Raw genomic sequence first — 144179 nt, 5'->3', positions numbered from 1 at the left:
CGTGCTTATATCTCGTGATTTGTTGCCATGATTATCTTGTTACCATGAGTATCTTAGTTTCTAGAGTGACATACCATGCTTACTGAGGTTAGGACTAGGATTTGGATTGTTGTTTCTGGCCTGTGTATCTAGATTATCTGATACTTAGGTTTTAGTGCCATATCAGATTTGTGTACCTCTATTTGTATATCATATATGACTTGGGTGTTTAGACCCTGGTTCTTTGATCTGTGTATATTGTTGGTACATATGCTATGGAAGAGGGATATGATTTGGGTCTAGGTTGTTATACCTTAGAGGATTTGTATACCCTAGATCTGTGGATTTGGCTTACTGATACTGTGGTACCCATATTATGTATATATGAATTTTTCTATGTTGATCAGGATATTCCGTACTTATTATGTTCAGGACATAGGGTTTTTGATATTCTATCTGACCTGTGTACTCTAGATCTTGGTATGTGATCATCGCTTTTACAGTATCCATTTTGTATGTATGGATATGGTTATGTTGATCAGTTTTTGCTATGCATAGTGACATGCATCATGATTGCATGCTGTGCGATTGTCGACTCCACTATGGTTGAGCCCATCGCCAGTTACATGTACTGCACACACCCCCACTCATGGTTTAGTGGTATATCAGACAGGTGTGTGGCGGTTCTGCATTTGCTCCGCTGGTGCGAGGACTCGGTAGTGGCCGTGACAGTTCCTTCTGTTTGGCTCCGGCATTTAGTGTAGCGAGTAGTAGCCGTGACGGTGGACTCTGTTGGCTCCGTTGGTCGGTGACTCGGCGTGGTAGCCGGAGAGATACCTCCTCGTCATCGAGGGAGATGAGAGCATTGAGCTCCCCATTTATGATTTGGGGTCACAGGACGAGTACTCCGAAAGATCCCGTCCACTCGGTCACTCATCGGGAGTAGTGACGACTGTACAGTTGTCACAGCCCTACCCACTCGGTCTCACCATTTGTGTGTGAGATGACTGACGTCGGGGTGACCAGGACGCATCATTAGCATCATATGCATTGATGCATTTATATTTTTATGATTGTGTTTGCTGCATTTGGTTGCTGCATTTTGGTTGGATACATACTTTTGACCTGCATACAGGATTATTGACACTTTCGGTTTGACGATCCTTTTGTCTGGATAGGAGTTCCTGGTGAGTACAGCTTCCTCAGTTCCCCTTTCAGTTTTTGCGTATTCCCTATATATGATTAGGAAGCTGTATTCCATGTTTGTTGCTGTTAGATATATTTTACTACTCATGTCCATTGGTATTCGCTGAGTTGTTGAACTCACCCCCGTTGATACTATCTTTTTCAGGTATCAGGTTGGTTTTGGTGTCGCTTGAAGTATCCTGTCTGCTGGTCCCCACGTCACATCAGAGGACTTATCGGTTTCACGTATGTTTTGTTTGTTTTATGTATCAGTTTGTTTAGCTCTGTACTCTGGTTTTATTTTTGGAGGGTTGATGTTGTTATGTGGTGTTTTGTATTTGTTATTGGTTGTGTAAGCCTAGCCGGCTAGCAGTTTTGTGTTTTGGTTTTGGTACAGCCGAGTAGGCTGAATTTGATATTAACTGCATGGTGTTTGTTTTCTTTTATTGTTATTATTCCAGCCGCATGTGGCTGAGATATATAGTGCTTGTAGAAAAGTTTCAGATTGTCCGCCGTACAGGGGAGATGCTGCCGAAATTTCTTCGGACAGAGACTCCTCTGGGGCGTGACAATTTAGTGGTATCAGAGCAGGTATACGATACTTGCTATGTGTTTTGGATTTTTGAGGTTTATCTGATACCAATTTATTTGGTATCAGAGATCGGCTTACGAGTTTTATTTCTCGTGTTTCGTATTTCATGTTTTAGTCTTCTCGATGTGACTTTTTGGATTTTGGGACTTGGCAGGAGCAGGACATCTCCAAGCTATAGGAGGTATGTTTGTATATGTTATCCTACCTTTTTGATTAGTTTATGCCCTGTTCATTATTACAGTCTATGACATGGATTAGCACTCTTTACTAGTACCTGTCTAGTTGAGATAGTAGATATTTTATGTATTAGGTAAAACCCTGATGATGATCGACCTTGATAGAGATTAAGGGTTACAGTTTCTGGTGATTTATCATATCATACATCAGTAGTTTTTAGCTTATGTTATTACTAGTTGGTTAGCAGATTGAGGCACATACCAGCCTATGCTTTTATTAGCTATGTAGTGGATAGTATTTACCTATTTATGTTGACCTAGCCAGTAGTATATCATGTTATCTTAGTTAATTTCATCAGTAAATATTGATTTACTCTTGTTAGATCAATCAGTAGGAGTCTGATTTACACTTATTGATTTGGGTAGTCGTATATTGATATACCTTAGTTGCTTGTGGAGGATTAAGGTATTCTTGATTAGTTAGAAGATGATTGATTTAGTTTTGTTGGTTTGATCAGTAGAGGACAATCATACTCTATTTTTTTAGAGGTCCGAATCTTTTGATTTTTCGTGCTTAGTTGGATATTATGAGCACATTGGAGTACATGACTGTTACTGACGTGGGAAAAGACTGAATTAGCCGTATGTCGTTGTTGGTTTGGTCAGTCTTTAGAGGATTGATTTATCCTATTCCGTGGGTACTTTAAATTTAGACTGTAAGTACCTTGTAGGATAACTTAGAAGGTGGCGTAGGGTTTGTGTGGTAGATTGGATTTAAAATATGTTGATTATGCATATTTATGTGGTGTGTAGATATGATTGTTATGAGTTGAAGGAATTCTATAATGGATAGTTCATTTGCAGATAGTGTGGGTATTCCCATCTTGATGTGGTTATTGTAGGTTCCTTGTGGATTATAGCTATTTAGTTAGCTGTACGTGCCTGATTGACATGTTGGAGGTATCTTATCTATTTAAATCTGTGTCGTGGTATGTGTACATGGGTGTGAGTGTCATGTTGGAAGTATTTTGTCTATTACATCGGTGTTGTGATATGTACATATGTGTTTGGTGTGGTATCTGAGGTATCTTGTTGATTATGTGTGATTTGTGAGTGCACCTGGGTTTAGTATGCCTTATTGGAAGTATATGTTGATTATACTCTTGGCATATGTGTATATTTGTCATGTGAGTGTTGTTTGAGGGTATTGTTGATTTTACCTACGATGATATGTGCACACGGGTTCGGTATACATTGTTGGAGGTATCACAGTGATTTATACCTATGATGTGAGTATTTTTGGTGTGTACTAATTGGAGGATTATGACGATCATACATATGTTGTGTGTGCACGTGTGTCAGGTGTATGGTATTAAATGTCTACATTATGATATTGGTTGTTTTACCCTGTCAACTAATTCTTTCATTAGTGGGTGACCGACCCACTAGGATGATGATATAGTGGACTATGAATTTGATTTGATTACTGGATTGTGATACCCTAGGCTAACCACAGTGATCTGTGGTAGAGAGATCTCGTGCAGTCTCTAGCTAGATAGTTAGGTGCCTTGGACACTTATGTATTGTTGGTGGTGGAGCGTTGCTCCCACACATGTTATGGATTGTCTGTGGAGGAGCGTTACTCCCACCTATTGCGGATTGCTTATAGCGGAGCATTGCTCTCATATCTACTGCAGATACATTTTCGGATTATTTGTGGTGGAGCGTTGCTCCCACATATGGAGGATTTCTTGTGGTAGAGTGTTGCTCCCACATTTGTGGTATTTCGTGTGATGGAGCGTTGCTCTCACACTAGAGGATCTTTTCCTTGGTGATTTATGTTATTAGTGGGTGATCAGATTTGTTTATTGTTGAGGATCTTATGGTTAGGAATGTCTGTGATACAGACATGATGTGTCTTGGTTTTACCATTAGAGCTTACGGAGCCCTAGATGTTTTCATGGACTCGATGATTTTAGTATTCCCAGGATGTTTGGATCTGTGCCCATTGTCTTTGTTGACGATGTTGTGATTTATTACAGATCCGAGGTGAGACACGTGTATCACCTTTGCATAGTTCTAGAGATGTTTCTATGGAACATCTATATGCGAAGATCAGTAGTGTGTGTTTTGGGTGTCTTCTGTGAGATGTTTGAGACACACGGTCACCAGAAGGAGTATACCGTGGTTCCACAGGAGATCGAGGTAGTTACCGTTGGGAGTAGACAGAGTCTATAGAAGAGGCTCGCAACTTCCTTTGTTTGGCCGATATTTCCGGAGATACGTTGAGGGTTTCTCACGGATTGCTATGCTACTTACACGCCTGACCAGGAAAGGCGTGAAGTTCACTTGGACTGAGGATTGCAAGACCAGCTTTTAGGAGCTGAGGCGGAGACTAGTGTCGGCTCCGATTTTGGTTTACCTTTCTGGAGAGGACATATATGTCCTCTACACCGACACATCTATTCAGGGTTTGAGCGCTGTTCTGATGCAGCATGATAGAGTAGTCTCCTATGCTTCTCGTCGGTTGAAAGAGCATGAGATGGACTACCCTGTACATGATCTGGAGCTAGTCGCCATTATTTTTGCCATGAAGATTTGGTGACATTATTTATATGGCGTTACATTTGGAATTCTCACTGAGCATAAGAGTCTCAATTATCTGTTTTACTTAGAAGGAACCTAATCTCCGACAGAGGAGATAGATGGAGTTCCTGAAGGATTTTGATTATACCATTAGCTATTACTCAGGGAGAGCTAATGTGGTTGTCGATACACTTAGCAGGAAGTCCAGAGAGACTTTAGCTTGCCACCGAGTTGTGGTCACAGACTTGATTAAAGGTTTCTTCGAGTTGGGCCTTGAGGAATAAGGACAGACAGGGCAGGGTACTCTGGTTACCATGGTTGCTCAGTCATCGATCAGGACGAGGATCCGAGAGCCCTAGGCTGCTGATCAGTATTTGCGGGTTATTTGCAGCCAGATAGCTTCTGGGTAGCAGACCGAGTTCACACGAGACGAGGAGTGTGTTATACACTTCCGAGGCAGATTATTGCGTACTTCAGTCTCATCCGGTCTTATAGGAGTTACTTCCGGAAGCTCATCGTTCATGATTTGCTATCCACCCAGGCGGTACTCGTGTGTACTAAGATTTGAGGTGTTTCTATTGGTAGAACGACATGAATGGAGACATCGCGGATTTTGTAGCTAGATGTCTTGTCTGTCAGCAAGTGAAGGTCGAGCACCAGAGACCTGTCGAATTATTTCGGCGGATTCCTACTCTTGAGTGGAAATGGGAACCCATTACCATGGACTTTGTCGTGGGATTATCGAGGACACGACGAGGCCCTGACGCGATTTGGGTAACCGTTGATCGATTAACCAAATCCGCGCATTTCTTAGCGATCCGGAGGACTGATTCCCTGGACCGATTGACAGATCTATATTGTCGGGAGATCATCAGATTACATGGTGTTTCTTTGACTATCATTTCGGATAGAGACCCCGGTTCACGTCTCGTTTCTGACAGAGTCTGTAGCAGGCCTTGGGCACTCAGCTCTGTTTCAGTATAACGTTCCATCTACAGATAGATGGACAGTCGGGGTGGATCATTCAGACTCTAGAGGTTTTGCTGAGGTCTAGTGTATTGGATTTTGGAGGCTGGGGAGGCCCAGATGTTGGGACCTCATAGAGCTCAGCATGAGGCAGAGTTGGACCGTACTGTCTGACGGAGGATGTCAGAGGCGTAGGACCGCCAGAAGAGTTATGCTGATTGGAGACGCATATCCCTAGCCTTCTCTATATGTGACCGTGTATTTTTGTGAGTTTTCACCCACGGAAGGAGTGAAGAAATTTGGCTTCAGAGGAAAGCTAGCTCTGTGATACATTAGACCTTTCCAGATCTCGGAAAGGATTGGAGCGGTAGCTTACCGGTTGGCACCACCACCGTCTCTGGCAGGAGTTCACGATGTATTCCACGTATCTATGTTGCGGAGATATGTGCCCGACCCGACGCATGTGCTGGCTGATATTCCAGTTCCAGTTCAGCCTGATATTTCATATGAGGAGATTACGGTACGGATTTTGGACCGGAAAAAAAAAGCATCAGTTGCGGAACAAGACTATCCGGCTGGTTAAAGTCGGAAGGCAGCATCATTCGGACGAGGAGGCTACTTGAGAACTCGAGGATACGATCCGAGTTCAATATCCCCATCTTTTCACATGAGGTATGTGATTTAATTTACCGTTCAGCATTTTGTACTCTTTACCTGTTATTAGTATTTGTTGATGGTAGATAACAAAATTTGGGGACCAAATTTTTATTAGTGGTGGAGAATGTAAAATACCGGAAAATAGAGAATAATAATAAGGGAATTTTCTGGAATTTTTGGAAAATTTTCGGAGCTCGTATGGACGAGTTAACGGGGATAAAAATGGGGTCCAGAAAAGCCTGTTTAGGCTACCCTATTTTAAAGAGGAAAAGTTTTATTTCTCCTTTTCTTTTATTCTTTTTTCTTTTCCTCTTATTCCCGTGCCCTAACCCATGCGACGCCGTCTCCTCCTTTGCTTAACCGGCGCCACAAGCGACGGTTCTTCTTTCCCTTCCTCTCCGATCGACGCCGGCCAAGTGTATGCTTCCGCGTCTCTTCCTCTCTTCCGGCAGAGCAGCACCGATTTTCCCTTTCCCTCGCGCCGCCCCGGTTGCTACGGCCAACACCGGTCGCCAGCCGCTGGTTTCCTCTTCGCTTCTTCGCGCCACCACCCGAAGCATACCTCAGCGCTAACCGATCGTCGGCCACCGAGGGTTTGAGCTCTTCCCCCTGCCTAGTTGGATTCGCCCATCTTCCCTTCTCTCCCGTGCAACCAACCCAAGCTTCTTTGCCCTAGATGCTGTCAGCATTGTCGCAGCTCTTACATATGGTTCCAGTGCCTGCAATTGGGGGTTAATCGATCGCCGACCATCCTCACCAGGCTGCCGCCGTCGAACAGAACAACATCGACCACTAGATCTCTCCGGTGTGCCCTGGATTGGGTCTATAGCAGCCGAATGCCCCACTGATCGATCCACTACTACCTACTGCAGTCACCTCCCGATGCCTAGTGCCCTCTTCCCTAGTTCACCACCGCAGACGCATTTGGATTCCATCTGAGGGAAATCAGTGGACTCAGTTAGGGATTTTTGGCTGCTAGATTTGAGGGATAGCTGGATTATCTTTTTCTCTAGCAGTGGTTCAGCAGCTGAGACATTCAGATTTAGGTAAGGTTTATAGTCATTTGAATTCTATTATTTCGTTAGGGATGTTTGTGGAGTTATTTGGCCGACCATTGTTGATCCTATTACAGTTTTTCTGGTGGCAGTTTCTCCTAGCTCCAGCCATTGTTTACCAATGGCAGGTTTTCTTCGGGTGTGAGCCTACAAAGGAGCATCCAAATTTGGGAAGTTGGTTTGAGACGAGCATCTTGACATCGGATTGGACCGGATACGATCCTCTTATCGAAGGCGGGTACCTCTTGACTTATCTTTTATGATATTGTCATTGGATATGCATAGTATTTTATAACTACATGCAATGAACATGTTTGCCTTTGGTATGTCACTGTTTGATATCCATAGCATGTTAGGTTTGTCACCTGTGATGTATCCGTGCTTATATCTCGTGATTTGTTGCCATGATTATCTTGTTACCATGAGTATCTTAGTTTCTAGAGTGACATACCATGCTTACTGAGGTTAGGACTAGGATTTGGATTGTTGTTTCTGGCCTGTGTATCTAGATTATCTGATACTTAGGTTTTAGTGCCATATCAGATTTGTGTACCTCTATTTGTATATCATATATGACTCGGGTGTTTAGACCCTGGTTCTTTGATCTGTGTATATTGTTGGTATATATGCTATGGAAGAGGGATATGATTTGGGTCTAGGTTGTTATACCTTAGAGGATTTGTATACCCTAGATCTGTGGATTTGGCTTACTGATACTGTGGTACCCATATTATGTATATATGGATTTTTCTATGTTGATCAGGATATTCCATACTTATTATGTTCAGGACATAGGATTTTTGATATTCTATCTGACCTGTGTACTCTAGATCTTGGTATGTGATCATCGCTTTTACAGTACCCATTTTGTATGTATGGATATGGTTATGTTGATCAGTTTTTGCTATGCATAGTGACATGCATCATGATTGCATGCTGTGCGATTGTCGACTCCACTATGGTTGAGCCCATCGCCAGTTCTGCACACACCCCACTCATGGTTTAGTGGTATATCGACGGTGTGTGGCGGTTCTGTTTGGCTGGTCCGAGGACTCGGTGGTAGTGACGCCCGCCTGTTTGGCTCGTGGCATTTAGTGTAGCGTAGTAGCCGACACGGTGGACTCTGTTGGCTCCGTTGGTCAGGTGACCCTCCTCTGGCCTGGATCAGGGAGATGAGAGCATTGAGCTCCCCCATTTATGATTTGGGGTCACAGGACAGGAGTACTCCGACAGCATCCCGTCCACTCGGTCACTCATCAGGAGTAGTGACGACAGAGTGCACGGTTGTCACAGCCCTACCCACTCGGTCTCACCATTTGTGTGTGAGATGACTGACTGGCGTCAGGGGTGACCAGGACGCATCATTAGCATCATATGCATTGATGCATTTATATTTTTATGATTGTGTTTGCTGCATTTGGTTGCTGCATTTTGGTTGGATACATACTTTTGACCTGCATACAGGATTATTGACACTTTCGGTTTGACGACCCTTTTGTCTGGATAGGAGTTCCTGGTGAGTACAGCTTCCTCAGTTACCTTTCAGTTTTGCATATTCCCTATATATGATTAGGAAGTTGTATTCCATGTTTATTGCTGTTAGATATATCTTACTACTCATGTCCATTCGCTGAGTTGTTGAACTCACCCCCGTTGATACTATCTTTTTCAGGTATCAGGTTGGTTTTGGTGTCGCTTGAAGTATCCTGTCTACTGGTCCCCACGTCACATCAGAGGACTTATCGGTTTCACGTATGTTTTGTTTGTTTTATGTATCAGTTTGTTTAGCTCTGTACTCTGGTTTTATTTTTGGAGGGTTGATGTTGTTATGTGGTGTTTTGTATTTGTTATTGGTTGTGTAAGCCTAGCCGGCTAGCAGTTTTGTGTTTTGGTTTTGGTACAGCCGAGTAGGCTGAATTTGATATTAACTGCATGGTGTTTGTTTTCTTTTATTGTTATTATTCCAGTCGCATGTGGCTGAGGTATATAGTGCTTGTAGAAAAGTTTCAGATTGTCCGCCGTACAGGGGAGATGCTGCCGAAATTTCTTCGGACAAAGACTCCTCTAGGGCGTGACATAGGTAGAAACTCGTACTCGTATGTTTTTCAAAATTTTCTTCGCACGGATCCGTTAGCTAGGGAGATTCGGGGTTTCCGCAACGCGAAAAGCGGTTTTCGCGGCCCGAAAATTCCAACTATGATTTTAAAAGAGAGTTTTAAAATTAAATTTTTCCTTTTATAGTTTCTACAAAAGATTAAGAGAAAGGTTTGATATCTTTCCTTATTTATAGATTGAAGGGAAGATTTTAATTTTGGAGAAAACTTTTCTTATTGAAATCATCCACATGTTTTAATAGAGAGATTTTAATTTATAAAAGTTCGCTTTTATAACCAATCATGAAGGGAATTTTTAAAGAGAAATTTTTATTTTAAAACTTTCCGGAAACAAATTAGGAAGTTTTAATTTTATGTTTAAAACTTTCCTTGTTTGGAGGATTTAAGGTGGTCGGCCAATAGAAACAAGAAAAGGAAATTTTAATTAATTTTCCTTTCATTGGCAAGGAAAATAAGGAAGTTTTTATTAAAACTTTCCTTATTTGTCAAGACCAAGGAATATAAAAGAGAGGGTAGAGGTGCCTCCCCATAATACATCAATTGATCATCTAGTATTCTTCTCTTCTCTTCCTTGTGGTGGCCGACCCTCATCTATTCCTCTCCTCCTTTTCTTCTTCTTTGGTGGCCGGCAGCATCAACTCTCAAGGAGCTTGTTGGTGGTCGGACTTTGCTTGGAGAAGAAGTAGAGAAAGGAGCTTTTGTTTCTTAGCATCCCTTGGAGCTTGGTTGGTGGCTGAAAGTTCTTCATCTCTTGAAGATTGGTGGTGGCCGAAACTTCCTAAGAGAAGAAGGAAGCTTGGGCGGATTCTCATCTCGGTAGATCATCGCCCACACGACGTCCAAGATAAGAAGAGGAATACGATAGAAGATCGTGAGGTCTATAAGCTACAAAAGGTATAACTAGTTATTAGTTTTCACATCATAAATAGTTCATCTTTTCGTTTAGATCTTGAAATACCAAACCCAAGAGGCTAACGTTTCTAGGTTTCAGATTTATGATTCGAATTTGTGTTTCTTTTGTTTTTCGATCTTGTGATTCAATTGTTCTTATTGGTTAAACCTAGGGTTACTATAAGGAGATTAAATATTGAATTTCGTTGAAAGGCTTTGTCTAGGAAGTGGTGGATGCTCCCATAACCAAGAAGGTCTAGTGCCTCGCCATGTTTAACCTGGAAGCCGATCTCTGAAATAAATATTTAATCAAATTTGTAATATAGGTGGATTTGGATTAATAATGTTAAACATCGTTTGCGATCCAAGTCTTGGAATCAATAATGTTAAGTTCTGTTTGTGATTCCAAATTTAATTTCTAAAGAACACAATAGGTTGTTAGGAATGGTTCAAGACTTATACAAAATTTTTATACAGGAGAACCAGTACGATATTCCGAGTAGCAACCAACAATTGGTATTAGAGCTAGGGTTTGCCTCTGTGTGTTTGGTTTTTAATTTAATTATGCACATGTCATACTTAATTTAGGCAGGATAATAGTAGAATATGCTAACTCTGTGGTTGCAGGCTCCAACTGTTATGGCTTATAGTGATTGTGTGTGATTGGACCCTTGGACATGTCAAGGGCATTTTATTTGTGTGCATGATTGTATATATTAAATACAGCAGGAGCTGTATTAGTTTTAGGATTTTACATTTTTGTTTCAATCTAGATTACATGTACATTCCTTTGTGAAATATAGGATCGATATATGTAAAATTCTATTTTTGTCGTAGATCGTATCCTTGCGAGGCGTGGTACTATTTGTGGACTAGAGGCGCAACTGAATAAAAAGCAAGATAGATGCGGCGACTAGACCCGATTGTGGTGGCTAAAGATGGCAGCAGTTAGGGTTGGCAGCATATGGAGGACAGTGATGGAAAAGGCCATAATAGTTGGAAAATTATTTTTCCATATTTATTACTTTATTTGTTGTGATGTGATGGTTAAAATTCCTCACCTTAAATAACTAAGTGGAGAGGGATTAGTAAATAAATTCCATGATCTCCATTACTGGTTTGTAAGTGATGCAACAAACTTGCGTGTTGACTCTGAGTGCCTCCCTCCACAACGGATGAGTTTGTTTACAGATCACTAGATCAAACTTCCTTTATGGATGGTTATAGGAAACTATTTAGGAGCGTGTGATCTTCTCCAACTGAAGGGGCACAATCCTATTTAATGGACTAAGTATCAAGTAATGGTATACACTTAGACACATTTAATAGTATCCTCCCCAACGGAGTCACTGCTATTATTTGTGTGACCAAAGGAATACCAACTATTAATTTTATTTATCATAAAGTTAGGATGACAAGATAATAAAATTAATGGGTAAGACCCTCCTCTTACAAATGTTTGATTTTGTATACGTCCACACTAACGTGGCATGCAAAATTCACGATGTTTTGAGGTGTTGGTAAATTTAAATAATATTGTTTGAGGAATCAATATTATTCTAAATTTAGAGTCTTGACCAAAAGTTTATTTTATGATTCTTAGGATGACTTTCAACCCATTGGCTATTATACTAAAAGAGAACAAACTTACTGGTCTTAACTACATAGATTGGAAAAGAAATCTGGACATTGTCCTAACTGCTGAAGGCTATAAGTTTATACTATTAGAGATCTGTCCTAATGTGCCTAACGACGATTCTAGTGAAGAGGAGATTGAGCATCATAGGAAATGGGTAAAGGCAGATGAGATGACGCGGTGTTACATTTTGGCTTCAATGTCAAATGTACTGCAACATCAGCATCAGGACTTGCCAACTGCTTATGACATGATGAACAATCTCAAGGAACTCTTCGGACACCAGAATCAGGCTGCTAGGCAAGAGGCAATGAGAAAATTAATGACAGCCACCATGTCAGAGGGGACACCTGTAAATGATCATATCCTAAAGATGATGGCTTATTTGAACAAAATATAGATCCTTGGAGCTGAAATCGATGGGGAAACCCAGATTGATATTATTCTCCAAACGCTACCTAGAAGTTTTGAGCAGTTCCGCCTGAACTATAACATGAACAAAAGGCCTTATACGTTGGCAGAACTTCTGAAAAAACTTCAGGCAGCAGAAGGTATATTTTGTCATAGTTCTCAGATTCACTTTGCTGAAAATGTTTCTACTTCAAAGTCGAAAGGTAAGAAGAAGAAGAAACAGGCTGGCTCAGTAAAGAAGGTGAAAAAATATCTAGGTACTGGACCTAAAGCTGGAGTGAAGAAGCCAAAGGGCAAGTGCTTTATCTGCAAGCAGACTGGACATTGGAAGGCGGACTGCCCTTGTAGGAGAGAGAACAATAAAGGTATATCTTATTCTCTAGTAGTTGAAACATGTTTAGCGGTGTTATATACCAGTACCTGGTGTGTAGATACAGGAGCCACTGATCATGTCTGCAATACATTGTAGGGGTTCCAGGAAACCCGACGACTATTTGAGAGAGAGATAACCGTCTACATGGGCAATGCTACAAAAGTGGCGGCTGTTACAGTGGGAGACATCTACTTATCATTTGATAGGAATAGAAGTTTGGTTTTGAGAAATTATCTTTTTGTACCAACTTTTAGAAAGAATTTAATTTCAGTTTCTAAACTATTTATGGATGGATATTCTGTTTCTTTTGATGACAAAGTAGTTATCAAGAAGAATAGGGTTATTATCTGTTCTGGTACATTAGTAGGCAATTTGTATACTCTAAATCCAATAGCTCCCATAAAGCAACAAATGGAAATTAATAGCACATCTTCTAATTCTAATAAGAGAAAGGAATCTTCGCAAATGAACCAAACATATCTTTGGCATCTAAGGCTTGGTCATATTAACTTGAGTAGGATTCAAAGGCTTATAGCCGATGGACTTTTGTTCATTAGTGTTGGAAAACTTTCCAACTTGCGAATCTTGCTTGGAAGGTACAATGACCAAGAGACCTTTTAAGGCCAAGGGGTATAGAGCCAAAGATGTGTTAGAACTGGTTTATTCTGATTTGTGTGGTCCTATGTCTATCCAGGCAAGAGGTGGTTTCGAATATTTTGTCTCTTTTATATATGACTATTCGAGATATTGGTACATTTACTTGATGCGCTGCAAGTCTGAATACTTTGATAAGTTCAAAGAGTACAAGGCTAATGTGGAGAAACGTCATGGTAAAAGTATCAAGACACTACGGTCTGATCGTGGTGGCGAATACCTCTTTGGAGAGTTTAGAAATTACTTATCAGAGGTTGGGATTCAATCCCAATTGTCTGCACCTGGTACACCCCAACAGAATGGTGTGGTAGAACGAAGGAATAGGACTCTTATGAAAATGGTTAGATCGATGATGAGTTATTCAGTATTACCAAATTTATTTTGGGAATATGCTCTGGAAATAGCAGTGTGCATTCTGAATATGGTACCTTCTAAATTAGTACCCTTTACTCCCATAGAATTGTAGAATGGGTGTAAGCCTAGTCTGAGTCATATTCAGATATGGGGTAGTCCAGTACATGTGCTGAAGGGAGATACTGACAAGTTGGAATCACGTACAGAAGTTTGTCTGTTTGTAGGATATCCTAAGGGAACGAAAGGTGGTTTGTTTTATAATCCTAAATATCAGAAGATTATTGTTAGCACCAATATTCAATTTTTAGAGAATATTATGTAATGAACCATAAGCCCATGAGTGAAATTTCTCTAGAAGAAATGCGAGAGGGCACGCCTACTTTAGTCCCAACAGTGCAAGATGAAATATCACAAGAAACTCAACACGTATCACAAATGATACACAACAACAGATAGTGCCTCGTCGTAGTGGGAGAGTTGTTAGGCAACCTGAGAGATTCATGTTTTTGGGAGAGTCTTCGGACTTGGTCCCTGGTGAACATGAACCTGATCCCCAGACATATGACAAAGCACTCCAAGATAAAGATGCAGTATCTTGGCAAAGAGCGATGAACTCTGAAATAGAATCTATGTATTCTAACAAGATCTGGGAGCTTGTAGAACCACCAAATGGTGTAAAAGCCATTAGATGTAAGTGGATCTGTAAAAGGAAAAGAGGGACAGATGGGAAGCTGGAAACCTTCAAAGCAAGGCTTGTTGCGAAAGGGTACACTCAGAAAGAGGGAATCAATTATGATGAAACTTTTTCGCCGGTGGCCATGCTTAAGTCTATCCGGATACTCTTATCCATTGCCACTCATTGGATTATGAGGTTTGGAAAATGGATGTCAAGACATCTTTCCTTAACGAAAGTCTTGAAGAAAACATCCATATGAAGCAACCTGAGGGTTCATTGAAAAAGGCAAAGAGCATGTAGTGAGCAAGCTAAATCGGTCTATTTATGGACTGAAGCAAGCTTCAAGATCTTGGAACGTCCAATTTAATGAAGTAATCCAGTCGTATGGATTTATTCAGTGTCCAGATGAGTCTTGTGTATACAAAAAGTGTGATGGAAACGTGATGGTATTTCTTATACTATAGTAGATGCCATTTTGTTAGTTGGAAACAATATCAAAGTGTTGTCGGAAGTAAGAGTATGGTTGTCCAAGCAATTCGATATGAAGGACTTAGGAGAATGTGCACATATTCTTGTGATCAAAGTAATAAGGGATTACAAGAAAAGGATGTTGTGCTTGTCCCAAGCTTCATATATCAATACAATCCTTGCTCGTTTTAGCATGCAAGACTCCAAGAAAGGTTTTCTACCCTTTAGGCATGGAGTAGCTTTATCTAAAGAGATGTCTCCGAAGACATCAAACGAGATAGAGGACATGAAGGCAGTTCCTTATCCTTCGGCTGTCGGAATCCTAATGTATGCTATGTTATGCACGAGACTGGATATCTGTTTTACGGTGGGCATGGTTAGCAGATATTAAAGTAATCCAGGACAGGGACATTGGACTGTCGTAAAGCATATATTAAAGTACCTGAGAAGGACTAGAGATTATATGCTGGTTTACTTTAGGAGGTGGAGCCAGAGTATGTGCCAGCCTCTTAGGCAGCCAAAGAAGTTGTATGACTTAGGAACTTCCTAATGGACATAGATGTGATTCCTGGTTTGTCCAAAATCATCACAATTTATTATGATAATAGTGGTGCAGTAGCAAACTCGAAGGAACCACGAGCCCATAAGGTGAGTAAACACATAGAGTGCAAGTACCACCTGATATGAGACATCGTAAAGTGAGGAGAAGTTGTTGTCGCCAAGATTGCATCAGCAAATAACCTGGCAAATCCTTTCACTAAGGCCCTTTCGGCGAAAGCTTTCAATCGATATGTTGAAGGAATGAGAATCAGATGTATGACAGTGTTTATGACAGTATAGTCTTTTAGTATAAGTGGGAGATTGTTAGAGTGTATACTAAAGGTCTAACTCTTTGTAAACATTTATTTTGAAATAAAGAATCACATTGGTCAAATGTCTACATTTATATGCTAAGTGTAGTTGTTCAATTAATTTATATTGTAGATAACATGGTGTGTGGTGTCACACACAGAAGATCATGTTATCAATTCCTTATAAATTATAAACAGTAGCTCACGACTAAGATGGATAGAAACAAACCATTGGAATAGTTTGTTAGTTAGAGCTCTAGAGCCAATCATTTGATGATTGTATTATGGACTTATTGTATCATATTCTTATATAAATAAAGGCATTTGTTTTTGGTTATTATACTTACTTGTATTGGTGCCAAATAAACTAAATATAATAGCGTCCTTGAGTAGAAGGTTCTCACCTATATCAATCGGTTAGTTGAACCGATAGTGAGATGATATAGGGAACACTACTCTTAATCATTCCTAGTCAAGTATTAACATTCAGGGACAATGTTAATGCAATAAGACTAGCATGTAGGTCAACTCGATGACTTGATCTCACAAGTCATGGATATAGAGATATCAAGTTGACACATGGGTATGCATTGGAGAATGTATACTGAATGACCCACCATGAGAAAGTATCATGGATCATTATATGAGTGTCATATACATTCTCATGTGGCTATTAGTATGACTACTAGTCCTTGGACCTGAAGTCACCATGGATCCCTACATAAGGAGTTATGTACTTTGGTTTCGTCAAACGTCACCCGTAATTGGGTGGACTATAAAGGTGATTACTGGGTATGTAACAAATTATGCAGAGGGATGTGAGTGATGTAGATGGGATCTATCCCTCCTATATGAGGGAGCGACATCGATATTCTTGATAGAGTGAGATCACGAAGTGCATGACCATGCCCAAATGAGTCAATATGAGATATTGAGCTCATTTGATTTAGTGAGTCTACTTGGAGTTCAAGATTTAGATTGGTCAGAGGATGACACGGTCTATGCCTCACATTGATCAATCTAGATGTCTAGGATAGAAGGACACTTGTCATATTTTGCGAGGAGTCACAATTAGTAGTTACAAGGTGATGTTGGATCTCAACATTCTTGTAACTTGGGTAGTAATGATGTGTTGCTAGATACCGCTCATTACTTATGCTCCTAAATGGGTTTAGGGGCATTGCCAACGTTACAAGAACCTATAGGGTCACACACTAAGGACAATTAGATGGAGATTAGGTTCATATGATGAACCAAGAGGATTAGATTTATTTGATGAATCAAATTGGATTAAGAGTAATCCTAATTGGGCAAATTGAGTTGGACTCAAGTTGATTTATGTGTTCAATGAGTCTAATTTAGATTATGACTCATTGGATCAATTTCATTAAATGAATTAGATTCATTATATTAAATTGGCTTGAATTAAATGGTTGGATTAGATCAACCATGAGAGAGATTAAGTCAAGTTTGACTTGACTTGAGAGGAAGAGTCAAGTTTGACTTGACTTTATGCCACATCATTTGTGACTTGGTATTAAGTGGCCAATGATGAGGTGCCACATCATCATGTTTAGCACATGTGTGTGCCACCTCATGGAGGTTACAAATCTCTTTAATGGCCACACTTAATGCAAAATGGGGGTTACAACTCCATGAATGTGGCCGGCCACTTTTGATGGGTGAGAATGAATTTTTCATTCAAGTGAATTCATTCACATCTTCTTCCTCCTAGTACTCTCTCTTCTTGCTCTTCCTCTCCTCATCTTGCCGAACCCTACTAAGGTGCTAGCACACTTTAGTTTGGTGATCTCCTTCTTGTGTTCGTGTGGATACTTCTAGAGGGTTGTCTACTTTGACAATCTCGAGATCCAGCAAACTGTTGGACTAGCGGGATAGCGAAGGACATCGCATCGAGGGTAACGCTCTTATCTAGTGTAGATCTAGAGTTTATAAACTCGTACTCATATTTTTTTTTGTTTTTTCTTCTTCGCACGGATCCGATGGCGGGGCTTTCGGGGTTTTCGCGACGCGAAAAAGCGGTTTTTACGGCCCGAAAAACCCAACATAGTCGTAGTGTAATTTGGTATTAGTTTATCTTGACTATAAAATTACACTAGTATACTCTGAGTGTATTGAGCATGACCATTTAAGGTAAGTTCTTTTTATACTGACTGCATAAAAGAACAAGACCTTTGTTATTATGGAAGTGTGTGCTCTTAATCCTGATATAATAACAAGCGCATATATTCAGTATTTATTTCTTTAATTTATCAAAGGGTGCAATTTAGTTCGATAAATCAATAGGCCCGATAAGTTGGGAAATAATATTATTTATAGTGTGTGTAGTTCATTATAGAAGGAAACTATGTCCTAGAAATTTATGTTGATGATGTCCCCAAGAGGAGCTCATAAGGATTGTCATGTAAACCCTGCAGGTGGACTTAGTCCGACATGACGATAAAGTTGAACGGTACTACTCTTGGAGCTAGATATTAATTAAGTGAGTTGTCAGTAACTCATTTAATTAGTGAGCATTCTATATCTTAAACACAGGGAGACTAATACACTCATGATAAGAAGGAGCCCATATAGTAATATGGGATTGGTGCGGTAGTTCAATAATAACTCTTTAGTGAAATGAGATATTATTGATGAACTCGAGTTGGGTGTTCGGGGCGAACACGGGAAGCTCAAGTTCATCGGGAGACCAAAACCAATTCCTCCTCTCGGGCCCTGTCATAGCCTCTTATTTACAAAGTCTTATACCCACCTATACCCACCTTCTTACCCATCCTTAGGTGGTCGGCCAAGCCAAGATTGGAGCCCAAGCAAGGGCCTGCCAAGACATGGCTTGGATGGGTTGAAGTGTGGTCGGCCTAGCTTGAACCCAAGCTTAGGTGGCCGACCACAATAAATTAAAAGGATTTTATTTTTTAAAATCTTTCCTTATGTGGAAGCTATGGTTTTAAAAGAAAGTTTAAAATTTAAATCTTTCCTTTCATAGCTTTCTACAAAAGATTAAGAGAAAGGTTTGATATCTTTCCTTATTTGTAGTTAAAAGGAATATTTTAATTTTTGATAAAACTTTCCTTTTTTGTAACCATCCTCATGATTTTAAAAGAGAGTTTTAAAATTAAATTTTACCTTTTATAGTTTCTACAAAAGATTAAGAGAAAGGTTTGATATCTTTCCTTATTTGTAGATTGAAGGGAAGATTTTAATTTTGGAGAAAACTTTCCTTATTGAAATCATCCACATATTTTAATAGAGAGATTTTAATTTATAAAAGTTCCCTTTTATAACCAACCATGAAGGGAATTTTTAAAGAGAAATTTTTATTTTAAAACTTTCCAGAAACAAAATAGGAGATTTTAATTTTGTGTTTAAAACTTTCCTTGTTTGGAGGATTTAAGGTGGTCGGGCAATACAAACAAGAAAAGGAAATTTTAATTAATTTTTTCTTTCATTGGCAAGGAAAATAAGGAAGTTTTTATTAAAACTTTCCTTATTTGTCAAGACCAAGGAATATAAAAGAGAGGGTAGAGGTGCCTCACATTAATACAGCAATTGATCATCTAGTATTCCTCTCTTCTCTTCCTTGTGGTGGTCGACCCTCATCTATTCCTCTCCTCCTTTTCTTCTTCTTTGGTGGCCGGCAGCATCAACTCTCAAGGAGCTTGTTGGTGGTCGGACTTTGCTTGGAGAAGAAGTAGAGAAAGGAGGCTTTGTTTCTTAGCATCCCTTGGAGCTTGGTTGGTGGTCGAAAGTTCTTCATCTCTTGAAGATTGGTGGTGGCCGAAACTTGCTTAAAGAAGAAGGAAGCTTGGGCAGATTCTCGTCTCGGTAGATCTCGCCCACATGACGTCCGAGATAAGAAGAGAAATACAATAGAAGATCGTGAGGTCTATAAGCTACAAAAGGTATAACTAGTTATTAGTTTCCGCATCATAACTAGTTCATCTTTTTATTTAGATCTTGAAATACCAAACCCAAGAGGCTAACATTTCTAGGTTTCAGATTTATGATTCGAATTTGTGTTTCTTTTGTTTTTCGATCTTGTGATTCAATTGTTCTTATTGGTTAAACCTAGGGTTACTATAAGGAGATTAAATATTGAATTTCGTTGAAAGGTTTTGTCTAGGAAGTGGTGGATGCTCCCATAACCAAGAAGGCCTAGTGCCTCACCATGTTTAACCTGGAAGTCGATCTCTAAAATAAATATTTAATCAAATTTGTAACATAGGTGGATTTGGATTAATAATGTTAAGCATCGTTTTCTATCCAAGTCTAAACCTCTAAGAACAGATAAATTGAATTTGGAATCAATAATGTTAAGTTCTGTTTGCGTTTCCAAATTTAATTTCTAAAGAACACAATAGGTTGTTAGGAATGGTTCAGGACTTGTACAAAATTTTTGTACAAGGGAACCAGTACGATATTCCGAGTAGCAACCAACACTTTCCATTTCTAGGTTTTTGGATGAGATAGAGCAAGTCGACATTGTCTATTCTTTTGCTACCATGCTAGAGTGATATCCAAGCCACAAACACAGAGCTACCAGCCGAAGTGTAGCAACTGCTAACAAATTTTGATGAGTTGATGTTAGAGGACCTTCCTTCTGGGCTATCACTTATGCGAGATATCCAACATCAGATTAATCTTGTTCTATAGTTGACTCTAAATAATTGACCAACATATTGCCTCAGCCTAAGGAAGGTGAGAAATTACAACATTAGGTAGTGGAGTTGATAGAAAATGGTCACATCCATGAGAGTTAGAGCCCTAGTGTTGTTCCTACCCTACTAGTGTCGAAGAAGGGTGCTCGTGGCATATGTGTGTTGACAGCCAAGCCATCAATAAGATTACAACGAAGTATAAGTTTCCAATTCCCCGCTTGAATGACATGTTGGATCAATTATCCGATTCTAAGGTTTTCTCAAAAATTGACATTAAAAATGGATACTACCAGATTAGAATAAGGTCAGAAAATGAATGGAAGATAATATTCAAGACGCAACATAAACTTTATAAGTGGATGGTCATGCCTTTTGGATTGTCCAATGCACCTAGTGTATTCATGAGGTTTATACATTAGATCTTGTGGCCTTTAATGGGAAAGTTTATGGTGATTTACTTTGATGGCATTCTCATCTACAGTTTGATATGGGCATCATGCTTTGATCACCTCTGTGATATTTTGATAAACTAAAAAAAAGTGTTTATTTGTCAACAAGAAGAAGTGTTCTTTCATTACTACATCAGTAACCTTCCTTAGTTTTATTGTGTCTACTGATGGTGTGCATGCATATCAACCGAAGATAAACATAGTCTTGGAGTGGACTCAACAGATAACCTTGCATGACGTAAGGAGTTTCCACAACTTGGCTCCTTTCTACTGCTGATTCATTAAAAATTTTAGCACTCTGATTGATCCCATCACTAAGTGTCTAAAAGTACAATATTTCAGGTGGTCTGAAAAGGCAGAGACTAGTTTTCAACTAGTTAAGCAAAAGATGACCGAACCTCTAGTCATGGCACTACCTAATTTTGACCAAATGTTCAAGATCAACAATGATGCATCCGTCATTGGTAAGCGGTGTTTTAAGTCAGTTTGGGTGATCGATTGCTTTCTTCAGTGAGAAGCTATCTGGATCAAAGAAGAATTATTCTATCTACAACTTGGAGTTTTATGTCATATTCAGTCCTTAAAGTATTGATGTCACTACCTAATACCGAATGAGTTCATTCTGTTTACTAATCATGAACCATTGAAGTATATCAATGGTCAATACAAGCTAAGCAGGTGGCAGGCCAAGTGGGTGTCTTACTTATAGAAGTTCACCTTTATGCTGAGACTGTCACGCCCCGGGGGAGTCACCGTCCGAAGAAATTTCGGCAGCATCTCCCCTGTACGGCGGGCAATCTAAAACTTTCTACATCAACATATACCTCAGCCACATGCGGCTGGAATAATAACAATAATAATAAGCAAACAAGCACACCATCCACGTAGTTTATATCCATTTTCAACCTCTGGCTGACACAACCACGCAGTTTAGTAGTAAACAAACAGAACAGAAATACGATGACTCGAAAACAACCCTACTCCACTACACCCATAAAGCACAAATCCGACGGAATAAATCCACTCACCTCTTCTGCCGTCTAGGCAGGCATGTAGTAAAACAAATCTGAATGAAAGTCATCGACTAAAAAAAGCAATCCATACAGGATCTAAAGTATTCAAAACATAACAAGTTCAAAACATAGTCTAGTACATAAAGCCAAAAGATAAATAAACAGCCTTGTGGCTGCAGGGGACTAACAACTGGAACTCTCTCCTGACAGTATCAACTTGAAATAGCAACGGAGGAGAGTGTGAGTCCAACACTCAGCAGGTGCAACTGATATGCATAATAAAGAATATAACCAATAGCACTAATCATGCGTACAGTCTCCTGATACAAGAAAGATAAATATAACTGAGGAATACAGGAGAAAACTGTACTAACCAGGACCAAGATATAAGGATAACGGGGTCGTCAGACCGAGAGTCTCATAATCCTATATGCATGTCAATCATATACATCCATATAAATGTAGCAAGTAAATGCAGCAAACACAAGCAATAAATGCATCATGCATATGATGCTAATGACATGGTCACCCCTGATGCCAGTCAGCCATCTCACACACAATGGTGAGTCCGAGTGGGTAGGGTTGTGACAACCATGCACTCTGACATCACTGCCCCTGATGAGTGACCGAGTGGACGGGATGCTGTCGTAGTACACACATACTCCTACCCCAAATCATAAATGGGGGAGCTTCAATGCTCTCATCTCGCGGTACACGATGATGGGGAGGAATCTCTGCCGGCTACCACGCTGCGTCACACTACCCATGAGCGGACCAACGGAGCCAAACAAAGTCCAACTGCCTGCCGGCTACCACGCTGCTACACTAAACCAACGGAGCCAAACAGAGCGGAACTGTCTGTCGGCTACCACGTTGAGTCACCAGACCAACGGAGCCAAACAGCAGAACTGCCACACACCTGTCTGATATACCACTAACTCATGAGTGATAGTGTGTACAGATACATGTAACTGGCGATGTGCTCGATAATAATGGAGCAGATAATCGCACAGCATGCAATCATGCAAGATGATGCATGACACTAAACATGGCAATATCATGAACAGCATAACAATAACCATATAAATAAATACAAAGTATGTACCACAGGACAATGTATCAAATGGAAGGTACACCAATAAGATAGGGTATCAAATAAACCCTAGGTCCTGAACATAATGTATAATATGGTTGTGTCACTACCTCTAAAGCCTGTATGATCAGGTAAATAATAACATGCAGTGCATAATAAGTAAACAAGCAAACATGTAACAGATCATGTAGTGACCAACCGAAACAAATGGAAAACACAATCATTGCTATATGTTAAACACATTATTATGCATATCAAAAGACATAAGTCAAAGTACCCGCCTCCAATAGAAAGGTCCAAATCCGACATCGAGATGCTCGTCTCGTGTCAAAGTCCTATGGTATCAAACATAATGTCTAGTTTAGCTAATTCTATCATACAACAATTAGCCAAACTAAATTCTAATCCAATTAATCAATTAGGGTTAACTTCATTAACCGTAATCGTTCCACCTTCTAATTAGGACTTACTATAACATAATCCATCATAGATTCAACACAAAAACTCACCTAAATATGTACTTACCCACTGCTAGAGAAGGTTATAGCCGGATCCAGTGGCTACAACAAGGTGAAATTGCTGATCAACAACCCATTTATCCTATTTCATCAACAACATGAATCATTTACCCTAACCCTTACCTAAATCACAGATCTCTGCTATTGATCCGCAGCCAAAAGGTGCTGCCGGAACCAAGACAACCAACAGCACAAACCTACCCTGCCAGAACAGTGTTGTGGTGGAGAACTAGGGCAGAGGGTAAATTGCCCGACGCTTGGCTGAGGAGGAGCGACACCCAGCGATCTCTTGCTCTGAATCGATGTCTTCTCTGTGGAGGAGACCAAGCACAAGAGAGATAAGAAAAAAGGGTAGACGAGAAAAGACAGGGTTCAAGCAACCTACCTCATTTGCCTACCCACACTCTCCGCTGCGATGATCTAGGGCACAGCCAAGTGGAGTCTCGGATATGGCTGTGGTGACTCTGTGCCGATGATGAAGAGCCTCGACAGTGGCACGCAGAGGAAGAACTATGACTCATAGAAGGACGGAGATGTCGCGAGTCGAGGGAGGAGGAAGTCGGCCGACTGTGGACCCAACCTTGGGCACCGGAAACTGGCCGAATCGGGTGGCGGTGGCTCGGTGGACCTGGTGGCCGGCGCTCGAAGGAGAGGAGAAGGAAAGGCCGGCGCTAGGGCACAGATCCGGATCGGAGTGGTGGCAGCTCTTGATGCGATTTGGGGATCTCCATTGCGATGAGGGGCGACGAATAGGGGCGAGGGGAAGAGGCAAAACCCTTGGCCGAGTGGTTTTGTACGCGGAGAGGGAGAGAAACTGCCGCGACACCGGTTAGGGCATGCGAGGAGGAGGCGCGGGCGGCTCAGCACGCGGGGAGGAGAAATAGAGGAAAAAGAAAAAAAATGATTAAAAGAAAAATGAAATAGGAAAAGAATAAAAGAAAATCAAACTTCTCCTCGCTTAAATAGGTAGCCTAAACAGGCCTTTTCGGGACCCACTTTTATCCCCGTAAACTCGTCCATACGAGCTCCGAAAAATTCCCAAAAAAATTCCAAAAATTTAGGAAAATTCCCTTATTAATATTCGCCTTTTTTCGGTATTTTACATTCACCACCACTAATAAAAATTTGGTCCCCAAATTTCGTTATCTACCATCAGCAAATACTAACGATAGGTAAAGCGTATAAATGCTGAACGGTAAATAAATCACATACCTCAAGTGAAAAGATGGGGGTATCGAGCTCGGATAGTATCCTCGAGCTCCCAAGTAGCCTCCTCGTCCGAATGATGCTGCCATCCGACTTTAACCAGCCGGATAGTCTTGTTCCTCAACTGACACTCCTTCCGGTCCAAAATCCGTACCGGAACCTCCTCATAGGTGACATCAGGCTGAACGAGAATTGAGATATCTGTCAGCACATGTGTCGGGGCAGGTACGTATCTCCTCAGCATAGATACGTGGAATACATCATGGACGCCTGCCAGGGACGGTGGTAGTGCCAGCCGGTAAGCTACCGCTCCGATCCTCTCCAAGATCTCGAAAGGGCCAATGTACCGCGGAGCTAGCTTACCTCTGAGGCCAAATCTCTTCACCCCATTCATGGGTGAAACTCGTAGAAAAACATGATCACCAATAGAGAACTCCAAAGGTCTGCGTCTCCGATCAGCATAACTCTTCTGGCGGTCCTGCGCCTCTGACATCCTCCGTCTGATAATACGGACCAACTCTGCCTCCTGCTGAGCTCTATGAGGTCCCAACAGCTGGGCCTCTCCAACGTCATCTGATGTGCATAGATTATATACTCTTTTATGCATGTTTTTACGCACATTTATATACTTTGAGCATGCTTGATCTATGCATTTTTATACTTCCAGCTTTCCTTTTAGCATATTTACTCTTTTGGTTCGGAGATCTGCTTTTTGTGCATTTTCTGTACACAGGAGTCGAAATTGGTGAAGATTAAGTGTCCTTGAGCAAGCTTGGAAGTAATTGAAGGGAGAAAGAGCATCGGGCCGTGTACCACACATGGCCGTGTGGTCCTAACAGGAAGGGAAGAGGACATGGTCGTGTGAATCCCACACGGCCATGTCTTGATTTGAAGAAATCAGAGCAGAAGCCTTACATGGCCGTGTAGATCTACATGGCCGTGGGGTTTCGAGGCCAGCAGATGGTGGCTATGTGCACCACAGTGTGGATTTTCCGAGACCAGCGGTGGCGGTGTGCACCACACTGCCGTGTAGCATTTCCAGAGACCAGAGGGCCTTGGCGTGTGCACCACGCTGCAAAGACAAGTAAAAGGAACCTGGACATGGGTGTGGATCTCACACCGTGTCGAGGCCGTGTGGCCCGATTCCTCCTCTATTTAAACCTTCCTTCATGAATTGAAAGGGATCTCTCCCTTTGGGAGAAGGCAAGATTTGGTGGTTTCTCCCAATCTTGGGAGGATTCTGGGCGATTCAAGGGAGTTCTTGACGATTTCGACTCCGGAGCGAGGATTGAAGACGAAGCTTCTTCGTAGATAAGTTTTCTCTTTCCCCCTTTTCTTGGTTTCTTGGATTGGGGATTTAAGAAATGCTTTTATTCTCTATTTCTTCGGGTTTTCTTCCTCGATTCATGGAGTAGATCTTGTATTCTAGGATGAAGGGAGTATTTGTATGATGGATTGATGTAATCTTTTATGGATTTGCCATTTTCTTGTTTCAATGACATTATCTTGCTTGTATCAATTAGATCTTGAATGATTAATGGTTATTCATGCTTAATTCTCATTCTTGATTAATTGTTTGGATTTCTTATGGACTTTGTAAAGATAAACTCTCACTCGATCATCCGAGGGATCCACGTGACAGGTGCAAGCCCGTGTAAGGACGTTTGAGAGACAATCTTGAAGAGGAAATAGGAATATTCAAGAGAGTAGGATGGATTTTGTGATTAGTTTCTTGTATCTTGATAGATTAATAAGTCGTGGGCTTTTATGTTGATATCCGAGGAAGGCATAGTAATAGGTGCACTTCTGTGTAAGGACAACATAGGTTCATGTCTAATTAATCCTATTTAGATACATTTCTCAGTCCTTAGCCGGTTGTCTATTGCAAGAGAGAACCGGCAACTTTCTACATGTTTGGCAATTGAAGGATAAGAATTGGTAAACCATTTACATTCGAGAAATCCTACAAAGAAACCGAAACTCCTAGAATCTCCCTTTATTATAACCCAAAACACTAAACTCTTGTTTGTTGATTTTTAATATTAGATTTCTTTACCTTCACTTTGCATTCGAAACAATTGGATAGTTGTTTAGCTAATTCGCATTGAGACATTTCTAGTGCTTATTCCAATCCCTGTGGATACGATAATCTTTTATATTACTTGCGACATTTCCGTACACTTGCGGAGCGTGACAAGTTTTTTGCGTCGTTGCCGGGGACTGCGCTATAACATTAGGAATTATCAATTGAGTTAGACTAAACATAACATTTGTTTTCCTTCCATATTGCATAGTTATAACTAATTGTTAGAATTCTGCTTTCGTAAGTTTTTCCTTTCTTGAATAACATTCTTGACAATTCTTTTTGTTGCAATTCTAATTCTAATTCTAACTTTGCATTCTTGATTTCTAGTACTCTAATCTAACTTTTCTCTGTTTTCTCTTTTGATCTTGTTTCTTTCTTCTTTTCTTTTGTAAACATATCTTGCAATTTTTAGCATATGAATTATTCTAGACATTTTTCTTTTTTCCTTTTATCTTTTCTTTCTTGTTTTCATTATGCACTTTCTTTCTTGCAATTTAAATTCTGCATTTGCTTTCTTGCTTTTCATATTGCATTTTATTTCTTGTCTTTGATTCTTAATAATTTTCTTTTTCTTCTTGAATATCCATGAGCACTAACATGTCAAGCGGGACCATGAGAAATTTTTCTACACCCTTTTCTGCAAGATTTTTATCTCCCATTGTGCAACCTCTAATTGAAGTAGAAAGTTTCCAACTAGACCCAGAGATAATTTTCATGATACAAGGTTACAAATTTGGAGGAGAAGTATCAGAAAGTCCTTATCTGCATCTTGAAACATTTTTAGAGATTTGTGATTTGGTGAAATGTGAAGGAGTATCAGCAAATGCAGTTCGATTGATGACATTTCCTTTCAGTATCAAGGATAAAGCAAGGACTTGGCTATATTCTCTCTGTCCTCAAAGCATCACAAGTTGGGAACAATTGGAGAAGCAATTTCTGAATCATTTTTTCCCTCCAAGTAGAATGGTGTATATGAGGAATTGCATAACAAATTTTTCTCAGGCATATGGAGAATCATTATTTGAAGCATGGGATAGATTCAAGAGTCTTCAAAGACAGTGCCCTCATCATGGTTTTGAAAAATGGTTGATTTTGCACATATTCTATGGGGGAATTTCTTTCTCAGACAAGAGTTTATTGGATTCATCAGCTGGAGGGTCTTTTATGGACAAAAGTGTAGATGAAGCTTATTCATTAATTGATCAAGTGACATTGAACCTCCATGAATGGTCGAACAAAAGTTGGATGGAATTTCCTTCAGATATTCAAAAAGTGCAAGCCATAAATGTAAGAGAGCCTGTCAAACAAAATGAAATTCAACCACCTAAAAATGTTGAAATTCACAAGTCACAGAGTGAGGAGTTCAAACATTTGGGGGCAAAACTTGATAGTATTGTTTCAAAATGGTTTAAAGAAGATCCCCCTCCTACACAGTCAAGATCCAATGAAAAGTGTGATGATGTTGGGTTGAGAAGTGGCAAAAATCATGAAGAACTTCTGAAGAATGACATGTTTAAAATTGAGGAGAAGAATAATAGAAGATCACAAGAACTCAGTTCCATTTCTCTAGGAAGTTCCCAAAGGCCACAAGTACCTTTCCCTCAACGATTAATCACACCAACATTAGATAAGCAAGTTGGACCTCCTCCAAAAGCTCAAAGGAAATTTAGAAAAAAGGAAGTTCAGTCTTTCCCAAGACCTTCACTAAGGGTTCCTTTTCCACAAAGGTTAGTGGGGGTCAATGAAAATAAAGATTTCGGAAAATCCTGTGACACTAATATGGTTGAGTGCAGATTTTTGAATATATATGAAGATGAAGATTTTTCAGATGAGGATTTTATTGATAATGCAGTGGTAAATAAGTTTTCAGATCTACTTCAAAATTTTATAAGGTGTTATAGTGACATTGAATTTTCAGATGATGAATGTGATGTGGTAGATCAACTTAAAACTGCAAGTGAAGTTATTGATCCTCTTGTTATTGATTCTCCTATTGAGGACATAGATGTTGGTTTATTTTTTGATGTATGTGTTGATGATGATGATATGGAAGAATGTGTAGGGAGCTGTGTTGTGGAAGCAGCATCTCAAGGATCACCACCTTTGTCAAGACAACCCTTAGAGGTTTTAAGAATTGATCATGTTTTGGAACAATGTGTAGAGACTTATGCAGAGCTAGCAGAGTCTCAAGAATCACCATCATTGATATCATCAACACCTAAGCTAGAGCCAGAACCATCATTTGATTCAGAGGAAGTCACATCTACATGTTTAGAAATTTCAGGTATTTCTCAGCAAAGTAAGGTTAGTATTTCTTGTGATCTTTTGGAAAACTTTATGGAGGTACCTATAATTGACTTTGTTGGATGTGATTCAGTTTTTATTACTTATTCATCTTATCTTGATATGGTTCTAGCTCTATACTATATAACATGCTTGTGGGAGATTTGTTTTTCTTTTGGATGTGCAGATTTCACATGGGCCAATAATTGGAAGCTTAATCTGAACCGTCTTCGACCACCTGAAAAAATTTCCAAGAAGACGAAGATGGAGAGAGTTATACTTTACTTTGTAGCTCCTTTGATGAAAGCTCCCTCCATAATAAGAGCCCTTGGTAGGAGGGTTCTAAAATATCTTACCCCTCCAAGAGCAAGATTTAGATGAATCTAATGAGGTGGTCGAGCTAATGACCTTAAACAAGCGCTTCTTGGGAGGCAACCCAAGTTCATTTTCCTTATTTTCTTTTATATCTTTAGTTCTCTCTTTATAATAAACATGTATCCTCTACTTAATTTTTCTTGTCTATCTTATTGTTGTAGAATTCAAAGTTGTGGAGGAATGTGAGTATTGGATGGAAGAGTATCTTTAAAAACATGAATGTCAACCATTTGGAGCTCATCACTTGGTAACTTCTCTTAAAATCTCCTCCACATTGTTTTTAGTTTTCATTGGGACAATGAAAAGTTTAAGTCTGGGGGGATGATGCATTTGATTTGCTTTGTTTGTTTTTGTTTTTTGCTTATGTCTTGCATTTTGTTTTGATTTTTTGTGGCATACATTTTGAGAACGTCAAATCTTCACTTATATGCTTTCTTGGATTCAAGTGAAATGTTAGCACGATTATTGTCTTGATTCATGATGTTCGAATGATGCTAGTAGTAAACTTTGTGTAGTTCTTTTTTCTATCTTGGGAAGCATTAATAAGCTAAGAATCTTATGGTGATGAGTTTTAGCTTTGGTTGAACCTTAAGGATTTTATCTTCACTACACTTGTGTTTGATGCTTGAATAGTTGATGTCATTGAAATAGTCATGATTCATCTTGTTTGCTTAGTACTTGGTTTCCATGGTGATTTCTCAACTTTCATTTTGGTTACTGGATGAGGCTCAAATCATTAAAGCTCATTTAGAAAAATCAAAATATCCCAACATGTGTGCTAAAAGTACATTTGTGAATAAGTTTTGCACAATGCAAACACTTATAAAAAAAAAAAGGATATAAAAAAATAGTTGTCATGAGTGGAATCTAGCAAGTCACCCCTTTGAGACCGAGTTAGGTTACTGGGGAAATGACTGCTTAGCTTCTCTTGAGATTGAGCACACCTTTGAGACCTTGGGTTAGTTGAGAAATATGAACCAAGTGAATGGTGAGTAAGTGCCTATCACTGGTTACTTGTCTTTCACTGGAAACATTAGGAATTCAAATTTGATGACGACTTGACTAGGACATGGATTGAAACTTGAAGGGTGTTGAGTTACTTTTACACTGTGCACAAGATTCTTATGCTTGAACCATACTTTACTTGTTTCCATGATCATGCTTGTTAATGAAACTTTTTGATAGAATTAGTAAAGTGCACTAGGTTTTATGAATGTGTTGTAGAACATATGAATTTAGACTGCAGCATTTTGCTTGAGGACAAGCAAAGGTTTAAGTCTGGGGGTGTGATGTGCGTAGATTATATACTCTTTTATGCATGTTTTTACGCACATTTACATACTTTGAGCATGCTTGATCTATGCATTTTTATACTTCCAGCTTTCCTTTTAGCATATTTACTCTTTTGGTTCGGAGATCTGCTTTTTGTGCATTTTTTTCTGTACATAGGAGTCGAAATTGGTGAAGATTAAGTGTCCTTGAGCAAGCTTGGAAGTAATTGAAGGGAGAAAGAGCATCGGGTCGTGTACCACACATGGTCGTGTGGTCCTAACAGGAAGGGAAGAGGACATGGCTGTGTGAATCCCACACGGTCGTGTCTTGATTTGAAGAAATCAGAGCAGAAGCCTTACATGGCCGTGTAGATCTACATGGCCGTGTGGGGTTTCCAAAGGCCAAGCAGATGGTGGCCATGTGCACCACACGGCCGTGTGGATTTTCCAGAGACCAAGCAGGTGGCGGCTGTGTGCACCACACGGCCGTGTAGCATTTCCAGAGACCAGGAGGGCCTTGGCCGTGTGCACCACGCGGCCGTGCAGCATTGGCAGAAAAGGAACTGGACATGGCTGTGTGGATCTCACACGGCCGTGTCGAGGGGCCGTGTGGCGCCCGATTCCCTCCTCTATTTAAACCTTCCTTCATGAATTGAAAGGGGATCTCTCCCCCTTTGGGAGAAGGCAAGATTTGGTGGTTTCCTCCCAATCTTGGGAGGATTCTGGGCGATTCAAGGGGAGTTCTTGACGATTTCGACTCCGGAGCGAGGATTGGATCCGAAGACGAAGCTTCTTCGTAGATAAGTTTTCTCTTTCCCCCTTTTCTTGGTTTCTTGGATTGGGGATTTAAGAAATGCTTGTATTCTCTATTTCTTCGGGTTTTCTTCCTCGATTCATGGAGTAGATCTTGTATTCTAGGATGAAGGGAGTATTTGTATGATGGATTGATGTAATCTTTTATGGATTTGTCATTTTCTTGTTTCAATGACATTATCTTGCTTGTATCAATTAGATCTTGAATGATTAATGGTGATTCGTGCTTAATTCTCATTCTTGATTAATTGTTTGGATTTCTTATGGACTTTGTAAAGATAAACTCTCACTCGATCATCCGAGGGATCCACGTGACAGGTGCAAGCCCGTGTAAGGACGTTTGAGAGACAATCTTGAAGAGGAAATAGGAATATTCAAGAGAGTAGGATGGATTTTGTGATTAGTTTCGTGTATCTTGATAGATTAATAAGTCGTGGGCTTTTATGTTGATATCCGAGGAAGGCATAGTAATAGGTGCACTTCTGTGTAAGGACAACATAGGTTCATGTCTAATTAATCCTATTTAGATACATTTCTCAGTCCTTAGCCGGTTGTCTATTGCAAGAGAGAACCGGCAACTTTCTACATGTTTGGCAATTGAGGGATAAGAATTGGTGAACCATTTACATTCGAGAAATCCTACATAGAAACCGAAACTCCTAGAATCTCCCTTTATCATAACCCAAAACACTAAAGTCTTGTTTGTTGATTTTTAATATTATATTTATTTTACCTTCACTTTGCATTCGAAACAATTGGATAGTTGTTTAGCTAATTCGCATTGAGACATTTCTAGTGCTTATTACAGTCCCTATGGATACGATAATCTTTTATATTACTTGCGATATTTCCGTACACTTGCGGAGGCCAAATCTCTTCACCCCATTCATGGGTGAAACTCGTAGAAAAACATGATCACCAATAGAGAACTCCAAAGGTCTGCGTCTCTGATCAGCATAACTCTTCTGGCGGTCCTGCGCCTCTGACATTCTCCGTCTGATAATACGGACCAACTCTGCCTCCTGCTGAGCTCTATGAGGTCCCAACAGCTGGGCCTCTCCAACGTCATCCCAGATGGTGGGTGTCCGAAAAGGCCTACCATACAATGCCTCAAACGGTGCCATCTGGATAGTCGAATGAAAGCTGTTGTTGTAGGCGAACTCTACCAATGGCAAGTGGTCCTCCCAACTGCCTCCGAAATCCATAACACACGACCTCAGCAGGTCCTCTAAAGTCTGAATGGTCCGCTCTGACTGTCCATCTGTCTGCGGATAGAAAGTTGTACTAAATCAGAGCTGCGTGCCCAAGGCCTACTGCAGACTCTGCCAGAAACGAGACGTGAACCGGGGGTCTCTATCCGAAATGATAGTCAAAGGAACACCATGTAATCTGATGATCTCCCGGCAATATAGATGCCAATCGATCTAGGGGATCAATCCTCCGGATCGCTAAGAAATGTGCGGATTTGGTTAATCAATCAACGATTACCCAAATCGCGTCATGGCCTTGTCATGTCCTCGGCAATCCCACCACAAAGTCCATAGTAATATGTTCCCATTTCCACTCAGGAATAGGAATCCGCTGATGTAATCCGGCAGGTCTCTGGTGCTCAGCCTTCATCTGCTGACAGACAAGACATCTAGCTACAAATTCCGCGATGTCTTTCTTTATACCGTTCCACCAGTAGGAACGCCTCAAATCTCGATACATGCGGGTCCCGCCTGGATGGATCGCAAATCGAGAGCAATGAGCCTCCTGAAGTAGCTCTTGTAAGACCGGATGAGACTGAGGTACGCACAATCTGCCTCGGAAGTATATAATACCCTCCTCGTCTCGTGTAAACTTGGTCTGCTGCCCGGAAGCTATCTGACTGCTAATGAACTGCAAATGCTGATCACCAGCCTGGGCCTCTCGGATCCTCGTCCTGATCGACGACTGAGCAACCATGGTAACAAGAATACCCTGCTCTGTATGTCCCTGCTCCTCAAGGTCTAACTCGAAGAAACCCTGAACCAAGTCTGTAACTGAAACTCGGTGGCAAGCCAAAGTCCCTCTGGACTTCCTGCTGAGTACATATGCAACCACATTAGTTTTCCCCGGGTGGTAGCTAATGGTACAATCGTAGTCCTTCAGGAACTCCATCCATCTCCTCTGTCGGAGATTAAGCTCCTTCTGAGTGAAAATATATTTGAGACTCTTATGATCAGTGAGAATCTCAAATGTAATGTTGTATAAATGATGCCGCCAAAGCTTCAGAGCAAAAATGATGGCAGCTAACTCCAGATCATGAACTGGGTAGTTCTTCTCATGCTCCTTCAACTATCGAGAAGCATAGGAGACTACCCTGCCGTGCTGCATCAGAACAGCGTCCAAACCTTGAAGAGACGCGCCGGTGTAGAGTACAAATCCATCCTCTCCAGAAGGTAAAACCAAAACTGGAGCCGAGACTAATCTCCGCTTCACCCCTGAAAGCTGGTCTCGCAATCCTCAGACCACGTAAACTTCACGCCTTTCCAGGTAAGGCGTGTCAGCGGCATAGCAATACGCGAGAAACCCTCGACAAAACGTCAGTAATATCCTGCTAGTCCCAGAAAACTGCGGATCTCCTGAACTGATTTCGGCTGCTCCCAACTGGTGACAGCCTCGATCTTCTGAGGGTCTACTGAAATACCTCTGCTAGAGACCACATGTCCCAGAAAACCGACTGAGGATAGCCAGAATGCACACTTGCTGAACTTCGCGTACAACTGATGTCATCTAAGTGTCTCCAAGACTATGAGAAGATGATGTGCATGCTCCTCCTCGGAACGCGAGTAGACCAATATGTCATCAATGAAAACGATAACAAACTGATCAAGATACTCCAGAAAGATACGGTTCATCAAATCCATAAATACCGCTGGAGCATTGGTAAGCCCAAATGGCATCACCAAAAACTTATAATGACCGTATCTGGTACGGAAAGCTGTCTTCTGAATATCTGAGTCTCTGACTCTCAGCTGATGATATCCAGATCGCAGATCAATCTTAGAATACACTGATGTACCTCTGAGCTAATCAAACAAATCCTCGATCTGTGGTAATGGATATTTATTTCTGACGGTCACTACATTCAGCTGTCTGTAGTCAATACATAACCTCATAGTGCCATCCTTTTTCTTGGCAAATAATATCGGAAAACCCCATGGAGAAACACTAGGGCGAATAAATCCCCGGTCTAAAAGCTCCTGGAGTTGAACCTTCAGCTCGTTCAACTCTTTTGGTGCCATACGATAAGGAGCTTTCAATGCCGGTGCAGTCCCCGGAATCAGCTCAATAGCGAACTCCACTTGCCTTTTGGGAGGCAGACCTGGTAGCTCCTCTGGGAATACATCAGGGTACTCTCGGACTACCGGAACGTCAGAGAGCTGCGAACTACTGCTGTCCTCAGTACTAATCAAAGATAATAGAAAACCCTGACAACCATGTGATAGTAGCTTCTGAGATTGAATTGCCAAAATGATCGATATGTCGTCGTCTCTGATGCCAGTGAAATCCCACGAGGGTTGGTTCGTAGGCCGGAATGTGACCACCCTCGTCTAGCAATCAACAGTGGCATGATATGCTGACAAACAGTCCATGCCAAGTATAATATCAAACTCGACCATCTCTAATACTAAAAGATCTACCGTAAGTATCATGTTGCCAAAGTCTAACGGGCAACCTCTGACCTCTTGGGTGACGCCCAAAGTATTACCGAACGGTAGAGAGACAGTCAATCGCTGGAGTCTGCAAGTGAGTAATCTACCAATCTCCCGCATAAAAGTACGAGATATAAAAGAATGCGAGCTACCAGTATCTATCAGTATATCTGCAGATAAGGCATAAATAGAAATCATACCACAGAAAACCAATCCGTCGGCTCGCTGTGCATCCTCTCTGGTCATCGCATGAATACGCCCAGTCTCTGGCGGAGAAAGAGGTGGTAACGCTGCCTATGACGACTGCGTCTGAGCAGGAGCCCGCCACTGAAGTGGTACTGGATACTACACCAGAGAAGTCTGAGAGGGTGGCGACTGATACTGTACCGATGGCTGAGACTGCGTCTGATATTGATCCTGTGGCTGGGGCTGCAGCTGATACTGCCCCTGCGTCAGATAGTGAGATCCCGAAACTGAGCTCTGGGATACTATGGGAGTACTGGAGTACTCCTGTCCGAACATGCCAAATGCAGCTGCTACAGGGGGAGCACTCCGCTGCTGGCCATGCGAAGGTTGGGCTCTTCGCCCTCCTCGATAAGTTCCGGACTGACTGGACTGTCCTCCATGATCAGACCCTCCGGAAGTCATATGCTGAGTCTTCTGCGGACAATCTTGGCTCTGGTGCCCAGGTAGTTTGCAATGAAAGCAAACTGACTGTCCTAGAGAGCAGGCTGAGGTGATGTGATCTCTGGACCCACATCTGAAACATCGAATGTCGCTGGCGGGTTGTTTTCGGTTCTGCTGTGGAGACCAGAAACGTCCTGAAGAAGACTGCCCTGATTTCTGAAGCTTACGTGATACCCCAGATGTACCCTAATCTGACCGACTACGCCTGCTCTGCTGTGGTGTAGCCTGAGGCTGCTGGATCTGCCCAAATGTCTGACCCGGTTGTTTCCTTTTCCTGTCTGGAAATGCTCTCTGCTGCGCTGACTCAATCAATAGGGCTCTGTCTAAAGTCCATCCCCGAATGCGATACGCGAACTATCCTCAAGAACAAACTCGACAAAATCGCTAATCACAAACTCGCATTATACTCACCACCGTCGATTGTTCGCCGCACTCAGAAATCTGCGAGCCATCTAATAAGCTCGTGGAAAGAAACGGCCTCAAAAGCCTCTCGAATCTGCCCAAGTGATGTTCTCGTCGATGATGGAACGAGTAATCCACTGTGTCTGGCCGTCCGTAAATGAAAAGCACTCGCTTTCTCCCACTCGGAGCAAGCCATATAGAAGAAGGTCTGCTCCATAGTCTCAATCCAAGACAGGGCCACACTCGGATCACGGTCTCCTCGGAAGAGTGTAAATCGACTCTTCATCGACTCTGCCAACACTGGAATCCTGGCTCGTGCCGCAACCATGTCAGTGAGGTGTGTCGGAACAGCTGTAGGAATTGGCGGAACCACTGGAGCTAGTGCTATAGGTGGTACCGCTGAATAGACCGGAGGAGGTACTCCCGGTGCTGCTAGGTAAATTGGAGTATATGCCGTCGGTGGCACTGTAGGGTGAACATAGGTGGTCGTGACTGGAGGTACAGTAGGTAATGGTACCGGATGTGGAGCAGCCGACATCCCTGATGCAGGTGCTGCTAGGTACACCGTATGTACTGGGGGCACCAGTGCCGCTGGTGTCGTGTACACGGTAGGTCCAGGTGGCGGTGGTGCCGAGTGCGCCATAGGCTGGGCTGGAGCCGGTGTCGGGTATGCCAATGGTACCCCCTGTGGTACCGAAAATACGGTAGGGGTGGATCCAGTCAGTGCAGCTGAGGTAGGTACCTCTAAGGGAGCCATCGGGGTCTGAGAGCCCGACGTGCCCGCAGTATGCTGAGTCTGTCCCTGACTGACAGGCTCAGCCTCAGTAGGCTTCTCTGGCATATCTAGAGATCCCAAAGTCCTCGTACGTGGTCATCCAGCACCACGTCTCGCAGCAATACGTGTAGATCTCCTCATATCTGTTAAATTATATCACAGATATTACTACAAGTATCAACAATTACCAAAATAACATCATACCTAATTGATGTCTGGAGATGTTCTGTCGCTGTCTAGTCCCCAAATTGACCTCGGAATTCCATACGAGAAAATCACCGGAAATCCATATAAATCCGGAACGGAAGTCCAAAACATATACGTAATGGAAAACCCGTGCAACCAAAATAACTACCCAGTTTGACTCGCAAACTTGGGCTAGCACAAAAATATCCAGAATACTAAAAGCAAGTATCACACCCTGCTCTGATACCAATAAATTGGTATCAGATAATTCTCGAAAATCCAACACACGGAAATCAAATAAGTATCGCCAAACTTTGGCGCTCTGATACCATATAAATTGGTATCAGATTATCCCAAATATCCAAAACATGAAAACAAAGATCGTAAAACCTGGCTCTGATACCACTAAATTGTCACGCCCCGGGGGAGTCACTGTCCAAAGAAATTTCGGCAGCATCTCCCCTGTACGACGGATAATCTGAAACTTTCTACATCACCATATACCTCAGCCACATGCGGCTAGAATAATAACAATAATAATAAGCAAACAAGCACACCATCCACACAGTTTATATCTATTTTCAGCCTCTGGCTGACACAACCACGCAGTTTAATAGTAAACAAACAGAACAGAAATACGATGACTCGAAAACAACCCTACTCCACTACACCCATAAAGCATAAATCTGACGGAATAAATCCACTCACCTCTTCTGCCGTCTAGGTAGGTATGTAGTAAAACAAATCCGAATGAAAGTCATTGACTAAATAAAGCAATCCATACAGGATCAAAAGTATTCAAAACATAACAAGTTCAAAATATAGTCTAGTACATAAAGCCAAAATATAAATAAACAGCCTCGTGGCTGCAGGGGACTAGCAACCGGAACTCTCTCCTGACAGCATCAACCTGAAATAGCAACGGAGGAGGGTGTGAGTCCAACACTCAGCAGGTACAACTGATATGCATAATAAAGAATATAACCAATAGAACTTATCATGCGTACAGTCTCCTGATACAAGAAAGATAAATGCAACTGAGGAATACAGGAGAAAACTGTACTAACCAGGACCAAGATATAAGGATAACGGGGTCGTCAAACCGAGAGTATGATAATCCTGTATGCATGTCAATCATATGCATCCATATAAATGCAGCAAGTAAATGCAGCAAACACAAGCAATAAATGCATCATGCATATGATGCTAATGACATGGTCACCCCTGACGCCAGTCAGCCATCTCACACACAATGGTGAGTCCGAGTGGGTAGGGCTGTGACAACTGTGTACTCTGACATCACTGCCCCTGATGAGTGACCGAGTGGACGGGATGCTGTCATAGTACACACATACTCCTACCCCAAATCATAAATGGGGGAGCACAATGCTCTCATCTCCCGGTACACGATGACGGGGCGGAATCTCTGCCGGCTACCACGCTGCGTCACACTACCCATGAGTGGACCAACGGAGCCAAACAAAGTCCAACTGCCTGCCGGCTACCACGCTGCTACACTAAACCAACAGAGCCAAACATTGCGGAACTATCTGTTGGTTACCACGCTGAGTCACTAGACCAACGGAGCCAAACAGCAGAACTGCCACACACCTGTCTGATATACCACTAACCCATGAGTGGTAGTGTGTACAGATACATGTAACTGGCGATGTGCTCGACAATAATGGAGCAGACAATCGCACAGCATGTAATCATGCAAGATGATGCATGACACTAAACATGGCAATATCATGAACAGCATAACAATAACCATATAAATAAATACAAAGTATGTACCACAGGACAATGTATCAAATGGAAGGGACACCGATAAGATAGGGTATCAAATAAACCCTAGGTCCTGAACATAATGTATAATATGGTTGTGTCACTACCTCTAAAGCCTGTATGATCAGGTAAATAATAACATGCAGTGCATAATAAGTAAACAAGCAAACATGTAACAGATCATGTAGTGACCAACCGAAACAAATGGAAAACACAATCATTGCTATATGTTAAATACATTATTATGCATATCAAAAGACATAAGTCAAAGTACCCGCCTCCAATAGAAAGGTCCAAATCTGACATCGAGATGCTCGTCTCGCGTCAAAGTCCTGTGGTATCAAACATAATGTCTAGTTTAGCTAATTCTATCATACAACAATTAGCCAAACTAAATTCTAATCCAATTAATCAATTAGGGTTAACTTCATTAACCCTAATCGTTCCACCTTCTAATTAGGACTTACTATAACATAATCCATCATAGATTCAACACAAAAACTCACCTAAATCTGTACTTACCCACTGCTAGAGAAGGTTATAGCCGGATCGAATGGCTGCAACAAGGTGAAATTGCTGATCAACAACACATTTATCCTATTTCATCAACAACATGAATCACTTACCCTAACCCTTACCTAAATCACAGATCTCTGCTATTGATCCGCAGCCAAAGATGTTAGTTAGAGCCCTAGAGTCAATCATTTGATGATTGTATGGACTCATGTATATCATATTCTTGTATATTAATAAAGGCATTTGTTTGGTTATTATACTTATTTATATTAGTGCCAAATAGACTAAGTATAATAGCGTCCTTGAGTAGAAGGTTCATACCTATATCAATCGATTAGTTGAATCGATAGTGAGATGATATAGGGAACACTACTCTAAATCATTCCTAGTCGAGTATTAGCATTCAGGGATAATGTTAATACAATAAGACCAGCATGTAGGTCAGCTCGATGACTTGATCTCACAAGTCATGGATATAGAGATATCAAGCTGACACATGGGTATGCATTAGAGAATGTATACTGAATGACCCGCCATGAGAAAGTATCATGGATCGTTATATGAGTGTCATATAGTTTCTCATGTGGCTATTAGTATGACTATTAGTCCTTAGACCTGAAGTTACAATGGATCCCTACATAAGGAGTTATGTACTTTAGTTTCGTCAAACGTCACCCGTAACTGGGTGGACTATAAAGGCGATTACTGGGTATGTAACAAATTATGCGGAGGGATGTGAGTAATGTAGATGGAATCTATCCCTCCCATATGACGGGAGCGACATCGGTATTCTTGATAGAGTGAGACCACTAAGTGCATGGCCATGCCCAAATGAGTCAACATTAGATGTTGAGCTCATTTGATCGAGTGAGTCTACTTGGAGTTCAAGATTTAGATTGATTAGAGGATGACACGGTCTATGCCTCACATTGATCAATCTAGATGTCTAGGAGAGAAGGACAATGTCACATATTGTGAGGAGTCACAATTAGTAGTCACAAGGTGATGTCGGATCTCGACATTCTTGTAACTTGGGTAGTAATGATGTGTTGCTAGATACCGCTCATTACTTATGCTCCTAAATGGGTTTAGGGCATTGCCAACGTTACAAGAACCTATAGGGTCACACACTTAGGACAATTAGATGGAGATTAGGTTCATATGATGAACCAAGAGGATTAGATTCATTTGATGAATCGAATTGGATTAAGAGTAATCCTAATTGGGCTAACTTGAGTTTGACTCAAGTTGATTCATGTATTTAATGAGTCTAATTTAGATTATGACTTATTAAATCAATTTAATTTAATGAATTAGATTCATTATATTAAGTTGGCTCGAATCAAATGGTTGGATTAGATCAACCATGGTAGAGATTGGGTCAAGTTTGACTTTACTAGAGAAGGAAGACCAAAGGTCAATTTTGACTTGACCTTTTGCCACCTCATTGGTGAGTTGGCATTAGGTGGACCAATGATGATGTTCCACATCATCATGGTGTGCCACCTCATGGAAGTTACAAAGTCATTTTCTTATTAACTTCACATTAATTGCATTTAATGGGGAGTTACACTTGATGAGAAGTGGCCGACCACTTTTGAATTGGTATTGATTTTCATTCATTTGATTCAAGTGTGGTGAATCTTCCTCCTTCTTCCTCTCAAGCTCTCCCTCTCCCTCTCCTCCTTGCTTGGCCGAATCTCACCAAGGTGCTAGCACACCTTTGTGTGAGGTTTTCTCCACCTACGTGTCCGTGTGGATACTTCTAGAGGACCGGCGCTTAACGGTCTAGAGATCCGGCAACTCCTTGGACGAGCGGGATAAGCGAAAGGCACGCTTCGAAGGTATAACCCTTATCTAGTGTAGATCTAAAGGTTTTACAAACTCGTACAAGAAAAGGTTTTTCGAAAAGTTTTGTTTACGAATCTTTGCACGGATCTACGGCTTTGGGTGACTCGGGGTTTCCGCGACGCGGAAAAGCGGTTTTCGCGGCCCGAAGAACCCAACAAAAGAGGTGCTGCCGGAACCAAGACAACCAACAACACAAACCTACCCTGCGGAATAGTGTTGTGGTGGTGAACTAGGGAAGAGGGTAAATTGCCCGACGCTTGGCTGAGGAGGAGCGACACCCAGCGATCTCTTGCTCCGAATCGATGTCTTCTCTGTGGAGGAGACCAAGCACAAGAGAGATAAGCAAAAAGGGTAGAAGAGCAAGGACAGGGTTCAAGCAACCTACCTCAGTCGCCTACCCACACTCTCCGCTGCGATGATCTAGGGCACAGCCAAGTGGAGTCTCGGATATGGCTGTGGTGACTCTGTGCCGGTGATGAAGAGCCTCGACAGTGGCACGCAGAGGAAGAACTAGGACTCACAGAAGGACGGCGATGTCGCGAGCCGAGGGAGGAGGAAGTCGGCTGGCTGTGGACCCAACCTAGGGCACCGAAAATTGGCCGAATCGGGCGGCGGTGGCTCGGTGGACCTGGTGGTCGGCGCTCGAAGGAGAGGAGAAGGAAAGGCCGGTGTTAGGGCTCGGATCCGGATCGGAGTGGCGGCGGCTCTTGATGCGATTTGGGGATCTCCACTGCGATGAGGGCCGACGAATAGTGGCGAGGGGAAGGGGCAAAACCCTTGGCCGAATGGTTTTGTACGCAGAGAGGGAGAGAAACTGCCGCGACACCGGTTAGGGCACGCGAGGAGGAGGCGCGGGCGGCTCGGCACGCGGGGAGGAGAAACAGAGGAAAAAGAAAATAAAACGATTAAAAGGAAAATGAAATAGGAAAAGAATAAAAGAAAATCAAACTTCTCCTCGCTTAAATAGGTAGCCTAAACAGGCCTTTTCGAGACCCACTTTTATCCCCGTAAACTCGTCCATACGAGCTCCGAAAAATTTCCGAAAAATTTCCAAAAATTATAGAAAATTCCCTTATTAATATTCACCTATTTTTGGTATTTTACATTTATTTTTGGTATTTTACAAAGACACTAAGCCGGAAGTCTGAATCATGTTGCAAAAGCCCTGAGTCATCGTTCTTCATTACTCACCACCATGAGTATCAACGTTGTAGGCTTTGATATTTTTTTAGATATGTATGCAGCTAACCCATTATTCAGAAGGATATTGTAGGAGGTACGTGATGGTCACCGACACGATTTTATTTTATATAATGACTATCTATTTTATAGGTTGCAGTTGTGCGTTCCAGATTGCTCTATGACACAACAGATTATGAGTTAGCTTCATAATAAGGGGAACTTTGGACATGATAAGATGTTGACCCTCATGTTTGTCAATTTTTATTGGCCCAAGTTGACTAAAGATGTGACTCACTTTGTTGATTGATATTTCATATGTTAGCAATCAAGGGGGGTTTCACCAATACAAGCTTATGCACTCTCTTATATATTCCTTAAACTCCTTTTATTTGGCATAATGACTATCTATTTTATAGGTTTCACTTGTGTATTCCAAATTGCTCTATAACACAACAGATTATGAGTGTGCTTCATAATAAGGGGAACTTTGGACATAATATGACGTTGACCCTCATGTTTGTCGATTTTTATTGGACCAAGTTGACTAAAGATGTGGCTCATTTTATTGATTGATATTTTGTATGCTAGCAATCTAAGGGGGTTTTCACCAATACAAGCTTATGCACTCCTTTATTTGTTCCTGAACCCCCTTGATTTGACGTCAACATGGATTTTATATTAGGATTACTTCACACCCTACAAGCCACAAATTCTATTCTTATTGTGGTTGACAAGTTTTCAAAGATGACACATTTTATAGCTTGCAAGAGGACTATGGATGTTATCCGGATTATCCATCTTTATTTCAAGGAGATTGTGCATTTGTATGGTGTTTCTCGATCCATGACTTCATGCCATGATAGCAAATTAATCAGTAATTTCTAAAAGAGCTTATAGGAAAAATTAGGAATGCAGTTGAACTTTAGTAGTGCCTGCCACCTCAGACTGATGGGCATACTAAAGTGGTGAATCAAAGTTTTGGCAATCTTCTGAGGTGTTTGACAGGTACTAAGCCAAAGCAATGGGATTTGACATTACCTTAAGCAAAATTTGCCTACAAAAGATCAAGAAATAGGACATAGGGTTGAGCCCTTTTGAAATTGTTTATGGGTGAAACTCATCTAAGGTTCTGGACTTAACCCCTGTTCCACATATGGGATGATTTAATCCTAAATTAGATGAGATGACAGAGCATCTTTGGGGCATTCATGAGTAGGTGAAACTGATAATTCTTGAAAGCAATACCAAGTACAAGACTTGGGTTGATAGTCATCGCCGATAGATTCTTTTTGAGGTTGGAGATTTTGTTTGTGTTGTATTAACTCGTAATCATTTTCCTATTAGTGAGTATAATAAGCTAAAAGATCAAAAGATTGGACAATAAAAGATACTATAGAAGATCAATGACAATGCCTATAGGTTGCACCTTCCTAGTCATTTAAGGATTTCTAATATCTTTAATGTGAAGCACTCGACTCCTTATTTTATGGATGCTTGAGAGACTACTATGAACTCGAGGATGAATTCTTTTCAACCTAAAACGACTGATATAGGACTAACTCAATATGACCCCTTGAATTTTAAAGATACATAACTTTTGACTTAGAACTTAGAATTAGACTCTGTCTGCGCTCATGCATGCATAATTCAAAAATCTACATTTATTACTAGGGAACCTATAACTGCTAAGTTTGGGGCCCAAAGTCCATCATTAAAGCCTATTTTAGAGCCTTTGAAGATCTTTTTATTATTTTTAATAATTTCTATTTTAGGATATTTTTGGTATTTTTGATATATATGGGTCAAGGTTTATCTATATCAATGTTCTGTTCTGATAATTTCTTTCTGTTATAATTTTTTTTTGATAAGACTTTCTTTCCTTTCTATACAATATTGGAATTGAGGGTCATATTTTATGATTTCTTTCTTTTTCTAGAGTCCTAGGTTTAGAGTTTATATAAATATCTATATGTCTATTTGATGAATCATTCTTTATTATTAAGAAAGTTTTCTTTTTTTGGCAAACAATGAGATTTCTCTTTGTCTTCTTAGTTTTCTTTTCTTGTCTTCTTAATTCTGTCATCTCGTCCACCTATATGATAATTGCTATCTTGCCCCCCATTAGATGTCTACAAGGTCAGTAAGGATTTGTTAATTGTCAAGTTAAATGAGCTATTTTGTGAACTAGAGCTATACGAACAGGCTAATTCAAGGCATAATTAAAAAGGTATAACTTTATTTGCGGATGATAAAGGCAAGAAGAAAAAGAAGAAAAAGGAGCAATCCTTTGAGTTTGAATTAGAAATAGACAACAAAGAGGAATTTTCTTTTGGTGAGATGGCAAACTTTGTTGAGAAAATGATGCCACGAAGTTGAAGATACAATAAGAAGGATGTAAAGAAGATTATCGAAGAAAGCAAGAAGAGGGGTAAGTCTCCTAAAATCAAAATCTGAAGTGGTTAACAAAGAAGGATGTAATAGGAAGGGTCATTACAAATTGGAGTACCCTTAGCTGCTAAAACAAGAAGATAAGTCAAAGAAGAAAAAGACATTAAAGGTCACATGTGTTGACCATTCTTCAAGTTCATTCGGATGAAGAAGATGTTGGGAAATAGACAATACATGTTGCACTCATGGCCATAAATGATGGTGATAGTTACTCAAGCAAGGTCGAAAAAGAAAATTCTAATGAGGAAAGAGGCATCATCAAATGAATCATCGTCATCAAGTGATGATGAGGTAACCTCCCCTAAATTAGACATTGTATTCAACTATTTCATGTCTCACAAATGCATTACCTAAATAAAAAAATAAAGTTAAACCACTGGAAAAGGAATTAAAAATCATTAGTGAGGAGAACATATTATCCTCCACTTGCAAACATCAAGAGATATGTTCTACTCAAGTTGCAAAGATAAGGAAGAAAACTCTTCATTTTTTTTATAAGTAAAAAATTATATAGCATAATTCAAGATTACAAGAACTGAACTTTAGGAGTAACTTATGTCTAACAAAGTGTTAGATCATAGTACACTCCCAAGAATCAATATGTTAACGCTGAATTTGAAATTCAGATATCGTGTTTCTATACTCCTATGCATAGTGAAAATTTAAAATTTTATTTATGATTTAACAATTAAATCAAAGGAGTGTTCATATGATTTTTAAAGTAAACATAAGCATGATCTTTATCTAAGTATGCATTACAATCTAACCATATAAGTAAGATCCTAAAAGTATAACAAAGATAAACTATCAATTGATTGATTCATCTAATGCTCATTTAATCAATTTATTTAGACATGCTAAATTATATAAAATAAACATATTAGATCATTTAAGTATAATCTAAATAAAACTATTAACACATACATCAATATACATATGAATCATAGTACAAGTATAAACATACCTTCCAAACAACTTGTGTTTGGGGATGACTCTAACTATTCTGGTTGTAGCGAAATAACTCCTCGTTGTTGCCACGAACTCGTACTCCCTTCATATAATTTGGTCCACAATCGGAGTCCTCTTTCCAATACTTGATCGCACTAGAGATCAAGTGTCATTTTTCGTCGAGACGGTCGAAACATCTTCCTCGAAGATGAGGAAGGGGCTACCCAATTATCCCTTCACAAGGGATTGTCTAATAGCCCTCAACAAGGGCCTTTGCCTTCTAAAATTCTACAAAAAGATGGGCAACTACAATACTTTTCGAAGAGAAGAAGCAACAATGAAGAGATGTGACTTTTTGATTGAAGAGAGGAAAAAATCTCTATCTTCTTTCTTTAAAAAGGGGGCTACCTAAATTCTCCAAGGGAAGAATAGGTATCCGAATTTTCAAAGAAAAGAGAAGAAGCTTCTTTCTTCGAATTCTTCCAAGGAAAAATGTAGAGGTTGCCCAAGTAACAATTCTTCATGGGAGAGTGAGAGAGAGCTCTTAATTTTAATTTCTTAAAGAGCAAGCCAAAAAATAACATAGAGTGAGTGGAGAGAATGAGTGGGGGAAAAGGATAACGTGGAGAGTGGGAAAATGGAAAAAAAAAAAAAAAATCCTTTTTCTCATGTTACATTGACCATGAAATCTCTTTTTTATTTTTTTATTTTCTCATGATGCAATTTTAATTGTAATTACATTTTCTGTTGGGCTTAAACTTTCAAAGCCCCATATCTTTTCCATCTTTACCTATTAGATTTTTAAACTTTTCTAAAATCTAATAATGCGAGTCTATTATAATCATATCAATGATCCAATATCATTGACGTGACAAACACACTTGCTCACTATTATGATAATATAAATTTAATTTATAGACTTTGTATGGAGTTCTTCCACTCTCCTTATTTTCATTGACTAGATGTCATTTTAATATTTGATCATATCAAACTTTATTTGTCAATACACAGTTTGATCACATCAAACTTTATTTGCCAAATTCAACTACTTGAATTTAACTTTCTCAACGAAAAATAGGGAAACCAATACTTGTGTGACCCTTAATGGTTTAGGGATACAGCTAGCCGTGGGTTCACTATTGGGTGCTACTCGAAATATCGTTCTGTTTCCCCTGTACAAAAATTTGTACAAGCACAGAACTTTTCCTAGCAACCCATGTGCTCTTCAAAAGTTAAACTTGGATTGGAAACAAAACTTAACATTTTTACTCCAAGTTGGTTCTTCAAAGTTAAACTTGGATTGGAAACAAAACTTAACATTTTTACTCCAAGTTCAACCCTTGTGTTCTTCATAAGTTAAACCATATTACAGAAGTTGATTAAATATTTATTTCAATGATTGGCTTCCAGGTCGTTGACGAGGCACTAGGCCATCTTGGTTATGGGATCATCCACCACTTCCTAGACAAAGTCTTTAAACTTCTCACAGTAACTTAGGTTTAACTTCAGAGACTTCAATCAAAGCATAAGATCGAAACACAAAATTGAAGCACAAAAATAAAAACACAAAATCGCTAGTCTCTTGTGTTGGTATTTCAGGATCCATACAAAGAAAATAAAATTAGTTATGCTGTGGAAAAATAATTAGTTGTACCTTTCTTCGTAGACAAAGACCTTTTGATCTTCTGCCATATTCCTCTTCTCTTCTTGGACGTCGTGTGGGCGATGATCTACCAAGACAAAAACACCCGAACCCCTTTTGTTTCCAAGCCGCCTACCACCAAAAGATGCAAAGAAAGGAACGCCTCCATCTTCTTCTTCTCCTCCAAACAGTCGGCCACCAAGGTACTTCGTCTCTTCATTTTCTTTTCCTCCAAGCTCCGACCACCAAGAGAAGATGGGGTGTCGGTCCTAGAGGGAAGAAAAGGGAAGAAGAAAAGAAGTGGGGTGTTGGCCCTAGAGGAAAGAGAAGGAAGAAGAAAAGGATGGGGTGCCGACCTTAATGGAAAGGAGAGGGTTTTTAGTTGTGGAGAACAACTTATCAATTCTTAATTGAATTGTTGATTGTGGCCCAACCTCCTCTCCTTTTATAGCCCTTTGCGCTAGATAAAAAAGGAGAAAAAGTAATAGATTTTTGTTTAGAAAAAATCTCTAGAAAATAATTAATATAATTCTTTTTTAGAAAAATTTCTTAAGAAAGAATTAGTATAATTCTTTTTAGAAAATTTCTATGAAATAATCATAATTCTTTTTAGAAAAATCTCTAGGAAAGAATTAACATAATTCTTTTTAGAAAAATTTCTTAATTCTTTTTAGAAAATTTCTAAGAAAGAATCAACATAATTCTTTTTAGAAAAATCTCTAGGAAAGAATTAACATAATTCTTTTTAGAAAAATTTCTTAGGAAAGAATTAATATAATTCTTTTTAGAAAATTTATAAGAAAGAATTTACGTAATTCTTTTTAGAAAAATCTCTAATTCTCTTGAGAAAATATCTCCCCCCTTTTTTTCCTTTTTCTTTTCTTTTCTTTTGGTTTGGCTAGCCCCTTGCTTGGGCACCAAGCAAGGCTTGGCCAGCCCCTTTCTTGGATAGGAAGCAAGGCTTGGCCAGCCCCTTGCATGGGCACCAAGCAAGGATGTGGCCGCCCCCTTTCTTGGGCAGGAAGCAAAACCAAAACGGGTGAATGCGAGGCTTTATAGAGGCTACAACAGGGACCAAGAGGAGGAATTGGTTTTGGCCTCCTGATGGACTTGAGCTTCCTGTGTTCGACCCGAACACTCAACTCAAGTTCATCAATAATAACTCATACCACTAAAGAATTATTATTGAACTATCACACCAATCCTATATTACAATATGGGCTCCTAATTATCATGAGTGTGTTAGTCTTCCTATGTTTAAGATATCGTATGTCTGTTAATTAAATGAGTTACTGACAACTCACTTAATTAACATCTAACTCCAAGAGTAGTACCACTCAACCTTATTATCATGTTGGACTAAGTCCACTTGCAGGGTTTACATGATAATCCTATGAGCTTCTCAAGGGGACTTCATCAACCTAGATTACTAGGACACAGTTTCCTTTTATAATCAACAACACACCATATAAATAATATTATTTCCCAACTTATCGGGCCTATTGATTTAACTGAATAAATTTCACCCTTTGATAAATTAAAGAAATAAATACTAAGTATATGTGTTTATTATTATATCGGGATTAAGAGTACGTATATCCATAATAATAGAGGTTTTGTTCTTTTATGCAGTCAATATAAAAAGAACAACCTCAAATCGTCCTACTCAATACACACATAGTGTACTAGTGTAATTTTATAGTCAAGATAAACTAATACCAAATTACACTACAACCATTCTAATGGCTTATCCCAATCCATCTTGGTTGTGAGCTACTATTTATAATTTATAAGGAACTAATAACATTATCTTCTGTGTGACACCACACACCATGTTATCTACAATATAAATTAAATGGACAATTGCATTTAACTAAATGCAGACATTTGACCAATGTAATTCTCATTTCAAAATAAATGTTCATACAAAAAGCTAGGCTTTTAGTATACATCCTAACAATCTCCCACTTATACTAAAAGACTATGATGCCATATATGCTACCATACATCTGATTCTCATCCCCTCAACATGCCCATCAAAAGCTCTCGTCGGAAGGGCCTTAGTGAAAGGATCTGCCAGGTTATCTGCTGATGTAATCTTGGCGACAATAACTTCTCCTCGCTTTATGATATCTCGTATCAGGTGGTACTTGCGCTCAATGTGTTTACTTGCCTTATGGGCTCGTGGTTCCTTTGAGTTTGCTACTGCACCACTATTATCACAATAAATTATGATAATTTTAGGCAAACCAGGAATCACATCTAAGTCCATCAAGAAGTTTCTGAGCCATACTGCTTCTTTAGTTGCCTTAGAAGCTGTCATATACTCAGCTTCCATGGTGGAGTCTGAAACACATTTCTGCTTAACACTCCTCCATGCTATGGCTTCACCTCCCAAAGTAAACACATACCCCGAGGTTGACTTACTACTGTCCCTATCTGATTGGAAATCTGAATCCGTGTAACCTACAGAGAGTAAATCATCTGCCTGGTAAACCAGCATATAATCTCTAGTCCTTCTCAAGTACTTTAATATATGTTTTACGGCAGTCTAATGTCCCTGTCCTGGGTTACTTTGATATCTGCTAACCATGCACACAGTAAAACAGATGTCCGGTCTCGTACATAGCATTGCATACATTAGGCTTCCTACAGCCGAAGCATAAGGAACTGCCTTCATCTCCTCTATCTCCTTTGATGTTTTAGGACACATCTCTTTAGATAAAGGCACTCCATGCCAAAAAGGTAGAAAACCTTTCTTGGAGTTTTGCATGCTAAAACGAGCTAGGATAGTATCGATGTATGAAGCTTAGGATAAACATAACATTCTTTTCTTGCGGTCCCTTATTACTTTGATCCCAAGAATATGTCCACATTCTCCCAAGTCCTTCATATTGAATTTCTTGGACAACCATACTCTTACGTCTGACAACACTTTGACATTGTTACCAATGTGCAAAATGTCATCTACGTATAGTACAAGAAATATCACCATGTTTCCGTCACTTTTCTTGTATACACAAGACTCATCCGGACACTGAGTGAATCTATAAGACTAGATCACTTCATTAAACTGGATATTCCAAGATCTCGAAGCTTTCTTCAGTCCATAAATGGACCGATTGAGCTTGCATACAAGATGATCTTTGCCCTTCGCAATGAATCCCTCTGGTTGCTTCATATAGATGTTTTCTTCAAGACTTTCGTTAAGGAAAGCTGTCTTGACATCTATTTTCCCAACCTCATAATCCATATGAGCAGCAATAAATAAAAGAATCTGGATAGACTTGAGCATGACTATCGACGAAAAGGTTTCATTATAATCGATTCCCTCTTTCTTAGTATATCCTTTTGCAACAAGCCTTGCTTTGAAGGTTTCCACCTTCCCGTCTATCCCTCTTTTTCTTTTGTAGATCCATTTACATCCAATGACTTTTATACCATTTGGTGGTTCTACAAACTTCCAGACCTGATTAAAATACATAGATTCTATTTTAGAGTTCATTGCACTTTGCCAAGATGCTGCATCTTTATCTTGGAGTGCTTCATCATATGTCCAGGGATTAGCTTCATGTTCACCAGGGATCAAGTCCGAAGATTCTTCCAAAAACATGAATCTATCAGGTTGTCGAACAACCCTCCCACTATGACAAGGCACTACCTGTAATTGTGCATCATTTGTGACACGCGTTGCAGTTTCTTGTGGTATCTTATCTTGTACCGTTGGTACTAAATTAGACGTGTCTTCTCTTATTTCCTCAAGAACAATTTTACTCATGGGCTTGTGGTTCATCACATAGTCCTCTTCTAAAAATCGGGCATTGGTACTAACAATGACCTTCTGATCTTTAGGACTATAAAATAAACCACCTTTCATTCCTTTAGGATATCCTACAAACAAGCGAACTTCTGTACGTAATTCCAACTTGTCAGCATCTCCCTTTAGCACATGTACTGGACTACCCCAAATCCGAATGTATTTCAAACTAGGCTTACGCCCATTCCACAATTATGTGAGTGTAGAAGGTACTGACTTAGAAGGTACCAGGTTCAGAATGTACACTGTCATTTCCAAAGCATATCCCCAAAATGAATTTGGTAATTCTGAATAACTCATCATTGATCTAACCATTTCCATAAGAGTCATATTCCTTCATTCTGCTATACCATTCTGTTGGGGTGTACTAGGTGCAGATAGTTGGGATTGAATCCTGGCCTCTGATAAGTAACTCCTAAACTCTCCTAAGAGGTACTCGCCACCACGATCAGACCGTAGTGCCTTGATACTTTTACCATGACGTTTCTCCACATCAACCTTGTACTCTTTGAACTTATCAAAGCACTCAGACTTGTGGCGCATCAAGTAAATGTACCCATATCTCGAATAGTCGTCTATAAAAGAGACAAAATATTCGAAACCACCTCTCTCTTGGATAGTCATAGGTCCACACAAATCAGAATGAACCAATTCCAACACATCTTTGGCTCTATACCCCTTGGCTTTAAAAGGTCTCTTGGTCATTTTTTCTTCCAAGCAAGATTCACAGGTTGGAAAGTTTTTCACTACCAATGAACCCAAAGGTCCATCTGCTATTAGCCTTTGAATCCTACTCAAGTTAATATGACCAAGCCTTAGATGCCAAAAATATGTTTGGTTCATTTCCCAAGGTTGCTTTCTGTTATTAGAATTAGAAGATGTGTTATTAATTTCCATTTATTACGTCATGGTAGTTATTGGATTTAGAGTGTACAAATTATCAACGAACGTACCAGAACAGATAACCACCCTATTTTTCTTGATAACTACTTTGTCATCAAAAGAAATAGAATATCCATCCATAAATAATTTAGAAACTGAAATCAAGTTATTTCTAAAAGATGGTACGTAAAGACAATTTCTTAAAATCAAAGTTTTATTCCTATCAAAAGATAATAAAACATCTTCCACTGCAACAGCCGCCACTCTCGTAGCATTGCCCATGTAGATGGCGATCTCCCCTTCATCTAGTTGTCGAGTTTTCTGGAACCCCTACAATGAATTGCAGACATGATTAGTGGCTCCCGTATCTATACACCAGGTAACGGTAGATAATACCACTAAACATGTTTTGACAACTAATGAATAAGATACACCTTCATTATTCTCGTTTCTGTGAGGACAGTCCAAGTTTTATTTCCTATCAATAAAATTGGGACCAGTAAGTTTGTTTTCTTTTAAAATAATAGCGAGAGGATTGAAAGCTATTTTGAAATCTTGAGAATTACAAAATAATTGGTCAAAACTTTAGAATTTAAAATAATATTGATTCCTCGAACAATATAATTTAAATTCACCAATACCTCAAAACACCGTGAATTTAGTATGTCACGACAGTGTGGACTAATTCAAACATTTGTAAAAGGAGATTTTACCCATTAATTTTATTATCTTGTCAACCTAACTTTATGACAAATAAAATTAATAGTTGATTTTTCTTCGGTCACACAAATAATAGCAATGACTCCGATGGGGAGGATACTATTAAATGCGCCTAAGTGTATACCATTACTTGATACTTAATCCATTAAATAGGATTGTGCCCCTTCAGATGGAGAAGATCACACAAAACTAAATAATTTCCTATAATCATCTATAGAGGAAGTTTGATCTAGTGATCTGCAAATAAACTCATCCGATGTGGAGGAAGACACTTAAAGCCAACGCGCAAGTTTGAATGCATCACTTACAAACCAGTAATGGAGATCGTGAAATTTATTTAAATAAATCCTCTCCCACTTAGTTATTTAAATGAGGAATTTTAACATGCACACATATCACACATGCACACAAAAGCATACACATCACAGCACATAAAGGCAATAAATATGAAAAAATAATTTTCCAACTATTATGGCCTCATCCATAGTTGTCCTCCGTATGTCGCTGATGTTGGTCCCCGTGGGTGTTTTGATGTGATCAACCAAGTTGGTTAGGTCCTGCTAAGTTGGATCTCTGTGTCTGAGTGTGCAGGAGCTTTGGAGCGCAGGAAGTCGAGCGGAAGATGCAGCTAGCAAGAAGGACGGCACGGGAAAAGAGCCGACGGACTCGGTGCGTCCGAAGGACGAGAGAGCTACGGAAGAGTACTCTGGTGGGCGTGAAGAACGTGTGCGGCGTTTAAGGGACGTTAAGGCGAGACGGAAGGCTGCTCGAGGAGAAGGCCGGGAATTGGGTTCGGGTGAGCCCTATTGCGGTTGGTCGCAATCACCCAAAAGATCAGAGCATCGAAAGCCAAAGCCGGAAAGGAGCAGTGCTGGAATCACTACTCAAGGCGCCCTCAACAAGGTTGAAGGCACCTTCAGCTTGAAGGCACCTTCAATCTGGTTGAAGGCGCCTCAAGCTGGTTGAAGGCGCCTTCAGCCTTGTTTAAGGCGCCTTCAACCTGGTCAAACAAACCGTTCGTGCGCGGATAAAGTTTTATCCGCTAACCCAACTTGGAGGCGCCTTAGACCCTCAATGGAGGCTCCTTGGAGCTTAGGGATAGAATTTTCAGGGGCTATAAAAGGACCCCTGGAGCTAGGAATTAACAACAACTTCAACATTAAACTTTGTAAGCATTTCCTAGCAGTAGTTCTGAGCCATTAGAGTGTAAAAGGCTTCTCCGCCTTCAGCAAAGGAGAATTTTCTTAGTGTGCTTTCTTACTGCCCTGGATTAACAACCCTCTTGGTTGTAACCAGGTTAAATTTGGTTTTTGCTTTTATTTCTGCCTTTATTTTATTTACTATTGCATTAATTGAGTTGAAAGAATGAGGAGGGTAGTTTTATTTTTGTTTACAGCAATTCACCCCCCCTCTTGCCGGCCTCCGCTGCACCTACAATTGGTATCAGAGCCTGATCGCCTCAAAAGGACTAACCGCCAACTGAAGCACTACGATCAAGACGATGGCCGGAGCGAACATTCATCCCCCGAAGTTCGACGGAGATTCTCTACATGGAAGCGAAAAATGGAGGTATTCTTTAAAATAGACTTTGATATTTTAATTACTATGAAATATGGTTTTGCAGCTCCTAAAGACCAAGAAGAAAACACGTGGAGCAAGAAGGAGCAAGCCAATTTCGTCGCCAACGGAAAAGCTGAATTCCACCTCCTCAGCGTTCTGCCACCTCATGAGGTAAGTCGGATCGGAAGCTACGACTCAGCGAGAAATTCCTGGAGCTTCACGAAGGTACCTCTGAAGCGAAGCTGGCACGACGCGACATCCTCCGGACACGACTAACAAACCTCCGGATGAACAACGGCGAGAAGGTAGCGCAACTCCAAGCGAGAATCAAGGAGCTAATAACGCAACTAACGAACCTTGGAGAAGAAGTAACCAACCGGGATTCCATCCGATACACGCTCAATGCCTTCCCGAGGACTTCAGAATGGGCGTCCTTAATAGATGCTTATTACATCTCTAAGGACTTTGAGGTAAGTAGTTTAGAAAACTTGTTTTCAACTTTCAAACTTCACGAGTTTTGACTTGCAGAAAAACCAGTAGAGAAGTCGAACTTCAACGTTGCCCTACGAGCTGAAAAGGACGATCCCGACTCCGAAGCATCAATCGATGAAAATGAAGCTGCGTTAATGTAAGACGTTTTAATAAGTTTTTTAAATCTAACAAGTTTAGATCGCAGTCAAGTAAACGTCATCAAAAAGGAAGGACAGTCCGATGCTACAATTGCAATGTAGAAGGACACATCAAGGATGATTGCCCAAAATTGAAGAGAAAACAGAAAGATAAGGAAAGAAGCAAGAAGCCAGCTCGACCCAAGCACAAAAACATGAAGGCAACATGGGACGACTCTTCATCCTCCGAGTCAAAAGTCGAAGAATTCTCAGGATTAGCTCTACTAGCTAACCATCAGCCAGAAGAAGAGTCAAGCTCAGAGATGAGCATCGATGAAGGGGGAGGAACATCAGAAGAGGAAAGTTGCAGTGAAGGGGGAGCCTCACCAAATCAGGTAAGTCAGGTACGCAATCTTACCCCTACTCAGTCCTTTCGCTTTATTAAATCGCTTTCTAAAGACTTATTCGAATTAGAAAAAGAAAATAAAGAATTGAAAATGAAATTAGCAAAAGCATGTCCACTTGAGATGTACGATAGTATAAAATCAGAAAATGATAAATTAAAATTAGAAATTAAAAAATTGAAATCTGATGCATGCTTAAATAAATTTCCTAAATAAAAATTAAGAACTTATGGAAAATTAAATTGGTACATTAGAAAACACCAGGGTCAACTTAGAAAAGTACCCAAAAATCATGTACCCCCTAAGTTTTTGACCAACTCTGTAGAAATGAACCTTTATTGGGTTCCAAAATCTTTGCTAGTTTAAATTTCTCTGTTAGTTGATAGCTTACAGTGAGAAAATTAAACATTGAAATTCTTTATGGAAGTTTTGTCTAAGGAAGTGGTTGTTGCTCCAATAACCAAGAAGGTCTAGTGTCTCGCCACGACCTGGAAGCTGAAATATTGAAATAAAATGTTTAATTAACTTTCTGAAAAAGCATTAAAAATTAGAATTAAATAATGTTTTGAAAATTTAATCAAACATTTTTGGAAAATGATTTTTATAAATTCAAAAGAAATATTATTTTAGTTAGAAATATTTTTTCTGGAAAATTCTAAAAGTTCATATTACTTAGAATTTTTTTTGGGAAATTTCAAAAATTCAATTTAACTTAGAAATTTTTTTGTAAAATTTTAAAAATTCATTTTTGCTTAGAAAATTTTTCTGAAAATTCAATTTAACTTAGAAATTCTCTCTAAAATTCATTTTTGCTCAGAATCTTTTCTACCTTAATAATTTGCTTAATATTCTCTTATTGGTACCCCATTTTTGCTGTGATCAAAGAGGGAGAGAAAGGTTACAAGTTAAGTGGGGGTTAGAAAGTTTAAAATTTTAATATTTTTTTTCTCTAAATTGTGTTGCAATTTTACTTATTGCAAACTAATGTTTAATATGTGAGTTTAGTAATTTTCTTTTAAAATTACGTTTCTGTCTATTTTTACCCTAACTTGAACTTGGGTTGATGCACATCAAAAAGGGGGAGATTGTTGGTCCCCGTGGGTGTTTTGATGTGATCAACCAAGTTGGTTAGGTCCTGCTATGTTTGATCCCTGTGTCTGAGTGTGCAGGAGCTTTGGAGCGCAGGAAGTCGAGCGGAAGACGTAGCTAGCGAGAAGGCCGGCATGGGAAAGGAGCCGATGGGCTCAGTGCGTCCGAAGGACGAGAGAGCTGCGAAAGAGTACTCTGGTGGGTGTGAAGAATGTGTGCGGCGTTCGAGGGATGTTAAGCCGACACGGAAGGCTGCTCGAGGAGAAGGTCGGGAATTGGGTTCGGGTGAGCCCTATTCTGATTGGCCGTAATCACCCAAAAGATCAGAGTATCGAAAGACAAAGCCGGAAAGGAGCAGTGCTGGAATCACTGCTCAAGGCGCCCTCAACAAGGTTGAAGGCGCCTCTAGCTTGAAGGTGCCTTCAATCTGGTTGAAGGCGCCTCAAGCTGGTTGAAGGCACCTTCAGCCTTGTTTAAGGCGCCTTCAACCTGGTTAAATAGACCGTTCATGCGCGGATAATGTTTTATCCGCTGACCCAGCTTGGAGGCTCCTTAGACCCTCAATGGAGGCTCCTTGGAGCTTCGGGATAGAATTTCCAGGGGCTATAAAAGGACCCCTGGAGCTAGGAATTAACAACAACTTCAACATTCAACTCTGTAAGCATTTCTTAGCAGTAGTTCTGAGCCATTAGAGTGTAAAAGGCTTCTCCGCTTTCAGCAAAGGAGAATTTTCTTAGTGTGCTTTCTTATTGCCCTGGATTAACAACCCTCTTGGTTGTAACCAGGTTAAATTTGGTTTCTGCTTTTATTTCTGCCTTTATTTTATTTACTATTGCATTAATTGAGTTGAAAGAACGAGGAGGGTAGTTTTATTTTTGTTTACAACAATTCACCCCCCCCTCTTGCCGGCCTCCGCTGCACCTACAACTGACCCTAGCCGCCGCCAACGGGTCATGTCGTCCCGTCTATCTTGCTTCCTTTTCTGCTGCGCCTCTGGTCCTCAAATGGCACCACACCTTGCAAGGATACGATCCGTGACAAAAATATAAAGTTTCACATTTATCGATCCTATATTTCACAAGGGAATGTTCATGTAATCTAGATCGAACAGAATATAAAACAACAATAATAATAATACGGCAACCGACCATATTTAATTATTACAATCATGCACGCACAACAACCTCGACATGCCCAAGGGTTCAAATCACACACAAGCACACAAAAAGTCATAATAGTTGGATCTAGGATGCCTGCAACCACAGAGTTAATCTATCTAGCACATCCTACTATTATCTGGCCTAAACTTATGTATAAGCAGTGCATAATTTAACGAAAAACCAAACACACAGATGTAGAAAACTAGCTCTAATACCACTTGTTGGGTGCTACTCGAAATACCGTTCTGTTTCCCCTGTACAAAAATTTGTACAAGCACAGAACTATTTCTAGCAACCCATGTGCTCTTCAGAAGTTAAACTTAGATTGGAAATGAAACTTAACATTTTTACTCTAAGTTCGTTCTTCAAAGTTAAACTTGGATTGGAAATGAAACTTACATTTTTACTCCAAGTTCAACCCTTGTGTTCTTCAGAAGTTAAACCATATTACAGAAGTTGGTTAAATATTTATTTCAAGAATTAACTTCCAGGTCGTTGGCAAGGCACTAGGCCTTCTTGGTTATGGGATCATCCACCACTTCCTAGACAAAGCCTTTTAAAGAAATTGAATATTTAAACTTCTCACAGTAACCTTAGTTTTAACTACAGAGACCTCAATCAAAGCATAAGATCGAAACACAAAATCGAAGCACAAAAACAAAAACATGAAATCACTAGCCTCTTGTATTGGTATTTCAGGATCCATACAAAGAAAATAAAACTAGTTATGCTATGGAAAAATAACTAGTTGTACCTTTCTTCATAGACAAAGACCTCTTGATCTTCTGTCGTATTCCTCTCCTCTTCTTGGACGTCGTATGGGCGATGATTTACCAAGACAAAAACACCCGAACCCCTTTTGTTTTCAAGCTTCCTACCACCAAAAGATGCAAAGAAAGGAACGCGTCCTTCTTCTTCTCCTCCTCCAAACTACCGGCCACTTAGGTACTTCGTCTCTTCATTTTTTTTTCCTCCAAGCTCCGGCCACCAAGAGAAGATGGGGTGCCGGTCCTAGAGGGAAGAAAAGGGAAGAAGAAAAGAAGTGGGGCGCCGACCCTAGAGGAAAGAAAAGGAAGAAGAAAAGGATGGGGCGCCGACCTTAAGAGAAAGGAGAGGGTTTTTAGTTGTGGAGAACAACTTATCAATTCTTAATTGAATTCTTGATTGTGGCCCAACTTCCTCTCCTTTTATAACCCTTTGCGCTAGATAAAAAAGGAGAAAAAGTAATAGATTTTTGTTTAGAAAAAATCTCTAAAAAAGAATTAACATAATTCTTTTTTAGAAAAATTTCTTAAGAAAGAATTAGTATAATTATTTTTAGAAAATTTCTAAGAAAGAATCATAATTCTATTTAGAAAAATCTCTAGGAAAGAATTAAAATAATTCTTTTTAGAAAAATTTCTTAGGAAAGAATTAATATAATTCTTTTTAGAAAATTTCTAAGAAAGAATCAACATAATTCTTTTTAGAAAAATCTCTAGGAAAGAATTAACATAATTCTTTTTAGAAAAATTTCTTAGGAAAGAATTAATATAATTCTTTTTAGAAAATTTCTAAGAAAGAATCAACGTAATTCTTTTTAGAAAAATCTCTAATTCTGTTGAGAAAATATCTCCCCCCTTTTTTTCCTTTTTCTTTTCTTTTCTTTTGGTTTGGTCGACCCCTTGCTTGGGCACCAAGCAAGGCTTGGCCGGCCCCTTTCTTGGGTAGGAAGCAAGGCTTGGTCGGCCCCTTGCTTGGGCACCAAGAAAGGATGTGGCCGACCCCTTTCTTGGGTAGGAAGCAAAACCAAAACGGGTGAATGCGAGGCTTTATAAAGGCTACAACAGGGACTAAGAGGAGGAATTGGTTTTGGCCTCCTGATGGACTTAAGCTTCCTGTGTTCGACCCGAACACCCAACTCAAGTTCATCAATAATAACTTATACTACTAAAGAGTTATTATTGAACTACCGTACCAATCCCATATAACAATATGGGCTCCTACTTATCATGAGTGTGTTAGTCTCCCTATGTTTAAGAAATCGTATGTCCGTTAGTTAAATGAGTTACTACAATTCACTTAATTAACATCTAGCTCCAAGAGTAGTACCACTCAACCATATTATCATGTCGGACTAAGTCCACCTACAGGGTTTACATGATAATCCTTATGAGCTCCTCAAGGGGACATCATCAACCTAGATTACTAGGACACATTTTCTTTTTATAATCAATAACAGGCCATATAAATATTATTATTTCCTAACTTATCGGTTCTATTGATTTAACTGAATAAATCTCACCCTTTGATAAATTAAAGAAATAAATTAAGTATATGTGTTTATTATTATATCGTGATTAAGAGTACACACATCCATAATAATAGCGGTTTTGTTCTTTTATGCAGTTAGTATAAAAAGAACAACCTCAAATCGTCCTACTCAATACACATAGTGTACTAGTGTAATTTTATAGTCAAAATAAACTAATACCAAATTACACTACAATCATTCCAATGGTTTGTTCAAATCCATCTTGGTTGTGAGCTACTATATATAATTTATAAGGAACTGATAACATTATCTTCTGTGTGACACCACACACCATGTTATCTACAATATAAATTAAATGGACAACTATATTTAACTAAATACAGATATTTGACCAATGTGATTTTCATTTCAAAATAAATCTGATACAAAAAAGCTAGGCTTTTAGTATACATCCTGACATTCACAACTCTGTATGATTCAGGACAATACTTGTCTTTTCTTTGGGCATACCCTTATTAGCCTCATCTTATGATCAACTACTTAATTATAGGATGTCAGAACTAATTCTGATTATCACCGAATGAATCATAGTAAGAGTGTCAAGCAGCACTGCCCCATGATTCCCTAGGTATCACTGAATAGTGCCTGTAAGAACCAGTCGATTATGGTTAACGTATAGTTCGGTCTCTTCATCTCATATATTCTGGTCAAATATACAACCATTGGTATATCGAGGATTGTATATTGATTTGACAATCATATGATATATCTTATAGTGATATCGCATATGTAACTAGGAAACTCCTTTTTTAAAGTACATCTTGCAGCTCTGATCAAAGACTTTATACACTATAAAAATAATATGTTACATAGGATATCCACACCTGTGGGTGTGTGATGAATCCCCAACTACAATACACTGACTCTTTTATGTTTCGTTACTACACCCAATCTCACCACCTGATGACCCTAATAGAGTCGGTAAATGAGTGAAAGTGCAGCCTCAGCAAATAGAGCCTCAATATTGTCCCGGGTCATAAGAACTACTAGTGTATAACTATAACCAAAGACTTATCCACTCGATAAATGATAACCACTTGGAAAGTCTGTGTGAGGAATGTTTGATGAACTTATCATATGATTACCTATCTATATGTTTGAACATCTCTATGTCTTTACCAATGAAACATCATACACTACATCACAGATGCAAGTCTCTAGCTCAAGCAGCCTTTTATCCTTATTTATTAGGTGGCCCAATTGACTAGGAACATATTTAGAATATATAGCAAATATTGATATATTTCAAGATGACCATCATATCTCACTATAGTATATTCAATGACTTTATCTATGCATATAGTATGGGTATAAAGATAAAGTAATGTCAACCTGAATTGAATTATATTAAAATAAAGGTTATTTATTTACAAGAGTCAATAATGCCCTAGCTAATAGTTGGCTTTACAGGGCACCTACTATAACACAATATACATGAATTGAACACTCTTAAAAATTTTCTCACTGTGTAACTACCCCTCACCAAAGAAACTATCATTTCTATCCTTCCACTACCTTAGCAACCCCCTAGTGTCAGCCCCACGGATATGGAGGGAGGTAAATACAGGTATACAGGCCATAGGTGAATGATGGGGTAAACCCCAAGTCATCAATTCCTGAGAATCGGCCCCTAGTCATTACGCCAGATATGTTATGTACCCACCGTCTGTGCTACGCCCTGGGGGCCATAGTGTATCATAGAAGAAAAGGCATGGTGATGAGCCTTTATCAATATTCTACTTCCATGATAGTATCTCCCATAGACTCATCATCCTCTAGTAGGTGGGCATCTCAGGTTGGATATGAAGCCAACCTATAATCCTCCTACATAGTCTGCGACATGGGGAAAATGAAAAATATATAGATGCTCTTGTGTCTCCAACACCTATTTGCAAAAGATGTATTGTCAATCCTCCAAATACTCATGTCTATCTCTGGTGGGAAGACGTCTTTGTGCCAGCATCCAAAAGGTAACTGCATGACTTGGCTATAGGTAAGTCTTTCACACTATCACGGCCCAAGACTTCTTAGGATTATAATGCCTAAAGAAGTCACATGCCCGGGCTACCCCTCCATCCTACACAAACCAAGATGCTAGCCACTGTCTAACGTCCTCTAGTACCCCAATAACCGAAAGTATAAGATCTTGTATTTCTAGCAATCACTTTATCAAAGGGGAATATGAGTGGGTTGCCTCCCAGTCCATATAAACTCTCCATTGAGATTACAAGTTGAGGATTTAAGAAAGACTTTAAAAAAGTTCACTTTTATCTCTAAATATTGGATATGTGAAGCATGATCCAACTGAGATCAAGGGATGGGTTGTTTCTGTTGGTGTAGTTATCACTAACGGTCTAACTCAGGTTTTGATGAATAACAAAGTAGGTTAAGTTAGTTTCATTGTGATCTAACATTTTGACTAAGTGTGCAGGAGAAGCCCAGCTAGGTCGATGGGCGGACCGGATAGCTGGCACGAAGCCCAGCTAGGTCAACGGGTCTACCGGATAGCTGGCATAAAGCCCAGTTAGGTCAACGGGTCGACCAGATAGCTGGCATAAAGCCCAGCTAGGTCGACGGGCTGACCGGATAGCTAGTACGAAGTCCAAACAGGTCGACGGGCTGACCGAATGTCTGACATGAAGTCCAGCTAGGTCGACGGGCAGACCGGATAGCTAGTACAAAATCCAGACGGGTCGACGAGCTGACCAGACGTTTGGCAGGTAAGTCAAGGTAAGTCACTGAAGGAGAGTGACTTGGTGGGGATGTGTTCCCCGTTCGAGGGAACAATAGGCGTTGATCCAACTTAGAACTATTTCGGTCATTTAAGTTGAGATCGTGACTAGATTTCGGTCTTAGTGAAACGAAATCTAATTATTACCCTGTTTTATTATATTTGTGCTAATTTTTTCTTTGCAGGATAGTTTAATCTTTATTTTGCCTTGGACTAATATTTTCTTGCAGGAAAAGGAATTTCTGGAAAATGATGGTTCGGGCGCCCGGAAGGGATCCGGGCTCTCGGAGTTGGTCCGAGCTCCCATAACTGGTCTGGGCGCCTAGAAGGCAAAAACTTATTCCGTCGCAGATATAAAGCGCGCTGATTGGATGGACTCGCGCTACGGTCTGGGCGCCCAGAAGGGGTCCGGGCGCCCGGAGCACTCCTATATAAGGAGCCTACCTCCGAGCTAAAACACAACAACTTCTTCCTACGACTGCCCCATTACGCACTGCTCCTACGACGCTGCGAGGCTGCTCTAACATCCTACAATTCAATCTTATTGTTTTTCTGTTGTCGGTATTTCATGTTTATTCTTGTACTTAACTTTGTAATCAATTTTCATACTACTAGTGAATTTCCCAACGAAAGCATTCGACGAGTGTGGGCCTTAGAGTAGGAGTCGACGAAGGCTCTGAACCAAGTAAAAATGGTTCGTGTTAACGTTGTGTTTTGTCTTTCCTTTCCATTGCTTACTCTAATTCGATAATGAATTTTCAATCGCTATTTATCCCCCCTCTAGCGACTTCTATGATCCAATAGTTTCCTCGATGTATCCATAGCCAAGTTCTTTTGGTAGGTCAGATGTGTGTCAGGTCAGATCCTCTTGGGTCATCGATTGTCGGGTTGGGCTTTTAGCTGGTCGATGGTTGTCCAGCAAAGCAACACAAGGACTTCAATGAAGGTCTCCAGCAACTTGGCAAGGGAAACTAAAAGTATTGGAAAAAGGTTAGAAGGGAGGGAAAGACAAACCTTGGCCAGACCTCTCCGACGCTCAAGTCAAATTGTACTGAATAACCTTGGTTGGATCCTCTCAAGTCAAATTATGCAGTCATTTGATTTATTTTGTCAATATGATTTGTCAAATCATCTGGTCTTCCCTTGCCTAGTATCCAGTCCACTTGATCTATTAAGACTTTCTCTTCTGCCTAGTGTTCGGTACTCTTGACCGACCAAGGTTTTTGAGTCTACACACTTAAGTTACATTCAAATTCATAATGCCTAAGTTTAAACTCTTTGTCATACATCAAAACACAAGTTCAATCATCTAGTATTACCTGTACCAATAGATGGTGCATCCACTACTATAAACTAAGCATATGGATCCTCCTCAAGGCTCCTCCCTAAAGATGATGATAGAATGATTTGACCCAACGATTGTACCGAGTGCCCTATGAACCATAATAAATACCATTGGATTTCACATTTCGCCCATAAACCTTGGCTGAAGCACTTGGTTGCCTTCATAGATTTGGAGGGATTTTTTTTAGCCATGACCTGGTGAGAGTAGTGGCATGATACAAAGTAGCGGGCAATCCACCCATGGGAAGACACAACATGAGATATCATTACCTATTTCCCTCGCTCTCCTTGCCAATTGGCCCCCTTCTCGGTGGCTTTGTATTCTCACTAGATGTGTGATATGATGCAAGATTGATGCAAGAGGATCCGAGTTTCAATAAAGTCATAACTTTTGACTCGAGTATCAAAATGAGGTGATGTTTGGTTTGAATTGAAGTCCATTCAGAGACATAGATTTGTTACTTGGTGGAACCCATAATCGACTAAATTTTGGATCCAAAAAATGTCATTTAGGACATTTTTAGAGGTCCCAAACATTTTTTTTACTATTTTTAGTCATTTCTATTTTTTGATCTTTAGGGTATTTTTGGTATTTTCATCTTACAATTAGGGTTTTGGATATATATAAACATCTTGTTTAGTTATTTTAAAAAAATCTTTGTTATTAAATAAAATTTCTATTTTTGGTAAAAATCTAGAGATGACAATTTCTCTTTATTTTTTGATTTTTCTTTTTATTTTCTCTACAAATTCTTCTTCTCTTTAGCCCATAGAATAATTGTTATTTTATCTGACATCAATATGTTGCACCTCCTTAACATTAATATACTTCTTAGTTCATCCCAAAGCTCATCATACCCAATTGGAGGTGTATTCACTAGTGATTGAAAGAAATCTCTATCCTTCAACTCCTATGAGAGGGCACTAATTAATTTTTCGGGTAGTGAAAGGAACATCCAAGATGATTTTGATAAATTGTTGTATATACTTCTCGTAATGTCTTCAATTATTGTTGTTTTAGATTAAACAAACTGAGCGATGTTTGTTGATACTTCTTGCAACTTGTAAAGTGATGCAAGAAAGATGAATAAAATTCCTCAAATGATCGAATAGTGGGATGTTTGAGAGCGTTAAACTATTATTGGGCTAGACCAACCAAGGTTGTTAGAAAGGCTCAATATTTGATTGTGTTGGAATATTAATGAAGTAAGACCACATTCTCAAAATGACACAAATGCATCTTGGGATCAGTTAATCTATTATAGTCCCTAACTTGAGGAGAACTAAAATGGGGAGAAAAGATCAAGAGAATAGTTAAATTTATGACTCATCCCCTATTCAAGGCTACTATATACGATATACCTTTTCTTTAATAACCGTTAACTTGCTTTTGGTAAACGTAGCATTGCTACGTAATGGTTGTAACTGTCACCTCATAATTGCATTCCCCACCTTTAATTTAGATCCTCTGTCCCCATTTCTCTCTATCTCCGTGTCTCATTATCGATCGGACGGATCAAATTAAATCTCAAGGATGCTTTGCATATTACGAGGATATTGCACATATTTTAAAGATGTCATGATGCCTTGAGATTTAATTTGATCCGTCCGATCGACAATGGGACACAGGGACAGAGAGAAATGGGTACAGAGGATCTGAACTGCCCCACCTTTCCTCCTTTCATTATTGATCCTACCCATGTTGAGCCTCATTTGCCCCTAGGACAATGTCCTCTAACTTTCTTACCTCCTCTAAGGCTTGAATTTCAATGGCATTCAAACTTGGGTTCTCACTATAAAACACTCGATTTCCTAGGAGCAATCCTTATGGGTACTAGGGTCTAGGACATAATGAGTCCTCGGGGTGCTCGAGCTTTGGATCAATCCTTTAGGTAATTAAGCTCGGGTAAGTGTTTAGGGTGCTCGGACTCGAGATCGAACACTAGGGTATCAAACTACAATGCTATTTGGATGAGAGGTCAATGATTTTGGGCAAAGACATTAGACCCGAAGATGATTGATTAGGTTTTTTTATATAAGATATGAGATAAAATTTGGTAGAAGTGCATTGTTTCAATTTTTTGCATATATAATTAGAAAATAATGTGATTTCAATTTGATGACATATGTTTTTCTATATCAATATTTAATAGAAAAAAAATTGATACAGAGACTGAACATATGTATATAATGTTCATATATGTATATTGTTTTCCTTTCAAGGATACGAGTTGATCAGACATTGAAAGAGGAGGATCGGAGAGGAGGGCAACTTGAACGGAATTGGGCGTTGACGAGTGACAATGTTGTGATATAAGTTTGGATGATACAAATTAGACACACTGTGGAGGATACACAAGAGGTTGGAGCTAATTTTCTTCAGGAGGACAAACACGAGAAGATTACATATGAGTAAATCTGCATTGTAGAGGGAGTTGACGGACTGTGTGCATCACAGTAGGAGACTTTACTAGTTACAGGTGGAGACTGCAAATAGGAGATGATGTGGTTCAGCTAGACACATATTCATGGTGCCAATAGACGGTTGGATGGAGAGTCGAAGGAGTTGGACATGTACACTGGCATATCATATCATTAGAGTAGGATGGATGGGTTTAGGCACATGACTGGTGGATCAGTGCTGACTAGAGATCGTATGTATGTTGTACACTTTACGAGAGGAGGTTACTATTGTAAAATACCGGAAAATAGGCGAATATTAATAAGGGAATTTTCCGAAATTTTTGGAAATTTTTCGGGAATTTTTCGAAGCTCGTATGGACGAGTTAACGGGGATGAAAATGGGGCCGGGGAAAAGCCTGTTTAGGCTACCCCATTTAAATGAGGAAAAGTTGAATTTCTTAATTCCTTTTCTTTATTTATTTTGCCTTTTCTTTATTTTCTTTCCGCCATTCTCTCTTCCTCGCCGAACCCGAGTGCTCGAGCCTCGCCGCGCGCCAGGCATCTCCGAGCCCTAACCGCCGGAGCTCTAACCGGCGACCCCGGCGGTTTTCCTCTCTCCCTCGTGCCTAATCCGTGACCAAGGGAAGAAGTTGACGCCACTCCACCCAGCGCCGCCGGTCCAAAAAGCCCTAGCGCCCAGCAGTGCTCGGCATCTCCTGGCACAACCTGACCTCTCCCTCTCGATGTGTTGCTGTCGCGTCGCCGCCGGTCGAGCTGTTCTCCTCAGTCCTACTTCTCCGGCCGAATTCTCCTCTCGGACTTGCGATCCCCTCATTTCTTTCCTCACCAGCGCACATCTTCGACCAGGGGCAGAGCCGAGCCCTAGCCTCGCCTTCTTCTGGTTTTCTTGCGTTGTGCCCTAGGTTTTCTCTTGCTGTTGGATCCGAACAAAACAGTAGTGAGGTGAGCAGCCTACCCTTATTGGATTCTTGGTTTGAATTTCTGTTTTTGATCAGGATAGTGTATCTGGTTTTGGGTCTCTTGCCGGTGCGTATCTGTTTGGGTTTAGTATCAGACAGGAGCAAGCAGTGACGAGTTCTTCTTGTGTCTCTGCTTGGTAGTGCCGAAGACAATACCGAGTTGTGTTTTAGCCGGATCTTGGAGGTAAGTATGGTTGGTATTGAGATTATAGTGATTTAATTCTGTACTGTGGTTGAATCTCGAATCTGATTTGTGATCTCCCCTATTTACCTCATTTTTGGTCCCAACAGGGTGTAGTGAGTTAGGTAAGGCAAAAAAGGGTATTTGGATTTTTGATTTGGATCCTGTGCTGAATTTGTTGGTTGATAACTATGTTACTTGTCACTGTTTTCCCACAGCAGCTTCTCCGGGTCTCGACAGTAAGTTCTTCAGGATTTGAGCAGCACTGAGGCATCGAAAAAATTTGAGGTAAGGTTTAGGGTTTTTGAGCTTCGTGTATATTGATTAGGTTTATGTTGGAGATTGGTAGATTGGATTAGCTTTAGATTTTTAATCTCATGTTATGATTAGGGTTAAGGAACTAACCCTGGTGGACCCACTGATTTTATTTAATTGGGGTTCATTAATTTTGTTGGAAGGATTAGTTGGATCCAATTTAAATTTCTTTAATTGGATTAGAATGTAGTTTGGCTAATTGTGGTATTATAGAAATAGCTAAACTAGACATTATGTTTGAGATATAGGGCCTTGACGCGAGACGAGTATCTCGACGTCGGATTTTGACTGATTGGACTTTTCCTATTGGAGGCGGGTACTTTTGACTTATGTCATTTGATATGCTTAGTAATTAAATTAACATGTTGCATTAATTGTGTTTCTTATCTGTTTCGGTTAATCACTACCCAAATCTTACATGCTTGATTGATTGATTGGTTTTACATCTCAGGTATATTTTACCTGTTTATATATGCTTATAGGGGTAGTGATATGCCATGCTTGACCATGTTCAGGACCTAGGTTTTATACCTTCTGTATACCTTTGGATTGTTTTGGATTCGTTGACCTTTGATGCATTTTTATATACATGTGGATTAGGTCAGGATATTCTTGTGGTTAGTGCCATGCACCATTTGCATGATTGCATGCTGTGCGATAGTCCGCTCCATTATTGTTGAGCACATCGCCAGTTACATGGATCTGCACACACCACCACTCATGGGTTAGTGGTCGATTCAGGTTGAGTGTGTTGCAGCAGGGACTCTGTTAGGCACCGTTGGTCCGCTCATGGGTAGTGTGACACAACGTGTTATCCGGCAGGGATTCCTCCCCGTCATCGTGTACCGAGAGTTGAGAGCATTGCGCTCCCCCATCTATGATTTGGGGTAGGAGGATAGGTGTACTCCGACAGCATCCCATCCACTCGGTCACTCATCAGGAGTAGTGACGACAGAGTGCACGGTTGTCACAGCCCTACCCACTCGGCCTCACTTTTGTATGAGATGATCGACTGGCGTCAGGGGTGACCAGGACACATCATTGGCATCATATGCATGATGCATTTATTGCTTGTGTTTGTGTTTGCTGCATTTATATACTGCATATTGTTTGGATACCTATGTTTGACATGCATACAGGATTTCCTTATCCCTCGGACTGTTTGACCTTATACTCAGTTCCTGGTTAGTACAGTATTCTCCTGTTTATTTCAGTATGCATTATTAGTGCTAGGTGTTGTTTCTTTACTTTGCATATCAATTGTACCTGCTGAGTGTTGGACTCACCCCGCCTCCATTGTTGTTATTTTCAGGTTGATGCTGTCAGGAGGGAGTTCCAGTCGCTAGTCCCCACTGCACGTAGTGCTACTCCGCTGTTGGTTTTTGAGTTGTTGTTTCATTTTAGCTTTTCGCTATCAGACTTTGTGTTAGTTTTGTTTTGGACTTTTAGTATGGTTTGGATCTACTCTACTACATGCCTGCCTGGACGGCAGAAGAGGTAAGAAAAATCGGATTTGGGCTTTACGAGTGTAGTTGAGTAGGGTTGATTTCGAGTCAGAGTATTACTATGTTGTTTATTTTATTAACTGCGTGGTTGTGACAGCCAGAGGCTGAATACATATATAAACTGCGTGGTGATTGATTTTATTTACTGTTATTATTCCAGCCGCCTGTGGCTGAGGTATTGAGGATGTAGAAAAGTTTCAGATTGTCCGCCGTACAGGGGAGATGCTGCCGAAATTTTCTCTGACAGGGACTCTTCTGGGGGCGTGACAATTTAGTGGTATCAGAGCATGTATACGATACTTGCTGTGCGTTCTAGATTTATACGATCTTTGTTTTCGTATTATAGATACTTTGAATAATCTGATATCAGTTTATTGGGTATTAGCGCGCCAATGTTTGGCGATATTTATTTGATTTCCGTGTGTTGGATTTTCGGGATTTATCTGATACCAATTCATTGGTATCAGAGCAGGGTGTGATACCTGCGTTTGGTATTTTGGATATTTTTATACGAGCCCTAGTTGCGAGACATATTGGTGTGGGCAGTTATTTTCGGTTGCACGGATTTGTCCGTTTCGATTATGTTATGGACTTCCGTTTTGGATTTATATGGATTTCCGGTGTTTGTTTTTCTCGTACGGAATTCCGAGGTCATTTTGGGGACTGGACAGCGATGGAACATCTCCAGACGGCATATAGGTATGATGTTTAGTTTTATAGTTTATGACAGGTATTAGCATTCTTTATTTAGTACCTGTTTGGTTGTAGTAGCACATATTACATGTGATGGATTAGCCATTGAGCATGGTTGACCTTAATAGAGATAAAGGATTATAATCTCTGGTGATTTTTCTTATCATACCATCAGTAGTGTTAGCTTCTGTTACTACTCGTAGGAGATGGAGGCACATACCAGCCTCTGCTATTGTTAGTTGGGTAGTGGATGATACCTACATATTCCTGTTGACTTAGCCAGGAGAGTTTTATACTCATATCTTTTGGATATTAGGATACCGATACGATGGAAATTGATCATTGGGGGTTACCATGTTTGATCATTGTTGAGAATGGTTTGAGGTTGAGGGATATTGTGAGATCAGATATTATGATATGTTGATTTCTAATGATTTATGAGAGTAAATGTTATGTGGTTGTCTGATGATCAATTACTAGATATTTATTTTGATGATCTATTAGTGGATAACTATTTTGATGATTTATATTTGGGTTGTCATTGATGGTGACATAGTGAGTGTCATTTATGATATTCACAGGTTTGATGATTATGGTTGGTGATCAGATTATAAATTGGGTGTTGGAGAGTTTTACGGTTGAATGTACCTATGAGATTTTAATAAATCTGGTTGGTTATGGATAGTTACAGGATGAAAAAAAAATGATATATGTTTCCTCTGATATGGGACTATGTGGAAAAAATAATGATTGATATTTTGAATGCTAACTTACCCTCATGGGGAGTGGAGATTTATTCATCTGATATAGTGTGGGCTGATGTTTTTGAGGATGAAGATGAGAGTGTCTTGATGTTCTTAAATTCTGACTTTTTCTTTTGGGTCGTACACATTTATACATATGATATTATGTGGTTGGATATACCTTAGTTGCTTGTGGAGGATTAAGGTATTCTTGATTAGTTAGTAGATGAATGATTTAGTTTTGTTGGTTGATCAGTAGAGGATTGCCATACTCTATTTTTAGAGGTTCGAACCTTTAGGATATTTGTGCTTAGTTATGTATCTAAAGCACATTTGAGTACATGTTTTGTACTGACGTGGAAAGGACTGATTTTGCCATATATCACTGACGGCTTGGATAGGTTATAGAGGATCGATGTATCATATTCTATGAAGACTTTGACCGTGGACTGTGTATACCTGGTGGGATAACTTAGAGGGTGCATTGGGATATGTGACCCTACTGATGTAAGGAAGTGTAGAGCTAATTGCTTAACACTTATGGGATGCAATCGTTACTAGTGTATACTGGAAGAGTACATTTGGATTTATGATGATAAAATTTTCCCCATTAGATATAGTCTTGGTAGTGTATGACATTGACTTGTAATGTTATACCATGATGTGTATATCTTTCTTGTCCGATACTAGTTCCTTTGAACCTATAGCAGGGTGGTTACTGGATGATTAGACTGCTTTATTTTGGGTTGCTTTTGATTGATGTATTCATGCTTGATACATATGCATGAATTTTGTTTAGATATACCTGTAACCCATGAGTGTTGGTAGCATAAGGTTGGTCTTTTTGGGTTGAGCTGGTATGCTGATTTTGCATGTCTATGTTGTATGTATATTATGATTTGTTATGTGTTGTGGGAGTCCTATGGTAGACTGTCCATTTGCAAGTAGTATATGTATCCATGTTCTGATATGGTTTGAAGGTTCCTTGTGGATCATAGATATGTAGTTCGGTGTATGTATTTGGATGTGTTATTGAAGATATCTTGTCAATTAAATCTGAGTTGTAGTATAAGTACATTGGTGGTGTTTTGATGGAGGCATTTTGTCGATTTAATCTGAGTCGTGATATGTACATATGTGTTTGGTGTGATATCTGAGGTATCTTTTTGATTATGTTTGATTTGTGAGTGCACCTGGGTTTAGTATGCTTATTTGGAAGTATATGTTGGATATACTCTTGGCATAGGTGAAGATATGTCATGTGAGTGTGGTTTGAGGTGTATTGTTGATTTTACCTATGTTGATTTTGCACACGGGTTCGGTATGCATTGTTGGAGATATCATACTGAATATACCTGAGTTGTGAGTATGTTTGGTGTATAATAATTGGAGGATTTTGTTGATCATACATATGTTGTGTGAGCATGTGTGCTAGGTGTATACATTGGTAGCAGTATGATGATTCTACTTATACTGAATGCAGAATGTGGAGTGACTGCATTATGTCATTTGTTGAATTAACCCATCAACTAATTTTCCTATCAGTGGATGACCCACTAGGATGCTGATAGAGTTGATGATGGATTTGATTAGTTACTAGGTTGTTATATCCTAGGCTAACCACAGCGAATTGTGGTAGAGAGATCTTGTACAGTCTCTAGCTGGATAGTTAGGTGCCTTGGGGTACTTAGGTATTGTTTTGTGGTGGAGCGTTGCTCCCACATATCACGGATTGCTGGTAGCGGAGCATTGCTCCTATATTTATTGCAGATACATATTTCAGATTATTTGTGGTGGAGTATTGCTCCCACATATTGAGGATTTCTTGTGGTAGAGCGTTGCTCCCACATATGTGGTGTTTCCTGTGATGGAGCGTTGCTCTCACCCTGGAGGATTTATTTTTTTTTGGTGATTTATGTTATTGATGATTACATTTTTCGATTTATTATTGGAGATCTTATGAATAGGAATGTCTGTGATACGGACATTATGTGTATTGGTTTTTGTCATATAGGCTTACAGTGCCTTAGATGTTTTCAGGGACTCGATGCCCCTGGTATGTCGAGGATGTTTGGATAGGTGTCCATTATCTTTGTGGACGATGTTGTGATCTATTACGGATCCGAGGTGAGTCACGTACACTACCTTTGCATAGATCTAGAGATGATTCGACGAGAACATCTATATGTGATTATCAGTAGTGCTGGTTTGGATTGTCTTTTGTTATGATGTTTGGGACACACGGTCACCAGTAGGAGTGTACCGTGGTTCCACAGGAGATAGAGGTTGTTACCGTTGGGAGCAGCCGAAATCAGTGTAGGAGATCCGCAGTCTTTTGTGACTCGCAGGATATTACAGACCTTTCGTCGAGGGTTTCTTCCGCATAGCTATGCTACTTTCACGCGTGACCATGAAAGGCGTGAAGTTTACTTGGACTGAGGATTGCAAGACCAGCGGAGATTAGTGTCGGCTCCAGTTTTGGTTTTACCTTCTGGAGAGGATGGATTTGTACTTTACACCGACGCGTCTCTACAGGGTATGAGTGTTGTTCTGGTGCAGCACGGTAGAGTATTCTTATATGCTTCTCGATAGTTGAGGGAGCCTGAGAAGAAAATACTCAGTTCATGATCTGGAGTTGGCCGCTGTTATTTTTGCCCTGAAGATTTGGCGGCAGTACCTGTATGATATTACATTGAGATTCTCACTGACCATCGGAGTCTCAAATATCTGTTCACTCAGAAGGAACTTAATCTTCGACCGAGGAGATAGATGGAGTTCCTGAAGTATTATGATTGTACCATTAGCTATCACCTGGGAAAAGCTAATGTGGTTACCGATGCACTTAGCTAGAGGTCCAGAGGGACTTTAGCTTGCCACCGAGTTGTGGTCACAGATTTGATTCAGGATTTCTCTGAGTTAGACATTGAGGAGCAGGGACAGACAGAGCAGGGTATTCTTGTTACCATAGTTGCTCAGTCGTCGATCAGGACGAGAATCCGAGAGACCCAGTTGTTGAGACCTCATAGAGCTCAACGTGAGGCAAAGTGGTCCATATTATCAGACAGAGGATGTCAGAGGCATAAGACTGCCAGAAGTGTTATGCTGATCGGAGTCGGAGACCCTTAGAGTTCTCCATTTGCGACCATGTATTTCTGCGAGTTCCACCCACGAAAGGGGTGAAGAGATTTGATCTCAGATGCAAGCTAGCTCTGCGATAGGTTGGACTTTTCCAGATCTTGGAGAGGATTGGAGCGGTAGCTTACTATCTGGCACTACCACCGTCCCTGTCAGGCGTGCATGACGTATTCCACGTATCTATGCTGAGGAGATACGTACCTGACCTGACACATATGCTGACGGATATCTCAGTTCTCGTTCAGCCTGACGTCACTTATGAGGAGATTCCGGTACGGATTTTGGACCGGAAAGAGCGTCAGTTAAGGAACAAGACAATCAGATTGGTTAAAGTCGGATGACAGTATCATTTGGACGAGGAGGTTACTTGGGAGCTCGAGGATATTAGCCGAGCTCAATACCCCATCTTTTCACTTGGTGTGTGTGATATTATTTACCGTTCAGCATTTACACTCTTTACCTGTTGTTAGTATTTGCAGATGGTAGATAACGAAATTTGGGGACCAAATTTTTATTAGTGGGGGAGAATGTAAAATACCGGAAAATAGGCGAATATTAATAAGGGAATTTTCCGGAATTTTTGGAAATTTTTCGGGAATTTTTCGGAGCTCGTATGGACGAGTTAACGGGGATGAAAATGGGGCCGGGGAAAAGCCTGTTTAGGCTACCCCATTTAAATGAGGAAAAGTTGAATTTCTTAATTCCTTTTCTTTATTTATTTTGCCTTTTCTTTATTTTCTTTCCGCCATTCTCTCTTCCTCGCCGAACCCGAGTGCTCGAGCCTCGCCGCGCGCCAGGCATCTCCGAGCCCTAACCGCCGGAGCTCTAACCGGCGACCCCGGCGGTTTTCCTCTCTCCCTCGTGCCTAATCCGTGACCAAGGGAAGAAGTCGACGCCACTCCACCCAGCGCCGCCGGTCCAAAAAACCCTAGCGCCCAGCAGTGCTCGGCATCTCCTGGCACAACCTGACCTCTCCCTCTCGGTGTGTTGCTGTCGCGTCGCCGCCGGTCGAGCTGTTCTCCTCAGTCCTACTTCTCCGGCCGACTTCTCCTCTCGGACTTGCGATCCCCTCATTTCTTTCCTCACCAGCGCACATCTTCGACCAGGGGCAGAGCCGAGCCCTAGCCTCGCCTTCTTCTGGTTTTCTTGCGTTGTGCCCTAGGTTTTCTCTTGCTGTTGGATCCGAACAAAACAGTAGTGAGGTGAGCAGCCTACCCTTGTTGGATTCTTGGTTTGAATTTCTGTTTTTGATCAGGATAGTGTATCTGGTTTTGGGTCTCTTGCCGGTGCGTATCTGTTTGGGTTTAGTATCAGACAGGAGCAAGCAGTGACGAGTTCTTCTTGTGTCTCTGCTTGGTAGTGCCGAAGACAATACCGAGTTGTGTTTTAGCCGAATCTTGGAGGTAAGTATGGTTGGTATTGAGATTATAGTGATTTAATTCTGTACTGTGGTTGAATCTCGAATCTGATTTGTGATCTCCCCTATTTACCTCATTTTTGGTCCCAACAGGGTGTAGTGAGTTAGGTAAGGCAAAAAGGGGTATTTGGATTTTTTATTTGGATCCTGTGCTGAATTTGTTGGTTGATAACTATGTTACTTGTCACTGTTTTCCCACAGCAGCTTCTCCGGGTCTCGACAGTAAGTTCTTCAGGATTTGAGCAGCACTGAGGCATCGGAAAAATTTGAGGTAAGGTTTAGGGTTTTTGAGCTTCGTGTATATTGATTAGGTTTATGTTGGAGATTGGTAGATTGGATTAGCTTTAGATTTTTAATCTCATGTTATGATTAGGGTTAAGGAACTAACCCTGGTGGACCCACTGATTTTATTTAATTGGGGTTCATTAATTTTGTTGGAAGGATTAGTTGGATCCAATTTAAATTTCTTTAATTGGATTAGAATGTAGTTTGGCTAATTGTGGTATTATAGAAATAGCTAAACTAGACATTATGTTTGATATACAGGACCTTGACGCGAGACGAGTATCTCGACGTCGGATTTGGACTGATTGGACTTTTCCTATTGGAGGCGGGTACTTTTGACTTATGTCATTTGATATGCTTAGTAATTAAATTAACATGTTGCATTAATTGTGTTTCTTATCTGTTTCGGTTAATCACTACCCAAATCTTACATGCTTGATTGATTGATTGGTTTTGCATCTTAGGTATATTTTACCTGTTTATACATGCTTATAGGGGTAGTGATATGCCATGCTTAAGGACCTAGGTTTTATACCTTCAGTATACCTTTAGATTGTTTTGGATTCGTTGACCTTTGATGCATTTTATATACATGTGATTAGGTCGATATTCTTGTGGTTAGTGCACGCACCATTTGATGATTGCATCGTCGATAGTCCGCCTATTATGAGCACATCGCCAGATTACTGGATCTCGCACACACCACCACTCATGGGTTGAGTGGTCGATTCAGCCGAGTGTGTTGCAATGAGGACTCTGTTAAACATCGTTGGTCCGCTCCGGGTAGTGTGACAGACGTGTTATCCGACAGATTCCTCCCGCCTTTGAGTACCGGAGTTGAGAGTATCAAGGCCCCCATCTACGATTTAGGTAGGAGGATAGGTGTACTCGACAAGATCCCGTCCACTCGGTCACTCATCGGGAGTAGTGATGACAGAGTGCACGCACAACCCTACCCACTCGGCCTCACTTTTGTATGAGGTGATCGATGGCGTCGGGGTGACCGGGATCGATCATCGCATCATATACGTGATTTATTTATTGCTCATGTTTGTGTTTCACGTTTTACGCCGCATATTGTTTGGATACCTATGTTTGATACATCATCGATTTCCTTATCCCTGACTTGCTCGACCTTATACTCGGGACCTGGTTAAGTCTGATTCTCCTGCTTATTTGGATATTCTTATCTTTCTTATCAAGAGACTATGATTAGTGCTAGGTGTTGTTTCTTTACTTGCATATCAATTGTACCTGCTGAGTGGACTCACCCGCCTCCATTGTTGTTATTTTCAGGTTGATCTTGTCCGGGAGTTCCAATTGCTAGTCCCCACTCCGTGTCTACTCTGTTGGTTTTGAGTTGTTGTTTCATTTTAGCTTTTCGCTATCAGACTTTGTGTTAGTTTTGTTTTGGACTTTTAGTATGGTTTGGATGTACTCTACTACATGCCTGCCTGGACGGCAGAAGAGGTAAGAAAAATCGGATTTGGGCTTTACGAGTGTAGTTGAGTAGGGTTGATTTCGAGTCAGAGTATTACTATGTTGTTTATTTTATTAACTGCGTGGTTGTGACAGCCAGAGGCTGAATACATATATAAACTGCGTGGTGATTGATTTTATTTACTGTTATTATTCCAGCCGCCTGTGGCTGAGGTATTGAGGATGTAGAAAAGTTTCAGATTGTCCGCCGTACAGGGGAGATGCTGCCGAAATTTTCTCGGACAGGGACTCTTCTGGGGGCGTGACAATTATTGGCGTAGCGGAGTCGGCAAGAGAGGGGTGAATTGTCTATAAATAATAAAAAAAATCTTTCCCAGTCTTTCAACTCAGATTAGTAGCACAATTATAGAAGTGAAATTGAACAACTAAAAATAAAAGAGGCTAAAGAATTACTTGGTTACAACATACGTGGTTGTTAGTCGAAAGCAAAAGAAAGCACTAAAAAAGTCTCCTTCATGTAGGCGGAGAAGCCTCTTACACTCGTTGAACGCTTAGAAATTTGCTAGGAAATTAATACAAGGGTTATTGTTAATTTTTTAAGTCCAAAGGTCTTTTTATAGCCCTTGAAAATATTATTCACAACTTAGAGGTGGCTTCAAAGTTGTCTAAGGTGACTTCCATCGGATAAACTTTATCCTCTCAAGGATAAAACATTATACTCTGGTAACGACTAGGGAAGGCACATTCTATGGACTGGAAGGTGCCTTCGCACTATACATCAAAGGTGCCTTCTAAGCCATGGAAGACATCTTCCATAAGGCAGATCAACTCTCATAAGCTAATCTCTTCGTGTGGGTGATGCTCTTGCTAACTGGAGTTGAGCTCACCCGAACTCAACTCCGACCTTCTCCTCTAGCAGACTTCCTCACCGGCTTCTCGTCCCTCGAAAGTCGCACAAGTTCTTCTCATCCATCGGTGTACTATTCCACAATATCTCATCTCTCGGATGCACCAAGCCTATCAACTCCTTTTTCTGTGTCATCCTTCTCGTGAGTTACGTCTTCCACTCAACTTCTTGTGTTCCTAAACTCCTGCACACTTAGACATAAGGATCAAAACTTAACTTAGTTGACCACATCAAAACTACTAGGGGTACTTACAATCTCCTTATTTTTTATGTGCATCAACCCAAGTTAAAGTTAGGATTAAACAAAATAATAACATAATTATGTAAACAAGTTGCAATTAAAATAAAATATTGCAATGAATTAAGCAAGTTAACAAAATTGTAAAATTCATATAAAGATAAAAATGTCTGTACTCCTCCTTAACTCGTACATATTTCTCCCCCTTTGAACATATCAAAAAAATAGGAAAAATAAAATAAACTGATAGAAAATTTTAAAATAATTTTGTAAGGGTACATAATACAAATTACCAGTAAACTAATATTTTTTAGAAATATTGTTCAAACATATTCTGTTTCTAATAATTAAGCTTCTATTTTGATAGAAATAATTTAAAATTTACTTTTTGATTTCAAAAAATCCTGAGAATTTTTATCGAATTTAACCAGACTAAGTTAGACTAGTAAAAAAAATTTCACGAAAAGATATTTAGTCTAATAGAAATAATTTATTTTAGTAAAGCAACTAATTTTTAAAAATAAATCCTTTAAAAAAAATCAACTCTAAAAATTCTACTAATTTTCTTAGATATGTAAAACACATTGTGTAATGATAAAAAAGTAAAAATTTCTAAATTTATATTTTATTAAATTTTTAATATTAAAAATTTACTTTTTGTAAAATAATTCTCAGTTAATATTAAAAAAAATTCTAAATTTTTTGATAAGATAGACAATGTCATGTTTTTTCATAGAAAAAATAATAGATCTTAAATATAAGTCTAAAAATTATTTTTAATTTTTAAAATATCATTTTCGTTAATAAATTCATAGAAAATAATTTATGGGTCAAAAAATTGTAAAATTATTTTATTTGATAGAGACTATTATAATTTATCAAAAAAAATAAAATTTTCAAAGCTAAGTCTATGAAATAATTTTAAATTTCAAAATATGATTTTCATTAATAATTTTATAGAAAATAAATCAATGGTCAAAAAATTTTGTTTGTAGATCATAATTCCATTTTGCATAATAAAAATTTTTAGTAAAAATTAAGACCGGAAGATTAACGAAATAATTGATTTTATAAAAATAACTAAATTAACCAAATTAATGCATAGATAAGATTTTGAGCAAAGAGTATAATTAAAAAAAATGTTACTCAAATATTAAAAGGGATTTTGGAATCCAATATAGGTTTCTTTCTATTGGGTTTACTAAAAATTTCGGTGGCGCTTAAATCCTAGAGATTTTCTTGATCTATACCTGGTGATTTCTAATGTACTAGTTAATTTTATCATACTTTCTAAATTTTAATCTTTGAATTAAAGTCATTAGAACATGCATGGTTATTTTTCTATTTGTAATTTTAATTTTTAATTTTATATTTTTAAATTATCAAACATATCTAATGAGCTTGAATTTGCTAAGCTTAATTTTAACCTAGCATTATCTTTTCTAGTTGTACTATATTCTTAGATAGCATCTTAATAAATTCAAAAGCTTGCTTGGGAGATAGTGCACGTACCTCACTTATCTCGTGTTTTGATATTCCCCATTCATCGTAACTTTCTTCTGAGGATTCTCTCCCTTCATTGATACTTATCTCTGAGCTGCTTTCATCTCTCCTTAGTGCTCCGCTAATAGGGCTAGTCCAACATATTCTTCAACTTCTGACTCCGATGACGACTCGTGCCATGTTGCTTTTAAATTTTTGTGCCTTGATTTGGTTGGCTCTTTCTTCTTCTCCTTCGTCTTCAGCTTTAGGCAATCATCCTTAATATGTCCTTCTTCATTATAGTTGTAGTATCAGACCTTCTTTTTGCTCCAAAATTACTTTTTCTTCCGTGACTTAAATTTATTAGATTTAATAAACTTATTAAATTTTCTTACTAATAATGCTGCTTCAACTTCATCGATGGATGCTTTGAAGTCTTGATAATCTATTCTTGACTTCAGGGTGATTGTTTGACTTGGCTTCTTTACTTCACACATCTAGATTCGTGAAGTTCTAAAGTGGAAAATAAGCTTTCTAATGTACAAACCTCTAGATCTTTAGAAATATAATAGGAGTCTACTATAGATGTCCAATCTTGTGTCCTAGGGAAAGCATTTAACGCGTGCCTTAAAGAATCTCTATTAGTTACATGTTCTCCGAGATTCGTAAGTCGTGTGATTAACTCATTCAGCTTGGCGTGCAGTTGTACTATTGACTCTCCTTCTTTTAGCTAGAGGTTAGTCAGTTGATTCTGGAGTAGATCTTGTTTAGCAAGCTTGGCTTCGGACGTACCTTCGTGTAGCTCCAGGAACTTCTCCCAATGTTCCTTTGCTGATTTGTAAGCGCCAATTCTACTAACTTCCTACGAAGGTAACATGCTCAACAGATGGAATGCGGCTCGTCTATTTGCTATGAAGTCCACTTACTCTTTCTTTATCCATAAATACTCTTCTTTTCAAGCTCCTTGTTGGTCCTTGGGGGCTACAAAATCATATTTTATAATTAAAAGAATATTAAAATCTGTCTTAAAAAATACCTCCATTTGGCATTTCCATTTCACGAAGTCTCCTTCGAACTTTGACGAATGGATGCTCGGTCCGGCCATCATCTTGGTGCTTCAGTCGGTGGTTAGTCTTGCTAAGACGATCTAGCTCTGATACTACTTATTGGCACAGCAGGGCCAGCAAGAGGGAGGGGTGAATTATCTATAAATAATAAAAAGAAACCTTTCCTGATCTTTAAACTTAGATTAGTAGCACAATTATAGAAGTGAAATTGAATAACTAAGGCTAAAGAATTACTTGGTTATAACATAAGTGGTTGTTAATCCTAGGTAAAAGAAAGCACTAAAAAAGTCTCCTTCATGTAGGTGGAGAAGCCTCCTATACTTGTCGAACGCTTAAAAAATTACTAGGAAATGAATACAAGAGTTGTGGTTAATTTTCTAGGTCCAAGGGTCTTTTTATACCCCTAGAAATATTATCTGTAACTTAAAGGCGCCTTCAAAGTTGTCCAAGGCACCTTACATCGGATAAACTTTACCCCCCCCCCCCCAAGGATAAAAAATTATCCTCTGGTAATGGCTAGCGAAGGTGCATTCTATGGACTGAAAGACGCCTTCACACTATTCATTGAATGCACCTTCCAAGCCATGGAAAGCGCCTTCCATAAGGTAGATTAACTCCCATAAGCTGATCTCTTAGTGTGGGTGAAGCTCCGGCTAACCAGAGTTGAGCTCACCTGAACCCAACTTCGACCTTCTCCTCGAGCAGGCTTCATTCTCGTCTTCTTGTCCCTCGGATGCCACGCACGTCCTTCTCGTCCAACGGTGTAATCTTCTACAACATCTCGTCCCTCAAATGCACTAAGTTCATCTTTTTCTTTTTCTATGCCATCCTTCTCGCTAATTATGCCTTTCGCTCGACTTCTTGTGTTCCTAAGCTTCTTCTGCACACTTAGATACAAGGATCAAATATACAGGACCTAACTTAACTTGGTTAATCATATCAAAACTGCCACAAGATACTTACAGTTACATCTTCCATAGGAGAGGATTATAGATTAGCTATTTGGAGAGCAGAGGAGACTTAGTAGCACAACTTATTTAGATTGATGGATACATGACGTCTTGTATTGGGAGGGCCAGAGCTATCAGAGGTTCAGTTGACAACTACACACATCATAAGAGGAGATAACATTAGATGCATTAGGTGGATAGGGGCACTTACATGGCCTCAGTAGGTTGTGACATGATGTCATGTTGGATGGTGATCGATTGATTATGAGACTAGTATTCATGTGAGGGTTGGTATGCATGAAAGTATAAACATATGTATATAGTTTTATATATTGTTGTAATGTACCTCAGGTCAAGGTTGACCAAGTTGATTAAGCTCGGATTGACTCGAGCTTGAGTTTTGATGATTGATAATATATGAGAGAGAGGTTAAGTAAATTAAGGGAGGACCAGATACTTGACTTGGGAAGTCCTAACTAAGATTAGGCAAGGGAAAGTCCTAACTGATGTTAGGTAGGTGAGAAGTCTGTTGGACCGTTAGCGGCCGCTAGAGAGGGAGGGGGGGTGAATAACCCTGAAATAAAAGTTAAAATCAATCTCTTATTTTTGAACTTAGCAAGGATACACAATTTGACAATCTAAAAAAAATTCATAGAATAAGTAAGAGGACAAAATATTCACTTGGTTACAACCTAATGATTATTAATCCAAGGTAGTTGAAAGATTCACTAAAAATCTCTTTCGTGAAGGCAGAGTAGCCTCTTATAGATTTTGAAAGCTCAAAAACTATTAAAGAAATGAATATAATGATTATTGTTTTGAACCATAGCTCTAAGATACTATTTAAAACATTATGAAAAAAAATTAGTATTTGCTAATGTGACATTGGAGGCACCTTCTAGCTTGAAAAAGTTTTATTTGCTATGCAACGGTCAGCCAACGATTCTGCTCAAATGGAGGCACCTCGGATATTGTCCATCCAAGGTGCCTTTAGACAACCGAGGTGCCTTGGTTACTATTCATCTGAGGCGCCTTAGGTTCATTGAAGGCATCTTATGTCCTGAAATTAGTAGATCACTGTTGGTGCTCGAGGCGCCTCCAATCCTCTTTGAGGCACCTCAAGTACTGTTCTGTTAAGTTCTGTGTGTTTTTTTTAATTCAAACTATTTTTTGTTGTTGTTGTTCTAGTAATGCATATGTGTATGCATTTAGTCCCACATTGCTAAGCTAAGAAGATTGGAAGACCTTATATATGGAGCCCTTCCATCCTTGCTTAGCAAAGTTAAGGGGACCTACACGCATGCACAGGCCGAGCCCAAATCAGGTGGTTTCGGGCGTTCGAGCCGAAAATCCATAAATCGGGTGCGACGCACGGGATCATCCGTGAAGGGGGGATGTAAATCCTCAGCTCGTGGGCCTCACACTTGCAGGCGGCCTGATTTGTTTTTGCAAGTCTTTGGTTTGGTTTGGTTCTGTCCCACGTGTGAGGGAACCGACGCACGCTTTGGTTCGCTGGTGAAGCAGTGCTTCAGAGTGAATAAATGTTGCGCCTCTATTCGTGGTTCGCGCACTCTCAAGTATAAATCCATAAACCGGGCGTGACGCATGCGATCATTGCGCGTAGGTGGGTGCAAATCCCCAGCTCATGGGCCTCACGCTTGCAAGCGACCTGGTTTGTTTTTGCCAGTCTTTGGTTTGGTTTGGTTCTATCCCGTGTGTGAGGGAACCGACGCACGCTTTGGTTCGCTGGCGAAGCAGTGCTTCAGAGTGAATAAATGTTGCGCCTCTATACGTGGTTTGCACACTCTCAAGCAGTCTACTTTCTCCTCCTGCGCTCTCAGTGTGTGTGTGTGTACGCTGCCTTCTTTTCCGAGAGTTTTCCTTGTCCTGAGGCTTGGTGTTCCGCGATCTGAGGTTGGGTCTGGAGTGCGACGTTCGTCTTGGAGTGCACCTATGAACAACGCGAGTGGTTGTCGGATCTTGGGAGAATTTTGCCGGAGAGCCTCTGCACCATGGGCGGCAATATATTCTCTAAAGACAGTCGGCACGCCGACGCTTCAACTGGAGGATAATAATTTCTGAACCTTACTATTTTATTTACCTGTTTATTGCATGCTTGCTATTTTGGTGCAAATATATTACTGTGTTAGTGCTCTCAAGCAACAACAATTTTAGAGAATATATTGCCAGCATCAATAGACATGATGAATGATAGGGTAACTGGGTCTGATGAGGCTAGCGCCAGACCCGAGAAATTTTTCGGGCAAAACTTCAGACGTTGGCAACAACGGATGAAATTTTGGCTTACTACGCTAGGGCTATTCTCCGTTATAGAAACAGATCCTCCTTCACCTGATGAAGAGGAACCTGCCCATAGTGCTGCCTTACAAAAGTTTAAGCAAAGAGATTATCTCTGCCATGGGAGGATCCTGTCTTCCCTCTCAGACGCACTATTTGATGTATACTGCTCAACGTCTTCGGCTAAAGAGCTGTGGAAATCTTTGGATAAAAAATACAACTCCGAAGATTCTGGTTTAGAAAAGTACACTGTGGCAAAATTCCTAAACTTCAAAATGGTTGAAGGCAAATCTGTGGTTGAGCAGACACATGAATTCCAAGTTCAAATTCATGGTCTTGCTGAACGAGATATGCCATTACTCGAAAAATTTCAGGTCTTGTCTATCATCGAAAAATTGCCTCCGAGTTGGAAAGATTTTGGCATGACTCTTAAACATAGGAGAGGTCAAATCTCTCTAGAAGATTTGATGATTGTCTTAAATATCGAAGAAGAACATCGGAAGCAACATAAAGATGATGATAAAATAATGCCTATGGATTTTATTCCAAAGGCAAACGTAGTAGTCTCATCTGACAAAAATAAATTCAAAAATCAGAAAATGAAGAACAAGATGAAACCCAAACTAAAGGTTCAAAAGAAAAATGGAACCAAGCCGTGCTGGGCATATGGACAAGTTGGACTTATGTCAAATTCTTCCCTAAGCAAAAGGACAAGAAGAAAAACCAAAGCAATACGTCCAACACCAAGGCACAAGCAAATGTTGTGACTGCTAGTGACGGCACCAGCAATAGGTTTGTTACCTTCAAACCTGAACTAAACTTGATCTATCAACCCAATGAATGGTCAGTTGATACAAGTGCTAATGTGCACTGTTGTGATGATCGCTCTGCCTTCCTTACTTATCAGGTAATTGAAGGCACTTCCGTGACCATGGGGAACCATTCTGTAGCCAGGGTGTTTGGGATAGGACAAGTTGACCTGAGGTTCACCTCTGGAAAAGTCCTGTCACTGCATGAGGTGCATCATCTTCCAGCGGTCCGTCGAAATTTGATTAACGGGTCAAAGTTAGTATGCGTTAGTTATGAGTTAAACTTTAAATGTAATAAAGTTGTAATATTACATTTAGGAACATTTATTGGAAAATGTTACCTTAATGAATGTTTATTTAAACTCAATGTAGAAAATGCTACCTTAAATAAATCTATTGATATTGGTTGTTCATATAACATTGAGTCTTATTATATATGGCATGACAGATTAGGACATGTCAATTTTAATATCATAAAAAGGATGATGAATCTAGACATGATTCCTAAGCATGATATAAATGATAAGAAAAAATGTGAAGTTTGTGTGCAATATAAACAACCTCGTAAACCCTTCAAATCAGTTGATAGAAATTCTGATATTTTAGAATTGATTCATACTGACTGTTGTGAGTTTAACGGTGTAATAATGAGAGACAATAAAAGGTATTTCATTACCTTCATTGATGATCACTCTCATTATTGTTATGTTTATTTGTTGAAAACTAAGGATGAAGCTTTAGAAAAATCTATGATTTCTAAATCTGAAGCTGAGAATCAAACAAATAAATCTATTAAGAGGTTAAGGTCTGATAGGGGTGGAGAGTTTACCTCGAACCTGTTTCAAAAATTTTGTCAAGATACAGGTATAATTCACGAGGTAAGTGCTCCATATAGTCCTCAATCCAAAGGTATAGCAGAACGAAAAAATTGAACCCTTGAATATATGATTAATTTCATGTTAGGCAGTTCTGAGTTATCCAACTTCATGTGGGGGGAGGCTCTATACACTGCATGCCATGTGTTAAATAGAGTCCCCATGAAGTCAAGGGATAAAAACCCATATGAGCTTTGGAAAGGCCGGAGGACAAGTTTGGAATACCTTAAAGTGTGGGGGTGCCTTGCAAAGGTACTAGTACCTGAACACAGAAGAAAAAAACTTGGTCCAAAGACCGTAGATGGTATCTTCTTGGGTTATGCTCAAAATAATATTGCATATAGGTTTCTGATTATTAAATCAGAAATTTCTGGAATAGATGCAAATACTATTATAGAACTTCGCGATGCTACATTTTTTGAGGATATATTTCCTATGAAGACGAGAACACCTCAGTCTATATCTGGTATTCCTACTAGAGATAAGCATGCTTCCGTAGAGGTCCCATTATCCGTAGTAGGTACACCTTCCTCAAGTCACTCTAGACTAGATGAATCTAGTGAGTATACAGAACTGAGAAGGAGCAAAAGGCAACGTGTGTCTACGGATTTAGGCTAGAACTTTATCACCTATAATATAGAAGGTGACCCTGTGACATATAGAGATGCTATAACTTCTCCTAAAGCTAAGCACTGGAAAGAGGCCATTAAAAGTGAAATGGACTCTATTATCTCTAATGTCACTTGGGAGTTGGTAGATTTACCTCCTGGGTGTATTACTATAGGATGTAAATGGGTGTTTAAGAGAAAACTAAAACCTGATGGGTCAGTAGATAAATTCAAAGCCCGCCTAATTGTTAAGGGATTCAAACAGAAAGAATGGATTGACTATTTCGACACTTATTCTCCTGTTACCAGAATTACTACAATCCGAGTGTTAATAGCATTGACATCCATATATCATCTTGAGGTCCATCAAATGGATGTCAAAACGACATTCCTTAATGGAGATCTTGAAGAAGAGATATATATAGATCAGTCTGAGGGACATGTAGTTTCTGGAAATGAGAATAAAGTCTGTAGGTTAGTCAAATCTCTTTATGGTTTGAAGCAAGCCCCAAAGCAGTGGCACGAAAAATTTGATAAAGCTATGCTATCGTTTGACTTTGAAATGAATGACTCTGATAAATGTGTGTATGCTAAAATGAAAGGTGATAATTGTATTATCTTATGTTTATATGTAGATGATATCCTACTTTTTTGTTCTAACCTTTCTATTATTAATGATACTAAGACCCTCTTAAGTGGTAAGTTTGATATGAAGGATATGGGTTATACTGACATGATTTTAGGGCTGAAGTTGACTCGTTCAATTGATGGAATAGTAATTTCTCAGTCACTTTATGTTGAGAGAGTATTAGAGAAATATGGCTATAGCCAAGTTAAATCTGTCGTCACACCCTATGATCCTTCAAAAACTCTCCACAAGAATAAGAGTGGTGTGATAGTGTCTCAATTAAGATACTTACAAATAATATGTAGTCTAATGTATTTAGCAAATTATTCTAGACCTGATATTTCTTTTGCTATAACAAAATTGAGCAGGTTTACCAGCTGTCCGGACATAATGCATTGGGATGCATTAGATAGAGTACTCAGATACTTAAGAGACATTATATCCTTGGGCTTGTGGTATGGGAGATTCCCTGCAGTCTTGGAGGGATATAGTGATGCTAGTTGGATAGCTGACACTGTTGAGTGTAAAGGCGTTACTGGTTATGTCTTTACACTTGGAGGCGGTGCAGTTGCTTGGAGGTTTGTTAAACAGACGATTATAACCCGTTCTACATCTGAGGTAGAATTGTGTGCTTTGGATACCACAGTAACTGAAGCTGATTGACTTAAGGGTCTTCTTTCTGAAATTCCCTTGATGATGAAGCCAATACCTTCTATTTTAGTACATTGTGATAATCAAACAACAATAGCTCAGATTAGAAGCTCCAAGTATAACCAGAAACAGAAGAGACATGTACGAATAAGATTAAAGTCTATTCGTGAGCTAGTCTCTTGGAGTGGTGTTATTGGACTTTGTAAGTTCAAAGGACAATATTGTTGATCCACTTACTAAAGGACTTGATTCTGAGAAAATCAAGAAATCCAGTAAGAGAATGGGACTGAGGCCTATCCTGGTTTCATCTATAGCAGCAACCCAACCTATCTGATTGGAGATCCCAAGAAGTAGGTTCAATGTTGTATAAACAAGTTATAAGGGTGAACCGTAAGTATCAAATTTATTGAGATGTAATCTCATAGTCTCTTCCCTGGATAGATGCTTGACTGCTAGTAAGGATGAGCTTAGGAGCTCTTAATGAGTTCAAGGTCTTAATGACAGGATGCTCGCAGTACATCCTTGGAGAACTCACCTATGTAAGTGTAGCTGTGGGGCCGCAGTGTGGGGGGTCTAGGCAACTCTCCTTAGCACTTATGAAACAAGATTCGGTGGCATGGTCGTAATGCACCAACCTAGAAGGATCCAACTGTCGCCCGTGATGAATTGTTACCAATTGATTTTCACATATAAAAGGTTTAAGTTCAAGACTGAGTTCTCTTCAAACCTATGTGAATAAGATTGGTGTACTTAGGTGAAAATTCAAACTGGAAGGTATTTTCACTAAAAGCTCATTGTAACCAAGCCTCAGAACATATCTTTGTTTTCGACCAAAATAATTTGAATTAGTGGGGGATTGTTGAGTTCTGTGTTTTTTTTTTAATTCAAACTATTTTTTCTTTTTTCTTTGTTGTTCTGGTAATACATATGTGTATGCATTTAGTCCCATATTGCTAAGCTAAGAAGATTAGAAGACCTTATATATGGAGCTCTTCCATCCTTGCTTAGCAAAGTTAAGGGGACCTACACGCATGCGCGGGCTGAGCCCAAATCAAGTGGTTTTGGGGATTCGAGCCGGAAATCCATAAACCGGGCGCGACGCACGCGATCATCGCGGGCAGGGGGGTGCAAATCCCTAGCTCATGGGCCTCACGCTTGTAGGCGGGCTGGTTTGTTTTTGCCAGTCTTTGGTTCTGAGGTTGGGTACGGAGTGCAACATTCGTCTTGGAGTGCACCTACAGACGACACGAGTGGTTATCGGATCTTAGGAGAATTTTGTCGGAGAGCCTCCTGCTGGGACCAAAATGTAGCTAGAGGGGGAGTGAATAGCTCGTCGCGTGCTCGTGATCGGCGTTGCTTCTTTCTTCAAAGATGTGCAGTGGAAATATACAAGAAACAACACACGCAACGCTAACAAGTAGATCAACGCTAACAAGTAGATTTACTTGGTATCTACCTCCAAAAGAGGTGACTAGTCAAAGGATCCACACACTCACACACACCTCCACTAATGAACAACACTCCTTTATGGTAACTACCAAAGGCAGAGAAGCCCTACAAATTCACACTACAAGAAGAAAGGGAAAGGATATACAAATACAAGCAGAAGCTTACAATGAGTATCGAAACACCCTAACCCTAGCTTTCTTATTCAGCTGTAGATGCGCCTCTTGACTTGGAAAACCTCCAAGAACCTTCAAGAACTGGCGATCTGCACTTTGTGGAGAAGCTGTGGAGTTGCTATGAAGATTTGAGATGAATGTTGTAAGCTCTGCCGAAGGAATCGAACGCCTGCAGCTAAATACGACGCCAACGGTCGAATCCCGATCGATTGGATTGCTCCCAATCGATCGGGGAGGCTTTGGATCGATCGGCTGATCGATCCAGAGCGCCTCTGTGCTCTGGAAAAAATGCCTGGATCGATCGGCTGATCGATCCAGGGCTTATTGCGCGAAGTCGCGCCTCCCAATCGATCCACTGATCGATTGGGGGCTCTGGATCGATCGACCGATCGATCCAGAGGTGTTCTATTCGTACGATGCTTCTCCCCAATTGATCCGCTGATCGATTGGGAGGAGCTTTATCACGGTGACTCACCCGACCGATCGGCCGATCGATTGGGCATGATCCAATCGATCGGCTGATCAATCCAGATCTTGGTTTTCACCCAAACCAAATCCAAAACCCCCTAAACCAACATCCAGTCAACCATGACTTGTTGGTACATAAAACCTAGCATCTGGTCACCTTTGACCAGCTAGGATTCTCTCACCAAGTGTCTGGTCAATCCCTTTGACCCACTTGGACTTTTCTCCTCTTGCCAAGTGTCCGGTCAATCCCTTTGACCTACTTGGACTTTCACTAGATGTCTGGTCAACCTTAACCCATCTGGATTTCCCTTGCCTGGCTTCACTCACCAGGACTTTCACCTAGCTTCACTCACTAGGACTTTCACCTGGCTTCACTCACCAGGATTTTCCTTCTGCCTGGCTTCACTCACCAGGACTTTCACCTAGCTTCACTCACTAGGACTTTCTTCTGCCTGACTTCACTCACCAGGACTTTCCAGTCAGGTATTCGGTCAACCTTGACCTATTCGACTTTCCTTCATATCTCAACTGGTCAACCTTGACCAAGCGGGAATTGTATCAACAATCTCCCCAAATGAACAACTGCACCTACATTTGTCCATATCATCTAAACTCAATATATTGTCAAACATCGAAACCCAAACCAAGACTCAAGCTTGGTCAACCAGGTCAACCTTGACCTAAAGGATATTACACCAACAATCTCCCCCTTTTTGATGTTTGACAATACCACATGTTAAGTTAGGAAATTAGGCTAATCACATAGCCTCAACTCCCTTCATGTCAATATCTGAATGATGATTCCCTTCATTCTTCTCCTTTTCTAGAGGGCAAACTCCCCTTTTAGGTACTGAAGGCCTAACTTAACCATCCATTCTCCCCCTATTGGCACACATCATAAACATGCCCTCATCTTTGGGCACACATCAACCACAACCTCTCCCCCTGAAGAGTTGCTTATCGTTGTGATCAACATGATAATGAAGATCTCATACCCTTCATTATCATCAATGCTCATCCTTGAGCATTAACCACTTTAATAACTCAAATGAAGGTCTCATACCCTTCATTTTTATCAAATGCTCATCTATGAGCAAACTCCACTTAAACAACGAGGATATCCACTCCCCATTAATTTCAATGCCCAACCTTGAGCATTTTCTCTAAAAGAAGATTAACCACCTTCCAAGGTGTATGAAAAATAAATTTTCATGTCCTTAAAGAGTAACTCCCCCTAGAGACATGGTCGTACCTTCTGTCATTGCACCAACAATGACTTGGAATCCCTAAACCTTTAGGAAACCCAAATTTAGAAGTTTTGAGGTTCAAAGATCCAATATTGAAACCAAACCTCAACCTAAACTTCAATTTAGTCTTCCTCAACCAATCCATCCTTGTTTTCAACATGAAAACACCCTTTTTATATATACAAATGTATTTTGATGGATTTGGAATGGTTACCTAGACTAAACCTGGTTTGGAATGCTGAAATCAGGCTTTCCCAGCCAAAATCAGCTTCCTCAATCGATTGGAGTTGGGTCCCAATCGATTGAACCATCTTGAATCGATCCACTGATCGATTCAGATAGGGTGGATCGATCGATGGATCGATCCAGCAAGCTTCTGCTCGCGGGATTTGCCTTCTCAATTGATCGCCCGATCGATTGAGGCACTCCAATCGATCGGGTGATCGATTTGAGTTCTGATAGTTGCTGAAATTCCGTTCCAATCAACTTTAGAAACCCCTAGAAAATTCTACAAAAATCCAAAAATCATGGAAATCGTTGTAGACATTATTTAGGGCATATGTTATCATGGAAAAATAATTTTATAAGAAAATACTTCATATTTTCCAAGATTGACACAAACTAGAGAACTTGCAAAAACTTTAGTGTTTTCTTCTAGTTTGTGCTCAACTATTCAATGATGATCACTATCAAAAGATAGTCTTCATCAAGGTTTTCCAAAAGTAGTTTTAAAATGATTTTCAAAACCAATATCTCACCATGTTCCTTGGGCTTAATGCACATAACTTGTACATTAGCTTTCCCAATGATGGGAAAACACATACCTATGTGTTTTGATGAACTTAAAACTCAAAAGAATGCACTAAATCAATATCTTGAGTTTTGTTCATCATCCTAACATCTCACTTGTATCTAATGTGCACTAAAACACATACAAGTCACCTTATGGGTCTTTGTGAGATGTAAAGATTTGGTTTTGTCCTAATCTAGGGATCATGCATATCTATCGAGATATTTTATGAATACTGAACATCCATCAAGGATGTTACTTGTTAATTAATGTCATTAGTCCTTAATCAACAAGGAATTAAAATGATGCATGATGATGTTATGATATACATCGACAAGAAATAATTTTCAAAAGAAAATTTCCTATAACTATATGATGTATGGATGACATGACATGATATTTTTGTATTTTTCATAATAAGGCATGAGTGCAAACACAAATAAATAAATATGATGTCATGACATTTGATGGGCAAACAAAGTATGGCAAGTTAGCATAGATAAAATACCTAGATTACCTACCTAAGTATTCTTAACCCTTAGCTAACTTAAAAATTTAAACCCTAGATTGCCCAATTTTCCCAAGAAAATGTCAAAAACCAAATTTAACATTTATTTTGCTTTTCCTAATTTGTGCTAATTTAAATTACCTCAAATTTTGGCACAATTTACTCTTTCAAGAAGTAATCAATTTTGAGTTAAAGCTTAAATTTGCCTTTAACTTCTTAAGAACATACCAAAATCCCAACTTGGTAGTTCTTATGATTTTCTCAAATTTGTGTCATTTAAGCTTTCATCCAATTTCTCAAAATATGACACATTTTACTCTTTCCAAGAGTAAATCCTTTATCCTCTTCATTTTCAAAGGTTAATAATAACCTTGAAAATGCTCTTTGAGTGTCAATTTCATCATGATTGGGTTAACTACCCTTCCACTTAGAGTTGACACTCTCTAACCTATCTATGGGGTAGAGAAGATGCTCCTAGGAACCCAAAACCTATTGGTGCTCCTTGGATGCTCTAGGTACTCACTAGGGATAACTTCCCTAGACACCTTCCTAGTGACCTTGTTTGGCTTCTTAGAAGCCTTGGTCACATTTTCTAGGTCAACACTAGGGATTGCTTCCCTTGTGACCTTCTTTGTAACTTTCTTGGAATTCTTAGAAGTCTTAGTCACATTTGTTGCAAAAATACTCTTAGGGATGACCTCCCTGGTATTTTTTATTTGACCACTAGACCAGGGTTTGTTCCATAACTATATGGAACTCTATGATAAGTAGGTACATCCTTTTTTGTTTTAAGTTTGTATCCCAAACCCTTATGACCATTGGATGACTTTGATACTTCTAGACCTAGGTTTTGACTCTTGGACCCTTGTGTCATATTTGTGATTTTTCTAAGAATCCTCTCTAATTTGTTAAGTCTTGACCTCAAGACTTTATTTTCCTTCCACAATTCTTCAACCTTAGGTTTTTCACTAAAAACTTGATTTTTCTTCTTCTTAGGCAAATACCTAGAATCCTTAGTGTTCTTGCCTAAATTCCTATCTACCTTTCTAAACCTAGGTTGAGAAGTTTTAGCATGATAAGCTACATAATTTTTTTTAACTTTATCATGCCTCCTATTTTCATGGTAAATAGCATTGAAATGATATAAATTTGAACTACCATACTTTTTACCATTATTTAAAGAGGTAGGCTCAATAAATGTCACATTTCTTTTTACCTTTGAGGCTCCCCCTTGATTTGAGCTTCCTCCTTGAGTCTTGACCGCCTTCTTCCCGTTGGGACATTGACTCAGATAGTGTCCCTTTTGATTGCAAGAGAAGCACACAATGTGCTCCTTGCTCTTCTTGGTTCCGAGAGCGGTCTCCTTGGGCTTCTCCTTGTCCTTTTGTGCCACTTGGCCCTTCTTCTTGGCCAATTTAGGGCATTTACTTTTGTAATGCCCTTTTTCCCTACACTTAAAGCAAATGATATGATTTTGTTATTTTCTATTGAAATTATTATACCTTTGCTTGTAGGGGTGGCATTTTCTCCTTTTGATCCGGAGGTAGAAGCTTCCTCTTGATCCGAACGTGATACTCCTCCAATAGATTTGTCTTGACTTGTGGAGGTGGAAGCTTCTTCCTCCACTTCTTCTCTTGACCCGGATGTAGAAGCTTCTCCTTCTTCTATCACCAAAGATTGCTCCCCCTCAATCCTAAAGGTGGAGGCTTCTTCATCTTCATCTTGTATATGGAACAAGGAGTATGCTCCCTCCTTGCCCTTTTCATCACATTCCTCTGAAGATGAAGCTTCTTGGACTTCTTCTTTGGAAGTTGAGTATCTCTCAACTTCGGAGTCCTCCTCTTGGTCTTGCTCCAATGAGTCGCCCTCTTTGGATTCCTCTTGATTCGACACAGTGGAGGGTTCTTTATGGAGCTTAGCCAACTTGCTCCAAAATTCTTTGGCATCTTCATATTTTCCAATTTTGCATAGAATTGTGCTAGGCAATAAATTTACCAATAATTTGGTTACCTTGTCATTTGCTTCGCACCTTTGGACTTGCTCTGAGCTCCATTTGCTCCTCTTGAGAACTTTACCCTTTGAATTTCTTGGAGCCTCAAAGCCTTCCATTAGAGCAAACCATTGCTCTATCTCCACCATCAAGAAATTTTCTATCCTTGATCTCCAAAGATCGAAGCTTGTCATTGTGAATGGTGGAGGCACCCGTGTGTCAAATCCAAGTCCATCTTGGAATTGCATCTTGAAGTTGAGCTTCTTGAATTCTTTGACTTTGATGAATTTGCTCCAACTTCTTCACCCTCTAGCTTTGCTTGTTTTGTTTGCCCCTTCCGGCAATGATTCCGGTGAAGAGGGGCATCGCTCTGATACCACTTGTTGGGACCAAAAGTAGCTAAGGGGGGGTGAATAGCTCGTCGCGTGCTCGTGATCGGCGTTGCTTCTTTCTTCAAAGATGTGCAGCGGAAATATACAAGAAACAACACACACAACGCTAACAAGTAGATTTACTTGGTATCCACCTCCAAAAGAGGTGACTAGTCCAAGGATCCACACACTCACACACACCTCCACTAATGAACAACACTCCTTTATGGTAACTACCAAAGGCGGAGAAGCCCTATACGTTCACACTACAAGAAGAAAGGGAAAGGATACACAAATACAAGCAGAAGCTTACAATGAGTATCGAAACACCCTAACCCTAGCTTTCTTCTTCAGTTGTAGATCCGCCTCTTGACTTGGAAAACCTCCAAGAACCTTCAAGAACTGGCGATCTGCACTTTGTGGAGAAGCTGTGGAGTTGCTGTGAAGATCTGAGATGAATGCTGTAAGCTCTGCCGAAGGAATCGAATGCCTGCAGCTAAATACGACGCCAACGGTCGAATCCCGATCGATTGGATTGCTCCCAATCGATCGGGGAGGCTTTGGATCGATTGGCTGATCGATCCAGAGTGCCTCTGTGCTCTGGAAAAAATACCTGGATCGATCGACTGATTGATCCAGGGCTTATTGCGCGAAGTTGCGCCTCCCAATCGATCCACTGATCGATTGGGGGCTCTGGATCGATCGACCGATCGATCCAGAGGTGTTCTGTTCGCGCGATGCTTCTCCCCAATTGATCCACTGATCGATTGGGAGGAGCTTTGTCGCGGGGACTCACCCGATCGATCGGCAGATCGATTGGGCATGATCCAATCGATCGACTGATCGATCCAGATCTTGGTTTTCACCCAAACCAAATCCAAAACCCCCTAAACCAACATCCAGTTAACCATGACTTGTTGGTACATAAAACCTAGCATCTGGTCACCTTTGACCAGCTAGGATTCTCTCACCAAGTGTCTGGTCAATCCCTTTGACCCACTTGGACTTTTCTCCTCTTGCCAAGTGTCCGGTCAATCCCTTTGACCTACTTGGACTTTCACCAGATGTCTGGCCAACCTTGACCCATCTAGATTTCCCTTGCCTGGATTCACTCACCAGGACTTTCACCTGGCTTCACTCACCAGGATTTTCCTTCTGCCTGGCTTCACTCACCAGGACTTTCACCTAGCTTCACTCACTAGGACTTTCTTCTGCCTGACTTCACTCACCAGGACTTTCCAGTCAGGTATCCGGTCAACCTTGACCTACTCGACTTTCCTTCATATCTCAACTGGTCAACCTTGACCAAGCGGGAATTGTATCAACAATCTCCCCAAATGAACAACTGCACCTGCATTATCCATATCATCTAAACTCAATATATTGTCAAACATCGAAACCGAAACCAAGACTCAAGCTTGGTCAACCAGGTCAACCTTGACCTAAAGGATATTGCGCCAACACCTTCTATACCGTGGGCGGCAATATATTCTCTAAAGACAGTCGGCACACCGACGCTTCAACCAGAGGATAATAATTTCTGGATCTTACTCTTTTATTTACCTGTTTATTGCATGCTTGTTATTTTAGTGCAAATATATTACTGTGTTAGTGTTCTCAAGCAACAACATGTTCATCCGAATGATCAATTATAATATTGACCATTCTTGTCCTGACACTCAATTGGATAATGCTTCAATCGTCTGAAGTTAAGTTCATTCAAACTCAACTCCGACCTTCTCCTCGAGTAGGCTTCCTCCCCGGCTTCTCATCTTTTGAAAGCATCGGCGCATCCTTTTAGTCTATCGGTGTACTCTTTCATAGTTTCTCATCCCTCAAATATATCGAGCTCGTCGACTCGCTTCCCATGTCATCCTTCTCGTCTGCTGCATCTTCCGTCAATTTCTTGTGTTCCTAAGTTCTTGCATATACACAAGCATCAAAACTGCAGGATTTAACTTCACTCGATTGACAATATCAAAACTAATCTGAGGTACTTACAAAGTCTTCCGAGTGACTAGTCCCAACTAAAGATTAGGCAAGGAAAAGTCCTAACCCCAGGTTATGCAAGGGAAAATCCTAACTGGAGGTTAGACAATGAGAAGTCCTAACTAGAGGTTAGGTAAGGAAAAGTCCTAATTGGAGGTTAGGAAATGGAAAGTCCTAGTGGGGTTAGGTGGTTGAAGACCTAGTCGGGACCTGACAATGGAAGTCCAACGGGACATTAGGAAAGGGAAAGTCCAAGTGAGTCAGGGAGGACTATACACTTAGTGAAGAAGTCCTGGTAGGTCAAGATTAATCGAATGTTAGACAATAGGAAGTCTTAATGAGTCATAGATGACTTTAGAATTACGCAAAGGAACCCTAAATTGGGGATTAGAGTTTAGGGATGGGAAATCAATTAGTATATCGATTGATCCAAATCAATCGATTGGAGTATTTTTTCGCAAGCATAAAAAGGTTGTTGAATCGATTGGCTTAATCGATTCAGTAAGGGTCAATCGATTATACTAATTAATTGGAGTATTTTTTTTGTGAGAACGAAAGGTGGTTGAAATGATTAACTTAATCGATTCAGTAGATGTCAATCAATTAGGCTAATCAATTGAAGTATATTTCATGAGAACAAAAAGTTTTTGAATTAATTGGGTCAATTGATTAGAAGCTGTCAACCAATTGGTATGATTCATCAATTGATTGGTCAGGTGAAAAAGAATCATTTTATAGATTTGAATGATTGAATTCCGACATGACAATCAATTAGGGGTAAGACCAATCAATTGAGAAGTATCTTCCAGCCCGAAAGAAACCTTAAAATAGGGGGTTTCATGATGTTTTCAACCCTAATAATTCTTGGGAGCTTTGAAGCAAAGTGTTATTGTATTTCCATCCACCAAGAGATAATCCAAAGCAGGCAAAGAGCAAGCAATGCAAGGTTCTTCATTATAAATCCTAAAGTCATTTTCGATTGTATTTGTGTTTGTGTTCTTGTTTTATTGTTGTGTTCTTGTGTTCGAGTTTGTAAAAGACTTCTCCACCTTCGAAAAGTTTTCAAAAAGGAATCATTCATAGTAGAGTGAGGAGTGAACCCTTGGATTACTCACCTTAAGAAAATGAATATCAAGTAAAATCGAAGAAGTTAGTGTCGTGCTTATTTTGTTTCAAGTTTTCGTTGTCATTCAAATTTAAAAATGCAAAACGAACTATTCACCTCCTCTATACCATAGTTTCCTAACACCATATATCTCGGGCATCTAGTATATAAATTTCATGAAAAATGAACTATTATACCTAGGGATGAAGGTATGTTTCATAAATTTTGACAATATCTATATTACCTTTCATTAAAAAATATATGTTTAATAGAAAATAAATATAAATTAAACATCTTATAAATTTGATATGATTTCCAAAGTATATAGAAAATTTTAAATAGATTAAAAAAGAGAAGGTAGAATAATATATTTTTTTATGAAATTTACACGATAAAGCATATAATAATATAATCCATTGGATCGGACCAGTAGAAGGATGAACTTGGTATCCAAGCCGGTTGTGACCGGTCCGGTTTATGCATTCGCCCCACTTGATCCGAGAATGAAGACGACTTGAAGAAGAGAGGTTCTCCGATCGAAGAGGGTGCGATGGAGCCGATTGACGAGGAGCGGGGGCTGATCGGCCACCGATCTACCGCCGGAACGAGCACTGCTGTGGGCGAAGGAAACCCCACTCAGCGCACGTGGCCTACGGTGGACGGGCCGCATGGACTGTCGGAAGAAGAGTCTCTACGCTACGCCCGCAGCTACTTCTATTGGGGCTTCGCCCTCCTCCCCTTTCTATGGGCCGTCAACTGCTGTTACTTCTGGCCTGTCCTTAGGAACTCCCATTCTTCGCCTCAGATTCGGCCTTGTAAGCTTTCCGCTTTGTCTCGGCTATACCCCCCTTTTGATTAACGTTACGATCTTTCTGTTCTTCGTGTTAAGTTTATTTACTTAAAATTTTTGTTACTAGTAATCCGGCCAATTTGTTTCCGTATGATTTTTGTATATTGATAAGAAATTCATGGGGTCTTAAGGGAGTCTTATGATGAAATTCTTAAGAAGATCTACTTTAGATTAATAGCTTCAGTAAAGCTATAAACTTTCATTTCATTTTTTCTTTATAATTGCATATGCCAGCTAGTTTTTCATCATCCATTTAGTTGTTCTTCTGGAATTATATTCTCTTCTTATTCAAGAGTCAACACTATGGGCTACGCCAAATATTTGGAGGAAAGTTGTTATAGATGAATACCATTTTGTGCATCAATGACAGGTCCACTAGCTCCTTTGTTAAATCACATGATAATGTTGTTAATGTTGTATACAAAAGTTTCTACTTTCTGAATTTTATTCAAGTTAGGAGTTAGTCTTTGAATCATCTGCTACTCAGATGGAAACTTCTACAATTACAGCATGTCATGAACTTACTTGAGCTAACTACTTAGGGTAGTCACATGGAACTTGCCATGAGCAAATCTCAAACAAATAGAGAAATGAAGTAGTTACTTGAGCTAGCTTGGACCTTTACTGCACTGGGAAAGGAAGCTTGTATATTTAGGCCTAAGTGTAGGGAGTTCAATAAATGAAGCGTAGTCAATAGAGGTGATCAAACTTGGTCAAGATGCATGAGGGATGAAGTTGCTCAGTCATCCGCTTGAGGTTCGCTTTGAGTTGTAAGGAATGAAGAAAGAATGATTAAATCTTGTGTATTACTATCAGGAAAGGGTTGAGCTTACTAACATGCAGTGGAGAATAATAAAAACTATCCTAATGTGAGTCAAGGTGGGAAATGACAGTAAGTTGTTGCTAAGAATCACCCAGAGCCTCAACCTCACGGGTTAATGTGGTAGATCTTCCATGAGCCTTTACAATGTTGCACTTGGACCTCTTTTATAGGTCTGTACATAAGTGCTCATCCAATGGCAAGGTTCCATACGGCCAATGTTCCTTGGACTTTGACTGTTGATTGGCTTGAGCAGACATGTCACACCCTTTTCATTGTTTACTATTCCCACATATTTGTCCTTGATCACATTGTTAAATAATAATTGTGGACATGCGCCAACATCTCATTGGTCTTTGAAGATGGTGGCTAATTTTACCCACATCAACTACTCAACGTTTTATCAAGTTAGGAAGTGATTTCAAAGAATTTGATATGAAATATTCTCTTTGATCTTTCCCATCATGGTTGCATTTAGGACATCTGGCCCCTTGTTCTCTCTCCTATTCTCTCCATATTCTTCCCCTCTATAGTAAAGTTCCAAATTTAATTTTCTTTATTTTTTATATTTTTACTGGGCCAACCTCACTTAGTGAAATAAGGCTTGGTTGTTGTTGTTGTTCTTTTATACTTTTACTTGCTCCTATGGAAGATTTTTTGCCAACCTTTTCTCTAACTCAAGCCATCTCCCACATTTAACGATGCTTTTCTTGCTAACTTGACTGGTTTTATTAAGTTTATTAACTTTGTCACTATGTTCACCTTGCTTTATAATGTAAGCTCCATTTAGCTGAAATGTGTCCTTTACCTTGTTGACTTTTCTTGAGTACAACTTATTCTAGTATGCTCTCTATCAGGTTAACTCCTAGTTGGGTTGACCTCAGCCTTGCTAAATTATGGTTTTTTTTCCATTTTATCTTATAACCTTTGGTTCATTTGAATAATGTCTTTGTAAGGATTTCCTGGCCAATTAGAGCAAATTGCCTTCACCTCGACCATCCTATCTTTGCGCTGCTAATTTGGCCATGTGTTATCTAACCTAATTGAGGTGCTCTCAAGTCAAAGTCAAGCCTTTGGATTATTATTAGTTCTTGGATAGTTCCAACTTTGCATGCCTTGGTTGTCTTGTGGAGCCCGGGATATATAAAAAATATAGACCTTTAAAATTAAGCTTCTAAAATTCGCTAGGCGCTAGTCAGACGGTAAACCAGCGCTTAGGCCGCTTAGACGGGGACTAGGCACCGCTAGGTGGATTCCTCGGTATCCTTTGATTTATGTGGACATATGCAAATTTGAATGTTGTCAAGGTTATTATAGGCAATGGAGATCTAACTATGTCTTAAACTATCTCCTGAGATTACAAAAGTAAGTGCTAAATTCAGTGAATGACATAGATTAAATAAACAATAAGTGCTAAAACAACTTTTGCAAAGATCAACTAGAATGACATTTAAATGAATCATTCATTTAAATTTACAAGCAATTCACAAACAGTTCACATCCATTTAAATTCCTTGATATCCCTTGAATGACAGTGGGCTTATAAATGACATGAGAATATGAGATTAAATAAACAAATGCAGTTCACAAGGAGAATGCATTTCAGTAAGTGCTAAAATATCAAATGCTAAATTTAGTGAATGACATGGATCAACTAGAATGCATTTCATCGTTGCCATATTAAGTGAAAGACAAAATAAACCATAAGTACTAAATTCACAAATGCAGTTCACAAGCAAACATCATTATGAACCAGTAAGTGCAAAAATTCACAAATGCAATTCACAAGATTACATCATTGTGAACCACTTAGCAAAATATAATTGTTGAATAACATAAGTCATGCCTTAACAAAATGAGTTCAAAATTACACAACTAATAATATATTAATATCTCATAGACTCATATTTATTATACTTCGTCTTCTCCATAATATTCAATAACTTGTTCTTCATCAGACGCAAATTCAATGTCATCATTGTGATCCTCCTCTTCTTCTTTGGATGCAAAATCATCTTCATGAAGTTCTCTCACTCTAGAACTTCTTCGGGGTTGTGGATTTTCATCTGCTTCACTTGCTTCATCAACTGGAACCTAGTTCAACTTTATCATCTTCATCACCATCCACAATCCAACTTTGTACATTAGAAGTATCTTTTGCAAGAAGGACATTGACATTCCATTCTTTTTCTTTTTTTGTTTGTTCAACAATCTAGCATTAAATTGCACAAATACTAGATTGTTCAATCTATTGACATCTAACATATTTCTTTTCTATATATGAATCTAAAAAAAGTAAATATTATAGTTAGTAACATGAATATAAACTTTAAAAATTAATATTTTACATTTTTACTTTAATTAAAGACTTAAAGTTAAAAGCTTACCCCTTCAAATGCACTCCAATTTCTTTCACATTCAGATGAACTTGTAGTTAATGAAAGTATCCTCAATGTCACTCTTAACAAGTTGGGAGTGTGAACACCTTATGTACTCCACTATGCACATGGATCAAATGTATCATCCTTTTTTTCATATGCTTTTGCTGCCAATGCTTTTCCAAATAACCCGGTCTTCTCTTTATATTTTGCAAGCTCCTTGTTAATAATTGTATCTTATAGATCAAACTCATTGGCATGCAAAAACTTCCATGCATTCAAAAATCCCCGTCGTGATCTCCTCATAAAGAGTAATAGAACTATCTTTATAGTAAAAATAGGGATTTAACAAAAAAAAGTAGTGGTACGCAATGATATATCAAGTCTATCATTCATTTTTGATTCAATAATCACTATGATGATAGGCTAATAATTTGATTCCACGTTGTTCAAGGCCACCTTGATATCTCCTTTATCTTTAAGAAGCTCCCCATATAAAAATCCCATGGATGGAAGAACTCTCACTAAAGGAGCAAATATTTTCAAACAAAGTGTCACACAATTCTAAAAACTCATGCTCATCACAATAGAGTATGCCAATTTTCCTTGGTTTGTTTTTGACCATTTACATGTCTCCCACAAATCACTTGTAAACATGGCCTAAAACTAGATTTTCTTCAATCAAACTTTGCAATGTGAGGAAATTTGATGCAAACTTGGTAACTCTTGGCTAGACTATGTCTGTCTTCTTCATGAAACTTCTCATCAATGACAAAGTCTTATGATGAGCATAAATGAAAATGGTAAAAGATTTGGATTGCTCAATAACCTTTTATATCGTGGAAGTTGAGTTGCACATGAATTCCAAAAGATCCCAGGTCATTTTTCTCTCATCAATTTAGTTGCAATCATATTTTTGGTAGCATTGTTTGTTATAATTTAAACAATATTATGAGCTCCTACTTGTTCAACACACTTGTCAACATATTCTAAAATAGGTTTAGCTATATGTGCCTCGTCTGAAGACTCTTTGGACTCTAAAAATGTAGTACCTGTCTTGCAATTAACACACAAATTTAAGATGCTTCTTCTTTTTCTATCACTCCATGCATTTGTCATGATCGAGCACCCATTCTTCTTCATGTTTCTTCAACAATTGCTTTATTATTTTAACTTCGGCTTTCAACAGTAGCTCCCTAAGTTGATATTGAGTTGGAGGCTTGAATCTTGGTCCAAATTGACTCACTGCCTGCATTAGTTGCTTGAAGCTATTATTATCAACAACATTGAATGGGATTGCATTTTTATAAACCTATCTCTCAACATATTGTTGAATTTGTTGAGTTCTCTCTTTAAAAAGAGCCTCATTTATATATTTTTTTTAGTGAAGCACTTTACTCACACTTGAACCTACATTTCCTGGAGCAATCACTGATGCATATCTATCCATGGAGCCAAGTGCATGAGGTTTTTTAATTCCATCTATCCCTTCAATTTCAAGAACTTCTTCATATGGAGAAATAGTTACCTCTGCTCTACAATTTTGTTCTTTCATTATTTTATTTTTTTTTATTCCTCCCTTCTAAAATAGCCTGTTTGTACTTATTTCTATCTTCTTGAGATGCTTTTTGGCAACCAGATACGTTTCCAGGAATATTTCCTATTTGCTCCTTGATCCTATACGCTCCACCGACATCATTTTCCCACACAACTTGCATTAATTTTGTCGAGGTTCTTAGGATCAACTAATATCCCAAACTCCCATCCAATATCATTTGACTTTCTACTAAGACTCTCATATTCGGGTTGAGTGATGGATGCTGCTGAAGATGAATTGCTTGTCATCCAAAACAGAAATGACTCAGACAAAACAAATCGAAATTGCCATCCCAAACAAAAATGATTTAGACAAGACAAATCATATCATAGACTGGTTTAGGGGACTAAAAACAACATTATGATTGTAAAATAAAAAACAGCATTATGACAGTTCACTTACAATCTGAACTGTTGAAGTTAGCTTATCCTAATGGGAGCATGGATTCATGATCCTTTGTTCCAAGCAAAGGATTGTAAACTAAAAACAACATTATGATTGTAAAATTAAAAATAGCGTTATGACAGTTCACTCACAATCTGAACTGTTGAAGTTAGCTTATCCTAATGGGAGCATGGATTCATGATCCTTTGTTCCAAGCAAACAGAAGATAAATACTAACTTTATATGATAATGTGCTAAATCATACAAATACAATTAAAACAGTAAGAGTCTTACATGGTTACATGAATACAAACATAGACCCAATAGTTCATTACTCAACTATAAGAAACAATAAAACCATTACTAGCAATAATAGTTTAGTAAGATTTAGACCATCAAACGATTTACTAATTGAAAGATGCTTCACATTGCCCAAAATTATATAAAATACTAAATCGCAATGAATAAATACTACGAAAGAAGAAGGCGGAGAAAGAGAAACAACGAAAGCATCACTTAACTGGCCGCGGCATCTAAACCCTAGCAAAATTTCAAAAAAAAAAAAAAAAAAGAAAGAAGAGAAACAACGAAATGCACTCATCGGCGATCTCTTCGACAAAGGTGGAGAAAGAGAGGTAGAAATGGGAGGAACAATCACTGTTGGAGCTCTATCGCTTTTTCTCTCTCTGGCTTGCAGCGGAAGTGATGAGAAGGAGACACTGTGGAGAGAAGTGCTTCCGTCGCCGTTATGGAGAGGCCGATAGGAGAAGTGATGTCGTTGCCGTCGCTACTGCGGAGAGGAGAAACAATGTCGCTGTGAAGAGAAGAAACAACGTTTTTTTTTTGTCCTCGTTTTTTTTTTTCACTTAAGCGGCATCTAAACCCTAGTAGCACTGGGGTGCTAAACCCCGCCCGCGCCGAACAAGCGCCTAGACGGCTTAGGTATCCGCCTAGGTGGTTTTCGGGACGGTGGGCAGTCGCCTAGCGCCTAGGCGCCACCTAGGCAGCTGCCTAGACGGAATTTTCGAACACAGTTTAAAATAATTGGACTTTAACAACTATGTGTGCATATGCATTTACGATGTGAAGTGCATGTGCATGTGCTGGCATATATGCAATGGCTTGAGATACTTCTTTAAAAATACGGACATCAAAACTATCTAATGTATCTTATTGACTACAATTAGAATCCTGATTGATACACATTATTATGCCAAATTCTAGTTTTAAAAACTCTTGATGTATCCTTCAAGATATATTAAAGGCATGTTAATGAATTAATGTTATTATTTTATATACTAGGTGTAGTACATAATGGAGATGTAAACTTTCAGTTATTCACTTGGTCCCTGACAATGAAATAAAATTGGGAAAATTGCACAAATTCACTATATTACAATCTTTCTTGGACACCATCTAACTCATTCTAATTGAACTAGATACAATACTTGAGAACATGCTCATTCTAATATTTCATTTTGGTTATACTAATTTTGTTTAATATGGTAGTCAAATTAGAACTCTGTATTGGAAGTGTCATTTATGTTTTCAGCATACTTTTTTGCGGGGCTTTCTATTATAGTACAACAATACTGATCATCTCGATCTTACTCACTTTTCTTGATTTGATATGTTATGGCATGTTACTTGTCAGTGCTGCTTTGAAGACAATTCAAATGTAATTTGTTCATGCTAAAAATATTATTTTGGTTCATCTTCAACCAATTTACTTTCCAGAATTGGCATATTCAAAGATAACTAATGATTTCCTTGAACTTTTTTTATGCTACTGTGTATCAGGTTTGTAATAATATGATGCTAGCACTATAAACATTAGGCCATTACTACTGTGCAAATCATCTCAAATTATGGTCCTTTGACACGAACAGCCTTGTTGCTGAAGAATGTGGATCAAATCATACCAAATGACCAATTTGCTTTCTTTACTCTTTACTTAAATACTAGCCATAATTCACTGTTCAATACCTGAAAAAGCTTCATCGTTATTGTTGCTATTCTCAAGTTGCTAAAATATCAGACTGATTTCTGTATTCTTGAATCTAAAAATTAATCCAATTAAGATAGGTATATTCTAATCCAATTAAGATGGGGCGTATTCAATATGACTCATGATTCACAAATTTTCTAAAATGATGCATGATGAGAACCTCGATTTTCCCTAGCATGCTACATTGGCTTATGGATAACAGTTGTCCTTGCCGACACACTCACTAAAGTGGGAAAGTGAGGTGGCTCATAGGTAAGAGGAAATAATCAGAGGGATAAGTTGGAGGTTAATACTGGAGGAAGGATATTTGAGGATGAAAATGCTGGAGGTGTGGGCTCATTGCAGAGGTGAGATTGGGATGAGCTTCCTACCTAGGGAGATGTGAGAGGATTGAGAGATTGGGGTGGCAGAAGAGGGAGACACTGGACAATTGGAAGCTGAGAAGGGAGAATCGGAGTTTGTTTGGGTAGGGGAAATCACCTACTAACAAGGGAGAACCTTTAGAGATTAGGGTACGGGTTGGTGTTTGATGACTCTACGAAAGTGGGAGAAATAAATTAGAGGATGGAAGAGAGGGGGGGGGGGGGGGGGGTTTAATTCTTAGCTTAAACATTACTGACCTGGTTGCAACTATCCTAAAGCTCCTCTATCCTAACCTTTACATTTTTCAAAGACATTTAACACTGGTTGTCAAGGCATTTTTTTAGTATAATTGCCATTGAAAGTGTCCAAATTTTTTGTAGTTTATCAAATTTTCAAGGTTAAAACCTTCACACCTCGAGTATGGAATCCACTAGTGGACTATGTCATGAAACAGCTGATCTTTCCTGTTTAGCTCAGCTTAATGTCCTTTGCATAGCCACTAGTGGTGTTGTCCTTTATATATATTCACACATTATCTCTAATACTAAGATGGATAACATTGAAATAGTATGTTATCTCTCAATTGTTCAGATGGTAAGAAAGCAATGCTCTCATGATAGACATGAGTGAAATGTTTTCTGCATGATGGAATGCTTGGCAAATATGTTTTTTGATGTTTATATTACCCTGACATACATCCAGATATATTCTCTAAACATTTTCTGTACTCATTTTAATAATGGTCCTTAATCCAGATGTAACGCGATCTGCAATTGGGTTTTCGGTCTTCTCTTTGGTCCTGGCTACATGGTCCCTGACGTTCATAATTGGAGGGGAACTACTTTTTGGTCCAGTGTGGAATGAACTTGTCATGTACAACCTGGCTGACAAATGGGGCTTGACAGGTTGGACATAAAAATAGAGCAAAACAATGCTCGCATATTATGCTCATTATCATATACTGCCTGCTTCAGTAAATCCCAGTCATCATGTTCATATGCATCATAACTGTTAAAATTTTCTCCTTTGGACGAATGATACCTATTTCAATTAAGTGGAGACAACGTTTTATAATTTGTTCTTTATTACTTGGAACATAAACTTCTAAATTTAGTTGAATATGGAAGTGTTTTCTGTTATCATGCATGAAGAAATCTTCTTGTCAGGGAGTTAGAATCAAAGCATCAACCATCAAGAACGAAAAGCTCCTTGATTATTTAGAATTTGCTCTCCCACTGAGTTTTTGTTTGTTCAAGTTCTGTTTTTGTTTGTTCAGGTTCTATTTACTACTACAATTTTTCAAAGATGAACTCAATACCGATATCTTTTTTGCGTGATGTTGATATCTGTGTTTGTTCTGCACCTCACAATCCAACTTGAACAGTGCAGTTCGACTTGTGCATATTAGAGTTAACGTTAGAGGGTGCTGGAGTTGTCCAATAAAACCCCTGCGATGCTTGAATCACTAGGGTGTAGTAGAGGCAAAAGCAGAGTAAGTATTACGAGGGGAGAGATTCTGAACTTGAGAATGATGCCCATATTTGTGTATTTATAAGTGCGAGAGAGACGAGGAGTATGCAAATATGATGACGATCTCTAAAAAAAATAAGCTTGTTCTGACTATTTCAACTGTTTAAATTCTAGTTTAATTGTTATTAATTATTACAATGACAATTGCTGACAATCATGGAGAGGTCAGTATTAGGGTTCATGTCAAGTTGAGACCGGTACTGAATAGAGAATTTAGGAGGCTGAGTTAGAGAGCTTAGGAAGTCAAGCTAGATATATAGTTTTACAACTGAATCGTGGAGCTGTATTGAAGTTATCCTTAATATAACTGGAGGCTTCCTCGAGTAGACCATGAAAGTATGACAAGCTTACTTGAAGTAGTGCATAAGCATATGGTTTGCAGATTTGGTCTTTTGTTATCATTATGATTTAATATCATTTTCAAATAAGCATACTTGATACGGCGCATGTTTGTGGGGTCAGTAAGATGATATGGTTATGAGTCAAGATCACAAGAGGGTCAGAAGTCAAGCTGACCTGGAGGCCAGGAAGGTCAGAAGTCAAGCCTCCGTGGCCGGTCATGAGTCAAGCTGACCTGGAGGCCAGGAAGGTCAAAGGTCAAGCCTCCGTGGCTGGTCAAGAGTCAAGCTGACATGGAGGCCAGGGAGGTCAGAGGTCAAGCTTACGTGGTCAGAGTCAAAGTCTCAGTTGACGGGGCGGTCAAAGGATGAGAGTATAAGCCGGACAAGGACCAGCCCTGATGGCAGTCAAGGACCGGGCCCCCGGGCCAGGTTGGGAAGGGCTAACCATGGATAACGGATAAAGCAGGGCTGGACATAGACCTGGCGCGCAGGTCGGGACATCCAAGCCAAGGATAACAGGTATACATGCAGGTCTGGAAACAGACCTGATTTACAGATCAGGACGTACGAGCCATGGATAGCAGTAAGCATTAAACAGGTTGGGACATAGACCTGGCGTGCAGGTCGGGGCATCCAAGCCAAGGGTCACAGGTATACATGCAGGTCTGGTCACAGACCTGGCGTGCAGGTCGGGACATCCAAGCCAAGGGTTACAGGTATACATGCAGGTCTGGACACAGACCTGGCGTGCAGGTCGGGACATCCAAGCCAAGGATAACGGGTATATATGCAGGTCTGGACATATACTTGGCGTGCAGGTCTGGAAGTACCAGCCATGGATAATAACGGATATAAGCAGGTCTGGACATAGACCTGGCGTGCAGTGCGGGACATCCAAGCCAAGGGTCACAACTATACATGCAGGTCTGGACGAAGGCGGGTCGAGATACAAGCTTAACACAGATCGGGACATACAAGTCGGATAACAGGTGTATAGAAGCAGGTCGGGGTACAGATCTCGGAATACAGACTCGTTGGCCAAACACTACAAGACAAACAAGCCGAGGAATCGTAATCACCTGTCAGAGAATGTCAGAAAATAATCAAGGTGTCAGGGAATATGCTAACAATCGGGGCTCAATACGCTTTTGGTTTTGCTGCCAGCCTATTAAGAAGAGCCACGTGTCAATCACCGCCAGACAAAGCCTGACAGCCGATATTCCCTGACACCCGTCTGACCCAGAAACTCCCGGTGCAGTATAAAATGGGATGTTTTGTCCCTTATACAGGTACACTCACTCGTCATTTCTCACTAGTTTTTACTTTTCGTCCATGTTCTGTGATTTCTGGGGAAAAAGTACCTGACTTGAGCGTCGGAGGGTCTGACTCGGGGACTTTTTTCCAGGTTTATGGTCTCTAACGACTCGTGGACTCGTCTGAGTGTGCGCAGAGCAACAACGTCATCGTCCTGGTCATCTTTCTTCGTCAGCCGCCCGTGCGAGCCTTTCCAGGGGATACCCGGTAGATCCAACTCTTCAACGATTTTCTGTCAACTTCCAGTACAACAAGACCCGTCTTCATTCGACTCAGTTTCCGGACGGGATCAATAATCTTTAATTAAGGATATTTTTGCACCATAATGGATATATTTATTATCTAGTTAAATATATAAAAACAACTTTGATTAGTGTTAGTTTGTGATTTTATTGGGTGCCACGTTAACAACTAGCAACATCCTCGATAGTATTTAGTGTGAAATGTGAAAATAAAAAAAACAATACAAAAGTGTCTTTTGATTAAAAATGAAACATCAAAGGTCTGTTTAAGTAAAACACCCTAAATATTTGATTACTTAAGCACGTGGAATGTGAGGAAGATGTGTGACAGGTTCCAAACGCCGAAACAGGTCTGTCCCTTTTCCGATCCCTCATCTCAATTTTGACCCCTCAATGATTCCACGAATTACTTACATGCATTACACACCACATAAATAATTCTTCATGTTTAAAATTAATTTTGAAATTAGTCACCTCACATTTAATTATCATGGTCTCATTGTGCAAAAGGTGGGTCCCGCCGCCCAACGGCCCCCTAGGCCTGGCCCCACAGGAATCCTAGGAGGAAGTAAATCAGCGATGAATGCTGGCCCGGTTAAAACTTGGTGTATCCGGAATTTAACACAGCCGACTCAGATTATTCATCCAGTGTGCGTCCGTGGACCTTCGACCCTACAACTCATTGTGCAAGGATGTCACGCCTTAATCGGTTGATCCAGCCCGCGGGGGCAATTATTATCATGGTCTCATGAAGTAAGATGATGAGGTATTGATCATGGGATCCAACTACCGGTCTCCACCTTCACTTCCTGCACACCAATAATGAGAGTTTAAAAAAAATTCCAAGTGTGCTTAATTGTTAATGCTCTTTTTTGACTTTTTCTTATTCCTTAGTTCTCGGGCACATGCTTCTACATCTTTTCTCATATTTTCTCAGTTAAAGTAATCAGTGAAGTTTCAACCTTAAAAACCATCAAATGAAGAGCTTTTCGTGGAGGGGGAGGTGAAGGTGGAGGTTAAAAAAAGAAAAAAGAAAAAAGAAAAAAAACTTTATGATATGGATGTTGGCTTGGCGTGATCAGAGTGGCACACTCTTAGACTTGGAGGTCTGATGAGATAATAGAAAAATTGTATGAAACATTTAAGGGATATGAAGAGCACTTAGATGATAGTGGAATGGCCTGACATGATTAGGTTGATAACTCAATTGTTCTGATTATTTGCGATTATCTTCATCAATCCATAGTCTTATAATTATATCCTTAAATTTCATCTGTTTTCGTCGTTTGCACTTTAGATAATTTTTAAATTCCCTCCACGAAGATAGGAGTTTCTTAATTATTGCAATAGTTTGAAAGGACTCATTTATTAGCTTGCCCTCGACATGCAAGTTATGTGGGATTAATGGTAACTCTTGCACTTAAGTCATCGTGACTTTAGAATCAATCGTCTTAAAGTCTAAGAATTTACTTACAATGAATTTCTTTAGTTCGACATCTTCTATTTTGTACTTCCTTTCAAGAGATTTTCATAATTCCTTTACAGTTATCGGACTATATATATTATATAACATGCTATCCAAGCCATTAAGGATATAATTTTGACATAAAAAGTCACTATATCCTCAAGCATCATATGTCGCTCTATCCAGGGTCGTCTCAAGATTCCTCGAGACCCTAGGTAAAAATAAATTAAAAAAATCCTTTAATATATTTTAAAATTTTTTTCTCAAGTTTTTTTCATTTGAATTTGGGATTGAGAATGACCAATTTTAAAAAAATTGGTTATTTTTTAAAAAATAAAATATTATTTTTATATAAAATTTGGTTTTCTCACTAATATTTAGATAATTTTTTTAACACGGTTAAATTATTTAATCTTTTTGAGACATTGAATGTAAATAAAAATTTATTAATTTTAATTTTTTAATTTTTTTTATGAAACATTTTACTTTACATTGTATGGATAAAAAAAATTTCTGATTCATATTATTATCGAGGAAGAAAAAGAAAGAGTGAGAAAGAAATATTATCAATGAGGGAGGAGAAGAGCGTTCTCTGAAAGTATCACCGGTGAGAGAGTATAAACGTACAAAATTATTGATGAGAAAAGAAAAAAGACACCGGCGAGAGAATATAAACATACAAAATTAATGAGGAGAAAAGAAATAGACACGAAGCATAGGTGAAAGAACAATTAGGGTTTTTTTTAGAGATATTGAGAAGGAAAGAGTTTATTAGTGTTATAAGATATATAATTAAATATAATAAAATCTTAGCTAAGTGCAATTATGAGAAAATAAGATTAAATAAAATAAAATCTTGGCTAATTGTAATTATGAGGAAATAAGATTAAACAAAATAAAATCTTGGCTAATTGTAATTACTAGGAAATAAGGATATGTGTAATGTGTAAATAGGAATAATGAATTAATTAATATGATGTCATTAATAGGTTAGCATGATATTTATTAATGTGTATGTTAGCATTAATTAATATTAATGACTCAATTTAATTTTTTTTAATGTCTTTACTTAATTATTTAATCAATGGGCCCCCAATAATATTAGGGCCCTAGGCATAGGTTTTAATGGTCTATGTCTTGAGCCGGGTCTGGCTCTATCAAGGGCGGAACCACGTTAACACCTACCCGACCTTTAGCCCAAAGGCCCAACGGTGTTGTGAATGAGACAAGCTCGGATATATGGTGGAAGAAAGGAAAAAAGTGAGAGAAAGAGGAAGACTGTTAGGACCAAAAGTAGCAAGAGGGGGAGATAGCTCGTCGCGCTCGCTCGGTGCTCGGCGTTGCTTGTTCCTTCAAAGATGTGCAGCGGAAATACAAAGAAACAATCACACAACGCTAACACGGTTGGTTTACTTGGTATCCACCTCACAAGAGGTGACTAATCCAAGGATCCACACCAACACACACACCCTCCACTAAATAAAACTCTCCTTTATGGTAACTACCAAGGGCGGAGAAGCCCTACAAGACTCAATACAAGAAGAGAGGGAAAGGATACAAGAAATACAAGCTTACAAGCTTACAATGAGTATAAACCCTAACCCTAGCTTCTCTTCTTGGCTTTGATCCGCCTCTTGACTTGGAAAACTTCCAAGATCCTTCAAGAACTGGCGATCTGAGCTTTATGAGTGCTGTGGAGGAGCTGGCGAGAAATCTGGAGTGAATCGGAGAAGAGATTACTGCAGCCAACGCACGCCTGCAGCTCAAATACGACGCAACGGTCGGATCCCGATCGATTCGAATATTCCCAATCGATCGGGGAGGCTTTGGATCGATCCACGGATCGATCCAGAGCGCCTCTGTGCTCTGGATCGATCCACGGATCGATCCAGCGCTTATCGCGCAAAGCAGCCGCGTCCCAATCGATCCACTGATCGATTTGGACATCTGGATCGATCCACGAATCGATCCAGAGGCTCTCTGTTTGCTAGGAAAGGCCTGGATCGATCCACTGATCGATCCATCTCCTAGATCGATCCACTGATCGATCCAGCACTTGGTTTTTGCCCAAAACCAAGTCCCAAGCCTCTCAAACCAACATCCGGTCAACCTTGACCTGTTGATACATCATGCCTAGCATCTGGTCACTCCTTTGACCTGCTAGGACTTCCCACCAAGTGTCTGGTCAATCCCTTTGACCCACTTGGACTTTACTCATCGTGCCAAGTATCCGGTCACTCTCTCGTCCTACTTGGACTTCCACCAGATGTCTGATCATCCTTGATCCATCTGGATTTTCCCTTGCCTGGCTTCACTCACCAGGACTTTCACCTGGCTTCACTCACCAGGATTTCCTTCTGCCTAGCTTCACTCACTAGGACTTTCACCTGGCTTCACTCACCAGGACTTTCACCTGCCTAGCTTCACTCACTAGAACTTTCACCTGGCTTCACTCACCAGGACTTTCACCTGCCTAGCTTCACTCACTAGGGCTTTCCAATCTTCCTAGCTTCACTCACTAGGACTTTCACCTAGCTTCGCTCACTAGGGTTTTCACCTGGTTTCACTCACCAGGACTTTCACCTAGCTTCACTCACTAGGACTTTCACCTAGCTTCACTCACTAGGGTTTTCCTTCTGCCTGGCTTCACTCACCAGGACTTCCCTGTCAAGTATCCGGTCAACCTTGACCTACTTGACTCTTCTTCAATCAATTTCTTATTGTCAAACATCTAAACTCAAACTAAGACTCAGCTTGGTCACCCAGGTCAACCTTGACCTGAGGGATGTTGCACCAACAATCTCCCCCTTTTTGATGTTTGACAATACCACAGTAACACTTACAATACCACATGTAAGTTAGGCTAATCCTATAGCCTCAATCTTCATGCCACTAGGTAATGAACATATAAATTAAGCTCTTCATTCTCCCCCTACGAGGGCACACTCCCTCTAGGTAATGAAAGCCTAACTTACACCCATTCATAGGTCCTTTCATTCTCCCCCTATTGGCACACATCAACCCATCTTTGGGCACACATCAACAAATCCATTTGTTGACGACTCTCCCCCTGTAGAGTTACTCATCATTGTTCACAACATCACTCGTTGTGATCAACACGATAATGAATGTCTCATACCCTTCATTTATCCTTAACTTCTCCCTCAATGTAGACAAATACCCAACCTTGAGCATTATCTAACCACTTGAGTTCCCACTTGAAATAATGAGGATATCCACTCCCCATTTCAAGTTCAAAAACTCATACATGAGCATTTTCTTTAAAGAAGGTTAACCACCTTCCAAGGTTCATGAAAAGTAATTTTTCATGTCTTTAAAGAGTCCCTCCCCCTAAAGACATGGTGGTAACTTCTGTCATTGCACCAACAATGACTTGGAATCCCTAAACCTTTAGGAAACCCAAATTTAGAAGTTTTGAGGTTCAAATACTCAAAATTTGAAACAAACCTCAACCTAAACTTCAATGAAGCATTCCTTAACCAATCCATCCTTGTTTTCACATGAAAACACCCTTTGTATGTATACAAATGTATTTTAGGGGTTTGGAATGGTTACCTAGACTCAAAGAGGTTCAAAGATACTGAAATCAAGCCTTCCCAGCCAAAATCAGCAACTTGGATCGATTGGAGTTGGGTTCCAATTGATTGAACCTTTCTGAATCGATCCACTGATCGATTCAGACTACCTGGATCGATCGCATGATCGATCCAGCGAGCTTCTGCTCGCGGGAGACTTGCCTTCTGAATCGATCCACGGATCGATTCGGGCACTCCAATCGATCCATGGATCGATCGGAGCTCTGATAGTTGCTGAAATTCCATTTCAGTCAACTTCAGAAACCCCTAGAAAATTCTACAAAAATCCAAAAATCATGAAATTTCGTGTAGACATTATTTAGGGCATACTTAATCATGGAAAAATAGCTTTCTATGAAAATACATCATATTTTCAAAGATTGACACAAACTCGAAAACTTGCAAAAACTTTAGTGTTTTTCTTCAAGTTTGTGTCTAACTATTCAATGGTGATTACTATCAAAAGATAGCCTTCACCAAGGTTTTTCAAAAACATTTTAAAAACCTTTTAAAAACCAATATCCCATCATGTTCCTTGAGCTTAATGTACATGACTTGTACATTAGCTTTCCCAATGATGGGAAAACACATAACTATGTGTTTTGATGAACCTAAAAACTCAAAAGAATGCACTAAATCAACATTTTGAGCTTTGTTCATCATCCTAACATCTCACTTGTATCTAATGTGCACTAATCACATACAAGTCACCTTATAGTCTTTGTGAGATGTAGATTTTGGTTTTTGCCCTAATCTAGGGAGCATGCATATCTATCTAGGCATTTTTAGAGATATTAGACATCCACCTAGGATGTCACTCGTTAATAAGTGTTGTTAAATACCATTTGTCCTTAATTACAAGGAATTAAACTTAATGCATGATTATGTTATGGCATACATCAAAAGAAAATAATTTTCAAAAGAAAATATCCTATTACTACATGATGTATGAATGTCATGACATGGTATTTTTGGAGTTTTCATAATAAAACAATGAATTCAAAAATAGACATGATGTCATGACATATGATGGGCAAGCAATCATGGCAATGTTTAGCATAAATAAAATATACCTAGATTACCTATCTAAATATCCTTAATCACTTAGCTAAACTCAAAATATACCACTTGTTTTAACTTAAAACGATACCACTTGTTTTAATTTAAAACATTAAACCTAGATTGCCCCAACTACTTTAAAGAAATGCCAAAACCTAAATTGACATTTCTTATTTCTCTTGATTTGTTTATGCCACTTAAAAGTGAACATGTCCTCAAATGTTGGCATATTCCATTTTTCCTCAAGAGTGATTACATAAATCAAGGCCCGGATTGCCTTAAATTTCCAAGAGAATACCAAAATCCCAACTTGGTATTTCTCAAGGTTTTCCCAATTTGTGCCATTTTAAGATAAAATCAATTTTTCACCATTAGACACATTTTACTCTTTCAAGGAGTAATCAATAGGTCCATTTCATTTTCAAAGGTTAACTAAAACATTGAAAATGCTCCTTGAGTGTCAATTTCCTCAAAGTTGGGTTAACTACCCTTCTAATCGGAGTTGACACTCTCTAACCCATCTATGGGGTAGAGAAGATGCTCCTAGGAACCCAACACCTATTGGTGCTCCTTGGATGCTCTAGGTACTCACTAGGGATAACTTCCCTAGATACCTTCCTAGTGACCTTGTTGGGCTTCTTAGAAGCCTTGGTCACATTTTCTAGGTCAACTCTAGGGATAGCCTCCCTTGTGACCTTGTTAGTGACTTTCTTAGACTTCTTAGAAGTCTTAGTCACTTTGGTTGCAAAGATACTTCTAGGGATATCTTCCCTTGTATCTTTGACTTGACCTCTAGACTTAGGGTTTGTTCCATAGCTATATGGAACCCTATGATAACTAGGCACATCCTTTTTAGCTTTGGGTTTGTATCCCAAACCTCTATAGACATTGGATGACCTTTGTGCTCCTAGCCCTAGGTATTGCTCATTTTGCCCTTTAAGAATATTCTCCATCCTTTTTAGGGTCTTTTCTAGTTTGTCAAGTCTTGATCTCAAGACTTGATTTTCTATCATTAAATCCTTAGGTTTTGGTCCATGAGCATTTTTGATCTTGGGCATGTGTCTATTTTCCTTAGTGTTCCCGCCCAAGTGTCTATCTACCTCCCTAACCTTAGGTTGGGTAGTTTTGGCATGTAGGGCCACATGTTTTTCCTTAAAGCCCTCATGCTTTCTATTCTTATGGTAAATTGCATTAAAATGATAAAAGTTAGAACTATCATGCTTTTCACCATAATGTAAGGGGGTAGGCTCAATAAAAGATACCTTCTTCTTTACCTTGGAGGCTCCCCCTTGACTAGTGCCTCCTTGAGCCTTGACCACCTTCTTCCCCTTGGGGCATTGACTTCGGTAATGCCCTTTTTGGTTGCAACAAAAGCACACAATGTGCTCCTTGCTCCTTTTTATTCTGGGGATGGTCTCCTTGGGCTTCTCCTTGCCCTTTTGTGCCACTTGGCCCTTCTTCTTGGTCAAGTTGGGACACTTGCTCTTGTAGTGCCCATGTTCCCTACATTCAAAGCATATAATATGATTTTTATTATTAATTGAAATATTTATACCTTTGCTTGTAGGGGTGGCAGCTTTTCCTTTGGATCCGGAGGTAGAAGCTTCCTCTTGATCGAACCTTGATTCCCCTCCATTTGATTTTTCTTGACTTGTGGAGGTAGAAGCTTCTTCCTCCCCTTCTTCTCTTGACCCGGATGTAGAAGCTTCTCCTTCTTCTTGATCCGGTGTCACCAAGAATTGCTCCCCCTCAATCCTAGAGGTGGAGGCTTCATCATCTTGAATATGAAACAAGGAGTATGCTCCCTCCTTGTTCCCTTCGTTGCATTCCCTTGAAGATGAAGCTTCTTGGATTTCTTCTTCTTCGGAGGTTGAGCATCTCTCAACCTCGGAGCCCTCCTCTTGGTCTTGCTCCAAAGAGTCACCCTCTCTGGATACTTCTTGCTCTTGTACAGTGGAGGGGATCTCTTCATGAAGCTTGACCAATTTGCTCCATAACTCCTTTGCATCTTCAAATTCTCCAATTTTGCAAAGGATGATGCTTGGCAATAAATTTACCAAAAGCTTGGTCACTTTATCATTTGCCTCGCACCTTTGGACTTGCTCTTGGCTCCACTTGCTCCTCTTGAGAACTTTGCCCTTTGAATTTCTTGGAGCCTCGAAGCCTTCCATTAGAGCAAACCATTGCTCTATCTCCATCATAAGAAAATTTTCAATTCTTGATTTCCAAGAATCAAAACTCGTGGAAGTGTATGGTGGAGCCACCCTTGTGTCAAATCCAAGTCCATCTTGGAATTGCATCTTGAAGTTGAGCTTTTTGATATCTTTGACTTTGACAATTTTTGCTTCAACTTCTTCACCCTCTAGCTTTTCTTGTTATGCTTGACCCTTCCGGCGATGATTCCGGTGAAGAGCGGCCTCGCTCTGATACCACTTGTTAGGACCAAAAGTAGCTAGAGGGGGGGTGAATAGCTCGTCGCGCTCGCTCGGTGCTCGGCGTTGCTTGTTCCTTCAAAGATGTGCAGCGGAAATACAAAGAAACAATCACACAACGCTAACACGGTTGGTTTACTTGGTATCCACCTCACAAGAGGTGACTAATCCAAGGATCCACACCAACACACACACCCTCCACTAAATAAAACTCTCCTTTATGGTAACTACCAAGGGCGGAGAAGCCCTACAAGACTCAATACAAGAAGAGAGGGAAAGGATACAAGAAATACAAGCTTACAAGCTTACAATGAGTATAAACCCTAACCCTAGCTTCTCTTCTTGGCTTTGATCCGCCTCTTGACTTGGAAAACTTCCAAGATCCTTCAAGAACTGGCGATCTGAGCTTTGTGAGTGCTGTGGAGGAGCTGGCGAGAAATCTGGAGTGAATCGGAGAAGAGATTACTGCAGCCAACGCACGCCTGCAGCTCAAATACGACGCAACGGTCGGATCCCGATCAATTCGAATATTCCCAATCGATTGGGGAGGCTTTGGATCGATCCACGGATCGATCCAGAGCGCCTCTGTGCTCTGGAAAAGCGCCTGGATCGATCCACGGATCGATCTAGCGCTTATCGCGCAAAGCAGCCGCGTCCCAATCGATCCACTGATCGATTTGGACATCTGGATCGATCCACGAATCGATCCAGAGGCTCTCTGTTGGCTAGGAAAGGCCTGGATCGATCCACTGATCGATCCAGCACTTGGTTTTTGCCCAAAACCAAGTCCCAAGCCTCTCAAACCAACATCCGGTCAACCTTGACCTGTTGATACATCATGCCTAGCATCTGGTCACTCCTTTGACCTGCTAGGACTTCCCACCAAGTGTCTGGTCAATCCCTTTGACCCACTTGGACTTTACTCGTCGTGCCAAGTATCCGGTCACTCTCTCGTCCTACTTGGACTTCCACCAGATGTCTGATCATCCTTGATCCATCTGGATTTTCCCTTGCCTGGCTTCACTCACCAGGACTTTCACCTGGCTTCACTCACCAGGATTTCCTTCTGCCTAGCTTCACTCACTAGGACTTTCACCTGGCTTCACTCACCAGGATTTTCAATCTGCCTAGCTTCACTCACTAGGACTTTCACCTGGCTTCACTCACCAGGACTTTCACCTGCCTAGCTTCACTCACTAGGGCTTTCCAATATGCCTAGCTTCACTCACTAGGACTTTCACCCAGCTTCACTCACTAGGGTTTTCACCTGGTTTCACTCACCAGGACTTTCACCTAGCTTCACTCACTAGGACTTTCACCTAGCTTCACTCACTAGGGTTTTCCTTCTGCCTGGCTTCACTCACCAGGACTTCCCTGTCAAGTATCCGGTCAACCTTGACCTACTTGACTCTTCTTCAATCAATTTCTTATTGTCAAACATCTAAACTCAAACCAAGACTTAGCTTGGTCACCCAGGTCAACCTTGACCTGAGGGATGTTGCACCAACAAAGACAACCTAGGGTGATGGCGTTGGCCCTCATGGCCCACAACTCGGGATTAGCCCGGGTAAATCACCCAGGCTGGCTCTGCCATTACACTCTCTTCTCTTTATTAGTTTTGTCTTAAGATATGGTGGGGGCATCTTCACGTATGAACCTTACAAGGTTCAACGTGATCAAGTAAAATAACATCTTTTGCTATCACCTCTTGAAATCAGTATTGATAAACTTCTCCAGTTTCTCACCATATGCTAGTGGAACAGGAGTCGTCAATGATGAATATAATCCATCAAGATTGCTCCTAATTTCATCTTAAAATTGTTGGATCTGGTGAAGGTGATGCAATATGAGCACGTGCAAAATGACAGTATAATACCATTTAGGTGAAGTCAAAACTAAAGTTGGACTCTATCTCTTTAAGACAAAATTTGCTCACATATGTGCTCATGGAATATAACAATCGTCTCTCAAGATATAATGATTTTATTTTGTGAAACCAGTACTACAAATCGCAAGACCTTTGAACCAAAGAAGCTTCTCAACTCTCCAGAATGTAAGTATAGAATGCAATGCTTGTTTTGCTTTGAATTCAATTAATGAAATGACAAAGTAGTGGGCTTATTTATACTTTGTAAAGGGTTAGGAGAACCTCTTGATTTAATCAGATCTCATCCGTCCAATTTGAGTTGAACGATCCATATCATATTCCTTCCTAAGAAACACAATATTGTCATTCACTTGGATTCATCTGATTCATCCATTTTGAAACTTTTCATGCTTCGGAGGAGTCTCTGTCTGATAAATGGACAGTATCTCTCCCCTTATGACAATATACGAAACCTAGATATATAGCCACATGACTGTATAATAATAATGCTCTTAGCCCACACAGCTGGAAATATACACAGCCACGCAGTATAAAGCTCACATGACAGGAAACAAAACACACAGTAAAAACTATCCTCAGATATGATGTGGGACCGGCTGCATGATACTCCAAGTAACTCCGCAACATCTACATGTTACCTGAGAAACATAAAAGTACAAATGGGGGTGGTGACTCTGAGTGACTCAGCGGGTAATATACATGATAGTGCATGGTTAATATAAAACATGAAGATCAAAGCATACAATCTCAGTAAGAAATAAGAACATCATCATATTGACATAATAAATACACATAATTATAATTGACATAATAAATGCACATACTAAATCTGGATCTGATACACATATTATAGTGATCAGTAAACTCACTTGGGATCAACAACAAATCTGTTCGTAACACCTGAGTAATATAAATGACAGTATATACAAGTATGATAAATGAACATGTATAAAGCATGACAACCATATGCAATAATCATAGCTCAATCAAATGCAACATATCATAAGCATATGCAGATATATCTCCAAAAGATGCACCACACATCATATACATACGAACATGTATGCGTCACTCCTATACTCCGCTCCAGCTACCACGACATCTGTGGCTGATCGGGTAGAACTATGACGACTGCTCGCATCTCCAGCTACCACCACAATAATATGAGACGGGCAGGATGCAGAGTAGCTATCTAGCTACATAACAAGAAGGAGTCATAACAAGGAGGATGCAGGTGCTCATGGACTAACTTGTAACTAGTCTTAGAAATTTTCAAACATCATTTTAAAAAAATATCCTAAAAGTTTTGTCTTTAAATTTTAGATAAAATAATTTTAACACAATCTTCAAAATTCTTTAGACAATTTTCAAAATTATTTAAAAAAAAGTTTTTAAAAATTTTCAATAAATACATGTTTTCTTTAAAAAAAATATTTTAAAAATTCTTAAACATGTTTTGAAAACTACTTTTGAAAAAATATTCTGAAATATTATTTTAAAAAATATTTTGAAAAATAGTTTAGATATTATTTTGATTTAGATCAACCCCTAAGGCACATAGGATGTTTTCTTTGTAGTTAACAAGAATTCTTAAGGGTGTGTCAAGTTAAAGGGGAGTCCTTAATAAAAGATTACACATAATTTTTAAAATTTCAAAATTAGTTTTGTAAATCTGAAACTATATTTGAAAACTTTTTAGAAAATCTTGAAAAATATTTAAAAAAACATCTTGCCAAAACTTTGAAATAATTTTTCAAAATCCTTTCACAAATGTTGGTAGAAAATTGTTCAAAATGCATATATTTTGAAAAATATTTTGGAAATTCTTTATGATTTCATGTACTTACCAATTAATTTTAAGTCCTTAAAAGATTTTTTTTTTTTAAAAAATACTTTTAAGATACTTAGCAAAATTATTTTAGTATGTAACATTTTTTTTTAAAATCCTTAAAGTACTTTAAAGTTTTTTGAAAATAATACTTTATGTCAAATACTCTAAGTATTTTTAAAAATTAATATGTGTCTTAATTATGTCTTTCTCAAGTTATTGTTGGTGAAAATTTTAATGGGGAGTGACCTTAGGGTTATGTTCTCTTATGTGTGTCAAAAGGGGAGAGTAATCCTAAATTAGAAATCTTTAGAATCTCCTAAACTTTGGTATAAAGCCTAACTTAAGAAAATTGTCAAATATTAAAAGGGGGAGATTGTTGGTGCAATCGACCTCTAGGGTTTCAATGTTTGGTAATGTAACCAAGTATGGTCAGGTTGACTAAGGGTCAATCCAAACAGGACTTGATGTTTGGAAGAGAGAAGTTTAGTCAGGACTAGATGACTAGTAAGGGTAAGTCCTAACCAAAGGTTAGGCAGGTGAGAAATCTATTAAGTGACTAGTCCTAATTGAAGGTTAGACAAGGGGAAGTCCTGGTGAGTGAAGTCAGACTCTAGTGAGTGAAGCTAGGTAGTTGAAGTCTCAGTGAGTAAAGTCAAACCCTAGTGAGTGAAGCTATGTGGTTGAAGTTTTGGTGAATGAAGCTAAACCTTAGTGAGTGAAGCTATGTGGTGAAAGTTCTATGAGTGAAGCCAAGCAATAGAAGTCCTAGAGAGTGGAGTTAGGCCCTAGTGAGAGAAGTTAGGTGGTGGAAGTTCTGGTGAGTGAAGCCGGGTAATAGAAGTCTTCGTGAGTAAAGCTGAGCAATCCTAGGGGGAGGTAACCTTAGGTAATGAGAAGTTTTGGAGGAGTAAACTCCAAGGATGTGTAACGCCCGCCCCTCCTGCTAGTAGGGGGGTTACTTACTTGCAAGGGGAACATACATGCATATTAAAATTTCTTTTCTACAGTAAAACAGCGGAAGTATCATGAAGTCATGCAGAACATCAACATAAATAAACTTAGTTCATGTCAACATAAAATAACATAAGCAGGTCTTTTTCTTTTTTTTAGCCGAGCCACCACTACACACATCTCTTGCCTCTCCTGCAGCTCCCCTAGTTTATCCATTCTTTGCCTTTATCTGCGGTACAAGGAAAGTAAGCTATAAGCACACAGGCTTAGTAAGATCCTTTTCTACTCACAAAAATGTATTTCATATCATAATCACATAAGCATATAACAATGAAGACATAATCATCTAAACATCGTATCATTTAAACAGATCATCATCACATATCATATTATTAAGTAACATCATGCTATATCATATCATAAATAAAAGAGCATCATGTCATATAAATCATAAGAGCATATCATATCATAAAAAATATCATGATACATCATATCATAAATCAAAAGAGCATCATGTCATATAAATCATAAGAGCATATCATATCATAAAGGAATATCATGATATATCATATCATAAATAAAAGAGCATCATGTCATATAAATCATAAGAGCATATCACATCATAAAGGAATATCATGATATATCATATCATAAATAAAAGAGCATCATGTCATATAAATCATAAGAGCATATCACATCATAAAGAAATATCATGATATATCATATCATAAATAAAAGAGCATCATGTCATATAAATCATAAGAGCATATCATATCATAACTTATTATATCATACAAGATGTCTTTTAAAACATGTGTCATGTCATGTGCAAGATGTCTTAAAACATATCATATAATACTTGAACATAATATCATCATGAGGGTCCAACTTGTACCACATACATACATAAATGCGCGCAATCCCTAGGACAGGGTAGCTAGCCCCGAACCTACTAGGGAACTAGGTCCGTACTACGACCGTCGACCTAGGGGCGTACTAAGGAGCCCATCCCTTTTTACTTGACCCGTTCATAGTCCGTCGGCCTAGGGGCGCTTATGGAGCCCACCCTTGGTACAAGTCATACAAAGTAAAATAACATGTCATAGTTACTTATCATATCATGAAGAGTGTTCTTAGTCCCAACTAATAGGGAAACAACTCTTAGGTCTTTACTTGTCATGTCATAAAGAGTGCTCTTAGTCCCGCTTAATAGGGAAGCAACTCTTAGGCCTTTACTTATTATATCGTAAAGAGTGCTCTTAGTCCCACTTGATAGGGAAACAACTCTTAGGCCTTTACTTATCATGTCATAAAGCATGCATACTTGAGCATAAATCACATCATAAGAGTCATCATAATGCATGATTCATAAACATACATAAATGAGCATATTACTTGTCATATCATAAAGCATGCATACTTGAGCATAAATCACATCATAAGAGTCATTATCATGCATGGTTCATAAGCATACATAATTGAGCATATAATGCATCATAGGAAACATAATCATGCATGGAAAACCTTAACTAGCATTTCTTCATTCATATCGTAGCATGTGAAACACATAGTAAAATCATAATTGGGTCTCTAACCCTAATTCCATGTAGTGGCCGAAAGTTCCAAGCCTAGCCCTAGGTTATAAACAACATAAAATCATGTGAACCCTAAACCAATTTCATATCATAAATCATTAAGAACATAATGAGCATATTTGGTTTAGTTTCTAAGCTCCCTAGGTTCTTGGTCTTGTTATGGCCAAAAGTTACCATGTCTAGTTCTAGGCTATAAACAACATAAAAGCATGTGAACCCTAAGCCAATTTCACATCATAAATCGCTAAGAACATAATGAGCATATTTGGTTTAGGTTCTAAGCTCCCTAGGTCTTTTAACTTGGTTATGGCCGAAACTTAGGGGTATGAAACGAAGTTCTAAACAACATACAAGCATAAGAATATCAAGCTAACTTCATATCATATCATAAGGGAATTCATGAGCATGCTAGATTTAATTTTAAGCTTCCTTGGACCCTAAAACTAATCATGGCCGAAACATAAGGAGACATGTATCTAGATTTCAAGCAACATTCAAACATGATAACCCTAAGTTAGCTTTATATCATGTCATAAGAAGAGTCATGAGCATGTTAGAGTAAGTTTTAAGCTCTCCTAGGTCTTAATTCTCATCATGGCCGAAGCCCTAAGGTGCAATACATCAAGGTTCCAAACAACATACAAGCATGAAACCCTAAGAAATCTTCCTACCTTTTCATAAGAAAAGTCATGAGCATGATAGCTTAAATTTTTAAATACTTCTAGGTCTTCATTTCTATCATGGCCGAAACCCTAATTCCCTAAGGTGGCATGCATTTAGGTTCCAATCAACATACAAGTGTTAAAACACTAAGTACTCTTCATAACATATTAATAAGCAAGTCATGATCATGGTAGACTAAATTTTTAACCTCTCCTAGTCAATTACTTCTATCATGGCCGAACACTTCATGAGCATGAATTTAGGTTTTAAGCTACATACAAGCATAAGAATACCAAACAAATCTCTTATCATAGGGTACATATCATAAAGACTTAGTGAGCATGTTTAGTTTAGGTCTTAAGCCTTCCTAATATTTTATTCACACTTTGGCTGAAAGTTCAAGAGCATGGATCTAAGTTTTAGGTAAGCATACAAGCATAAGAAATATTAACTAATTCCTATACTAGGGTACATATCATAAGAACATAGTGAGCATGCTTAGTTAGGTCTTAAACTTCTCTAAATCTTTTATTCAAGTCTTGGCCGAAAGTTTCAAGAAGTGACCTTAAGTTTTTAAGCATTCTAACCTCATGGAAAACACATAAACAACTTGTACCACAGGTGAGGGGATACTTACATCCTCTTGCTTGTTTTTCCTAAGGAAGATGGAACCCTTGGGAAGAGGAAGAAGAAACTTCTCCTCCTAGTTCTCTCTTTTCTTCTCTTGCTTGTAAGGAGTAGATCTTGTGGACTTCTTCTTGTGAATTAGTTTTCGTAGCAAGAAAAACCTTAGCTTGGATTTTTGGAAATGAGAGAGGGAGAGGTTTAGGTCTCGGTGGAGGAGGAAGAAGGAGAAAGAAGGAGGAGGAAGAAGAAGGAGGAAGAAGTAGCCAAACTTTCTCTCCTTTCTCTTCTCATTCTTTTTTATTCTCAATGAGGATGAAACATGTCCCAATTTATCCCTTCACTCCTCTACTCTCTCACTCTCTTAATTCCCACGAAAATAGAGAAAAAGAAGGAAGAAAAGCAACTTGTCTTTTGCTTGCTTCTTTTCTTAACCAAGAGGAAGAGGAGGAAAGCCACTTGTCTTTCTCTTGTTCCCTTATTTAATCATACTCTTTATCTTTATCTATAATTTCTATTCCTTGCTATTCATGTGTCATTCATGATTCTAGTGGTTATTATACACTAATTTAACTTTATCATTTGTGGGAGGTTCAAGGTTCAAACCTTAACATCTCTTTCTTTTTATTTATTTTTGGTTCTATTTCCATTTTCCTTTTATTCTAAAAGAAAAATACCCATAGGTATAACTTATTATTTCGTGGGTGTTACAGTACCCCGTACCTCATAGAAAGTTCGTCCTCGAACTTAGAACAGCGACATCACGTGGCACAGGTCTTCCTGCTGAGTGCATCTACCACTTTGTTCGCTTTTCCGGGATGATAAAAGATCTCGCAGTCATAGTCCTTAACTAACTCGAGCCATCTGCGTTGTCTTATATTCAGGTCTTTCTGGGTGAAGAAATATTTCAAACTCTGGTGATCGGTATAAATCTTACACCGGACTCCATATAAATAATGTCTCTATGTTTTGAGAGCAAAGACCACGGCTGCTAGTTCCAGGTCATGAGTGGGGTAATTCTTTTCATGCTCTTTGAGTTGTCTAGAGGCGTAGGCAATGACCTTGTTGTCTTGCATGAGTACAACTCCAAATCCTAATTTGGAAGCGTCGCTGTACATGTCGAAGCCTTTGTTACTTTCCGGAAGAGTAAGGATTGGAGCACTGGTCAGTCTCCTTTTTAATTCCGTGAAACTCTTCTCGCATTCATTCGTCCATTCATACTTTTTGTTCTTCTTGGTGAGAACTATCATAGGGGCTGCAATTTTAGAGAAGTCCTCTACAAACTTCCGGTAGTAGCCTGCTAGCCCGAGAAAACTTCTGATTTCACTGACATTCTTTGGCCTGTTCCAGTTACTTACAACTTCGATCTTGTTTGGATCTACCATTACTCCATCCTTGGAGATGACATGACCCAAGAATGATACTCGATCGAGCCAAAACTCGCATTTGGAGAACTTTGCATATAGTTGTTTCTCTCGAAGAATCTGTAGTACGGTATTCAAGTGTTCAGCATGCTCTTCTTGGGTTCTCGAATAGATGAGAATATCGTCAATGAAGACGATGACAAATTTGTCGAGATATGCCGTAAACACCCGATTCATCAGATCCATAAATACTGCAGGAGCATTTGTTACTCCGAAGGGCATAACTATGAACTCATAATGTCCGTATCTCGTTCGAAATGCCGTCTTTGGTATATCATCCTGCTTCACTTTCACTTGATGATAGCCGGACCTTAGGTCAATGTTTGAGAAAACGGTTGTAACGACCCGACCCTTTGGCCTCTTGGGCGGCCCTTGTGGCGGCCCTTATGGTCGCTTCGTCGCCCTCGACCTCTTTCGTCGATCGACCAGCCGTTACATCAGCACCCTGGCTGGCGAGGATTTGCCCTCAGATTCTAACCTCCAGATTACATTAGAGTTTATGATCTCGCAACCAAGTGAGATCATCTCACTTGGTTACTGTGATTCATAAACCTAATACTTAACCGGAGGTTTAGAGTTCAACTCGGGAGGCAAAATCCAACGCCGTGGGTGGAAAGTCCCAGTGAGTAATGGCACGATCAAAGGGTCGGCCGACGACAAGAGAGGTCGCCAAATGGGTCGACGACATAAGGGTCGCAAAGGCCGCCCAAGAGGCCAAAGGGCCGGTCGTTAATAAAACCCGCCCTTGGCCTCCTTTGGCCGTCGGCCGTTTCAATTTATTTTGTCGTCGACCTGATGGCCGTCGCTCAGATTTTGCAGTTCAGAACTTAACCTCCGAGTATTAGAGTTTATGAATCTCGCAACCAAGTGAGATATATCTCATTTTGTCACCGGATTCATAAACCTAATACTTAACCGAGGTTTAGAGTTCAACTCGGGAGGCAAAAATCCACCGCCAGGTGGAAAGTCCCAGTGAGTAACGACACGGCCAAGGTCGCCGGTCGACGACAAGAGAGGTCGCCAAATGGGCCCACGACACAAGGGCCGCCCAAGAGGCCAAAGGGTCATTGTAACGACCGCCCTTTGGTTTTGGCTGATTATCGTCGCATTGACGTATTTTGACTTTACTCGGCGGTGCCGATTTTTTCAGCTTTCAGATTCCCACTCTAACCTCCAGGATTAAGTATTAGAGTTTATGAATCCTGGTAACCAAGTGAGATGATCTCACTTGGTTACCAGGATTCATAAACTCTAATACTTAATCCTGGAGGTTTAGAGTTCGAATCCTGGGGGTGGCAAAAATCCACTGCCAGGGGTGGAAAGTCCTAGTGAGTAACGGCACGATCAAAGGGTCGTCGGTCGACGACAAGAGAGGTCGCCAAATGGGCCGACGACATAAGGGCCGCCACAAGGGCCGCCCAAGAGGCCAAAGGGCCGGGTCGTTACAACGGTTGCACCCTTTAATTGGTCGAATAGGTCGTCGATCCGTGGAAGAGGGTACCTGTTCTTGATTTTCACATTATTCAACGCTCGGTAGTCTATGCACATTCGCATAGACCCATCCTTCTTTCTCACGAACAGTACCGGAGCTCCCCAAGGAGAGTGACTCGGGCGAATAAGTCCCTTGTCCAGTAACTCTCGTAGTTGTCCCTGGAGTTCCTTCAACTCAGCCGACGCCATACGATAAGGTGCTTTAGAGATCGGCTTAGTACCAGAAATCAATTCGATCTCGAATTCTATTTCTCTGTCGGGGGATAACCCTGGTAGTTCATCGGGAAACACTTCCGGATAGTTGCACACCACTCTGACATTTTCTAGTTTCTGGTCCTCAACTTGACTTGTATCGGCCACGTGTGCTAGAAACCCAGTACATCCCTTATTTAATATCTTTTGTGCCTTTATGGCTGATAAGAATCTCCCAGTTTCTTTCCTTGGTTCTCTAACAAATTCGAACATTGGTTCTGCTTCAGGTCGGAAGACCACTTTTCTTTGACGACACTCGATCGAAGCGCCGTACTTGCTCAAGAAATCCATGCCCAATATACTGTCATAATCTTGCATGTCAAGCACTATCAGATCACAGTAGAGTTCTCTACCTGCGATTATGATGGGTGCGGCCCGCAACATATGAGTAGATGACATTACTTCTCCCGAAGGCAGGGTTGTTAAGAATTTGCCATTTAAGGCTTGTGGTGGTATCTCTAACTTCTCCATGAAGGGTGTAGAGACAAACGAGTGTGTCGCCCCAGTATCAAATAACACATTAGCATACTGACTGAAAATAGGTAGCTGACCTATGACAACTGTAGAAGCACTCGCCACATCCTCTTTGGTGAGAGAGAAAACCCTGACATTCGTTGTAGTTGGTGGGGCTTCCAATCTTCCTTGGCTAATCGGAGTCCCTTCAATGGCAGCTTGCATTGGGTGTAACTCTGAGGGGGCACTCCTGTTCTGGTTATACTGCTTGGCTGGTGTCTAGGACTGGATAGGGCAGTCTCTGGCCATATGTCCTTCCCGTCTGTAATTGTAACACTTTCTCGTACCCTTGTGGCATACCCCGGAATGCTATTTCCCACAAGTAGTACACTGAGGGTACTTAGGTTGCTTATTCGCTGGTCCTCCTTTAGTGTTGTTCCATTGCTTTCTTTTCCTATTAGGGTTTCCTTTCCAGCTTGCTCTGGTACCTTGAGGTTTCTGTCCTTCTGTCTGTGCCTGATTCTTATTCTCGTTCATTGCCTTCTGATAGTGTTCGGTGATCAAAGCACTGCTGACCAGCTCTTCTGTAGTCTGCGGCCTATTAATTCCGCCGGCCACATTCAAAGCTATCTCGGGTCGGAGCATTTTCAGCATCAGTCTAACCCTTTCTCTTTCTGTGCTGACCAACTCTGGGCAGAGGCATGCGAGACGGTTGAAGCGCTTCACTGCTTCGTTAACTGATAAGTCACCTTGCCGGAACTCGGTGAACTCGTCGTAATGCCAGTTTGTTACTCGCATATAGAAGAATTCCTCGTCTGTCCAGTTCATCTGATTAACCTGTCTCTTGACTTTAACTATTTCCCACCACATTCTTGCGTCTCCGGAAAAGCAGAATGACACGCACTTGATCTTTTCTGATACAGGCCAATCCAGCAGTTCCACTATACTTTCCACGGTCTTGAACCAGGCCTGGGCGTCCCATGGCTCTCAAGTACCCGAGAAGTTCTCCGGCTTCAGCCTTAGCCACTGTATCAAGTAGGTCTCCTGTCGGACCACTGGGGCAGGGGCTACCGGTGGTACTGTTGCATCTATTGGTATGACGGGCACTGCATTCGGATTTGCTGGTGGGGTGACAGGATTTCCTTGCTGACCCATCAGAGTAATGATCACTTGTTGTTGTTCCGTGATATGACGCTGGAGGTCTGTGACCACTTAGGTCAGATCTGGTGGAGTCATTGTCTCCTCGATCCTGTTACCGCGTCTTCTAGCCATATCTATTTCCATAAATAACAATAAGGCTAACATAAGCCTAGAGTCATCCCTACTTATATTCGTGCAAATTAAACATCGCTTATCATACATAAAAGAAATCCATATCGGGCATACTTAGGTTCATGCATACTAAAAACATTTCTTATCATGCATAAATAGAATAGCGTAAGTACAGAAATTCTTACTTGGAGCGGCAGGATGGAGGCTTGATGTGTGTGTGTAGCGGAAAGGCTAACTTGGCTCTGATACCAACTTGTAACGCCCGCCCCTCCTGCTAGTAGGGGGGTTACTTACTTGCAAGGGGAGCATACATGCATATTAAAATTTCTTTTCTACAGTAAAACAGCGGAAGTATCATGAAGTCATGCGGAACATCAACATAAATAAACTTAGTTCATGTCAACATAAAATAACATAAGCAGGTCTTTTTCTTTTTCTTAGCCGAGCCACCACCACACACATCTCTTGCCTCTCCTGCGGCTCCCCTAGTTTATCCATTCTTTGCCTTTATCTGCGGTACCAGGAAAGTAAGCTATAAGCACACAGGCTTAGTAAGATCCTTTCCTACTCACAAAAACGTATTTCATATCATAATCACATAAGCATATAACAATGAAGACATAATCATCTAAACATCGTATCATGTAAACAGAGCATCATCACATATCATATCATTAAGTAACATCATGCTATATCATATCATAAATAAAAGAGCATCATGTCATATAAATCATAAGAGCATATCATATCATAAAGGAATATCATGATATATCATATCATAAATAAAAGAGCATCATGTCATATAAATCATAAGAGCATATCATATCATAAAGGAATATCATGATATATCATATCATAAATAAAAGAGCATCATGTCATATAAATCATAAGAGCATATCACATCATAAAGAAATATCATGATATATCATATCATAAATAAAAGAGCATCATGTCATATAAATCATAAGAGCATATCATATCATAACTTATTATATCATACAAGATGTCTTTTAAAACATATGTCATGTCATGTGCAAGATGTCTTAAAACATATCATATAATACTTGAACATAATATCATCATGAGGGTCCGACTTGTACCACATACATACATAAATGCGCGCAATCCCTAGGACAGGGTAGCTAGCCCCGAACCTACTAGGAAACTAGGTCCGTACTACGACCGTCGACCTAGGGGCGTACTAAGGAGCCCATCCCTTTTTACTAGACCCGTTCATAGTCCGTCGGCCTAGGGGCGCTTATGGAGCCCACCCTTGGTACAAGCCATACAAAGTAAAATAACATGTCATAGTTACTTATCATATCATGAAGAGTGCTCTTAGTCCCAACTAATAGGGAAGCAACTCTTAGGTCTTTACTTGTCATGTCATAAAGAGTGCTCTTAGTCCCGCTTAATAGGGAAGCAACTGTTAGACCTTTACTTATTATATCGTAAAGAGTGCTCTTAGTCCCACTTGATAAGGAAACAACTCTTAGGCCTTTACTTATCATGTCATAAAGCATACATACTTGAGCATAAATCACATCATAAGAGTCATCATAATGCATGATTCATAAACATACATAAATGAGCATATTACTTGTCATATCATAAAACATGCATACTTGAGCATAAATCACATCATAAGAGTCATTATCATGCATGGTTCATAAGCATACATAATTGAGCATATAATGCATCATAGGAAACATAATCATGCATGGAAAACCTTAACTAGCATTTCTTCATTCATATCGTAGCATGTGAAACACATAGTAAAATCATAATTGGGTCTCTAACCCTAATTCCATGTAGTGGCCGAAAGTTCCAAGCCTAGCCCTAGGTTATAAACAACATAAAATCATGTGAACCCTAAACCAATTTCATATCATAAATCATTAAGAACATAATGAGCATATTTGGTTTAGGTTCTAAGTTCCCTAGGTTCTTGGTCTTGTTATGGCCGAAAGTTACCATGTCTAGTTCTAGGTTATAAACAACATAAAAGCATGTGAACCCTAAGCCAATTTCACATCATAAATCACTAAGAACATAATGATCATATTTGGTTTAGGTTCTAAGCTCCCTAGGTCTTTTAACTTGGTTATGGCCGAAACTTAGGGGTATGAAACGAAGTTCTAAACAACATACAAGCATAAGAATATCAAGCTAACTTCATATCATATCATAAGGGAATTCATGAGCATGCTAAATTTAATTTTAAGCTTCCTTGGACCCTAAAACTAATCATGGCCGAAACATAAGGAGACATGTATCTAGATTTCAAGCAACATTCAAACATGATAACCCTAAGTTAGCTTTATATCATGTCATAAGAAGAGTCATGAGAATGTTAGAGTAGGTTTTAAGCTCTCCTAGGTCTTAATTCTCATCATGGCCGAAGCCCTAAGGTGCAATACATCAAGGTTCCAAACAACATACAAGCATGAAACCCTAAGAAATCTTCCTACCTTTTCATAAGAAAAGTCATGAGCATGATAGCTTAAATTTTTAAATACTTCTAGGTCTTCATTTCTATCATGGCCGAAACCCTAATTCCCTAAGGTGGCATGCATTTAGGTTCCAATCAACATACAAGTGTGAAAATACTAAGTACTCTTCACAACATATTAATAAGCAAGTCATGATCATGGTAGACTAAATTTTTAACCTCTCCTAGTCAATTACTTCTATCATGGCCGAACACTTCATGAGCATGAATTTAAGTTTTAAGCTACATACAAGCAAAAGAATACCAAACAAATCTCTTATCATAGGGTACATATCATAAGGACTTAGTGAGCATGTTTAGTTTAGGTCTTAAGCCTTCCTAATATTTTATTCACACTTTGGCCGAAAGTTCAAGAGCATGGATCTAAGTTTTAGGTAAGCATACAAGCATAAGAAATATTAACTAATTCCTATACTAGGGTACATATCATAAGAACATAGTGAGCATGCTTAGTTAGATCTTAAACTTCTCTAAATCTTTTATTCAAGTCCTTGCCAAAAGTTTCAAGAAGTGACCTTAAGTTTTTAAGCATTCTAACCTCATGGAAAACACATAAACAACTTGTACCACAGGTGAGGGGATACTTACATCCTCTTGCTTGTTTTTCCTAAGGAAGATGGAACCCTTGGGAAGAGGAAGAAGAAACTTCTCCTCCTAGTTCTCTCTTTTCTTCTCTTGCTTGTAAGGAGTAGATCTTGAGGACTTCTTCTTGTGAATTAGTTTTCGTAGCAAGAAAAACCTTAGCTTGGATTTTTGGAAATGAGAGAGGGAGAGGTTTAGGTCTCGGTGGAGGTGGAAGAAGGAGAAAGAAGGAGGAGGAAGAAGAAGGAGGAAGAAGTAGCCAAACTTTCTCTCCTTTCTCTTCTCATTCTTATTTATTCTCAATGAGGATAAAACATGTCCCAATTTATCCCTTCACTCCTCTACTTTCTCACTCTCTTAATTCCCTCGAAAATAGAGAAAAAGAAGGAAGAAAAGCAACTTATCTTTTGCTTGCTTCTTTTCTTAACCAAGAGGAAGAGGAGGAAAGCCACTTGTCTTTCTCTTGTTCCCTTATTTAATCATACTCTTTATCTTTATCTATAATTTCTATTCCTTGCTATTCATGTATCATTCATGATTCTAGTGGTTATTATACACTAATTTAACTTTATCATTTGTGGGAGATTCAAGTTTCAAACCTTAACCTCTCTTTCTTTTTATTTCTTTTTGGTTCTATTTCCATTTCCCTTTTATTCTAAAAGAAAAATACCCATAGATATAGCTTATTATTTCGTGGGTGTTACAGCATGTGCGACCAACTAGTTTTCGATCGACCGCGCGCGGTCAACCAGACCAACGAATTCTTAATACTACTAACATTGTTTTACCTTACTGTTTTATATCTATTGTGCTAACAGAGTGCTACAGGTAAGTCTTAGCAGATCAGGTTGATCAAACGCTAAGAGAGACTAGAGAAAGTCCAAAAAGGTCTGGAGGACTAGGTGTTTGGAAGATAAGGTCAGGTAAGTAACTAGAAGAGAGATCTTGTGAGGACGAGCCCCTGTAGGGAAATAAGCACTGGTCCAACTTAGATCTATTTTAGAATTTAAGTTGAGACCATGACTAAATCCTGTTAGTGCGGAAAGCATCTGACGATCGAACCTATGTTTTGATTATGTCAAATGGTTCAAAGTTAAGATGTTTTGTTTACTAATATGTTGAATGAGTATTGCATGAAAAGTCCTAAGTGTACTTAGGCAAAAGTCCTAGCTGTAGTTAAGCAAGTGAAAAACCCTAGGGGGCGGTAACCCTAGGTCATAGGGGGTGGTAACCCTATGCGGATAGTCTTGGTGGGTTAAGGTCTTTGGGCAAAAATCCTAGGGGGCGGTAACCCTATGTTGAAATTCTGGTGTCGTGAACCGGGTGGAAGATTGGACGGGTCGTGGACCACATGTCCAGCATGAAGACTTGAAGACTCGAGCGCCGAGCAAAAGTCCAGTCTGTCTGGAGAACCGAACTAACCAAAGGTAAACTCTCCTAAGTGGAGTAGGTAAGGGCGTGTTCCCCGGAAGAGAGAACAGTAGGCGTCGGTTCAACCTAGGGTTTCTGGTTGAAAATCCGAAGTCAGAACCGGACAGTCCAGAGACTATCAAATATTCTTATTATTATGTTTATTATGCGCTAACTTTGTGTTGCAGGGTATTTTGGGACTAATGTATCTTGCAGGTACTAAAACACAAAGTTTACCTCGGATGAACAGTATCCGAGGCGCCTCCATGGAGCTTGGAGGCGCCTCAGGTGCAAGGCAGGAGCTGGCTACACAAAGGAGCAGGAGGAGCCTTAGAGGACAGCCGAGGCACCTTGGATGCTGCCTTTGAGGCACCTCAGAGTGGTGATTGAGGCGCCTTAAGGTGGATAAGAGGCATCAACGCGAAGCTCATCGCAGCACAGAAAGCGGGATAAGCTTTCATGTTTGAGGCGCCTCCATGAGGGGTTTGAGGCGGCTCAAGCAGGCTATTTAAGGGGTGTTCGAGCAGTAGTCCATTTCATCAGTTCTCAATCAATTCATCCTTCGTGTGCTGCTTAAGAAACTACCCGACCAAGCTGCGACAAGTCCCTGATGACCCGGAGCTTAGAGTTTCCCATTTTTGTCATCGGTATAATTTTTATTTGCACTTATTGTACTTGAAATTGTAGTCATCTTCCGATATTATAGTTGTTGCCCACCTAAATCGATCAACGATCGCGGGCCTTGGAGTAGGAGTCTCTCAAGGCTCCGAACCAAGTAAATAACTTGTGTTCGCGTTTGTTCTTTTATTTTTCCGCTGCATTACTCCGTTAGTTTTATATCGAACGAATTTTACGAATCCGAAACGCGTGAAAGCCACGAGCGTTATTCACCCCCCCTTAGCATGATCTTGATCCTACAATTGATATCAGAGCAGGGTCACTTTGATTCGGTGCAACCACTAGTCAAGCAAATTTTTTCGTGGTCTTTTCAAATTTTCGGCATCGATTGGAATTAGTATAATTTCTATATTCCGATCTGTTTTCTCATTCGAATAGATTTTTGCTCGAAGTTGGTGCAACACCACTCGGGTTCATTTTATTTTTATTATACATCCTGCACTGCTAATCCAGGATCAAGTCCTGGGATTTGTTTTTCTTTTTATTGAGTGCTAGATTCTTTCATGGCTCTCCAAGAAGGCTACAGTACCGCCCGACCCCCGTTCTTCACCGGAGACGATTTTGGCTATTGGAAGAACTGGATGGAATACCACCTCAAGACGCAAGTCGAGATGTGGATCATTATCCAGACCGGTCTCGAGCTTCCACGTGACGACACCTGAGAACTAGTGTCATGCATCAACTAGGACACCAGCATAAGGAAGAAGGTTGAAGCCAATGCCAAAGCAACCTGCATGCTACAATGTGGGCTGACAAAGGAGGAACTCAACGGAGTAGTGTTGGATCGTGAAACTTCGATAGAGGGGGGGGGGGGGTGAATATCGATTCGAAAAACAACGAGTATAAATGCAGCGGAATAAGAAAATTGAACATTGTGGATTTACTTCGTTCGGAGCCTGTGACGACTCCTACTCGAAGGCCCGTACTCCGTGAGTACTTTCGTTGGACAATTCACTAGCAATTCGAAATATAGATTATAAGTTAAGTACAATATTGCTAATAAGGAAAAATTATCGACAATAAAATGACTTAGAACAGAAAGGAAAAGCTTGTCAGAGATCGCAGCGCAACAGGAGCATAAGGAAGCAGATTATTCGTTCTGAGAGTTGTGTCCTTGAAGCTTGCTCACCCCCTCCTTTTATAGCCCTTTGTAGGGGTCTCCAGAGCTTATCAGATCCCAAAAATTCGGATCAGATGAGGAGAGTTCGAATCTGGCTGTTTCGAGTCGTCTCCAACTACTTGTTTGACACAGTCATCTTCCGAAGGTCATAACTTTTGACTCCGAACTCGGAATCAAGCTCTATCAGTTGCTACGCGTGCAGAATTTAAAGCTCTACATTTGTATATACAAAATAGAGTTAGAAAAATATATGTATAGACATTTTATATAGATTTATGAGTTAGGTCCTGTCTTCCCGAGACCAGAACCTAGTCAGGGTCTCAATTTAGGGATCCAAAATGGACCTAAACTGGACCGACGCCTACTGTCCCTTAACTGGGATGCGTCCTCAAAGTCACTCTCCTCCAGTGACTTACCTTTACTTACCTGCCAGACGTTCGGTCAGCCCTTCGACCCATCTGGACTTTGTGTCAGCTATCCGGTCAGCCCGTCGACCTAGCTGGACTTCGTGCCAAGTGCCCGGTCAGCCCATCGACCCGCTTGGACTTCGTGCCAGCTATCTGGTTAGCTCGTTGACCTAGCTGGACTTCTCGCCAAGCGTCCGGTCAGTCCGTCGACCCGCTTAGACTTCATGTCAGACATCCGGTCAGCCCGTCGATCTGTCTAGACTTAGCCTGCATACTCGATCAAAGCATTAGATAACGACAAACCTAACTTAACCTATTTGTCATTCATCAAAATCTGGGTTAAATCGTTAGTGCTAACCGCACCAACAATCTCCCCCTTTTTGATGGAATGACAACTTGGTTAAGTTAGTGAAAACATATGCAAGAAAAAATAAGTAACAACATGCATTTATGTGGTTTTTAAGTTAGTTTGTATTTTCAGTTTGGTTTAGCTAACTTAACCACCTAACCCTCCCCCTTTGGCATTCATCAAAAGTAAGCATGGATTAAGTAAGCATAAATACATACCTCAGACAAAGTAAGAAATAATGTCAAGTTAATCTAGGGGAGTTTAAAACATAGATTATTTTGCTTTTATTTCTTAAATCTTTGAAAAAAAAACTAAGTCTTGAAAGATAGCTGATTTATAACTTTGTAATTTTGAAAGATAGCTAATTTTTCAAGTATAGTTTTTAAGGTCAAAGTTAAAATTTCAAGTTTTCAAACATAAGTTTTCAAAATCAAAATTCCAAAACTAAGTTTGAAAAATCTATTTTTCAAAACTGATTGAAATTTATTTTTCAACACTAAGTTTGTAAAAGATTCAATTTTTAAAATTAAGGAAAATGATTTTGAGAAGCTTAGTTTATAAACTTAAGTTTTGAAAAATCTAATTTCCACAATTTTCAATAACAAAGCAATTTTTAAAACTAATTTTTGTAAAATTTAACTTTCAAATCAAATTGTCAAAATTAAGTAAAATCAAATTTTAAGAGCTAGATTTTTAAATTCAATTTTCAAAACTAAGTTAAATCTAATTTTCAAAATCAATTTTTAATAAAAAGTAAAACCCAATTCTTAAAAACAACTTAGTTTTATAAGAGTTAGTTTTCAAAAATAGGTTTAAGAAATTTTTAAGAAAATATTTTTCAAACACAAATTTTAAAATATTTTAAATAAAGGGAAAATTTTAATTAATTCCTCCCCTTGAACCTGACATAAAATTTTGAAAATATTTGCTAAAAATATTCAAAGTAGATTTTTTTTAAAAAAAAATTGAGGTAGAATTTTCTAGAGAGATTTTAAAAAGAAGATTAAAAAATAACACTTAAGGAGATAATTAAAAAATAAACCTCCCCCTGAATTTGATACTCCTTTAATTTATTAATCCTTCTTATCTATTACTCCCCCTTAATATAATGCTAAGGTTTGAGTGTGTTAAATTTCAAGCCCTAATACATTTATCTACCTAAGTGTTCTAGGGGATTTGGTAACACTTATATTATTTACATATTTATTTCTGTATCCTTGATATAATTGTTTATTTGAGTTTGATTAATCAATAATTAATATTAGATTCAGGCGCTTAAGCTTCAGTTTAAGGTTTAATAAGATAAACATTATTAAATCAAAAACAGTTGGCCATTATCAATAATTTATTGATTAATTTTTACTTGATTTAATAATTTAATACTTAATAAAATAATTTAAATATCATATTAATTGATTAAGTTGGTCAATGAAAGTGTTAGTTATAATTATTTTTTTTATTTACTTCCTTTTAAGTGGGATTAATTTAGTTTGAAGTTAGCATGAAGTTAAAATTATTAGACACAGTTAAGTAAGGTTTAATTCAAGTCAATTTTAGTTCTCAAATGAAGTTAAACTTATACAGTTAAGTTCTACTTATTAATTACATAATTAAGTTTAAAGTTAAAGTTAACGGAATTTAAGTTTTTAAGTTAGGCGTCTAAGTTTTAAATGAATTTAAACGAATTATTATTATTATTATTTTTAAGGGATTTCTAAAACAGTGTTTAAAAATATTTTAAAATGATTTTTATAATTATTTAATGGCAATTAACATACGTTCAATTCAGTTTTGATTTTAGATTTAAATTAATATCAGTGATTAATTTAGGTTTAAGTTTTAAGTTTAAGTTAAAATTTAAATTTTAATTGTAATTTCAATATTAAGTTTTAATTTATGTTTTAATTTATAGTTAGGTTAAATTAAGTTTAAAAATAATTTTAAGATTAAAATAATGTTTAAGGTAAAAAAAATTTAAAATCTAAATAATAATTTTTAAAGTTTAAATAATCAATAAGAATATTTTTTTTTAAGTTAACAAAATTTTATTAAAGTGAAAAATAATATTAAGAAGAATTTTTCAAAATCATTTATAAAATATTTAATTTTTAAAAGATTTCTTTTTTTTTAAACTGATTTTTGAAAGAGTTTAAAAGTAATTTTTAAAATGGTTTTTAAAAGAATTTTTAAATAATTTTTAAAATAATTTTTAAAATAATTTTTAAATGATTTTTAAAAGAGTTTTTAAAAAAATTTTAAAATAATTTTTAAAAGAGTTTTTTTAAAATAAGTTTTAAAATAATTTTTAAAATGATTTTTAAAAGAGTTTTTAAATAATTTTTAAAAGAATTTTTAAAATAATTTTTAAAAGAGTTTTAAAATAATTTTTTAAAAATATTAAAATAATTTTTAAAAGAGTTTTAAAATAATTTTTAGAAACAATTTTTAAAATAATTTTTAAAAGGATTTTTAAAATAGTTTTTGAATAATTTTTAAAAGAGTTTTTAAATAATTTTTAAGATGATTTTTAAAAGAGTTTTTAAATAATTTTTAAAATAATTTTTCAATAATTTCAAAAGAGTTTTTAAAATAATTTTTAAAAGAATTTTAAATAATTTTTAAAAAACATTTTAAAAGAGTTTTTTAAAATAAATTTTAACAGTTTTTATTTTTAAAATAATTTTTGAAAGGATTTTTAAATGTATTTTTTAAAATAATTTTTAAAAGGATTTTTAAAATAGTTTTAAAAAAGATTTTTAAAATAATTTTTAAATAGTTTTTAAAAGTATTTTTAAATGGATTTTTAAAATAGTTTTTGTGACGACCCAAATTTCTTCATTTTGAGCCCCAAAAATAATTCAAAAATATTTTTAAATGCTATAGAAAAATTCTAGAGATTTTTAGAAATTTTTAGAGTATTTTTATGTAATTTTTGAAGTTCGTTTGGTATTTTTACCAAGAGGAAGAAGTTTAAAAAAAAAGTGTTGAAGCCGGGTTTTGAACCCAAGACCTCAGACCCGAATCAGGTTTTAAGCAAACGTAGCCAACCAACCGGTCTATGAGAGTTTTGTTAATCAAATATGGAGTGAAATATATTTAAGCTATAGTTGGAACATTTAAAATAAATTGGAGAAAAAGGGGCGCAGCTGAGAATCGAAGTCCAGACCTGTGGCTTCGAGCAAAACCCAACGAATCAACTGCGCCAGCAGTCGGTGTTAATCAGACATGCAGCGACAAATATATAAGCTATAGTTATAATCGAAACCCTAGTTTTAAAAAGGATCAAATTTCTTTTCCCCGAACCCTAAATCCCGTTTCCTCTCCTCTCTCGGCGTCGACGATTTCTGTTCGGGCGAAAACGCAGCCAAGCTTAGGGCTTGGCTTCGGCGGCCGGCTGAGGGGGTTTTCCGAGAGTTTTTCACACCGTCGAGATCCTCTCGTCAAGGAGAAGCCGTAGGCACGAGGAGGAGGCCGAGAACTGTTGGAGTGTATACTGAAAGCCTAAGCTTTGTAAACATTCATTTTGAATAAAGAATCACATTTGGTCAAATTGTCTACATTTAGTTGTAGTTGTTCAATTAATTTATACTGTAGATAACATAGTATGTGGTGTCACATACAGAAGATAATGTTATCAGTACCTTATAAATTATAAACAGTAGCTCACGACCAAAATGGAAAGGAACAAACCATTAGAAGGTCGTAGTGTAATTAGGTATCAGTTTATCTTGACTGTATAATTACACTAGTACACTTAGAGTGTATTGAGTAGGACCATTTGAGGTCGTTTCTTTTATACTGACTTTATAAAGAAACAAAGACCTCGGTTATTATGGAAGTGTGTGCTCTTAATCCTGATATAATAACAAGCACATATATTTGATATTTATTTCTTTAATTTATCAATGGGTGAGATTTAGTTCGATGAATCAATAAGCCCGATAAATTGGGAAATGATATCACTTATAGTGTGTGTTGTTGATTATAGAAGGAAACTGTGTCCTAGAGATACTAGGTTGATAATGTCCTCAAGAGGAGCTCATAAGGATTGTCATGTTAAACCCTGCAGGTGGACTTAGTCCGACATGATGATAAGGTTGAGTGGTACTACTCTTGGACTAAGATATTAATTAAATGAGTTGTCAGTAACTCACTTAATTAGTGGACATTCGATATCTTAAACACAGGGAGACTAACACACTCATAATAAGAAGGAGCCCAAAAATGTAATTTGGGATTGGTGCGGTAGTTCAATGATAGTTCTCTAGTGGAATGAATTATCATTGATAAAATTAAGTTGTGTGTTCGGGGCGAACACGGGATGCTTAATTTTATCGGGAGACCAAAACCAATTCCTCCTCTCGGTCCCTATCGTAGCCTCTTATTTATAGAGTTCTATACCCACCTATACCCACCTTCTATACCCACCCAATAGGGGCCGACCAAGCTAGCTTGGGAACAAGCTAGGGCCGGCCTAGGTATAAAATTGGGTGGTCGACCCTAACCCAAGCTAGTAGGGCCGGCCAAATTAAATTTAAAAGAAATTTAATTTTAATTTTTATTATTATGTGGAAGATATAATTTAAAGAGAATTAAAATTAAAATATCTCTCTTGTAAAAGATCTACAAAAGATTAAAGAAAGAGATTAGATCTCTTTCCTTATTTGTAGATTGGAGAGATGTTTTATTTTCTCTTTAAAAATTATTCACATGTTGATAAAATTAAAATTATAGAAATTTCCTTTTATCAACCATGAAGAGATTTTAAAGAGAAATTTTATTTTTTAAAATTTCCGGAAACAAATTAGGAAGTTTTAATTGTTGATTAAAACTTGTCTAATTTTTTCCTTCATTGATGTGGCCGGCCATTAGTTTATTTGGGAAATTTTATTTTATTTTTCTCAAATTAAATCATGTCAAGGAAATTGAGGAAATTTTATTGTAATTAAATTTCCTAATTTGCCTAGGCCAAGGAATATAAAAGAAGGGGTGAGGGTGCCTTCATGAGATACAACCTCTATTATTTTCTCTCCCTCTTTTGTTCCTTGGTGTGGCCGGCCTCCTTCCTCTCTTCCTCTCTTGTGGCCGAACCTCTCTCCCTTCCTTGGAGCTCTTGTGGTGGCGGATACTACTTGGAGAAGAAGAAGAAGGAGAGAAAGCTAGCATCTCTTGGAGCTTGGTTAGTATTTTGGTTTTCTTCTTTGGTGAAGTTCTTCCTTTGTGGCCGAACCTTGCTTGGAGGAGAAGAAGGTGGTTGGTGGTTTCTCATCTCGGTAGATCGTTTCCCACACAACGTCCGAGCTTAGAAGAGGAATACGGTAGAAGATCAAGAGGTTTTTCTACAAGGTATAACTAGTAATTTTTATTTCCGCATCATGCTAGTTATTTATGAAAATAATACCAAATACAAGAGGCTTACGTTCTAGAATTTCGAATATGTTTTTTCGATGTTGTGTTCTTTTGTTTTTTCTTTTCCTTGTGATTTGATTGTTCTCTTTGGTTAACCTAAAGTTATTTTAGGAAATTAAATATTAGCTTTCTATAAAAGGTTTTGTCTAGTCGGTGGTGGTTGCTCCCATATCCAAGAAGGCCATGTACCTCGCCACGTCAGTACTGGGAACCAATTATGGAAATTAATATTTAATGGAATTAATAACTTAAGGAGACTTGGGTCGAACGTGTAAAGTTCGAATCTTGCAAAGCGTGGAACCTTCTAAGGACCAGAGGCGCAGCGGAACAAGAAGCAAGATGGATGCGACAGCTAGACCCGGTGGCGGTGGCCAAATATGGCAGCAGCTTGGGATGACAACACACGGAGGACAACTAGAGATAAAAGCCATAATAGTTGAAAAATAGTTTCTCTATTGCTTTTATATTATGCTGTGTGTGCATGTTAGTTTACAAGTAAAGTAGGCTAGCATAGTTAAAATTCCTCATTTATAAATAACTAAGTGGGAGAGGGATTTTTAAATAAATCCCATGGTCTCCATTACTGGTTTGTAAGTGATGCAAACAAGCTTGCGCGTTGGCTTTGAGTGCCTTCCTCCATAACGGATGAGCTTGTTTGCGGATCACTAGAACAGACTTCCATTTTTGGATGACTATAGGAAGTTAATTAAGAGCGTGTGATCTTCCCCAACGGAAGGGGCATAATCTTATTAATGGACTTAGTGTCAAGTAATGGTATACACTTAGACACATCTAATAGTATCCTCCCCAACGGATTCACTGCTATTATTTGTGTGACCAAATGATACCAACTATTAATTTTATTTGTCAAAAAGTTAGGTTGACAAGATAATAAAATTAATGGGTTAAAACCCTCCTTTTACAAATGTTGAATTTGTATACGTAACGTGGCATACAAAATTCACGGTGTTATGAGGTGTTGGTTAATTTAAAATAGTATTGTTTGAGGAATCAATATTATTCTAAATTTAGAGTTCTGACCAAA

At 39.2% G+C, this 144179-nt stretch overlaps 1 protein-coding gene, 2 long non-coding RNA genes and 1 other non-coding gene across 8 annotated transcripts; 3 read left to right on the top strand and 1 right to left on the bottom strand.

Moving 5' to 3' along the window:
• Positions 1–27638: 27638 nt before the first annotated feature.
• On the bottom strand, positions 27639–27744 carry LOC122039131. Its single transcript, XR_006128025.1, has one exon. It is a non-coding gene; the product is annotated as a small nucleolar RNA R71 (small nucleolar RNA).
• A 39607-nt stretch (positions 27745–67351) lies between these two features.
• LOC122006084 lies at positions 67352–67984 on the top strand. 4 transcript variants are annotated; one of them, XR_006118619.1, is made up of 4 exons: positions 67352–67510; positions 67617–67711; positions 67819–67833; positions 67927–67984. It is a non-coding gene; the product is annotated as an uncharacterized LOC122006084 (long non-coding RNA). The 4 variants fall into 4 exon arrangements; XR_006118620.1 differs by having other exon boundaries at positions 67930–67978; XR_006118622.1 differs by lacking the exon at positions 67819–67833 and having other exon boundaries at positions 67930–67984.
• Positions 67985–74855: 6871 nt separating this feature from the next.
• LOC122006078 lies at positions 74856–76118 on the top strand. 2 transcript variants are annotated; one of them, XR_006118616.1, is made up of 5 exons: positions 74856–75301; positions 75408–75502; positions 75610–75624; positions 75721–75787; positions 76063–76102. It is a non-coding gene; the product is annotated as an uncharacterized LOC122006078 (long non-coding RNA). The 2 variants fall into 2 exon arrangements; XR_006118614.1 differs by lacking the exon at positions 75610–75624 and having other exon boundaries at positions 76063–76118.
• A 22195-nt stretch (positions 76119–98313) lies between these two features.
• On the top strand, positions 98314–107318 carry LOC122026590 (probable gamma-secretase subunit PEN-2). Its single transcript, XM_042585330.1, has 2 exons — positions 98314–98659; positions 107000–107318. Exons 1-2 carry the CDS (start codon positions 98395–98397, stop codon positions 107158–107160), a joined length of 426 nt encoding a protein of 141 aa, XP_042441264.1. The 5' UTR covers positions 98314–98394; the 3' UTR covers positions 107161–107318.
• Positions 107319–144179: the final 36861 nt, after the last annotated feature.

The sequence above is a fragment of the Zingiber officinale genome, chromosome 1A, assembly GCF_018446385.1.
Source record: "Zingiber officinale cultivar Zhangliang chromosome 1A, Zo_v1.1, whole genome shotgun sequence".
NCBI lineage: Eukaryota > Viridiplantae > Streptophyta > Magnoliopsida > Zingiberales > Zingiberaceae > Zingiber > Zingiber officinale.
The sequence above is the reverse complement of the archived record's forward strand: the minus strand, read 5'-3'. Positions and strand labels throughout refer to the sequence as shown.

Coding starts and splice junctions, on each gene's coding strand:
- LOC122026590 (XM_042585330.1), top strand. CDS start 98,395: ATGGAGCCGATTGACGAGGAGCGGGGGCTGATCGGCCACCGATCTACC. Junction 98,660..106,999: donor TTCGCCTCAGATTCGGCCTT/GTAAGCTTTCCG, acceptor TCCTTAATCCAG/ATGTAACGCGATCTGCAATT.